Source organism: Theropithecus gelada, chromosome 7b (assembly GCF_003255815.1).
Source record: "Theropithecus gelada isolate Dixy chromosome 7b, Tgel_1.0, whole genome shotgun sequence".
In the NCBI taxonomy this organism is placed as follows: Eukaryota; Metazoa; Chordata; class Mammalia; order Primates; family Cercopithecidae; genus Theropithecus; species Theropithecus gelada.
The window spans coordinates 61,568,079-61,712,257 of NC_037675.1; the positions used below are offsets into that span (position 1 = coordinate 61,568,079).

Below are 144,179 nucleotides of genomic sequence, written 5' to 3' on the forward strand. Positions count from 1 at the left end.
CTCTATGACCCCTTCTTTCATCCAACTTTATTGAGCAGAGAAAGGTCCTCAAAATGGAAATTCATGAGTGCTGGAGAAGTCCAAATCCTAGGTTTTAAAAAAATAAATCTGATTATAATGATCTAATTAAAAATATACCTTAATCAGAAATGAGCTTAAAGTTGCCATTTGTGCTTTAATGGTCCACCTTTTCAGAGTGGGCTCTCCCTTCAATCGGTGCTTACTCTGGAGCAATAATTCTCAACGTAGAATATTCAGGAATGAAGCTCAGGACAATGTATTTTTAGAAAGCAAGTGATTTTCATGATCTGCTAGTTTTCTAGAATAAAAATAACATTATTTAATTACATTTGAAAATATCACCTGATTGCAATAAACAGCAAACCAAGACCCTCGAGAAGTAAAGTGTATGGATTCGTTTCCTATTGCTGCTGTCACAAATGACCACAAATTTAGTGGCTTAACACAACAGAAATTTATTATCTTACAGCTCCAGAGGATGGAAGTAGTAGTATCTGTCTGCAGCACTCTGTTCCTGTGAGGCTTCTGAAAACAAAAATGGACTAAAACAGTCTGCTCTTTTAGGGAGGAATCAACTTCTTTGCTTTTTCCAGCTGCTAGAGGCCCCCTGCACTCCTTGGCTTTTGACTAGCCCACAACCCCGAAATTTCTCCGACCTCTGCTTCCATCATTATGCCTCCTTCTCTGACTCTGATCCTCCTGCCTTCATCTTATAAGGACACTTGTGATTATCTTGGGCCCACCCAGACAATCCATTATAATCTTCCTGTCTCAATATCCTTAACTTCACGACATGTGCAAAATTCCTTTTGCCATATAAGGTAACATATTTACGGGTTCCAGGGATTAGAATGAGAACATTTAGGCGGGATCATTATTCTGTTTACCATGGTACAAGAAAGTTGTTTTTTTAAATTTTTTGTTTTTTTGAGTTAAAGAAGGACTACTGTTGTTTTGAGGTTTACATCCTTTTTGCAATTCTGAACTCTTGGGCCTTTGGTCATTTATAGGCCCATCCTCTCTACTTTTCTAATTTTCAATTAAGAACTAGCATTTTTAAAGTAATGATTTTGGAATAAACTTACTAGTATTTGGATGTCTTTGGAAAAGAAGAGAGCAGAATCTTTTAGTCCATTTTTGTTTTCAGAATTATAGAACCTGAGTTTTGAACGCTACAGGAATTTTCTAACTATTTCAAAGGATGCTGTTAAATTTTCAAAATATATTATGATGAAACTTATTTTTACTTATATATTTTGGGGTAGCAAGAACTGTGTTGCAAAAAAATTTTCAAGCATCAGTATATTATAATATTGCCAAGCAAACATGTCTTACATCACAGTTTCTATGCGTCAGGAATCTGGGTGTGGCTTAGCTTGCTCCTCTGCCTCCAGAGCTCTCATGAAACTGCAATCAAGGTGTTGGCCACTGCTTACAGTCATCTCAAGGCTCGACTGGGGATGGATCCACTTCCAAGCTCATTCAGGTGGTTGTTGGCAGGCTTCCGTTTCTCCCATGTTGTTGCACCAAGGGCCTGGGTTCCTCACGGGCTGTTAGCCAGAGGCAACCCTTAGTTCTTGCCAAATGGACCTCTCCATAGGACAGTTCACACCATGCCGGCTTGCTTCATCAGTGCAAACAAGCTAGAGGGCAGAGAGAGTTTCAGCAACACAGAAACCACAGTCTTTTGTAATCTAATCTTGGAGGCAACGTACGTTCACAATATTCTATCTGTTAGAAAGCAGTCACTAAGTCCAGTACACTCTCAGTGCGGAGGGGAATTACACAAAGATGTGAATACCAGGAGGTGAGGATGGTTGTGGCCATCTTAGAAAACTGTCTACTACAGGTGCTAAATAGAAAAGCAAGGGTCTACTCCAGACGACCTCTTGGGCCCTTCTTATTCTATTACTTCATGACACTTTCCCTTCTTTTTCCTAAATTCTAGCTGTCCCTCAAACTGGGTTTGTCATTATTGCTACAGGAATGGATGCAGCTAGCTTTCTGACCCTGTCATTTCTAATACGTTTTTAGATGCTGATATACTCTGCAATGAATTCCTACTGTGTGCACAATGTTATGCCTCTATGACTGCTGCCTTCTAGTCCAAATCCACATTTCCATCAGTGTAATCTTTCTAAAATGCTTATCTAATCCTATCATTTCCTGGCTTACTCTTGAAATAACCTACTGACTGTCTTCAGTAAAACCTTGACATGGCAAGCAAGAATCTTGTGATGGCCCACCTATCTCCCATAATTTTTTTGTTACTTTACCTCCCATTCCTACATAAAATAACAAGGGATTATTGAGTTATTTGAAGTTGCTCTGGGACTTCATAAGTTCTTTCCCAATCCTTTGTACAATATACTGTTTCTGCTTGAAATCTATGCGTGGACACAAGCACCAACTTTCTCCTCCCTGTTAACTTTGATTCAATTCAAAGTCATATATGCATATTTATATCATAGGACTTTATATAATAATTGTATGCTTTGTGACTGTTTGACTTATTCTGATCTCAGAGGATTCTGTATGTTTACTTCACAATGCTCTCTTAGCACTCGACTCTTTCTCATCTTATCACACTACATTGTAATTGCTCGTGGATTCATCAGTTTCTCCTCTACAGAAGAGTTCTTCAAACTGTGGGTTGTGACTTGTTAGTGAGTTGTAAAATCAAACTGTAAATTATAACCAAAAGATTTAAAAAGAGTGAAATAATATAAAACAGCAGAGTGTATACCATGTAGTAAGGATGTCTATGTAGTTTCATTTTCAACTTTTTGTGTATATAAGCATATATATATACAAATTAATATATAAAATATTATGTATGTGTAAAGTGAAGCAACTCCCCCCCCCAAACATATTTGTTTAGGCTAGGTTACAGTAAAAAAAAAAGTTTGAAAAGCACTATATTAAATTGCAAACTCTGGGCCGGGCGCGGTGGCTCAAGCCTGTAATCCCAGCACTTTGGGAGGCCGAGGCGGGTGGATCACGAGGTCAGGAGATCGAGACCATCCTGGCTAACATGGTGAAACCCCGTCTCTACTAAAAATACAAAAAAAACTAGCCGGGCATGGTGGCGGGCGCCTGTAGTCCCAGCTACTCGGAGGCTGAGGCAGGAGAATGGCGTGAACCTGGGAGGCGGAGCTTGCAGTGAGCCGAGATCGCGCCACTGCACTCCAGCCTGGGTGACACAGCGCGAGACTCCGTCTCAAAAAAAAAAAAAAAAAAATTGCAAACTCTGTTGGGCTAGAACCATGTCTGTCTTGTTCTTGATTATTTTCTGGCCTTGACATATGGTAGGAATTCAATAAATATTTGTGACCAAATGACTGAACAAACAAATGAATAAAATCCATATGATTCTGGTCCTTTAATCTATTCACATGGTGTCATACATTGATGGGTTTTAAGATGTTAGAGCAAACTTGCATTCCTTTGATAAATTCCAAATAATTACAGCTATAATGATTATGACTCTAACCATTTTTTGCATGCTGCTGGATTTGGCTTGTTAGCACGGTCACGTGTCACTCAGCAATAGGGATATGTTCTGAGAAATGCATCATTCGGCGATTTCCTAGTTGTGTGAACATCGTAGAGTATACACACACAAACCTAGACGGCATAGCCTACTGCACCCCTAGGGTATATGAAATAGTTCACTATTCGTAGGCTACAAACTTGTACAACATGTTACTGTACTGAATAGTGTAGGCAACTGTAACACAACTGTAAGTATTTACACATATATAAACATAGAAAAGGTATAGCAAAAATACAGTAAGAGACAAAAAATTGTACACCTGTATAGGGCATTTGTTATGAATGGAGTTTGCAGGACTGGAAGTTGCTCTGGGTGAGTCAATGAGTGAGTGGTGGGTGAATGTAAGGCCTAGGACTTTACTGTACAGTACTGTAGACTATAAACACTGTACACTGAGGCCATACTAAATTTATTTTAAAATATTTGTCTTTCTTTAATAATAAATTAACCTTAGCTTACTGTAACATTTTTACATTATAAATTTTTTTTTTTTTTTACTTTTTGACTATTTTGTAATAATGCTTAGCTTAAAACACAAACACATCGTACAGACAAAAATGTTTTCTCTTTATATCCTTATTCTGTAAGCTTTTTCCTATTTTTAAATTCTTTTATTTTTTACTTTTACACTTTTTTTTGTTGTTGTTAAAAACTAAGACACAAACACACACGTTAGCCTGGGCCTACACAGGATCATCAATATCACTGTCTTCCACCTCCACATCTTGTCCCACTGGAAGGTCTTCAGGGGCAATAACATGCATGGGGCTGCTGTCTCCTATGATAACAATGCCTTCTTTTGGAATACCTCCTGAAGGACCTGCCTGAGGCTGTTTTCGTAGCTAACTTTGTCATTTTTGTTTTTTATGAGTAGAAAGAGAGCACTCTAAAATAATGATAAAACTTATAGTATAGTAAATACATAAACCAGTAACAATTATCATTATCAATTATTATATACTATACATGTGGTATACTTTTATATGACTGGCTGCACGATAGGTTTGTTTGCACCAGCATCACCACAAATATGTGAGTAATGCATTGTACTACATTATGATGGCTACATGGTCACCAGGCAATAACAATTTTTCAGCTAAGACCACGGTTATATATGCAGTCCATTGTTGATAGAAACATTGTTAGGCGGCACATGGCTGTATTTTTTAGGGTTTTTACATCTCCATTCATAAGGAATATATGTTTGTAATTTTCTTTCCTTGTGATATATTTGTCTGGTTTTGGTATCACAGTGATACTGGCTTATGGAATGACTTGGAAAGTGTTCCAAATATTCTACTTTTTGGAAGAGTTTGTGAATGATTGGTGTTAATTCTTACTTAAATATTTGGTAGAATTCAACCTTGAAGCCATTTGTTCCTAGGTTTTTCTTTACAGGATGTTTTTTGATTGCTAAATCAATATTTTTATTCAATCTAGATCTATTCAGATTTCATATTTCTCCTTAGATAAGTTTCAATAGTTTACGCTTTTCTAAAAATTTGCCCATTTCATCTAAACTACTTAATTTGTTGGCATACAAATATTCATAGTGTTCCTTTATAATCCTCTTTATTTCTGTAAAATTGCTAGTAATGTCCTCTATTTTATTTCAGATTTTAGTAATTTGAGTCTTCTCTTTTTTTTTGCCAGTCAAGCTAAAGGTTTTCAATTTTGTTGATCTCTTTGATGAACCATTTTTAGGTTTTTAAAAAAATTTTCTTCTTTGTTCTTCTATTCCTTATTCACTTACTTCCATTCTAGTCTTTGTATTTCCTTACTTCTGCTTGTTTGTGGCTTTGTTTACTCTTCTCATTTTAGAGTCTTAAGAGGAAAAGGAGGTTATTGATTTGAGATTTTTCTTAATTTTTAATATAGGCTTCGAGCTACAAATTTATTTTTATTTATTTATTTATTTTTTGAGACGGAGTCTCGCTCTGTCACCCAGGCTGGAGTACAGTGGCCGGATCTCAGCTCACTGCAAGCTCTGTCTCCCAGGTTTATGCCATTCTCCTGCCTCAGCCTCCCGGGTAGCTGGGACTACAGGCGCCCGCCACCTCGCCCGGCTAGTTTTTTTTGTATTTTTAGTAGAGATGGGGTTTCACCGTGTTAGCCAGGATGGTCTCGATCTGCTGACCTCGTGATCCGCCCGTCTCGGCCTCCCAAAGTGCTGGGATTACAGGCTTGAGCCACCACACCTGGCCCGAGCTACAAATTTCTAAGCACTGCTTGAGCTGTATCCCATAAGCTTTGGCATGTTGTATTTTTGTTTTCAATAATCTCAAAGTATTTTATAATTTCTCTTGTGATTTATTATTTGAACCATTGACTAACAGCATGTTGTTTGAGTTCTACATATTTGAAATTTTTTTATATTTTCTTCTGTTATTGACTCCTAATTTCATTATATTGTGGTCAGAGAACATCCTTTGCATGATTTCAATCCTTTTAAACTTATTGAGACTTGCTTTATGGCCTAACATATGTTCTATCCTGGACAATGTTTCATGTGCACTTGAGAAGAATGTCTATTTTGCCATTGTTGGGTAGTGTGTTCTATAAATATTTGTTGAGTCTACTTGGTTTATCTTCTTGTTCAAGTCTTCTAGGCTTAATTTATAGTGTTATTTACGTTTATTTGAATGATCTTCTGTCTAGTTGTTTTATGCATTCTTGGAAGCAGAGTATTGAAGTCCCCAAATATTACTGTTGAACTGTTAATTTTTCCTTTACATTCTGTCTGTTTTTCCTTCATATATTTTAGGGATTCGTTGTTAAGTGGAAATATGTTTATAACTGTTATATCCTATTGATGAATTTACTCTTTTATTATTATAAAATGTTCCTTTGTCTCAGTAATAATCTTTGTCTTAAAGTCTATTTTCTCTAATATTAATATACCCTCCCCAAGTCTCATTTCCTTACTGATTGAACAGTATACCTTTTTCCATCTCTTTAACTTCAACATTCTTCATGTCTTTGAATCTTAGGTGTCTCTCTTGTTAAGTGAATACGATTTGATTCTGTTGGTTTTTTACCCATGCTACTAATCTCTGCCTTATTTAATGTAATTACTGAAAAGATGGGATTTATGCCAACCATTTGCTATTTGGTTCCTACATGTCTTATGTCTCTTTTATTTCTCTATTCCTTCATCATTGCCTTCTTTAATATTAAAGAGATACTTTCTAGTATACTATTTTGATTTCTTTGTCATTTCATTTACTACATATGTTATTTGAGTTATTTTCTTAGTGATCGTCTCAGAAGTTACAATTGAGATCTTAATTATAACAATCTGATTCAGATGAATAGCATCTCACTTTTAATTGTATAGAAAATCTTTGCTTCATTGCAACGAAAGCTAAAATCAACAAATGGGATCTAATTAAACTAAAGAGCTTCTGCACAACAAAAGAAACTATCATCAGAATGAACAGGCAACCTACAAAATGGGAAAAAAAATTTTGCAATCTACCCATCTGGCAAAGGTCGAATATCCAGAATCTACAAGGAATGTAAACAAATTTACAAGAAAAAGAACAAACAACCCCATCATAAAGTAGGCAAAAGATATGAACAGACACTTCCCAAAAGAAGACATTTATGTGGCCAACAAACATGTGAAAAAAAGGCTCAGCATCACCAATCATTAGAGAAAGGCAAATCAAAATCATAACGAGATGCCATCTCATGCCAGTCAGAATGGTGGTTATTAAAAAGTCAAGAAACAATAGATGCTGGTGAGGCTGTGGAGGAATAGAAACACTTTTACACTAATTTACATTAGTTCAACCATGGTAGAAGACAGTGATTTACCCTTTTTCCTTTGCACTGTTATTATTATACAAATTAAATCCTTATACATTGTATTCTGATCAGCATTGGCTCATAATTATTGCATTATGCGATTGTTCTTTAAATCAGATATGATAAAAAGCATTATATGCAAAAAATACATTTATACTGTCTTTTATATTTACTTATGCAGTTACTTTTACAGGTACTCATGCTCTTTATTCCTTCACATGGACTCAAGTTACTTTCTAGTGTCCTTTTGTTTCAGTCTGAAGAACTCCCTTTAGCATTTCTTGTAGAGATGGTTTTCTAGCAAAAAATTCTCTCAAGTTTTGTTTCTTTTTATCTGAGAACGCCTTCGTTTTTCCTTTATTTTTGAAGTACAGTTTTGCTGGATCTAGAACTCTTGGTTAACAATCTTTTCCTTTCAGCACTTTGAACATGCCATCCCACTGACTTCTGGCTTGTATATTTTTAGAAAAGAAATCAGTGGTAAATCTTATTGAGCATTTCTGTATGTGCTAAGTCATTTCTCTCTTGCTGCTCTCAATAGTCCTTCTTTGCTTTTGGTTTTTGGCAGTTTGATTATGTTGTGTCTGTCTCTGAGTTTTTTTCTACTTGGAGTTTATTAATCTTATTAACTGTAAACATTCAAGTTTTTCATCAAATTTTGGAGGTTTTAGGCTTTTTTTCAAATGTTCTTTCATACTTTTCTCTCATTTTTTAATGGGACTTTTATTAAGAATATACTGGTCCACTTGATGGTGTCCTATAGATCTCTGAGGCGCTATTCATTTATCTTTACTCTTTTTTATTTATGTTCCTTAGACTGGATGATATCAATTGATCTATCTTCAAATTCACTGATTCTCAAATATGCTGCTGGAGCCCTCCAGTCAATTTTTAATTTCAGCTACTATACTTTCAACTCCAGGATTTCAATTTGTTTCTTTTTTTATAATCACTAACTCCATTAATAATATTTTTTTGGTGAATCATTGTTCTCATGCTTTCTTTCAGTTCTTTAGACATGAGTTTCCTTAATTCTTTGAACATATTTTAAAGAGCTGATTTAAAGCCTTTGTCTAGTAAGTCCAATACCTGATTTTCCCTCAGGATAGTTTCTATCTGCTGTTTTTTCTTCTGATGTATGAATTATACCTTCTGGTTTTATTTCATAGGTGATAGTTAATTTTATGCATCTACTTGACTGGATCATGAGATGCTCAGGTATTTAGTAAACATTATTTCTGGGTGTGTCTGTGAGGGTATTTCTGGATAAGGTTAGCATTTGAATCAGTAGACTGAGTAAAGCAGATTGCCTTCTTGATATGGGTGGGCATCATCCAATCTGTCAAGGCCCTGAATAGAACAAAAAGACAGATGAAGAGAGCGTTTTCTCTCTGACTGACTGCTTGAGCTAGAACATTGGTCTTCTGCTGTTTTCAAATTGGGACTTACATCATCAGTACTACTAGGCCTTTGGACTCAGACTGGAGCTACAGCATCAGCTTTCCTGGACCTCCAGCTTGTAGATGGCGGAAATCATGGGATTTCTCAGCCTGCATCATAGCATGAGCCATTTTCTTAGGCTAAACACACACACACACACACACACACACACACACACACACACATCCTATTTGTTGTTTCTCTGGAAAACCCTAATATACCATGTCTTGTAACGTTTTGTTGAAAATAAATGTTTTAAATAATATAACATGGCAACTCTAGGAATCAGATTCTCCTCTCTTCCCAGGGGTTTGTTGTAGTTGCTGTTTGTTGTTGTTGTTTGTTTAGCAACTTCTCTGAACAAATTCTATAAAGTCTGCATTCTTTGTCATGTGTGACTACTGAAGTCTCTGCTTAGTTAGCTTAGTAGCGCTAATGCTGAGACAGAAACTTCCTTGAACGCTCAGAAACAATAAATCTCCCGGTGCTTGTTAAGGGGCTCTGTGTACATATTGGGACACACTCAGTCAGGCAGTATACAACTCTGCCTTAGGTTTTATTGCTTGCTTGTGTAGACCCTTAAAGTCAGTCAGAGGTGACAGTTTAGAGCTTTCTTAGGTCTTTCACGACCATGTACACATCCCTGGGCATACACACAGCTTTAAACATTCACATAGCCTTCTAGATTCTCAGGAATATGCCTGGCACTTTTCAAAGTTTCCCATGGACACATTATTCTCCAACTTTTATTTTTAAGCTTTTTGGTTAGCCTATTGTTTGCTTCAGCTGTTATCCATTGCTTCAGGTTTCCATGACATTAAACAATCATTGATCATTTTTGATAAATATTTGGAGGGTAAAGGCTGTTTGTGCTGAGCAAGCTCTGAGTCATGTCAATAAAGGCAGCCTTGAGAATGGGGTCTTCTAGGGAACCACTAGGCAGGTCAAACAATGACAATTCTCTGGAGATGGGGCTTTGAAGGAGCCCCATCCCTATTCTGCATCTTCCAGTGGTTGTCAGGCTGCTAATTTTTGCTGTAATTGCAGGTTGCTCATTTTTAAGCATACCATGAAACTGGGAGAGGAAGTGTGTGGAGTACCGAAATAAGGCAAGTTAAAACACAACAAAGCTCACTGTTCTTACCATTATTCAATGATTTTTATTGAATAAATGTTTCTGATATTGCCACAAGCCCATAAGCTAATTTTCAGAGTTCTGAAAAAAATACTGATTGTGACCATTTTGCCAGTGTTCTAATTGCTTTTATGAAGAAGATTTTCTAAGGTCCTTAGTCTGCAATTTTCTCTGTCTTCTGTTAGTTAACACCTTCTAACACCTAACCTCAGTTGTCCTGTAGTGCCACTTCTGCCTTATTCTATCATTAAAACAGTACAAATGCATACCTAACTTTAAGGAAAATGGGCATCTATTCCAACTCATCATGGGGAAATGGAATTGCTCTTCTAGAACATGTATGTTCTAGAACACATGTGTTCTAGAAGAGCATATGGGACTAGAAATATTGTTGTGGCTATTTTGGGAAAATAAGTTTGTCACAGTCTTCCCTCTAGCCATAATAATTTACAACTCCCCCATAGGCAAAATTCCCAACTCTAAAGAATCTCTAAAATCTTATCTGCTTTATATATTTATTTAAAAACAGCAAAAATTGGAATCAGACAGGGTTCAAATTATATCTACTCATTTTCTCTACAAATTTGGACAGGTAGCTTAACCTCTGTGAGCTTTTGTTTCTCATCTGTAAAATATAGGCAATAACACCTACCTTGAAGGTATATCGTCAGGATTGATAAAGATTCTAGCAAATGGCAATTGGTCAATAAATTGTGGCTATTATTTACATTTCTTGCCATTTTTAATAGGGTTTGACACACTATGTTTTCTTTGTATATGTGGTGTTTGATTAACTTGGCTCTTTTCAGATGTGGTGGGTTATGATTTACATCATCTAAAGAATTGTATTGAGAAGTCAGTGAAAATTCTTGCCCTTAGAGGTTTCCAACTAATATTAAATAACTAAGAAAGATACATCCAAATGAGATAGAATTACAAAGAGTACTTCATGGGCTTTTAAACACCCTCTTGTAACATTGCCTTTGGGAATTTAAGTGTAGGACAGCAGAAATTTTATATGTTGTCAATTCAGTGTGCTACTGTATTTCAGTTTTTGCTTTTCAATTTAGGCAGAACTGACATGTGATGATGATTTTAGTGATGACAGTCTAAATAGTCTGACTGCCTTTAAGCCAATATTTATGGGTACATAACCCAGATATGATACACATGACTCACCAGGCCATATAAGTCACTGGTATTTTATATCAAGCCAAGATTTTTCCTTTGGCATCGCATGTTTCAAGTACTCACATTGTTCCCTTTAACCTTTCCATGCTTTTATTGTGACTGACAACACAAGAGAGTTTTGTGTATCTTGCCTACTTGAACAAAGGTCAGTACTTTTATGTCCCCCAAGAAACGTACATACAGTTCTTTAAAAGTTCAGATGCACTCCGTCTCAAAAAAAAAAAAAAAAAAAAAAAAAAAAGTTCAGATGCATATATCTTATTATTTCTTTTAAGAACCTAGAATGGTCATAAAGTATCATTTGAACAACAAATTATTTCCAACAGATATTTATAATAGCATTTATATGATATATATTAGAGCCTGGTAAATAGTTTGCAATATAGTAATCCCCCCTTTGGAGTTTCATTTTCCATAGTTTCTGTTACTTGTGGTCAACTGTGGTCCAAAAACATTAAAGAGAAATTTCCAGACATCATCGGCTCCTGATACTCAACCATTGACGTTTCATAGCTTGATGATTTAGAATCACCCAAAACAGACGATCCTCCTTCTAATGTATCATGAGAAGGTCAATAGTAGCCTAATGCTGTGTTATTCACCTCACTTCATCTTCTCATGTAGGCATTTTATCATCTCACATCATCACAAGAGAAGGGTGAGTACAGTACAATATGATAGTTTGAGAGACAGGGAGAGAGAGAGACCAAATTCATTTAGCTTTTATTACAGGATGTTGTTATAAATGTTTGACTTTATTGTGTTACTGTTGTTAATCTCTTACTATGCCTGATTTGTAAATTAAACTTTGTCATAGGTATGTATATATAGGTAAAAACATAGTTCATATATTATCCACAGTATATCATAGTTCAGTACTATCCACAGTTTCAAACATCCACTGAGGGTCTTGGAACAGATCCCTGCAGATAAAGGGGGCACTACTGTCTATTTTTTACATCTACATTTGATGATGTTTGACACATAGTAGATTCTTTTTTATTTTTCTTTTGAGATGGAGTCTTGCTCTGTGACCCAGGCTTGAGTGCACTGGCATGATCTCAGCTCACTGCAACCTCCACTTCCTGGATTCAAGTGATTCTCCTGCCTCAGCCTCCCAGGTATCTGGGATTACAGGTGCCCATCACCATACTCGGCTAATTTTTTTTTTTTTTTAAGTAGAGATGGGGTTTCACCATGTTGGCCAGGTTGGTCTCAAACTCCTTACTTCAAGTGATCCGCCCACCTCAGCCTCCCAAAATGCTGGGATGACAAGCATGAGCCACCACGCCCACTGACACATAGTAGATTCTTAACTAACACTTGGTTTGATGGATTATTCTTTCTGGTGGCTTATGATTTACACCATCTAATGCATAGGCTGAATTTGACAGTGTTATGGAAGTTGCTGTTTTGGTTCATTTATATAGAGTCTACAGATTCTGCAGCTGTAATATAATGGCCATAATAATTTTTATTACGAAACATTTATTGGGTGGTTAAAATGTACTAGTTAAAAAATTAAAAATAAAATTAGTTATAGTTCTTTTCCAAAGGGCTATTCTGGATTTACTTTGAAGACTACCAATATAGACTGTGATGGTTAATACCTTCAACTTGATTGGATTGAAGGATGCAAAGTATTGATCCTGGGTGTGTCTGTGAGAGTGTTGCCAAAGGAGATTAACATTTGAGTCAGTGGGCTGTGAAAGGCAGACCTACCCTTAATCTGGGTGGGCACCATCTAATCAGCTGCTGACGCAGCTAGAATATAAGCAGGGAGAAAAATATGAAAAGAGAGACTGACCTAACCTCCCAGCCTACATCTTTCTCCCGTGCTGGATGCTTTCTGCCCTCAAACATCGGACTCCAAGTTCTTCAGTTTTGAAACTCATATTGGTTCTCCTTGCTCCTCAGCCAGCAGATGGCCTATTGTGGGACCTTGTGATAGTGTGAGTTAATACTTAATAAACTCCTCTTTATGTGTATATCTGTTCCATTAGTTCTGTCCCTCTAGAGAACCCTGACTAAGACCATTAAATGAAATAAAGAAAATCTAGGCTGGGAGCAGTGACTCATGCCTGTAATCCCACTATTTTGGGAGGCCGAGGTGGGTGGATCACCTGAGGTCAGGAGTTTGAGACCAGCATGGCCTACGTGGTGAAACCCCATCTCTACTAAAAATACAAAAAAATGAGCAGGGTGTGGTGGTGGGTGCCTATAATCTCAGCTACTCGGGAGGCTGAGGCAGGAGAATTGCTGGAACCTGGGAGGTAGAGGTTGCAGTGAGCCAAGATTGTGCCATTGCACTCCAGCCGGGGCTGACAACAGCGAGATTCCATCTCAAAAAAAAAAAAAAAAAAAAAAAAAAAAAAAAAAAAAAAAAATCTAATAGCAACAAAGACTCAACATATGAAGTGTATGTATTTGTTCCATATGTCCATGAGCAACAACAAATCTGAACACAGTATGTAAGAAGTTGAAGTCATCTTTGACATTATTGAGGTCTTTACTAAATCCTTTCTTAATTTATTTTACCCCATCTCATCAATACATGTCAAGGCAGCTTGCTTCCCAAGTATTAAAACTTGTCTCTGCAAAGGATCTCAAGACTTTTATATCAAGATGAAAATATCTGCCTTAGGTAAAGGCACCTTGACTATCATCTTCACTGGATAGCACAAGGCATAAATTGATTTATGGAATATTAGATGTGTTTGGGAGAGTACTGAGTGGTTCCTGGAGAATATTTTGGGGGGTAACAAGTATTGACCTGAAATCGAACCACTTAAGTGAGCTTCTATTTTACCTACACTTAACCTGGCCTTCCCACAAGATACTTCTTGCAACATTTTATGAAATTTACCAGCCAAGGTTACTTGAGTTACTGGCAAAAATATCCATATATATTAATAGTTCCCAGAAAATGGAAACATGAACCCCAGTAACAAAAGCTCTGTAAAAGACCACATTCCTACCACCAAAATGTAATCTCTATGTCATTTAAAGCTGAAAGCAAATTTCGCCTTCTCTTTAAGGATATATTAAACTGACATGAAAGGATTTTTCTGCCTCCACTTTTGCTTTCCTAAAATCTCTTCTTTACAGTGCAGCAAGAGCAATGCACAGATCGGATCATGTCATTACTCTGCATAAAAACCTCCAGTGGTTTTCCATCACACTTAGAATAAGATTTTTAAAAATCCTTACTGTGGCCTATAGGCACCCTGCCTATATCATACCCTCCTTCCCTCAGCATGCCCAGACATCTCAGAATTGTCTTTCCTGGACACACCAAGCTCACTTCCACCACAGGGCCTCTGCCCGTTCCTGGGACATTCTTCCCCCAGATATTCTAAGGTGGCTTCTTCCTGCCATTCAGGTCTGCCCAGCTGCCACCTCCTCTCACAGGCTTTCCCTGAGCATCTAAAGTAACCTCTCCTTCAGCCCCTCTCTCACGCTGCCCACCCATGTCATACTTTACTTTGCAATCAGACCCAGCCTGATCTAACATTTATATTACCAGCCTGGCCCCTACCTACCAAAGGAGCTGGAGTTTTCAGATTCTGGTGCTAACCTGAATTCTACCTGCCACTTCTCTACAAAGAGGCCTCTGCCGTGTTTCTACCAGTAGCAGGACGACTTGAAGCTCTCCACGGACATGTGGTAGGTGTGGAGGTGTCGATGGATATTGCCTTAGCTTTTGCCTTAGGTGGGATTTTTAAGAAATGTGCAGGAAAGTGTATTAGGAGAAGGCAGGATAGAAGTTTTTCTTATGTGAAGAGAGCAGGAGAATGGAGGAAGTGACTGCTGGAAGCAAAACTCTAAGAAAAAAACAATTTTACATGGAGCTTAAGAAATATTCTGCTGTGTAATGTGCATTATAACTCTTCTCCCATCTCCCTAAGGCATCTTTGGTAAAGATGTCATTGTTGGGCTTTTTGTTTTCCATGGGACAATGCACTGAAAGGGCCTCAAGGGAAAGCAAGTCGTCTCTGGAAAGCTTAGCCAGAATTTGCAACAGAAAGAGTGGGAATTTTGGAATCAGATGGTCCTAGGCTTGCAAAATAGCTCTTTTTCACAGCTTTAGCTTCCTCCTTTGTAAAATGGGGAAAAAAAATAGTTTCTTTTTTTGCAAAGTTGTGGTGAGAATTAAATAACCTCATGAGGGACATTGTATGGAGCTTGGCACATTCTAGGCCCTCTTTTTATATTGAACTAAAATGATCTTCTCTGAATCAATTCCCATGAATTGATTCTAGTTCTATTCTGCAGAACATTGATTCTTTAACCTTTTTCATGTAATGGTGCTCCAGTTTGTCTAGATCCTTCAAGAAGAGAAAATGCATATCAACATCTTTGTATCTAGTTGCTGTTAGGCTTAAAATGATGTCATTGTTCAATTATTGCTTTTATTATACAGTAAAAACACATTTAGAAGAGAATCAAGATAAATATTAGAAGTTAATCTAGTTACTGAACACGTTTCTTAAATATTTAAGAAAAATAAGATCAACACACATTTGACCGTGGCAGCTTTTCTAAAGGCAAAAGATCTAATTTGGTGATTAACTAACCACATTGAGCACTCATTAGGTGTCAGGGATGTACCAGTTCTTCTATTGTATTTGCGTGTTTTTAATTATGAATAACCAAATACAAAAATCAAAGTAGTTTAAACAATGAGGAGCATTTATTACCATTCTTAAAAATAAATTCCCAAGGTGGGCAATTGCAGGGATGGCTCAATGGCTTTACAATGTGAAAGACCCAGCCACTTGCTATCAGTTCTTTTCTCTACATTACCTTGGTTCTTTGCAAGATAACTTTGAAATTCCAGGCTTACATACAGAAGTAACAACACATGGCTGAGGAAGGCATTTTCTCTCCTGTGATTCTTCTTATTAGGGAAGAAAACCCCTCTATCCCCTCAAGGTTTCTCAAGTCCCTTTATCCAGAATTGGGCTACCTCTCTATGTCCACAGGCAGTGCCTCTCAATTTTTTCACACCATGACACAAATAGAAAGATAAAGTTTTTGTGACACAGAGGGGTACCTGGGTAATGTTGCTTGTGGCCAGTCATACTATCCCAGGGCTTCAGCAGCTCAGCCTCACTTGAATGTCCCAAGGGCTTAAGGGATCAATACCTTATCACATCTATGACCCATCTGAGACATACCAGGGTATGCTGGCACATAGATTGGTATGCTCTGCTCTAAGCTACAAAGGAGGGTGAGAGAGCATGCATCCATATCCAGGCTGTAGTGTGAGAAGGATCTGCAAACGAGGAGGCTCTGCCAAGTAGTAGGAAGTGGTGGGGCAACCAACCGCGTCAGTCATCTTTCCAAGGGTGCCTCATCTATTCTAATTTTCACAATACAGTTTAGGAGGAAGTATTTCGTGGAGGATAAAACCAAGGCTAATAATTTAAATGACTTGCCTGAGGTCACAGAACCAGTGAGTGGTTCAATTGACACAGCAGATGTAGATCCAGGTGTGTGCTGGGAAATGTTTAACAATCACCTTCCAAATGTAGTTCCAACACGGCTATTGGTTAATATTTTCATTTAAGATAAAAATAAAACAACAAATATGTATGTTAGAGCTTATTAGTCAATGATGTGAGTGACTTCATTGCTAAATTGAATGTTTTTGTGCTATTCACAATGTAACAGTTATAGACACAACATATCTTTAACATTTAATCTTCATAAAACATTTTCTCTGTCACTTAAGCCTAGACCAAGCTTGTCCAACTCTTGGACTGTGGGACGCATACAGTCCAGGATGGCTTTGAATGCAACCCAACACAAATCCATAAACTTTCTTAAAACATTATGAGATTTTGTGTGTGCAAATGATTTTGTTTCGTTTTGTTTTGTATCAGCTCACCAGGTATCGTTAGTGTTAGTGTATCCTATGTGTGGCCCAGGACTATTTTTCTTCTGCCAATGTGGCCAAGGGAAGCAAAAGTTGGACACCCCTGGTCTAGCCCACAACCAACAAAGTAATAAGTGAAGCCCTCATGTGTGGTGTCTTTTGATCAAGCTACCAAAGGAAACTCACTAAATGTGGTATTGGGAAGAGATGTACAATTACATATTATAGGGAATTTCCACCATGCAGACACAATGCATGTAAAATGCCTAAAGAACAAAGACAATAGTAAAATGTATTAACATAATTTGGAAGTGATGTTTTTATCACATACTACCTTTGTTTAAAATTTATTTCATTGGAAGTTTATATAATTTAATTTTTATTTCTACTTTTATTTTTATTTATTTATTTATTTTTGAGACGGGGTCTCACTCTGTCGCCCAGGCTGGAGTGTAATGACACAATCTCAGCTCACTGCAACCTCTGCCTCCTGGGTTCAAGCAATTCTCCTGCCTCAGCCTACCAAGTAGCTGGGATTACAGGCTCCTGCCACCACACCTGGCTAATTTTTGTTTTTAGTAGAGATGGGGTTTCACCATGTTGGCCAGGCTGATCTCAAACACCAGACCTCAGGTGATCTGCCCACCTCAGCCTCCCAAAATGCTGGGATTATAGGCATGAGCCACTGCACCCAGCCTATATCATTTAATTTTTAATAAAGAGTATTTAACAAACAGCAGGCAAAATTCCTGAAAATTTAATAATCTGCTGTCATGAGCCAGTACAGACCAGCTCTCCATACCACTGACTGGAACTAAGTTCAGCACTCTTTCCACTCCTGCTGCCTTTACTACCAGCATGTAAAAGTGATGATGCTCAGTATCATACAGGGGACAAACCTGGGTACCTGTCATGAATTTCTGTGACTCGTTTTCTCTTCTGTAAAGAAGGAGATTAAGAGTCCTTGCCTTGTCTACCTGCAAGGGTTTTTGAGAGGATTAAACTGGTTAGTCTGTATGATAGTGCTTTGTAAACTGCAGAGTCAGGTACAGATAAAAGGCTTTATGATGATGACCATTTCATCACTGTTTTCAACCAGGCCACCATTGTTAAGGATGCAGTGTGTTGCTACTTTCAAAGGTATGATTTAGTTTGAGATCTTCTGTAATGCCCAGAATAGACAGAAAACACCCAGAATTGTTCTGAAGAAGCCCACTCAAATTTGTGCTAGCCTTTACTTAATACAAACAGCTACCTACATTGTGAGGAAAACTATTTATTTGAAGCTTATAATTCACTCTTTTCTAGCTGCTGCTGGATTGTCTGACGGGTCTTCCCTGGGGTTATGGAATGCTTCTCAATTTCAATAGTTGAATAAAGGTGCTTTTTTTTCTGTCACCCAGCCTGGGGTCCAGGGGCGTGATCTCAGCCCACTGCAACCTCCACCTCCCAAGTTCCAACGATTCTCCTGCCTGTGATTCTCCTGCCTCAGTCTCCCAAGTAGCTGGGATTACAGGTGTGCACCACCAGGCCTGGCTAATTTTGTATTTTCAGTAGAGACGGGGGTTCCCCATGTTGGCCAGGCTGGTCTTGAACTCCTGGCCTCAAGTGATCCACTTGCTTTGGCCTCCCAAAGTCCTGGGATTACAGCTATGAGCCACTGCACCCAGACTATTTTTAATTTTTATTTTTTTTAAAAGTTGCTTTGCTTTTTGTACCAGATCAACTCACCAAGTTATTTGCTATGGATTATACCTCTCCATAAAATGTGGTTTCCTGATTATAAATTAAATATCCCTAATGTCCACATTGAAACACTCTCGAAACTTAAATGACTATAAACTATTTGCCTTGAGTTTGCTGAACTTGTCTTTGGGCTGTAGAAAACTCTTTTCTGCCAAGCTCTTTTCCACATCAGACCCTTTGCCCATGCTAACCCCTCTACCTGGAAAGTTCTCCCCTGATTAGGAAGCTGACTCCTTCTCCTCCTTTAGATCAAATGCTGCCTTCTTAGAGAGGTTTGCACTGAATAGCTGTCTCAAGTCATCTCCCCGATCTGTTTCCTTATTTATTTTCTTCACAGCGTGGATCACAGTATGTAATTTCCTGTCTATCTGTTGACTTACTTGTCTATGCCTCTTATTATTATGTTGGCTCTTTGTGGGCAGGTCTTGCCCATTGATGTCATTATCTACCTCCAGTGTCCCACATAGTGCTTGGTGCACAATAGCTGTCTGATGAACAGATGAACTTATCTGACAAGATCCACGCTAGTACTGTAAGGCTGTGGCCATATACGGCTATCTTGAAGTAAAAGCCTACCCTAAAGACTATCCAAGGCTTGGCCTGTGGTATTCACAGTTGCCCAGGTTTCTCTCAGGCCCCAGGATGAGCCACAGTGGTAGCCTAAGACTGGTGGCTGCTCCCCTCTGCCCCGCCCTAATGGGGCTGCCCCAGTGATGTCACACAGGACAGGATTCTCTAATCCTTTTCATTCTGTAACAGTCCTCTACGCAGCTAAGTTTCTCATAACACATTATGATGTAGGGGAGGGAGGAAGGAGGGCTGAGGTAGGGGGTACACCCTCTCCCTGAATGAAATTCATTTGGGGCACTGTCTGCTCGCATGTTCTGCTCTGGGACAAAATGGGTGGCAGAAGCTACAATTTGTACTAAGCTAATGAAAAGAGAGAAGACAAGAATGGGGAAGAGAAGGGCGAAGAAGGCAAAAAGAGAAGAGAAGAAAAAGAGAAGAGAGAGAAGGAGAAATGAGAAAAGAAGAAACCAAATGAAGAGGATGTGTGAGAGAAAAAAATACGAAACAGGTAGTGAGGGAGGAAGGAATTGTTGAATCTATGTTCTGGTTGGCTTTCTAACTCTCAAGTAGTGACTGGCTTCAGTGTAAAAGGATGGTGAGGGGTATTCTCAAATACTAGCCTCCTGAGGGAGTCACTCAATTACTGACATATATTTTGAGAGGTCCAGGTAAGTCTGCCTCAAGGGTGACTCTCCTGGAGAGTAATTTGGGAACAGGAATGTAAATTTTTTTTTTTTTAAGTCACAATTACGGAGGAAAGGGAAAGAAAGTATTGCTGACCAGATTGAACTTTAGACTCCACACTACAACCCCTGTCCTCACCCCAAGCCTCCCAATTACTAGGCTATCAACACACGCTAAATTCAGGACTTTAAAGCCAGTCTTGTAGATAATATTTTTCTTTGTTAATTGAAATATAAACAGATTTCCAAAGCAGAGCAAGATAATTTTATAATATACCTATAAAAATTACTAAAATGTTATCATCGTGGCAATATATTCCCACTAAAATCTTACTATGAACATCCCAAGTATGTGTAGGAGGCCTGGCAAAGTCTTACAGTTCAGAAGATAACTTTCAATCCTGTTTCTTCAATGTTCTTTTTCCCTTCTATTAGTCCCCCCACCTTAGCAGAAGGTTTAATAAAAGGGGATATGATAATAAACATAGGTAATCAGACAATATTCATATCTTTGTTTCGAATTTTAAAATGTTAATCTTATTACCCATGAGCTTCCCAGTTCATACCAAAATGTCCCAGCAAGCTGTATTCAGAAATAAAAAGTAGTAGGAAGGTGCCGCTTCATCGGCAGACTGTACACTGTGTAGACTCCTTGCAAACCTCTTTCCGTTCATATTTTCTATTTCTCTCCCTCTTCTGCTACAATTGACCCAGATTCTCCAAGTGCAGAACAGAGAGAAGAAAGGTGTGGAAGCCTAAAGGAAGGAAGCAGAAAGATAGGCAGGCTTTTCAAGTTTTCTACTGTCCACTACTCTCACTAGTGACCCAACTTCTGCTTACGAATAAGAAAATTTGTCTTTTAAGAGCGCTCCAAATGGTTGCCACATGAGCTTTTCTAGTTCAGAATGTTAATGAGTCCACCAGCACGCTACTCATGCTGCTACTTGTCTGGACTACTAAGGATTCCAAGAAGGTAGCGTTTCAAAGATCTTTGATCTAATTTCTTTTTTGGGGGGGGGGGTGGCGAGGTATGTGGAGAATTAGGAAATGTATCCTCAGATGATACTGAGACCAAATGCATAGTGAATTTTATTTTTATTTTGTATATCTGGAAATGATCCATGTTCATCTTCTTCTAAGAAATTCTAACCCCGAAGATATTGAGTAATTTTTGCGTTCCTTGAAGATTTGGTTTGCCAGTGACTGGCGATTATATATTTGATCCTGTTGTTAGGTTCTAGGTCTAAAAGTAAAGGAAACAGAACCTTCCCCAAAGTCATGTTGAGAAAATTGGAGATGGCTTTTTACAACTTTAAAAGCAGTTAAATGCTTGCTGAATGCCAGAAAGAATGAATAGTTTGCTTTTGATCTAAGAGTTGGGGCAACAAAATGGTTTAGGAGATAGAAAGTAGTAGGGTGCAAATTGCTGTAGTAAGCTCCTCAAGTAAAACAGAGAGGCCTTCAACATAAATTTACCTTTTTTACTGGCCAGAACTCAATTTGGCCAGTAGAAGAACCTGCCTTCTACAGTGAAGTCTTTGTTTTGTGTGTGCATCAGAACATCTTTTAAAAATACGGACTTTTCTTATAACTTCTTTTCCTGTGAATGTGTAGGTCAAATTTGTGAACCGGTTAAGCCGCTGACAAGAGAGGGAAGGGCACCCCAGCCAATGGGAACCCATGCTGGTGATGTACTGCTCCTAGGCTGCGATTCATTGGCTGCCTAGGGTTTGTCATTCTATACCCGGCGTCTGCAAGCAGCGTGGGTCGGGTTTTCTAGCTAGCTGAACTGGATTTTGGCAGCCGGCACGTGCAGTTTCTATTAACTTTAGCTCATCTCTACCTCTTAACAGAAGCAGCTGTTATGTTTCTGATTATTCTCCTGATTTTGAAAAATCCTATTTCCTTCACCTACCTCATTGGAGGTCGTTGGAGGTCCCCTGGGACAGAATCACGTGATTATCTAACATGTGCAAATAAATACAATGTGGAATCCCCTGAGCTACAGAGGGAAAACCTGCCAGAAAGAGCATGTGCCCCGTGCGTGAATCAGCTGCACTCGCACGTGGGTGGGCGGTGGTAGTGTGCGTGTCTCTGCCCTTCGGGACGCGAGGTGTGTGGCCGTGGCACCTGCTTGGGCTTCCTGGGGTCACTGGGAGAGGAAGGCTCTGGAGGCGTGGGACTCTGGGGTAGGGGGGTCCGGCAGCTGCCTGGGATCCATCATGGGTTCGAAGGGCAGCGGCAGACCGCGACGGCGCCCAAGAAGGGTGGACAGCTCCGGGTCTGTGATCGGGGCTGCGTGTACACCATCTTCGCAGGGAGTGGGGTTTGTATCTGCAGGCCGGTAGAAGAGCCAGAGCTCGGGGCGCGGACGCCGTAGGGGTAGCTTCCAAGTCCCTACTTGGCCAAGGGCCAGGCATGGAGGGGCTGTCCATCTACTGGGCACCGAATAGTCGCACATTCTGTCCAGTCCCTGGCGCCAGAACGTGAAGGCCCGAGTCCTCGCTGCTATCCGGGACCCGGACGCTCCCTTCGGCTTCAGCCTGGTGCTCCAGGCCGCAAGGCGACGGCGGCGGCAGCAGCGGAGAAAGAGGCTGGGTAGGGCAGTGACGTCATCTGTGGCGGCCCCTCCCCCGCCCGCCAGCCTTCGCCGCAGTTCCTGCCCAACGACATCCGGGTCTCTGTAGCTGCTCGCCGCGCCGCAGCTGTAGCGGCGGCGGAGCCAGCGGGGCGGGGCGAGCGGAGGGTGGGGGAGGGGCGACGCGGTCGTGAGCGCGCCTGCGCGGGGCCGCGCTAGAGGCGGCGGCGGCGGCGGCGGCGGCGGCGCTAGGGACGGGAGCGCGCGCGGGAGCTAGAGAGCAGTGGTCTCGGCGCCGGTCCGGCCCGCAGCTTCGGGTCCTCAGGCGGCTGCTGCTCCGGAACGGGTGGTTGGGGAGGGGGGGTGGGGGGACGCTAGACAGGTGAGGCGCGAAAGCGATGAATCCTCGGCTCTTCCTCCTCCTCCTCCGGGACCCGCTCTCTGCCTCCCTCTCCAACGCCCGGATGATCTGAGCCGCGAGGGCGCCGAGAGCCGGGGGCCCGGACGCAACCCGGCTCCTCCCCTCCTCCGCCCCCTCCCCGGCCTGACCTGGCCCGCCGCTGCCGCGGTGACCCCCTCCCCGGCTGCCGCCGCCGCCGCCGCGGTGACCCCCCTCCCCGGCTGCCGCCGCCGCCGCCTCGGCCGACCAGGGACCTGCCCGCCTGCGGCTGCTCCGGGTAAGTGCGGCGCTTGGGCCGACGGCGGGCGGGCGGGCGGTGCGGGCCTGCGCGGCGGCGGCGGCGGCGGGCAGGCCTGGGGCCTGTAAACAAGCCGGGCGTCTGCCCGGGCGCTCCCGGGAGGAGACGCGACAACTCCACCCCCTGGCCGGCCTCCTCCCCCGAGCCGGGCGGCGGGCGGCGAGGGGTTAACGCTCGGCGAGGGCGGTGGCGGTGAGGCGGGGGCGAGGTGTTTGTGGCGGCGGCGCGGGGAGGGGGCGCGACCCCCTGGCCGTCCGCGGCCGGGAGGGGTGTTTGTGGCGGCGAAGCGGGCGAGGGCCGCGGGCCAGCCTGGCCGGAGAGCGGCCTGCGGAACTTTTCCCGAGCGGGGAGGGGGCGTCCTCCCGCCCCTACCCTCCCGGGCGCGCCGCCCCTGCTGTCCTGGGCTTTGGCCCCTGGGAGGGAGGCGGGGAGATTTCTTTTGAATCGGGCTTAGCCTCGAAAAACCTAATTCTGTAGAAATTGCTTAAGGGTTTACAGGGGGCAGGGCTGAGAAGCTCCTTCAGAACTCAAGTCAGTGAGTGATGCCTCCAGTTCATTCATTATTAAAGCATCGAACACATCCATTGAAGTAAATTCCGATTTCTCATCCTTTTAACTACGTAAATTGGGTAAAACTTCTTGATGTTAGAGCTTGGTTGAGGTATGGTTCTGTTCTGCTTGTAGATTTTAATTAAACTTGGATCCTTTTCTTGAAAGACAGCTGGCTGTGGAGAGCCTTCTACCAACTGCAGTTTTAGATACGTTTTGAAAATTTCATCACCTGAGGTATTTTTCTTCTCTCTCCTCAAACACCACATGGTACTTATAAATCCACAAAGGTCATGCTTCAGTTGTCCAAGCCATGGGATCTGTGTGCTACCCCCGCCTCACCCCGAGTTTCCTGCTAATTGGAATAATGAGCTGAATGTGTTTCAAGAAGTGGTTGGAAGAGTGTGAGAGATAGGTGTCATTTTCTCAAAGGAAATGATTTTGACATTATTGAGAGAAATTAGAAATTTTTAAACATTGTTGTGTAAAACAGTCTTTTCAAACTTGCACGTTGGGGTTTTAAACACAACCACTTTACTGAGTGTGTTTCGCTCCGAAAAGTGGAGGGATTTGTTGAAACACCACTCTGCTGAGACTTAGGGTTCCAGAGCACTCAGGAATTTAGCAGAGTTTGGTCCCCAACTCTCTTTGAAATACTTCACTTTTATACTTTTATCTTGCTACATATTGGGCCTTTTCCAAAGATTGTTTTTCTGTAACTCCTTATTTTACAAATGAGAAAATTGAAAATAAGGAGATTTTCTGTTCTTAGATGTTACTTTTGTTGACTTAATGCTTTCTTTACTAATAAATAATTTGAAGCACAAAGTAACATTTCCAAGTGTTACAGTTTTGTTCTTGTTATGTGTAACTTACATGTATCTGATTAAACTTCCAGTCATTTAAGGATGATTACTTTTAACCTGGAAGTTTACAGCAGTACCACATTATTGAAACTATAATGAACTTCCTGCACCACATGGCAGTTGCTTAAGACATTTTAATTTGATATCATAAAACATTTTTAGATCAGTGAAGTAATTACATTATGGGAAAGGTATATTAAGACTGATAATGTTTGAAGTTAACTACCTCCATTAAATTTGAGAAATAATAGTCATCAAATTCCTTTTTGTTTGTATCTTTTTATGTATTTTGTATACATATTGTATATTTTTACATGATGGACTGAGGTATATGACCTGTTGAAGGGAACAGTGCAGTAGGAGACAAGGATTGTTTAGTCATGGCTATGCTCCAAAATATCTGTGCCCATGGACAAGTCCTTTAACCTTTTGAGTTTCAGCTTCCAAATCAGTAAAGCCAGTTGGGCAGATTAGATTATCACATGTACTGTCCAGTTATTACATTTTTAAATTTTCTTATCAATATTGTGTGACTAGTCAACATACCTTTGCCAAATAAATACCTGTTATGTGTGAGGCACTTAAATGTTTCGGTGTTCTAAGGCTGGATTTCTTTCTCGGTTCTGTTTTATTTAACAAATTCTAAGTTGGTGATGGTTCTTTAGAAAAGCTATTCTTGTAAGCTATTCTTGATTTTTCTTTTGGGATTGGGATGTGTAGAGAAACTCTTGAGAGGGAGAAGGATGGAGATTTCATGGGAGACAGAGGGTGGTTGAGACTACAGGTTTGAACAAGCACAGGACCCTTGGTAGTCTGATGTGAAGGACATTATAAAAATACATTATGAAGGTTTTTTCTGTCACTTCAAGCTGGGTCTTGTTAAACCTTTGAAAATTCTGTAATACCTCATTTGTTTTTGAAAGAAATCTATGGCAACATCATTTTGTCATGTGGTAAATATTGCTAAGCAGTTACTAAATACCTATAGTCTTTGAGTTTGTTCAGATTATACCTAGGCCATTTGTTTACTCTAATAGCTAGTAGAATGTACAGCTGATTTTGCTTTAACTGTGTGTGTGCTTATTTGTAATTTTTAATCAAAGAGTGGCATATATCCACAAGGAACTTGTTACCTCTGAAATGCCCGTGAGAACTGGATTAATTTTTTAAGATGTAAATCTATGGTCATGTAGAAGTAATGTAGCAAGGTGATATTTTGATGATCCCCTCAAATGATTATCTAACTCTTGCCTGGGCACCTGACTCTGAGTCAGTATACTCTTGAATACTTTCCATCCTTAATCAAATCAGGAGAAAGAGACGGCCATGTAAGAAGATTGACCCTGGCAGGGTTTTGTAAGAGTTAAGCAAGAAGATAAAACAAGGCATGGCCCTGTGAAATATATAAACCTTGGAGAAGGGGAGAAGGTATGGTGAGGCAACTGGGTAAAAGTTGTGTCGTCTTCTATGTTGGGTAGTAATTTTATGTCACAGTGTGTCCTGTCTTCCATCTCAAATAACAAATTTTAAAATTAAGTTGTGTTTATTATTTTGCTATTAGCCAAGATACATAAATTAACTGACCTGGGATTATTAGCCATTCATATATGAAATAAACTTGGGTTAACCTATATCAAAATCAAAAGATTATATTCTTTACTCTTCACTCTTTCTAATGTCTTATGTTCTCCATATTACATAACAATTTTATACTTCATTCTGAGTCTCCAGAATATATTCTTTGATGATTTTGACCTTTGAATGTCCTAGGTATCCATGTACTACCTAGATAATCTCGTAACCTGGCTTTTCTTTTGCTGTGGCAGGTCAGAGCTACAGAAAGTAAACAATTGAGAAAGGCAAGTTTCGATATACCTTTATCTGAAATGTAATAGACTTTATAATTTTTGTAAGAAACTGAGGAAAGGTACAGGCTTTTAATGTGTATCAATAAACTAGACTCTGATACTGTTTTTATATTATTAGAGATGTTTTAAGCTTTCCTTGAGTAAATGTGTGATAAAGGAGGGATCTTTGGTTTTTATAATTCTTAATATGTTCATTTAGAATCCATTGACCAAGTGTATGTAGTATCCGTATTTAAGATCTGGATTAAACACGATTAGTTTTTGTGGCTGGTAAGATTTAGAATTAAAATCTTTTGAGACTAAACTACTTCTAGATACAGAAGAAAGTAATGAAAGTCATACTTTCTTGGTCATTTATTTGTGTTAGGCTTTAATTTTTTTTCCATAACCCTCTAAAATATATGATGTTATCTTCATTTTATAAATAAGGAAATACAGGGTCAGAGAACCTAAATAACATGCCAGGATCAGATCTGGGTAAATATAAAAGTATTTTTCAAGATATTACTGAGTGGATTTTTCACAATTAGATGAACCTCCTTGTTACCAGGAACCAAAATTTCAAAAGCTAAACATTAACACGATTCATAGATTCCTAGAGTTAAGCAAGTCCATGTAAGTTTATGTAAAGTCTTCCAGTGCAAGACTTTAATGTTTTCTTCTGAAACATTCAGAAGAGATTTAAGAAATTAAGTTCATTTTCTCATTCCCAAAGTTTTTCAGAAGTTAACGAAGCTAAACATTTTATGTCTTCAACTACCATTGTTTAGATTAAGGAATGGAATCCATGTTAATTCTCCAGTGGTTGATATCCTTAATGAAGGATCTAGGGAAATGTTTCTGAACAGATGTAATCAGTAGAGCCACATTGAAGGGCCCCATGGTGGACATGGTGATAAAACTAACCTTTGAAAGTTAGGACAGAGTTTGAGTCCCTGTTCTCCTACTTCCTAGCCAGGTGTTCCTGGGTAAGCTACTTGATTTCTTTAAACCTGTTTTTTTTTTTGTTTGTTTGTTTTTTATGTCAAATGGAAATACTTTTGTTGTAAGGTTATCTTGAAGATTTAAAAAATAATTATATAAATCACTTGAGATATTTTCTACCATGAAGAAAGTGCCAAATAAATGGTAGCTGTTATTATTGAGTATATGAAATCTTGAGATACTTAGGAGTATAGAGACTTGCTTAGTATGAGAGGGTTGTCTTTCAGTATAGCTTTTGCAGTGAGCCTGGAAGCCAAACTAGAGATTGAGTAGAAAATTTAGAAGACATTGTAAACTCTGGGAATTTAGAGCATTTGCATTTGAATAGACTAAAAGTTAAGAGGTAATAGAAGAAAGAGAAAGTTGAGTATGAGTAGCTTTATTTGGCTCTGCAAAGCTGGCAAGACATCAAGGGTTTGGAGTTAATGATTAGGTGGGAATAGATGGTTAAATTGCGGATAAAGAGTAACAGTAATAAAGCAAAGGTGAATGTTCAGGCTAGAATGATCAGTAAGGAAGGACAAGGGTTGGTATCTTGAAGGGGAGTTACAGTTTATGGTGAGAAATGAGCAGGAAGATATCATTGCTACAGGAAAGGATGCAAGAGAGTAAGGAAACTAAATCATTCTGATTAACTCAGTTATTACCATTTTTTAAAAATGGAGTCTTTATAAAAGGCATTAAGGCTTTATATGTGAGTCCTAGGTTAAGTTTGAAAAATTGTCTTGGAATAATGCAGGTCTTACTACTGCAGACCCAAACCAAGATATTAGCATTCCAACTGGTCTCTTTCCTGCTACCATCTTGTGCTGCATCTCCTCCCCCATTCTATTAACCATCAACATTCTTTCTAAAATATGGTTTTTCATTATATTGTTTCTCTCAGTATACTTCAGTGACTCCCTTTTACCTCTGGAATAAAGTTCAGAATTTTTGGTTTGGCTTTTGACACTTTCCATGATTGGACCTCAAGACTAATCTGTTTTAACCAAACTAATACACTTGCTATCTCTGGAACACACTCTTTTCTCTCCATGGATCTTTGTTCTTGCTAATGTGCAGTCTAGAATTCTTTTCTTTCTTTCTCCAGCTTTGGTTTTCTCTTTAAGCAAAGCTCATTTCTAATATTTCTTCTTCCACAAAGTCGTCTCTGACCCCCAGAGTGTTTAATCTCTCCTTTCTCTGTACTTAAAGCAATGTCTGTGTATTATTTCTGTCATATGTTTTAACTTTAGGTATTTTGTGTTTAAATTATAACTGCATTTAGTTAATTCTAAAGGGAAAAATAAATTTTTACTTTACCCAAAGGCTAGCGGCTATCACAGTGCTTTATGGATAGTAGACATTCAGATATTTGGTAAATATTAAGCAAAATCTACCTGGAGTGGAAGTGATTGTTGTAGGAGGAGGTAGTAGGAGTAGTTACAAGCTTTATTGTAGCAGACGTTTCTGACTCGCTTCCTGTGTGTTATTTTTTCCGAACCTGGATATTTAAGTGTGAAGATAATACAAATCTGAAGTGTGGCAGTGTTCTTATATTGATGTAGAAGACTAGGGTGACTGATTCTGGACCTGCAGGCATCATTTTAACTTCCTCCATTTTGGCTTTGAGGATTAACAGGACATTTATAATCACATATCTCTTTTCAGAGTATTTTATATTTGCAAATATTATCGTGAACTTTGTGTCCTTTTAACCAGAGAGGAATTTTGGAATCACAGGAATTAGATGATGTGTTAAAGAGAGATAACTATCAGCTGACCTAATTTGAATCCAACAAGTATCTAATAATATGCATACTCTGTGTTCAAATAAACCTCTAAACTAGACTTTCAAGCTTATCAAAATGCTAGACTATTTTCAGTGTTTGGAAAATACAAGCCGGGTGTGGTGGCTCACGCCTGTAATCCCAGCACTTTGCGAGGCCAAGGCAGGTGAATCACAAGGTCAGGAAATCGAGACCATCCTAGCATGGTGGCGTGGGCATGGTGGCCATGCGCCTGTAGTCCTAGCCTACCCAGGAGGCTGAGGCAGGGGAATTGCTTGAACCCGGGAGGCACAGGTTGCAGTGAGCCGAGATCGCATCACTGCATTCTAGCCTGGCAACAGAGCAAGACACCATCTCAAAAAAAGAAAAAAAAAAAAAAGAAAATACATAGTAAAATTTATTGGCTTTTTAAATGGATAATTTCATATAATCAGTCAGTGCCTGCTTAGATCCATTTGTTGGAGAACAATGCTAATGAGACCTCTTGATTCTTTGTGTGTCTCTTATGTTTTCCTAACCTTGACATTAGCAACTAACAATGATAACTATCATTATTGAGCACTTATGTGCCAGGGACTATTATAATAAATTTTCAATTATTATCTCATTAAATCTTCACAGCAGCCCTATGAGCTAGATGCTGTTACTACCTATATCTTAGCAGATGAGGAAATTGAAACAGAGCAGTTATTTGCCAAGAGTTTCAGAGCTAGTAACAGAAGCCTTAATACATGTCCTTGGAGTTTTCAAAAGTAATTGGTTGATCCATGCAGTTTCATTGCTACTGCTGAAAGTAAGTCTCTTGGCCATTGGGATGGGTCAGAAAATCTTTGTACATGAAGGATATGACTATTGTTCCATTGTACCCAGAGAGTGAATCTTGTGATTGAGTTGGGATTTGAGGTGGCAATGTACACTAAGTTTGAAAAGTATGTTATCATATGTTAGCTCCCTTTAAAAATTTTCCCCAAGAAGAGCTATTACATTTTTTAATATTAAAAAAGTATATGATATGGCCGTAATACAATTAGTTCTACAAGCCATACACACTTTTTTCTTACGACATAAAATTTATTCATGTTTACTACTTTGCAACTCACTGATATAAATTATTTCACTGATCCTTTATTCAAATGAAATAGTGAGTGTAAGAAGATAGTCTTAAACACAAGCTACCTAAGTTTACAATAGAGATTATACTATAAATGGAAACTTCAGTGTTTATTGAAAATAAATTCCTTAAAAACAGGTCTTGTTTCATTCATTTTAAAGAGATAATCAATACATGACTGTTAAATTTTTGTAGTCTCCCTGTTCATTTTCTGATGAACACATGACAGAAAATTGAATGTGAGCTGGAAATATAACAGACTATGAGAAAGCATGGGTCATGTATAATTCACTTTAAATTTAGGCTGGTGTTTTGTATTCATCTATGATATGACCACCTCAGGCAGGGATGTAAGTAAACATTCTTTTTTAAATTATACTTTAGGTGGCTTAATTATTTTAAAGAATATGTTATTTAATAATTGTATATTGTACCGTTTCAAAGAATAAGAATATAATTCATTGCCAACTTTGAATGTCTTGGATTCTTAGTACTACCTTTTTCTTTAGCGTGACTGGTAGGATCACATCAAATTTGGTACTGTGTGTATAAAGATGAAGTGTGCTTACCTTTATTACCAAAATTCAGAAATGAAAATGTGAATGATAAAAGATAAGGTATGGTTATATATTTTTTTGTTTTTGTTTTCCAAACACAATCTCGTAACTTACCAGGCTTTAGAAAAACATCTTTGCAGTATACCATCATGCCTCAGAATGTTAAGTAGATAGTAAATAAAATTTTCATTTTTTGTAAAGCAGTAGGGTATTATCCTTTCTGAGAGCCTGTACGGCCCTTTTGGATGCCAAAGGGCCAATCTTAGAAGTGGCAGCTTTTGTTTTGTGGTCAACCCACAGCTTACCCTATTAGTCTGTATCTGCCATCTTCATTTTCTCTTTCTGCATAAATGCTTCTTGATACAGTAAGCAGGTGTTTCAGCTAGTCAGCCCTCTAGTGTGATCTTTTTTGGTTTGCTACAGTCAGTAAAATAAGTAGCTCTGTAAGTGTAAATAGTATTACTTGTTTTATGTGGTAAAACTCCAAGATTAAGTTAGAGATATTTTTGGCTAGAATACATTGAAAATGGATTTCCCAGCTCCCAGAAATTTGTTTGTGTCTGAATTACTTTATACTTGGCTTCTTGCATAGAGAAAAGTTTAGAAAACATCCATCCATGAATGTTGAATGAATGAGCAGATGAATAAATAAATAGCTCAGGGAAAGAAAATATGTCATAACTACGTTTTTTCTCTTTTGTTCCCTTCGTTATGTGGCATTTTTCAATAATGGGAGTGTGTCTCTAATGATGTCGATAAACTTTTTAAAGTCATTGATGAACAGTAGTGTGAAAATCAAGTTTTGATTAAGCCGTAGATTTCTTTTAGGGTCCAATATTTTCTTTTTAGAAATCCATTATGATATTTTTGTAGGGATAAAAGACAACCATGTATTCTATAGATGGAAAATGGTAGGATACAGTTTGTTAGGCCAGCTTCTCTGAAAATACCTTTTCCTACATAGATGATAATCAGTGTTGACAAGGGAGAAGCCAGGGTATAATGGCTGTTATTCATTTGTCTCATGTATTTGTCAAGTGTCATGTGCTAAATGTGAACAAAAAAGACATGATCTCTTTCTTCCTCCTGGATCTTAAAATCTAAAGTGAGAGATAATTCACCAGGTAAGTGCTGTGATAAGGGAAATAGAGGATTCTTTGAGCTTATGACTAAGGATAGATCTGTTTCCTGAGACGTGAAACTAAGAAGTGGCGAGAGTTGAGAAGTTCATTTTGGGCCATGTGATTTGGGGTGTGGCTATTCAAGTATAGGAGGTAGGTGGTTACACATTTTTTAAGCTATTAAATAGACTTTCATTTGAAAAGGTTTTTTTCTTTCTTACTTTCCTTAGCATCTATCTTCCTACACAAAAAACATCTCATGTCACAATTCATGAACTCACTCTATTTTGAGTGACTCTATTTTGAAAAATGTTAGATTATATCAACAGAAGTCTGTTAGAGGCAAATGCTTTTGGTCATTTTTTTCAGCAGGGACATTTCATATATGTAAAATATTTAGAATCCCCATGTATTTGTATATAAATGAATGTTTTACCATCTTAAATGTTTAATAAGTTATATTTTTCCTTTCTTTCAACTTAAGTATATAAGGTTACCAGCAAACATTTGTAAATGCTCTATGTGAGGGGTTTTGTTTATTAGTTTTAAGCGAGAGAAAAAAGGTTAGATTGGGTCAGGAAGTCAGTTATTGTTTTCTCCGTTAGTCTGAGTCCAAATCCTCAACTATGCAGGGATTTAAAAGTAGCAAACTAGGAATTGAATCCTCTTCAGTTTTGGATAACTTGAATAAGACAAGTTATCCAAAACTAGTAAGACAGGTTATCCGTAACTAGTAAGACAAGTTGTTCAAAACTGATAAATCTGAATTAGTTAACAGATGAGGCAAATTGAGATTGTAAATGCTAAAGCGTTCTTAAAAACTTTAAAAACTAAATAGTTCTATGCCGTGTAAGTCTTTTTAGTATTTTGCTTGTACTATAATTGTAGTGAAAATAGGTCAGTATCTAATTTTTATAGTCACTAGAGCCCTCCAACTAAATTTAGCTTAGATATTTTTCTAGCAACTATATACTTATAAAGTTTACTTTTAAAAACTTATGTAATACATGCCTTTATAGAAATTTAAGAAGACGGTTTACGGATTATGTACTTCAGATCACAGCACAACTAGAAGATGTTGATACATTAAATAAAAAATCAGGAAACCTATGAAGAACATCAGAAGTGACAAGGTGTGTTCACTTGCACTTTGTGAGATTGAAACTGCTGCCAGTATCTGTGCAGAGTATGGTTTGAGTATTTTTATATTTTAACTGATTTAGCAAAGACTAATTATTTTTTGAATAATTTTGGGGTTAAAAAAATTGGTCTTTAGCATAGAAGAGCTTTACCCAGTTTACTTTAGTTGGTTCAGTTGGTTGATTTTGGTTTGCTTTTTGAAATTTTGTATTGTCTTAATTTGGGGCACATTGAACTCAGTTACAGTTCATTTGCATTAGAATTCATTTGGGTGAAGTTTATTGTTGAAGGAGGGTAAGTAAATATTTAACCGAAAAAGTGAAGTAAATATTCAAGGCTATAAGGTGAAATATTTGTCGGCTGAGAAATTTTCAGATAACTTTTTTAACCTTTGGAAAAAAATTTACTACAGCATGAGTATTTTTTATGCTGCTATATATAATCCATAGTTACGTTTTTTAACCTTTTTATGTAAAATATTGATTAAAAAACCATACAATCATAGTAATCTTTTAAAATTGCTGTATAATTCACATAGCATAACATTCATCCATTTAAAGTTTACAGTTCAGTAGTCTTTAGTATATTCAGACTTATGCAACCATTAACACAATTTAATTTTAGAACGTTTTCATCACCTCCAAAAGATACCCTGTACTCATTAGCAGTCACCCCCCATTCACCAATCTCTCAGCCCTTATCAACCATTAATCTACTTTGTGTCTGTAGATTTGTCTAGTTTAGATATTTTATATAAATGGAATACAGGTAACTTTATTAGTGATTTTTCACTTACATGTGTATTGTATGCCTCTTGAGATAGCTATAATTAAGTTAGCTTTCTTTTACAACTTAAATAACAATTCTTGTCTGACTGGGAAAAAGTACTAAGTAATTGAGAGACTGCATCCCAATTTAAACCAAGAACCAGACTCCTTACTAGTATAACTCAAAAGAATGTGTACCATTAGCCCTTACTCCTAGTGGTGCGTTTCACTGTGAATTGTTCAGCAGCCTCTCAGCTTCCCGTAAATACCAGTTAAGTCTTAAACTCAGACTTGCATGAGTTTACTGAGATATGTTTACCTTTGCATCTGGCTTGCCTAGAGTCTACCTTCTTAATCCCCTACTAAGTCCAAGAATGAGGAAGAATTAAAAGCAAGAAAGGAGATATAGAAGAAGAGATTGCTCAGGCTGAGGAGGGGCAAAGTGATAAGAGCAGGATTAGAAAGGGACATTAAAAATTCAAGGATGCTGAGTTTGTGGGCATCAGAATAAAACTTGGAGGCTGTTTTAAGAGAGAATAAAACCTAGAGGGAAGGAATAAAAGACAAAGATGTTGTAAAACATAGGTAAAATATTTAAAACTTTTAGTACTGAATTTTGAATTTTAGGCATATGTCAGTGAAGCACAAAGGATAGCCTCGTTTTCTGATGAGCTTTAATACCCTTAAGATACTTTCTTTCTGGAACAGTGTGTAGGAATTTTGAAGCTGAACGATAATCATGTGTTCTCTTTGGTTTGTTCTAACATCTTCAGATTGGAACCAGTACAGAGTAGGAAACCCATATCACCTTGGGATTATTTTTCAGATAAATCTTCCAGAGGATTAAATGGCACTATCCCCCTCGGCTCCAAGTAGGAGGGGAAGAATCCTATTTTAGGTGCTGTCAGATTCAGTGGGCTGCGTCTTTCACTTCTTAGCCAGAAAATGGAGCTCAATGAGAAATCGCAGCTTCCAAAGAAAATCATACCTTGATTTTATAGGTCAAAGGCTTTCTGATTAGATCAGGATTGTAACTGAGATTTTAGGGTCATTCAGTTAAAGTGCCCCAAGAAGAGTGATAAATCACATATAGGTGTAAAGTCAGTAAAGTCCTTTAATAAGCAGACTGGAAATTTAGGGGGAGGGGAATACACATTGTTAGACTGTTGGTACCTCTATTTGACTGCTAGGATGATGATATATTTTAAATTCTATATTCAGTTTCTTATCAGAAATACTGCCTACAATACTTAATTTTTTAAGGAACAGGTGATAAAGATAGGTTATATTTTCTTCAGAGTAATTGATATTCATTATTTAATAGATAAAACGTGTTATCTGAATGTTTATAGTAGCAGAAACCAAGTTTACAAAATGTGTATATGTAATTTGTTTTTGTTTCTTATAAAAGATTTCCTCTATGTAAATCTTCCTGTTTTATAGATGATCTGTATTATAGGAGAAACAAGAGTATTTGTTGATTTAACTGGCTAATCTACAGGACTGAGTATTATTAGAGGAGTATTTAAACATAGAAGTCTGTGAAAATATTTTTAGTGCTGAGGGAAATTGTAGGGACTTTCTAGAACCGCAAACTAATAGAAAACTTTTGGCCAGGCATGGTGGCTCAAGCCTGTAATCCCAGCATTTTGGGAAGCCGAGGCGGGAGGATTGCTCAAGCCCAGGAGTTTGAGACCAGCCAGGGCAACATAGTGATACCTTGTCTCTACAAAAAAATATTTTAAAATCAGCTGGACGTAGTGGCAGACCTATTCTCCCAGCTACTTGGGAGGCTAAGGTGAGAGGATCACCTGAGCCCAGGAGCTCCAGGCTATAATTTTGAGTTGTGATCGTGCCACTGCACTATAACCTGGGTGACAGAGCAACACTGTGCCTCAAACAAATAAAACAAAACCCTTCTACCTTTAAAGATGTGAGGATGTAAAGATTTCTGTGATTTAAATATAAATCATAAATATATAAAATATGAGATAACAGAAGAGTATTTGTTAAACAAAAGTAAGCTCTGCTACTTAGGCACTATCATTTTGCTGATGTTTTCTGATTCTCGTAGTGCAATAAATGTTAAACTTTACTACTAGCTTAGCCATGTTGCAGGGAATTGACATGAATAGAGAGATAAGTTAATAGTTCCTGGGTTTTGGCTGGGTGTGGTGACTCATGCCTGTAATCCCAGGGAGGCTTAGGTGGGCAGATCAGGAGTTCAAGACCAGCCTGGCCAACATGGCGAAACCCGATCTCTAATAAAAATCTTAAAAATTGCCGAATGTGGTGGTGCACACCTGTAGTCCCAGCTACTCAGGAGGCCGAGGCAGGAGAATTGCTTGAACCTGGGAGGTGGAGGTTGCAGTAAGCCAAGATGGTGCCATTCCACCCCAGCCTGGGTGACAGAGGGAGACTCCATCTCAGAAAAAAAAAAAAGTTCCTGGGCTTCAAGGGCACCCTAATGTGCAGGTCTTAAATTCTTAGAGCCTACTTTTATGGACCATTTATATTACTGTTGTTGGAGAATTTGATTTTCTTTTTTGTCTTCCCCTTTCCCTTGGCCTTTGTAGGTTTTTTGAAGTGAACATACTTTTATGTATTTACTTTTTTATTGAGCACTTCCCAAATGGCAACTGTATTATTTTATTTCTTCAACTCAGTTGCCTAGTTTACTTCATTTGTATCTAATCTATGTAACTCACCCTTTGAGTTTTTAATATCAACATTTTAAAATTTATTTTTTTAGATTCAGAGGTGTGCATATGCTTGTTACATGGATATTGCATGTATAATGGTGGAGGTTGGGCTTCTAGTGTACCCATCACCCAGATAGTGAAGGTTGTACCCAATAGGTACTTTTTCAACACTCACCCTCTCCCAGCCAATTGTTTTTATTTCTGAAAGTAATATTTCTTTCTCGGTCTGCATGATAATTTTTTTATAGCTTCTTATTTTTCATTAGTTTTCAAAAAATACCTTGTCGGGCATTTTGTCCATAGATATAATATCTTAAATATTTGCTAATTCCAATATCAGAAGTCCTTAGGAAGTTGTACTTATGGTAGTTTGTTTCTGTATTTGGTGATTTTTTTTTTTATGAGCTAACATTTGATTAAACTGAACATTTCTCCATCCTCTGTATAATTGCTTACAATTTAATTTCCACTTTTTTTAGCATAAAAGAGTTTCATTTTCCTTTTTATACTCAATAAATTGTTTAATTAGCCAGTATTTTTACCAGTTTCTGTACTTATTGTTCCTTGCATCTTCTCTGAGTCCACTTTTCTTCTTGCTGAAGTACATCCTTTAGTAATCCTTTTAGTAAGGTTGGCTTGTAAATGTCCTTAGTTTTTGTGTGAAAGTATGTTTTATGCATTACTTTGTTTTTCAGCTGGATAGAGAATTCTTGGTTGATAGGGTTCCTCCCATCAGCACCCTCAGTATGTTATTTCATTGTCTTGTGAAACTTGGCAAACTTGAATCTCTGAGAAGTCTGGTCTGTGCCTAATTGTTATGATTCTGTATGTAATATTTTTTTTTTTCTGGTAGTTTTTTAAAAGATTGCATTTCTTTATTTCACCACTACTTACTGTGTGACCTTGGGCAAGTTCAAAATGGAGATAAAATTGTATCTGTGTCATAGGGTTGTAATGAGGATTAAGTTTTAAAGCACTTAGAACAGAGCCTTGCATATTATAAGTGTGACATGTTAATGTTTGTTTTGCCATACTTGGTATTCTAAACACATTTCTAAATTATGCTTAACTATGTTGTTATATCTATAGCTCCTCTTTGAAATACATTGTTGATGGGAAGACTCATACCTTTCTTTGTTTCTAGAAAATTCCTTAGCCTTCATATCTTTGAATATTTGTTTTCCAATATTCCTTCTTAGTCTCTGTATTATGTTCTAGCTGGATCCTCAGTATCATTTTCTAATTTACTAATTCACACTTTGACTTTGTCCAGCTAGAGTTTATGTGGCTTCAGTTTTTATTTCTCAGTGAATTTTAAAAAAATATTCAGGCTGTCTCTCTAGCAGCCACCTATTCTGGTTTGATTTCTGCCTGTTTTTAATTTTTCTCCCCTTAGTGGCTATTGTGGCTTCCTTTTAACATTTGAAATTATTTTCAGACTGTCATTTTTTCTTCTAGAATGAATTACAGTTGTTGATTTTATTGGCTGTTCATCTTAGTTTTCTTCGTGTGTTCTGAGTTTGCTTTTGCAGTCTCCTGTTGACTGGAAAGTTCTTTGTTTTGTTTTCTTTTTCACTCTTCTTATCCAGTGGTTTTACATGCACCTACATCTCCATCTAAAACCACATCTTTATATTGGAGGTCTGATTCCCTTGATTCTTGGTAACATCAGGATGAGGCTTCTCTTTCCAAGAATAAGACACAAACTAAGATCTATATTTCTTCTCACTGGACACATAGTTTCATCTAAACCATAGCCCCATGCAGTGGTTAGTAGTAGCTTTTTCTGGCTCCTTTCATAGGTTGGAAGAGCCTCTCCACCTTAGGTATTGGTTTGAAGCAGTGAGCCTGAGGTTCTATCCCAGCCGTGCATGGGTACCTTTTTAGTGCCTGTTACTATCCCTACAGGATGTAGACTTTTGGCCATCTCTGTTGCTTGAGCCCAGAAGGCTCACAGTTGTAGCTTAACAAACTGCTTTGTATTTAAAGAGTTCAGTGGCTTGGTCTTTTTTAGTATTTTTTTTGTATAGTTAATATATATTTAACATATATTAAAGTGTTTGGAACAGAAGTACATTTCAAAAGTGTATATACAGATCCATTTGGTTGGAAGTTAGTTGTCTTAGTCCATTTTTGTGTTGCTATCACAGAAGATCACAGACTGGGTAATTTATTAATAATAGAAGTTTATATAGCTCTCGGTTCTGGAGGCTGGTGTAAGTCTAAGATTGAGGGGCTGCGTCTGGTGAGGGCCTTCTTGCTCTATCATCCTGTGGTGGAATGCAAGAGAGCACAAGAGCAAACAAGGGCAAGATAGGGCCAGACTTCATTTTACCAGGAACTCACTCCTAAGATAAGGGCTCATGATTTCATCACCCAGTTACTTTTTATGGACTCACTGGTTATTACTGTCACAATGGCAATTCAATTTCAACATGAGTTTTGGAGGTGACATTCAAATCTTAGCAGAAGTCAGCATTTAAAATCAGTGTATATCCTACATACCCTTCAGAAAGATACTAGTTTACTTTCCTACTTATAAGAGGTATTTTTTTTTATTCCTTTGACAATATTGGGTGTTACAATTTTTAAATCTTTGATAAGGTAATGTATAAAAAATTTGTGTTTAGTAGCTAGCAGGATTGATCATTGCTCCATATATTTATTAGCCATTTATATTCTTTTGTTTATTTAATTGCCTGTTCACATTCATTGCCCATTTCTTTTCCTTTAAAGTGTTCATTTTTATTGTCTTCTAAAATAGGTGTTTGTGTATTGTAGTAATATTAACTTTTATGTATATATTGCGGATACTTAAAAGACGTTTGCTTTTCAGGTTAATGAGCTTTATTTTATAGTGTAGAAGTTTTTTTCTCTGGAGTCACTTTTCCTTATTCCTTTGAAGTCAGTCTTGTCATCCTTAGAAAGTCCTTTCCTACTGTAAGATTACAGAAATATTTGCCTACATCTACTGGTATCATTTTATTATTAATACTTCACACTTCAATCTTTTAATCTCTTGGTATTTATTTTAAGGTGTGATGTTGTAGGGATTCAGCTACCCACCACTGGAGGGCAGAAGTGGAAAAGATCAGCTTTCAGACACCCATTATTGAATCTCTGTTCCCAGAGAGCTCTTTCTGGATTCTCAGTTCTGTTTCACTCATCAGTTTATTCCTGCATTAGTATTGCCTCTTAAATACTGTAATTTTGAAATTACAGTTTAAGTATCAGGTATTGCAGATGCTCATGATTTTAGGATTGTTTTGGCTATTCACATTTATTCATATGTATTTTGAAATTATTTAATCAAGGTCTGGGAACAAAAAGGTCCAGTTGTGATTATATTGAATTTATAGATTAATAAAGGGAGGATAACCATCTTCACAATTTTGAATCTTCCTATCCAAGAAAAAAAAGTGTGTTGTATTCTGAAGCCCTCTTAAAAAGGTTCTATTTCTTGTCATTTATTTAAATATACTTTTATTTGTTTTCTCTTAACTTTTTAAGTGATTACTGTTAATCATTTTCATATATAATTTTCTATAGTCAGATAATCTTATTGAGTATTTTTTCCCTATCATTTCAGGTTTTGAGTTTGCCATCATGTAGTCATTAACTGCAAATAATAATTTGATCTTATAATTTTATGCCTCTTTTTGTTAGCCTTGGCTTATCTCAATAACCATTATTTCTAGACATTGCTAAGTTACAGGGATAAGAGTTGGTTTCCTTGTTCTTTTTTCTTTCCTGGGAATTGTTCTAGTACTGAGGTTTTTCCTCTTTGGCTTGAAGTAAGTATTAAGGAATACATTTTATCAAATCTCTTTTAGAATATGATGAGATGATCATATGAATTTTTTTAAACTTTTACAAAGATGACTTATATTAGTCAGCTGCCTAATGTTGGCTCATTGTTATGTTCCTAAAATGAACCCTATTTGGTGATTTGTAATATATATTTTACTTGTGTTTTTGCGTCTGTATTAATGAGTATGTTTGGACTGTGGTTTTATTTTTTTAGTGCTGTCATTGTCAAATTTTATAGAAGGATTATGATAGGTTTGTAAAAAGAATTGGAATTTTTTTCCTGTAATCTCTAGATAATTTAATTTGAGAGTTACATGCTTCCTTAAGGCTTGAAAGGTCCTGTTTTGAAATAATCTTGCCTGATGCACTTTTATTTTTAATAGCTTATTTTGAGAACAATCCAAATTTAAAATTTGCAAAAATAATATAATGAACTTCCGTAGTTATTTAAATGGCCAGTTATTAACATTTTTCCACATTTGTTTTACAAACTTTTTCCCCTGTGTATGTGCATATATGTATTCATATTCTCTTGGCATGCACACACACAGTTTGTTATTTTTTAGTTTTGCTGAACCATTTAAGACTCAGTACAGACATCATGAACCTTTACTCTTAAATATTTAAATGTGTGCCCCCTAAGAACAAGAACTATAACTTTCTCTTACATAACCGTAGTTCAATTATCAAATTTAGGAAATTTAACATTCATACAATACTATTATCTAATATACGACCCATAGTCAGATTTTATCAGTTGTCCCAGTAATGTGCTTTATAACAATCTTCCCCATCGCACTCCTTCACCCTCTGCCTTCATCCAAGCTGGTCCATAATCACATATTACAGTTTGTTTTGATCTCCTTGGTCTCTATTAACCTGGACTGGTTCTTTAGTCTTTCTGCATTTTGTTTTTCAGGAACTCTGGAGTTTTTTGAGGAGTAGTTCTTTAATAACTTTCTCTTATTGTTCCAAGTTTCTGGTCTTCACTCTAGCACTAATTGAAAACAAAAAATTGTTTTCCAAGAACTGTTACTTTCCTCCATATTTTCGAATTTATTAACAGAGAATTGTACAGAGTGATTTATTTTACAACAATAAAATTCTGTTTGTGAGGTGAGTATAGCCTGTTTGGCTTCTAATTTTAAATAATTTTTTTAGTTAGACTATTTAGTTGCTTACCTATTTTATTTTTTTCATATATAACATGTTCTGTAATTTTACATAATCCTTCAGCTTTTATTTTGTATGTGTATGTGGTTCATTTTTCTTTTTAGGTTGAATATTTTGTATACTGATATTCTTTAGTATACTGATTTTTTTAAACTAAGTGTGAATTTTTTTTTTCCTATTTTTCAGCACACTATTGCTGGCTTAAATGTGAGTTTTCTTAATAAGGTTTGGTCACATCTCAGAATTTGATAGGGGATTTTTCTCATTATTGTTTCTAAATATTCTATAATTGTAGAAATATATAAACTCAATGCAAACTGGAGAAATGTATAAACCCAATGCAAAGCTTACTTTTAAAGCAATTTCCAGATGTTTGAGGTTTTCTTCTTTCTGTACACATTATCAATATCTACTGTTAATGTATTAAGTCAGATGTGTCATTTCATTTTCTTTTTTTTTTTTTTTTTTTGGTCTGTGGGGTAGGATGGGGGAGTGTGTTAGAAATCTATAAGCTTTTCTTTCCAACATATAATCCAATAAATGTTTGATTTTTCAATTAATGTTTTAAGTGTGTTTGAACAGAATATATAGTCTTGAAATTTTGGACCACATCTTTTACCAATTTAAAACATGGCTCTGATTCTGTTTATTGCTTTATTCCTTGTGATTTACTTCGTCTGAAATTGAAATTGCAATTCTTAGTATCTTTTTTGCCTAGTGTATTTTGACCACAGCAAAGTAGTTTTATACTGACATCTTTATTTTTTAGTTTCTTGGTTTTGATTAGTCTCTTGATTGCATGAATCTATCTTTAAATAGTTTTTCTTTTTTTTCAGATATGAAATTTGGATAACATTACTTTAGGGCTGGCATATTTGATAATGTCTTCCTATGGCCTTTACATATAAATGACAACCTTGCTAGTCATAGTATTCTTGGAATAAAACCTCTTTATCCTCAACGTTTATAGGCATTACTTCGTTGCCTATCATCTGATGTTGCAAAGAAGTCTGGGGCCAGCCTGATTTCTTTTTTTTCTTTTTTTTTTCTTTTTTTTGGCATGTTTATTTTATTTTTTTAATTTGAGATGGAGTCTTGCTCTGTCAGCCAGACTGGAGTGCAATGGTGTGACTAGGCTCACTGCAACCTCCACCTCCTGGGTTCAAGCGATTCTCCTACCTCTACCTCCCGAGTAGCTGGGATTACAGGCATTCATTATCACGCCCGGCTAATTTTTATATTTTTAGTAGAGATGGGGTTTTGTCACGTTGGCCAGGCTGATCTCGAACTCCTGACCTCAGGTGACCCCCTGCCTCGGCCTCCCAAAGTGCTGGGATTACAGACGTGAGCCATCGTGCCCAGCCGATGGCATGTTTATTTTGTCTGAATTGTATTCTTAAAATTCATAATCTTCAGATTATGCTTTGGTATTGGTCAGTTTCTACTAAATGTATCTAGTATTCGATAAATGCCATTCAATCAACAAGTTCAGTCCTTAGTTTATGATTTATTTCTTCTGTCTTTGAAATTTAATTTTTCCTCCATTATTTGGTTTTCTTATTTACAGTGTGCTAATTAAGCTGTTGGATCTGCATTGTGTATATCTTTTCTCCAGTCTACTTGCTTTTGTTTCTTTATGCTTACTTGCATACTGGATGGTTTTTGTCCTGTTCATTTTTGCCCCTTGCAGATTGTTTGCTCTAGAGTCTTCATTCCTCATTACTTTTCATGACATTTAAAATATTGCAATGATATTTTTTCTCTCAAATATCTTTTTTAAGCCTCTGTTGATACTTTTTATATTCTAGATTCTTTTCATTCCTATTTCACAAATTAGGTTTTTAAAAATTTTCTTATATGTAAGTTGTCACCTAGTTTTCTAAGGCAAATCTTCTAGACTGTGACATCATGTTCTTGAGTACTTTTTTATTTCAGAATTTTTGTATGAGTTCCATAAATTTTGTTTCTGTTTTTTTACTTAAAGGGTGGCAGTTTCCTCTGTTGTTTGCCCAAAAATAGTGTAACTAGATACTCCTTGCCTTTCTGTCAGTATACTAGGATACCATTACCTCTTTCTGCCTTGGAATTTAACAGGCTGAATTACATTAAATTATTTTAGTTATCATATTTCAGTATTTTTTAGAGAAATGATAGGGATTTGGTTCTATTAACCTGTTACAGGTAAGAAACTTTTGTCTCTCTTGATTTTTCTCGTGATGCTTGTTGAAATTACTGCACATTTTCATCTTTACAAGTTTGGCGGGTTTTCCTTCTCAACAGAGGAACTTGACTGTTGGGCATTGTGCTAATTTCCATGGCTGCTATAACAAATTATCACCAACTGGGTGGCTTAAAACAATACAGATTTATTCTCTTACAGTTCTGGAGGCCACAAGTTCAAAATCATTTTCACGGGGCCAAAATCAAGGTGTCACCAAGAATGTGCTCACTCCTGAGGCTTTAAGGAGGAATCTGTTTCTTGCTTTTTTTCACTTTCCAGTGGCTGTCAGCCTCATCACTTGCTTGGTAGCCACATCCCTCCAATCTTTAAGACCAGCGTCTTCAAATCTCTGTCTGCTGTGTCTTCACATCACCTTCTCTGTGTGTTTCAGATCTTCCCCTGACTGTCTCTTCTAAGGACATGTGAGTTCATTTAGAGGTCTCTGGATAATCCAGGATTCTCTCTCCATCTCAAGATTCTTAATCACATCTGCAAAGACCTTTTTTTCCAAATAAGGTAACATTTATAGGATTAGGACTGGTATCTTTGGGAGTCATTATTCAGCCTACTAGGTATCATTTTGTTTTGCTACTTTAGAGTGAGGCAGACATATTAGTCAAAAATTGGATTAGAGTAAAGCCTCATAGATTCTGCTGTTTGTTAGAATCACAGATATTGTCCTCTTTATCGAATGATGCAAACTCTGATGCCATGGTGGAAAAGTACATGAATTGAATTGGATGTGGTCAATAAAGATTGCTAGGGACTCTGGAGAATGCATGTTGTTCTGGGGAGAGGAAATATGTGAAGGTCAAATTCAGGTTATCAGCTTGTAGTCCTAGTTTGTAGCTGCTTTTTTCTTTGCATTTCTTACAAGCTGGTCTTGCTGTAGTGAAATAATTTTGTGTGTCTCTTATAATCTTGATATTGAGAATAAGAGTTTTTAAAATGGGAATTCCATCCACATGATTTTAAAGTATTACTTTACTAATGATGTTTACTTAGGTGTCCCCAGAACTTTAGTCTTCTCATTTAACGTTTTATACATTTCTCAGAACAAGGTAATTGACAGATAATCAAGGTTGCTTATTTGTTGATGAGGAAAGTTAGACATTAAGCCAGAGGACTTGTCCAGCATCACATATTGGATAGACCTATAACTTTTAACTTTAATCTTGTGATGACAGGTATTTCCATTTTTTTTATGTTTCATATGTGTTTTGATGTTGATGTGTCACGTGACATGAAGTGTCTCCCAATTATTGGATAATTGGGCAAGTCTAAGTTCTTTTTACTTTATGTTCATGATTTTGTTTTTCTAGATATGTTATTTTTATGAATTCAAGTTTCTTCTTTTTTATCATGTTGTTAGAGTTAAACTAATGAAAAGTCATATAGAGATGAAATTGGTTTTGAAATATAATGAGTAGATATTTGCTTGGCTGGAATTTTTTCTCACAGATTTTTTATAAAGATGTTATGAGTGTATACTTTATATCCAGGAATGTGTGTACACTAGTGGGAGTGTTGGGGGGATGAGGGTGGAAGACATTTTAAGACATACAGGAGGCTGGCGGTGGTAGCTCATGCCTGTAATTTCAGCACTTTGAGAGGCCAAGGCAAGGGGATCACTTGAGGTCAGGAGTTTGAGACCAACGTGGCCAACATGATGAAACCCTATCTCTACTAAAAATACAAAAAATTAACTGGGCGTGATGGCGCATGCCTGTAATCCCAGGTACTTGGGAGGCTGAGGCACAGAATCACTTGAATCCAGGAGCCAAGATCGCGCCGCAACACCCCAGCCTGGGCGACAGAGTGAGACTCTGTCTCAAAAACAAAAACAAAAAAAGACACAGAGGACACAAAGCATACATTCATACGCTCTTTATATCCATACCCATTATCAGTTTGGTGATATGTTATTCTAGTTTCATGAACCTTTACTCTTAGAACTTGGTTTATTCTCTAATACCTTTTGGATTCAGTTTTGCTGTTAAGATGGCTAATACCAATTTGATATTCTTTCCTTTTATGATTGCTCATGTTTTTGTCTAGAACCTTGCATTATAGTATTTCTTTTTCTTTTCCTTGCATTTGTATAGTTGTGAACAACTAGGAGTGGGTTTTGAACAGTTAATTCAGTGAGCTTGTTAATTTTGAAAAGGCTTCAACTGAGGAACACTTTCTTCTCATTTCTTTGATGATAGCTTCTCTGTTTCTCCTTCAGAAAGTCTTGTTTTTTATATGCATATTTACTTTTTGGGTGCACTCTCCTTGTTACTGAATTTTTATTTGCATCTGATTTTTCTTTGAGTTTATTCAGCAAATATTTATTAATAATCTACTATATACTTTGTGCTAGGGGAGTTGACCTAGGGAACTCAAAGGAAGCTCCTTTGAAGAACTGATGCTTGAGTTGAGATCTCAAGAATGAGTAGGAATTAACTAAGACATGAGAGAATAGCTGTTAAGGTAGGGAAAGTAGCATTTGTTTATATATTTGGAGGAAGGAGGTATGATAAGTACGAGGTACTGTAAGAAAGCCCTTGTGGTTGGAGTAGAGAATCTAGTGGGAAGGGACAGTATGAAGTGAGATGAGGCTGGAGAAGGTAGGTGGGGACTTGACTATCCAGGGCCTTCATGTGAGCCATATTAAGCAGTTCTTTATCCACCTCCTACCCCCAGCAGTGGAAAGCGTTGGAGAAACTTTTAGTACAGAAGTGATATGGTGAAATTTGCATTTTGAAAGATTTCCTTAGGCTGCAGTTTGGAGAATGAATTAGAGGGATGCCAGGATCCATGTGAAGAGACTAAAGAAGCTAGTATTCTGCAGTGAGAATGATGGTAGCTTGAGACCAGGGCATTGGTAGAAAAAAAGTAGACAGATTTGAGAATGTTTAGGAAGCATATAACCCATGGGATTTGATGATGGACAGATGGGAGATGAGGTAGAGAGAGGTATCAAATATATCCTTAGTTTCTATTTCTTTTTCTGAGTTGGGGTCTTGCTGTATTGCGTAGGCTGGTCTTGAACTCCTGGATTCAATCAGTCTTCCCGCCCCAGCCTCCAAGTAGTTGGGACTACAAGTATGCAACACCATACCCAGTGAATGTTCTTGGTTTGTATTCACCTTGGTGGATGATGGTGCCATTCACTCGTAAAAGCTGCAGATATGTGAGAGTGCTCAGGGAGGCAGCACAGAATGGGAAAACGGTCTACATGTAAGCCTTGAGGAATGCCAATGTTTAATGGCTTGGGAGTTGAAAATGAGCCTGCATAGGAGACTACGAAAAAGCTTAGGGGTAGGAAGAAAGCTGGGAGTGTGTGTAGCATCTTGAAAGGCCAATGGGAAGAGTGTTTCTGGAGGGAGTGTTAAAGTTGAATGCTTCTGTGAGCAACCAGTTAGAGGAGGGCTAAAAGTGTCCCGTAGATTAAGTGACTTGGAGGAACTTGATTTGGTAGAATGGCCAGACAGCCTTTTGGAGCATCAACATTTTTTTAAAGAAGTTTAACTGTAAAGAGAAGAAAGGCAGGTGGGTAGCTCGAGGGGAATAGGTCACATGAAAACTTATTTTAAATGGGTAACATAGGTGACACTTGTGGCTTTAAAAGTCACACTCCAACTGAGAAAGGTTGATACAAAGGAGAAAAAGGAAAATAGTGTAAGATCCCTGAAAAAACTGTAAGTCATTTAAGACTCCTTTGAAACATGGGCACCAAAGCTAGTCTAGTAGAGGATTTATCATCATTGAGAGGACAGTCCTATTACAGCAGAAAAGTAGGAGGAGAGGATTCTGAAAGAATTCATTGAAATGATTCACTCATTTATTGATCCTTTTTTTTCCTGTAGCATCCAATCTGCCATTCATTGTCTCTATTGCAATTTTCAATTCAGTAAATTGCTTTTCATTTCCATGAAACTATTTTCAGAGTGCCTCTTTTTTAATTGACAGTCAGTCTGCAATTGTTTTATTCATTCAATGTCATCTCATATCTTGGTGGGTAGTTTCTAATTTTGCGCTAATGAATACTGAGTCTCCCTCTTTTTAACTGCTGCATTAAGAAAAAGTCATCTTATTTTTCTATGTTCATTTTTACACTTTATTTAGCCTAAGTATCTGAAATTGGCTTTGCTAGAAATTGTAATTAGTTCACTGTTGTTATCTTTCAGTTCCAGACAGAAAATTTTAGATTTCTTTCTTTTCTCTTCTTCCTTTTTTTTTTTTTTTAAAGGTCATTTATCTTTGGCAGTTTTAGAGATTTAGAAAAGAAAATACATAGACTTGTAGGCAGAAGAAGATACGGCGCTGAGGGAAGTTTTAGTTTTGTTCTGTGACAGTCTTCCTTATCTTGTACGTTGTCTTTAAAAAGCCTACACATTTAGATTTTCATTATCTCATTTGCAAGTATACAGGATAGCACATGTAGGAGAATTGGAGTGTAAGTCTAGAAACCTAAGTCTTATTCTTAACCTTACTGCTGAACCAGCTTTGTAACCTTGGGCAAATTATTCTATTTCTCTGCACCTTCTCATTTGTAAAATAGGTTTGGACAAGTCATTTCTACATTTTGGCTCTGATTAATTACACACATTATCAAAATCAAATTTGTAACTATAAATATGAGTAATTTTTTATTATTTTGATTTTTTAGAGACAGTGTCTTACTCTGTTGCCTAGGCTGGAGTGTAGTGGCACCATTATAGGTCACTGTAGCCTCAAATTCGTGGGCCCAGGCAGTCCTCCTTCCTTAGCCTCCTGAGTAGCTAGGACTACAGGCATTCACCACTATGCCCTGCTTATCTTTTTTAAAATTATTTTTTTCAGAGACAGGGTCACGCTGTGTTGCCCAGGCTGGTCTTGAACTGCCCTCAAGTGGTCCTCCCACCTCAGTCTCCCAAAGCACTGGAACTGCAGGCATGTGCCACCATGGTTCTAATCATTTTTAAAGCAACAATCAGTGGGAAATTTCAGCTCCAAATGGGAGAAAAATTTCCAAAGATTAGCCTTTTTTTTTTTTTCCAGATTTGCTACAGTTTTGTTAATGTGCTTATTTCTCATTACCATGGATAACTTTGAGATGGCTGCCTTGGATTACAAACTAGAATTTATTACTATTTCACATAGCTTGGGAAATTAAGTGTAGTTTATGTAGCGTAAATTATCCTTTATAGAGATGTAGCTGCAAGGGTTATGCATTTCTTCTTTGAACCCCAGGTATGCAGTATATTGCTTAATACTCTATTGTTAATAAATGTGCGTTCCAGAAGTCAGCTGACCATTTGTCCTTATCTTTGAGGACAAAGTCCATACATATGTAAGCATTAGTGAGCAATGTAGAATATAAAGATTTGGTAGTAGTAGAGAGTTTATGCTCTACATCTCCTGCAGATAATTTGAATATTGCCGTATTATACACTGTGGCCTGTGCTGTTTGTTAATGTTCCTTTTCCCCACCTTCCCCAGGGAGCTTGTAGTCTCTTACTATATATTTTTTTCTCTTTGGATTTCCCTTCAGCCTTTAGATTTCTTATCTCTAATGCAAGTCTACTCTAAATTTTTCTCCCAAATGTTTAAAACCAAACCTATTATCTCAGTGGTCATCTAAGGTCGTCTAGTTACCAGCATCCACCCTTCTTGGAATGCCTGTTTAGCAGTGTTCTTTTGTTATATTAGTAAGAATCACTCTGGTATTATTTGCTAAGAGAATATAATTTTCTCCACATTGTATGTATCTATGTCCTTTGTTTATAGAGCCTGGAGGGGTTCTCTATTAGGCTATGTGTCCCTAGGTAAATAGAAAAATATAATGTAGGGTTTTATTACTCAACTTTTTAAGGATTCTGCTCAAATTGTCATTGAATAACTCTTGTTACTTTGGGGTAACATGTTGCTTAGGGATTTTAACAACAAAATATATAGAGCATTTAAAAAATTATTATTCACTATAATCCTGAGTGGATTAAACCAAATGACCAGGTTCAAGACTCTACTATGAGTTCAGCTTTGCTTAGTAAAAGGCAGCGGCTGAACATTAATTAATGACTTCTTGGCCCAGCCTTAGAATTTTTCAATTTAGAGATTAGTTTGGTTTTAAAAGGTACAAAATATTCACAAAATTTTCTGATTATGTCAAATATTAATTCAGTCTTATTTTTTGTCGTAGTACTTTGTTTTGAAAAGTTTAGATCAACCGATAATAGTAGTGCTGTGATGAGACTCAGCTTGTAGTCAAGAATAGATTTATGACTAGGTGAGAACTAAAATTTCTCTCAGAAACTAAAAACTTTCATGGACAAATTCAATCCCCTTGGGATTTACTGTTTATGGATATATGCCAATTTAATTATTGGACTAAATAAAATACTCTTTAGTAGTCCACTTATGAAGATGACTGTGTAAACATAGCATTTGCAAGTAAGTACTTTTTGGTATTATATTTATATAATCAGCTCTTGTATCCATGTAGCTTATAGTTGGCTGCTTCCCCAGGACTCTACAAATTATTCAGAACCCAAGGAGGTAAGATTTTTATATTGCCTATTTTCAGTATGTAAAAGTCCAGCCACAGAACTATTAATTTACCCTTGACTGTGTATTTACAGTTGCTATGGAACTAAACGTAAAATTTTATCAGATGGTTACTTGGTTTGTTACATTTTTATATTCTAATATACTGTATATATTTTTTGAAGTCTGGGGTTTGCTTTTAGAAAGTATATTCTATCTTTAAAGAATTAATCATTTGGTAGTTTCATGTGTATATCTGGAAAATAACTACTGTACTTCTTTATAAAAGTGAGAGTAAGTTCCCTGCTAGTTGAGGTTGGAATCTAGATGTGGCTGTGTGTGTAGGAATTAGTAATTAAACAGTGTCTGCTTGCTGAGTGCCTCATTTTTGCCAGGCTCCGTATGGGTGCCTTGCAAGGCATTGCCTCATTTAAACCTTGCAACAGCATTCAGAGGAAAGTATTAATATGCCCACTGTACAGATGAGGAAGTTGAGGAATGCTTTACTAGTAGATGTCAAGTGTCTTAAGCATAGTACCTCCCTCCTCAGCCTCCCTCCCTCATCCTAGTTAAGGGAATTGAGACACAGAGATAAGGCAATTTGCTGTTGACCTTCAACAGATGACTTAACCTCACTGTGGCTCAGTTTCTTCATGAGTAAAACAGGGTACCTATCTTTTAGGATTGGTGTGAAGATTAAAGAAGTTAATAGATATACAAAACTTTAGAACAGTGCTTGACTAGTAGTAATCTCTCCATCAGTGTTAGATGTTGTTATTAAGCCTGTGACCACCGGTTATCTCATGAATTGTTCAGAGATAAAAATGTAGGCTATAGAAAAGAATAAGGAGGAAAGCCAGGCTCCTAATCTAATATAGATGTGAATCTTAGTTAAGACAATCCTATGTGCTTTTAAAAGATTTCATGGTCTGCTTTTCTTTGGCTCTCAGTTTCTTTTTTTCTTCTCTTTTTTTTTTTTTTTTTTTTTTGACTTCTTAGTACAGGTAACTTTTGAAGGAATTCAGCTTACCTTAGATGAACCAAAGAAAAGCTAAAAGCAGAGATAATTTAGAAAAACTAAAGCAGATACTGTGTTCCTAAATTCCCTGTTACCGCTTCAAAGTCCGGGAAACACCAGTTGCAGATACAGCTGTATCCCATTGTGTTAGACCCTTTCCTGAAGCCATTCTCTTTGTCTTCCCAGAGAGAAACTAGTCATTCAACAAAGATTGAACTACTTCTGTGTGTTAGGCTGTGCTCCAAGTGCTAGGAAGACACCAGTGAATAAAACAAAAAGTCCCTGCTCTCATGGAGCTTACAGCCACTATTCTGAAGTTTGTCTGTATTCATCCTATCCTTGTTTTTATACTTTCACCAAATATGTGTATAGAATTGTTTTGCTGTCTTGTTCAGCATATTGTCTTCTTTTGTTTTTTAGGAATAGCTGTGTTTATGTAATTAGATCTGTTTTTGATAAATTGTATTCTGTTATTTATTCATTCTACCTTCTAATGAGCAGTTAGGTTATTTCCAACACTGACTATTATGATTCTCCAAAAAGATCATTGAACAGGTCACCTTGGATGGATGGCTGGGAGAGTTTCTTCAAGACAGCATGTTTCATACTTTTTATTGTGACCACAGTAAGAATTATATACACCTCAGTTTAGTAAATACAAATATACACTTGAAAAAAGACTTCAAGAAACAGTATTTACTTACTTTTATCACCTGGGATGCACTCTATTTTGTTTTGTTTTGTTTTCTTGAGACATTGTTTCACTCTTGCTGCTCAGGCTGGAGTGCAATGGCATGATCTTGGCTCACTGCAACCTCCACCTGCCAGGTTCAAACAGTTCTCCTGCCTCAGCCTCCTGAGTAATTGGGATTACAGGCGCCTGCCACCACACCCAGCTCATTTTTTGTATTAGTGGAGACAGGGTTTCACCGTGTTGGCCAGGCTGGTCTCGAACTCCTGACCTCAATTAATCCACCCACCTCAGCCTCCCAAAGTGCTGAGATTACAGGCGTGAGCCACAGTGCCTGGCCTATTTTATCTTTTTAAAATGCAGTTTACACACAACCCAGCTGATTGAGTTGTGTGTAACCCATACTGATTAAACTGATTTTATCACCCATGTTCATTATTTTTAAAACATTGTTTTGAGATCTACAATTAGAAGTGGAATTGCTGAGTATTTGCTTAAGTGTATCTTCAGCTTCTTCAACTAGCTCTTGCCAGTTGCATTTCAGAGTGGTTGAACCAATTTAAACTCCTGTCAGCACTCTAGGGGAGTTCCTGTTTCTCCACATTCTGATCAACTCTTGATTTTGCCAGATGGATGAGAAATGGCATTTGTTTTAAATGTGCCTTCCCCTATTTACTAATGAAGTGTTTAAAGTGTCTTTTAAAGTATATCATGTAGAAGTTTAATGTAATGGTAATCAGAGCTGGCAGCAAGGAGGAAATATTGTGATTGACTGCCTCCTCTGGCAGAAAAAATGGTGTAATAATCGTATAATGTCTATATTACTTATAATGTGCTAGACACTATACTTTGTGTACTGTATACATTATTTCATTTAATCCTCATAAGAATCTTGTAAGGTTAGTGCCTTCTTATATACTTTTTTTCTTTTTGGAGATGGACTCTCGCTCTGTCGCCCAGGCTGTAGTGCAGTGATGCGATTTCAGCTTGGCTCACTGCAACTTCTGCCTCACAGGTTCAAGCCATTCTTCTGCCTCAGCCTCCCAAGTAGCTGGTATTATGGGCCTGTGCCACCATGCCTGGCTAATTTTTATTTTTAGTAGAGACGGGGCTTCACCATATTGGCCAGGCTGGCCTAGAATTCCTGACTTCGTGATCTGCTCACCTCGGCCTCCCAAAGTGGTGGGATTACAGGCGTAAGGCACCACACCCAGCCACCTTCTTATATACATTTTATAGAGGAACAGATGGAGAAAGAGACTCATAAAGGTTCAGTAGTCACACTATTACTAAGTAGTAGAGCCAGAATTTAAACTCACGTTGGTCTGATTTTGTAACTTATTTTCTTTAGTACTTCATGCTATTGGTGAATTCTTAGAGGAAGAAAGTTTGTCATTACTATTCTCTTCTGTTGGTTTGTCTCTTAAATGTGTTTAAGTTTTTGGGTTTCACTCACATCTCTTTTTTTCTTACCTTTTCTCAAGATAGTGGGGTCTTTCCTATGTAAAGCTTCACCTTGTTTCTAGTCTAGGATAGTGGTTTTGTAACCTAGGATAGTGGTCTTGATTACTGCAATTTTGGTTGATTATTTCTTGTTGGCCCTTAACGTGCCTCCATCTTCTGCCTTAGGCATTGCATCTAATCTTTTCCAGCAGTTTGCAGTCTTACTGTGTCTCAGAATCACATACGAAAATTTAAAAATCATAGATACCTAGGTTCCAACCCTGGCAATTCTGATTTGGAAATACTTATTTTTCTGTTGCACAGCCATGGTAGAGACCCATTTTCTTAGGGGTTAACAATGCTTTAGAGTCACACAGACTTGAAGCAGAGCCCTGATGCCATTAAACTTATTAGTTGAGTGATCTTGGCCAAGTTATTTAATCTTGGCTAAGGTTCTTCATCTGTAATTTGGAGATAATATTATTACCTGCCTTAGAGAGTTGTTGAAGAGATTAAATGAAGTAATGCTTGTAAAACACTTACCAGAGGGACTTAGACTACTTCTTAAACATTGCCTGCTAATAAGGTGTCATTATTACGTTATTCTTTATCCAATCAAAATACTCACCTTTGCAATGTGTATCAACTTGATGTCAGAAAAATAATCTGATAAATATCACCGTAAAGGATGAATGATAGCTAGTTTTCATTACTTACATTCCATTAGTTGAACTGTACTAGGAGGCAGAGGCAGATGGTTTTATCATGCCAATCAACCAGTCTTTTCTGCTTATGTATCAGTTTGGACCTACGTGGAAAATGAAGGGGAAAACAAATGTTTTTCTTTCCTTCCTAGGAGGATTTTCTTCTTGCCCTTTTTCTCAAAGTTCCCTCTCTGAGCTGAGTATCATTAGCATCATCAATACCCTAGGCTCAAAGCTGCATAGTGATTTACCTAGATACTTTTCTCCGCCATTATTCCCTACTACCTAACTCCTCTTCACCTCCATTAAATTTCTGTTTGTCATGCTATCCTTCTTTCGGATTGCCTTTAGTTCAATTGTGACTTACTTGATTATTTGAACCCAGGTCTCTACATTTCTAAGCTATTGTTCAGGGTAAGGGCCAAGGTAAATTCTGACCAGCTGTCTTTTTGCCTTGTGTGGGCCCATTCTAGACCAGGGAGTGTTAAATTTTGAGTATTGGGAAAGGAGTCGATTAGCTGAGCCTTCAGGCTTGTCAGCAGGGCTGTCACTATACCCTTTGATTTTCTTTATATACCTAATGGTCATAGAGTATAATAATAATCGTACATGTTATTACTATTTGATTAATAGATTACTAGTAGTAATTGTGTTATATATGTATATAGTACACTTTGTTATCTGTATATATAATTGCTTGCAACTTGAAATTTGAGGCTAGAGCTTTTATAGTAATTTAATAACTTACTTTATCAAAGACTGAAAAACCTCATGGAAAAGGTAGAATGTAAGCTAGACTTAAAAGCATAGGTGCACTTTTTTCTATAAATAGAAAGGATGAGGCAAGAGTTTCCAGTTAAGGAAACTGACATGAGCAAAGGCTTGAAGGAGCATGCAAATTTGGAGCATTGTGAGTAGATTATTTTTTAGGTTTTCAGAGTTCATGCAGTGACGATAAAACTAGGGAGTTTGGAATCAAGCTTGAAAATCCCTGAATGTTCAACCAAGATATTTGAATTAGTAGGTTTTTTGGGTATGTCATGAATTCGCTTGGCTTTTCTTGATTGATACATGTACAACTTAATCCTGAGCTTACACATGTTCATTGTATCTTTAAACACTTGGCCTGGTTTGTTTAAGTTGATGGCCACTGCCAGGTCTCCTTTCTGCCTTCTCCCCTTTATCCCAGTGCTTTAGTTTTTTTCTGCCTTTTTGTCTGTTGTGCGCTGTGCTTCGTCAGGCTTTCCCCCAGTTCCTCCTTGTTAATCTCCAGATTCAAAGTTGGCAACACAATGAATGTCTGCTTAATACAAGAGTTTTGAATTCCTGCATATCTCTTTCACTTACTAAAAAGATTGTTTGGTACATATTTTGTTGATAAGACAGTTATTGACTTTTCTGTTTCTCTTCCTTTGCAGACCTAGAGGATCAAGACATAATGGGAGCATTTTTAGACAAGCCAAAGATGGAAAAGCATAATGCCCAGGGGCAGGGTAATGGGTTGCGATATGGGCTAAGCAGCATGCAAGGTTGGCGTGTTGAAATGGAGGATGCACATACGGCTGTGATCGGTTTGCCAAGTGGACTTGAATCGTGGTCATTCTTTGCTGTGTATGATGGGCATGCTGGTTCTCAGGTTGCCAAATACTGCTGTGAGCATTTGTTAGATCACATCACCAATAACCAGGATTTTAAAGGGTCTGCAGGAGCACCATCTGTGGAAAATGTAAAGAATGGAATCAGAACAGGTTTTCTGGAGATTGATGAACACATGAGAGTTATGTCAGAGAAGAAACATGGTGCAGATAGAAGTGGGTCAACAGCTGTAGGTGTCTTAATTTCTCCCCAACATACTTATTTCATTAACTGTGGAGACTCAAGAGGTTTACTTTGTAGGAACAGGAAAGTTCATTTCTTCACACAAGATCACAAACCAAGTAATCCGCTGGAAAAAGAACGAATTCAGAATGCAGGTGGCTCTGTAATGATTCAGCGTGTGAATGGCTCTCTGGCTGTATCAAGGGCCCTTGGGGATTTTGATTACAAATGTGTCCATGGAAAAGGTCCTACTGAGCAGCTTGTCTCACCAGAGCCTGAAGTCCATGATATTGAAAGATCTGAAGAAGATGATCAGTTCATTATCCTTGCATGTGATGGTATCTGGGATGTTATGGGAAATGAAGAGCTCTGTGATTTTGTAAGATCCAGACTTGAAGTCACTGATGACCTTGAGAAAGTTTGCAATGAAGTAGTCGACACCTGTTTGTATAAGGTAGCTAGACTTTTTTAAGAAACATAAAGTGATTTTATGTCGTATTAATCACTACCCTAGTATTTAATCATCTTAGAATCTGTAATTCTGAAAACTAAGTTTTTGGCACAATTGTAGGATACTGTAGGATACTGTTCACCAGTTATGAAAATATATCTTAGGAACACTATGCAGAAATAAATTACCCAGTTACCATATCTGCAAGAGTTATAAGCTGAATGTTTAGTCTTACTACTTGAGCTTTGTAATAATGTGGAAGATTATCAAAGGTAAAAAAGATTTTATCAGAATGCATGTTTTGAAAGAAAGAGGGTGGGGAGGGTTAGGCCTTAGTGTCTATAAATGAAAAGCATTTTAGAGATTTAATATTTTGACCATGTGATATCTCAGTACATTTATGATATCCTAATACTTTGAAACTAAGGTTTAATGGGTCTGTAGCACTTAAAAGAGGAATGTAGTGATCATTAGATGTGATATAATAGAAATAGCCTTGTACATGGAGTCAGAAGGACTTAATATGAGACTATATGGTTTTAGGTAAGCTATTTAAACTCTGAATAATCAGTTTTTTTCATCATAAAAAGGGTAAGACATTATTATGTTGTCTGATGGGGTTGTCAGGAAGATCAAATAGGATAATATACATAGGTGAGCTAGCTCAGCCCCTTTATTTTACAAATGAGGAAGCTGAAGCCAGAGAAGATTCTACAAACTTTAACGAGTCAGACAGACTTGAGACCAAAGCCTACCTCTATTACTTTTGTACTCTACATTCCTGAACAAATTGTTCAATCTCTCTCAGCTTTAAAATGGAGATAATAGCATCTTATAGGACTGTTGAGGAATTAATAAGCATATGTGTGTGTGTGTGTGTGTGTGTATATATATATAATGCCTAGTTTAGCATATAATACATGCTACACCCTTTCCTAGAGATATTATAAATGACTTGTACAAGGTTTTATACATTGGTAGCAGCATTAAGACTAGAAAATCAAGCCCTTGACTTGGGTTCAGTGTTTTTTCTGCCACACACTGTTCTGTTTTGTCAATAATGCTTATTAACTTATTCTTTGATTTTTTTTAAAACAAATGTTGACTTTTAAAAATTCTTAGATATATTTGATACTCAAATATTTTAATTACAGCATTTGAATACTTAGATGTCTTTAAAAATGAATGTAGTTCCTAAAAGTTGTCAGTTTTTAAAATTATACAAGTTAAAAGCTAGTTTATAAACCTTATGTGTAGTTTTACCTCTTATTTCATATTTCTACTTATGAAGCAAATGTATTAGCCCCACAATTTATAATTTATTTTAAATGTAATTTTATCAGGTACGTGTAACTGCAGGTCAAATCCTATTGTAAACAATGCCGCTAAAATTTTTTGTCATGTTGTATGGAATGAATGTGTGTGTACATGTATATTTGTGTTAGGTATCACTTCAAATTAAGTCACCAGTAAATGTTTACAAATAGTATTGTTTTATAGAATTATAAAAAATTATTATTACAGTGCGATTAACCTGTAATGTTTCTCTCCTGTCTTTTGGAGTATTGGTTATACTGTATTCTCTCTATACTGTTTGGGGGAGTGGGAGTCATTGCACACACACACGCGTGCGCGTGCACGCGCATATATATAATTTTTCTCCCTAAAAGTAACATTTTCACTAGAACAAGTGTAGCTAATTGGCACAGCTGTAAAGGTTCTCAAGGCTTTGAAGAGCAAAAAGAAAACTCAGATTTCTCAAATTTTTTTCTTCCCAGGGAAGTCGAGACAACATGAGTGTGATTTTGATCTGTTTTCCAAATGCACCCAAAGTATCGCCAGAAGCAGTGAAGAAGGAGGCAGAGTTGGACAAGTACCTGGAATGCAGAGTAGAAGGTGGATCATTTAACAAAAAATAAGTAGCTTTATTAAAGAAAAATCTTCAACACAGTCAAACTTTAACATTTTAGCTTTTAGATTTTTATGTGTCTTTGACATCTAGTGTCTAGTGTATGAAAGTGGAAAAGGACATTTCTGTAGTAACTGTTAAGATGTATGCAGTTGTCCTATCACAGTTATATTAGAAATAACAACTAGCGTGGAAAGTAACTTACATTCCGTTCAGGATACTTTTGTTTTAAAAGGCTAAAATGTTTGTGCGCTCTAAAATTCTTAATTCACTGGCATGAGTAATTTTATGCCGGGAAAATCTGATTTGTGGTTTATTTAATTACAAAGAGATTGTGATGGTGATAATTTGAATACCATCTTTCTATGAAAAGCTGTGTATATTAATTTTTAATCTCCAGGGCCTTTTTTCTATAACTTGAAAATCACAGACTCGTCATTAGCAACTTTATATACACAACTTTAAAAAATTTGCTTTAAACTGTTTCAGAGCTTCTTACCTAAGCCATAAACTGTCTCACCTAAACAAGATAGACCTCAATAAAAGACATAATATTTCTCCACTTGGCAGAAAAGTAACTGCCAAGTAAGATTAAGAAATAAGTTGGGCATTTCTGAAGTATATTTCTCATAATTCTGCAGAGACTTCCAGTTTATTGCATATATGCAGTAAGTGTATATATTATGCAGTTTCTCTAAGCAGAAAAACTTGACTTTGATAGTGTTAAAACATGAAAATGCTGGTGAGCTGGGGTAGAAAAAAAGTAAGAAAAAAATTAAATTAAAAAATAGCGTTAAAATGCATTTTAGGTTCCTAATGTCGTTAATTTGCACATTAAAGACCTCTAATCGCATGCAAACATTGACCTGCCACACCTACATCCCACTGTGCCTGCATTATTAAAATTACTATTCACTTTAATTTTGTTTTTTCCCTTTTTACTGTTTGATACCAATCATAATCAGTCTGATACTAGAATCATGATTGGTTTTGTTCTTTAGTACTGTCTAGAGGTTACTATTTTGTTTTTATTGCCGTCCGCCACTTGATAGTCATACATCTAGTATGTGTTTGTACTATTTAGTATTGCATTCATTGGACGTACTGTTCAACGAATTTGTCTCCTTACTGTTACCAAGGGTCTTGGAATTTTTATATTTTAAATTAATCATTCAGTATAAATTATAGGTATTATAGTAACATTTTAAAATATTTAGAATGCTACAATCATTGGTTCAAACTGTTGATTAGTGGAAAAATATAAATTCGTAAGAATAATATGTATAGGGATAAGTTGATATTTAATGTATTGGCACTTTAACTTGGGCACACATGTTTTCTTATTGGTTGAAAGAAATAATAAGTATTTTAATATTTTTACTATGAAATGGGATCCAATTTTAGAAATGAATTGCTGCTTTTTTCTTTAGTGTGTACTCTTTAAGTTTTAGATGGAATTATGAAATATTCACTTTACGTAATTTTGTTACAATAATAAGTTTTATATTTCTTATCAAGCAAGAGTTGCCACCTGGACAGAATTTACATTGATACTCAATATTTTTGATATGTTAAAATGTTATTATACTTGTACCATTCAATTGGAGATTGTCATAAATTAAATATGGTATTTTTTACTCAGATTTGATGAGACTGCAACTAGAAATTAAATACTACATTAAAATTGCTGCTATTTTAAAACATAGAATGTAACTGTTTGTATTGTAAAAGTTGTTGTATGTCCTCAGTGAAAAATACTGCCTTCAGCTTCCAAAGCAGGCACCCGAATGCCTTTTTCTTTTCTCTCTCTCTCTTTCTTTAAATACATGCCTTCACTAGATTGCTGTGACCTACTCAACCTCATTTTATTTGCTTGGAACATTTTTGGCTTCTCTGTCCACAACATAGAAAAGGAAAGGCCTTCCAGCTCTCCTTTTCTGTTATTTGTTCCCTTCTAAATACTTGACTCTCTGGGGGTGTGAAAAGATTCAGCTCATAATTTATACTACTATTAATTTTGTGGTCCTTCTAAACCAATTTAAAATTATACTTTTATGTATATATTTTCAAAATCTTTGCTACTGACTACCTTAGCTTTAAAGTTGCTAATTTGGAGATAACTGATAGAATCCCTTAAACTTGGTGGAGGGGAGTGGAAAGGAGCAGAATGTGTTCGTCTATATGTATGTGAAACATGGATCTTCTATACATAAATATTCTTTAGAAGAAGCGTTCAGTCTTTACAATTCTAAGTAAAACGTATAGATAACAGAAATTAAAGGAATATTTCTTAAAAATTCATTTCTTTTTCTTTTTTGAAAGCAGACAGAAGCAAGGCTAGTATAGTATGAATGGTCAGGTAGTTTAAATGTGTTTTCCCACGTGGAATAGGAGATATTAATTGTTTTTAAAGCTTTACATTATTTTTTCACGAGAATTTGTTTTCCTGTAATTTTCTTCACAGTTAAAATATCCTAATTTATATTTTAACAAAAGAGATGTAAGATACATCAAGTATAGATGATTCAAGGTAATGTTTTTTAGACCTGAAACCATTATTGATTCAACTTATCATCAGTGTTTATTTCTATTGTATCTAGTTATCTATCCAAATAATTGTATTGGCTTAGTGGAGACTGTATGTTAAGTGTATTAGTTTTAGATTGTGAAATTGTGCAGTTTAGGTAAACATCAAATCCCTTTATTTTTGTACAGCAGATTTCCAGCATTAGAACCATGTAGAACAAATATACTAGATGTTAAAGATTACACAATAAAGGAACTTGGCAAACCAAATCTGAGATCCTTGCTTTTTGTTCAGATTTAAGACTGTTTTTTTTTTTTTTTAAGGCAAAAAAGTAATAGATGGTAAAAATTTGGCCTTTATTCTAAAAGGACAGTTTGAACCATTTAAAGAAATATTATGGGTAGCCATGTCTTCTTTAAAAATTTTGAGGCCTGATTGAAGGATGAATCTTTGTATGCATTGTTATTTTCAAAGGTATTTACAAATTGAGAAGCAGAATGATGATTTCTTGCCCCACTAATGATGAAGAAAATACCATTTCTTACTGTAAACATTGAAAAACAAAAACTCAACAAAACTTGAACATATAACTTACAAATAGTTTTGACTGGAATTTGCATGTGGAGTATGTGTGCTAAAACTGCAAGTGAAGACTTTTTATACTTAGAGGAATAGTTTTAGAGTTCTTTGTAAGGTTCTTTGTTCATAATTTTTTATATTCTGTGATGTGAATAACAGTATGCATCTGCACAACAGCACTACAGATCATATTGCTGTGCCCTTTTAATAACTGGATATTTTAAAATTCTTTTAAATGCAGTTGTATGGTTTATCAGATGGTTCTCTTTTTAAGCATTGTGTAAGGAAATTTAGGCCTTTTCTATTCAAGGCTTTGTTCAAGTAATCAATGAAGGAAATGGTATTATATATCTATACAGTATATTGTTTAAAGATACTTTAGAAAAGAATTAAACTGAGACAGTGATGTTCAAGTACATAATCTGTGCATGCTATTTAAGTATCATTTTACAAATATAAATATATACATAAAGTAATTGAGTATATAAATATATACATAAAGTAATTGAGTTATGTATATAAATATATACATAAAGTAATTGAGTAATTGTTTTTTAAAATTCCACCCAGTGTATTATATAGGGCAAAGTTCAGGAAACATGTTTCCAGTCTAAAGAGAGAAGTGATGTAAGAAGTAACTAGTTGACATCTTAAGAAAGGATATTCTCACTTGTGCACACATATCCTTGATTATATAATATGCTGATTTAACATGAAATATTTTTTCATATTTTAGTTTTGATTTGAAGTTAATCTTATGTGTCATTTTGTGCATTTTTTGTCATAAATCTTCAAAGGTCAACTTTTTTTTTTTTTTTTTTTTTAATGATACCAGATTAGAAATATCTCAGATGTGGTAAATGCCATCTTTAAAAAGCTAGGTTATCTTTGTTTCGGTTTTCTTTTTAATTAAATTTGGATAACACTTACAAAAAAAGTACTTCTGATTCCCAGAAATCATAAAGAAGCAGGGGGAAGGCGTCCCCGACTTAGTCCATGTGATGCGCACATTAGCGAGTGAGAACATCCCCAGCCTCCCACCAGGGGGTGAATTGGCAAGCAAGTAAGTTACATTCTGTACACTCTTACGCTTTATGTCAGTGTATGAAAATGTTAGGTATTCATTGATAAAATGTGTGTTTACCTAATTTCTGAACTGATGCATTTGTCTGTGTTTTAACCTGTGATTTCAATTTTTTTTTAGTGTTAGACTATCTAGAGCTTGTTTAGACTTAGATGTCAGTATCATTGTAGCTAATTGCAGTGAGGGTTGTCTTTATTGGAAGTTTGGTTGGCATTGATTTCCTCATAGAGCATAAACGAGGTAATACACTGAAAGAATTTTTAAACTAAATTACATAGCACTACATTAAAAATTTACAAAATTCTAAGTGTCATCATTAGTAGTGGTATAATTTGATTTGGTCAATCCCTGAGTAATTTAACACCCTGAAAATTCCCTTTCCTCTTATGGACGATGTTTCTATGTCTGATTTTCCCAGTGTTTTTGGTTGTTGATTGCTGGTTAGTTGGTTTTAGGTGTCAGGGAAGAAGAATATATTTCTTGTCTTTTCCCTTTCCACTTCAGTTCATAGAATTGGACTACTTTGTGTTAAATATTAGGGTTACATCTTTACATAATAAAGTGGAAAATTCAAGCAGTTCCAAGGCTTAAAACATTTTTACCTCAAATATCCATATAATTGACTTACAAACCTTTGTCTTGAATTTGGATATAGAGTAAATGTGCTAAAACTACAAGTGAAGACTTCTTGTACTTACAGTGAAGATACATTATTGACTAATTTTCTCGATTCTCTACCATGTTTTGCAAGTGTGACCATGTTCTTTGTAATCACTAAATAGTGATTGTAGAACTTCCTGTTTGAAGCTTTTATTTCTTGGAAACTTTTTTTCCATACGGCTTTCTATGGAAACGATCTATAAAATTGCGTCAAATCAACTTTAGAAGTAGGGAGACTATAACTTGTAAATACACTACAGATTTTTAATAAAGTGTTACTCAAAACTAATTCCTAGACTTGTCATGGAAATGTCTTATTTCACATTTCAGTTTTAATAGAACTATTAAAAAGGGCATTAAGAAAAGTAGAAGCTTTATAAAGTATACTCTGATTCTTCAAAACTACAATGCAACTCTTACCTAGCTTATGTTAGTATTGTATCTTAAGAATGGCATTGCCATTGATGACTCATAACCATTTAAACCACTTCAAATGGAGATAGACTATGTGGACTTTTTTTTTTTTTTAATCTGTAATTTTTAGCCTTCTATTAACTGGGTTGGTAGAGTGTTATAAGACGTTTTAGAGTGAACTCACCTCTACTTAACATAGGGGCCCAAATATCTTAAAGTGAGGCTCACTGTTGACAGCAAGAAATAGAACTAAAATAATTTCTGAGTATAAGATTATCTTAGAAATTTTAATAAACACCTGGCTATGAGTTATTAAGCAGTGTTTTGCTTTCTGAAGAATTAATTTTCTGCATTTTTTTACACTTAGGAGGAATGTTATTGAAGCCGTTTACAATAGACTGAATCCTTACAAAAATGATGACACTGTAAGTAGCATTTTAGCTCCCTCTGCTTTCCTTTCCCCTCCACTCTAAATGCATATCCTTCCTACCTGTTTTTGCAGAGCTGTTCACTGTACCCATTCTCTTACACACACCCCTGATTGATTGCTTTGAACTCTGCTTGCTCTGATCTCTCCTGCACCACAGTTCTAGTGATTGAGGACATAATCATGGTGAGTGGCCACCTCTCTCAAAAAAAGAAGAAAGTCCTTTTGAATTATTCTGGATTTTTTAAGTCTTTACAAGCAGTCAACTTCAGAAGGTTTGCCTCCACTAAATGGTTTTTTTTTTTTTTTCGAAGTTGGGACTGTCTCTACTCAGAATCTTGTCTTATTCTGAGTTTTGTAAGCAGCTGCAGCAGAACTTCAGAATGTTTGTCTCCACTAAATAGTTTATATGGTTGGAATTACCTTTGTCAGGAATCCCGAAGTATACACTTCACTTAAATATTACAGAATTGTTTGCATAAATAGATATTAGAATGCCATACTCTCCAGTTAAGTGTTCTATTGCAATTCTGTTGTATGATGTTTATAGAAAAGTGATGACTTAAAAATCATGTGGGCACAGCTCTGAAATATTTTATGTATTGCATTATGAAGCTTCTTCACATCTCATCTTACTTGAGTTCTTAATCTTTTCTGATGCGATAAAGGTTTGTAAAAGTGGTATTCTAAAACTGTATTGGATTTCATTAAAGAAAAAATTCTTTTAAATATATTTATTGATTTAGTAATAATAAATTTGGTCAGCCTCACCATAAAACCATATTTCAAATATTTTCCAAAAACAAAACAAAGGATTAACAATTATTTGAACAGATTAAACTGATATTTCATATATACACATATATACTTATATACTTTTAAAAACATTTATTTTCTAAAAGTCATCTTTACAGAACATTATCTTTCTCCATTATCTAGAAAGTATGGTGTATTTTGGCACTGCTAAATTTTAACATTGTTCTTGTTTTGCTTCCTTTTATAAAGGACTCTACATCAACAGATGATATGTGGTAAAACTGCTCATCTAGTCATGGAGTTTACCTTCACCTCCAAAGGAGAGTACAGCTCAACTTTGTTGAACCTTTTAACATCCATCCTCAACTTTAAGGAAGGGGATATGACATGGGTGAGAATGATTACATCAGAGAACTTCAGCAGTACAACAGCTAGCCCAGAACTGATTTTTTTTTTTGTAAATTTGAGACTTATGTAAACGTGATTTCAAACCATAATTCATGTTGTAAATCAGACTCCAGCAATTTTTGTTGTATGATTTTGTTTTTTTGTAAAGTGTAATTGTCCTTGTACAAAATGCTCATATTTAATTATGAACTGCTTTAAATCACTATCAAAGTTACAAGAAATGTTTGGCTTATTGTGTGATGCAACAGATATATAGCCGTTTCAAGTCATGTTGTGTTTGGACTTGGGGTTGGAACAGGGAGAGCAGCAGCCATGTCAGCTAGACGTTCAAATGTGCAGATGATTATGGAAAATAATCTCAAAATCTTACAAAGCTGAACATCCAAGGAGTTATTGAAAACTATCTTAAATGTTCTTGGTAGGGGAGTTGGCATTGTTGATAAAGCCAGTCCCTTCATTTAACTGTCTTTCAGGATGTTCCTTCGTTGTTTCCATGAGTATTGCAGGTAATAATACAGTGTATTCATAAGAATCGCAATCTTGGGGCTAAATGCCTTGTTTCTTTGCACCTCTTTTACAAGTCCTTACATTTAATTACTAATTGATAAGCAGCAGCTTCCTACATATAGTAGGAAACTGCCACATTTTTACTATCATGATTGGCTGGGCCTGCTGCTGTTCCTAGTAAGATATTCTGAATTCCATTTTATCAATAAAGCTTGATTTAACAAACAAGAAATTTAATCATGTATGTGTAATTCCTCTTTTACCCCGGCCTTTTAAAACACTGTGCATTGTAATGAGACGTTTCTCATAGGGAAAGATGTTAGTCTCTTTTAATTGGACAACACTGTTACTCAAGGCATAGATGAAAGTGTTTCCTTCCATTAGAAAGACTAAAAGATTTAATTCTTGGTTGTACCTTAACCTATTTTTTATATAGTTTCTTTCAGGCTGCTTATTTTTCATTAAGATGTGTATCAGCTTGGATTTGCCTCAGTTTAATTAAAATAATTGTCAAAGTTTGACAATCTAACACTCTATGGTAGGGGGGTGTGTGTGTGTGTTTGTGTGTGTTTGCCCGTGATTTTTAATTGGCCCATGTCTTTAGAATCCAAGTGGTTAAGATGTATTTGTGATTTGAAATATAGCATGTTGATAATATTTAGCCGTTGGCCTTTACAAATAACTTTCAAAGCTTAAGGAATTGTAGATGTAAAAATAACCTAATTTAATTTAGGCTTAAATTCCTCTGATTAAGCATGTGAAAGTAAGTTTTAAAATCTGTCACATTGAAAAGATTACTGTTCCGTGCCCTTCTGTATTTTTGTCTCTTTAGGTTGAATATTGTATTTATCACCATGTAATCATTCAGTAGGCAGATTCCCACTAGAAAACTATTAAAATGTAAGACTAAAATACAACATTGAATACAAAATCAAAACTTTGTGTATAAAAACCAGTATAGTCCATTTTGTTATATTTGTTTTTTCCCTAACTTGGAAATATACATATTTGTATATATAGCCTTAAAATTAATGTAAAGTTAGGGGAGTAGTGGGGAAAGTAATGTGAAATGTCTCAGATTTAAGTAGTTAAATACCAGCAAAATTTTTTCATTATCCCTCTTATTTTGTGAGGTGATTAAATGTAACTTAATTGTATTTAATTTATATCTTATTCCAGCATGAATGAAGAAAAACTGAAGTACTATTTATATTTAGGAATTCGTATCAGTTGAAATTACAGAACCAATTCCATACTTACAATAAATACTTAATGTCTAAATCTGTGGTAGAGTGCGAAGTATGATAATGTTCTAAGTTATGGCTTTGCAAGTATCTAAATGTGCATTTAATGAATACCAGTGCTTGTATTATAGACTTAATTACCAGACATACTGGTACTGAAAGCTAAATCCCTATTATAACAAGCCAGTTCCTTAATATTTTAAGTAGACAGTTTTAGTTCCAGAAATTGCAAAACTTTGAACTGGACTGTATAATCTTTTGAGATGCACAACTTAAATCACAAGTAAGAGTATGTGATGGAAAGCTATATTTCAAACCATAACAGCATATTTACGGCCTTTTTTTGTTTTGAGTCTTTAAACAAGAGAAAATTAAAATATTCCTGTCAAAATTATTAGTATTGAAATTAGGCTTGGAAACAAGAGAGAACTGTATTTGAGTGATCTCAGAAGACTAAATCTTTTCCACATGAATCAGCACTGCCATACTAATAATTTTTTTACTATAAAAATACAGGAAGGAAGTATACATTATAACAGCAGACTGTTCCTGATTCCTGGAGGTAATAGTGGGGGAAACCAACAGTACGTTTTAAAGGCACTTTTGCACCTCTACTGTGCACTTCATTCTTGTACCACTTAAATTCTTCACCCTCATCCCCTTTTTTTGTGCTAATTAGCATCTCAGGGCAATGCCTCAAAAATGTTTGATGTGTTCTGTTCTTTGGAGGGAAAAAGTTCTTGTGTGATGATAATGTAGTACTCAAAATATACTTTTATCACTTAAATGTCTTATTTGCTGCTATGAATAGGAAATAACATTTTGTATAGCAGGCTTTGTTTTACCCTAATATTAAAAAATTTCACTGACCTTTCTTTCATTGTTTTAACAGGGTAGAATCTCCTAATTTCCACTTTCTTGGGAATATACTTTTATAGACAATAGAAGCAGTTATCAATATGAGCGCTTACTTTAAAAAAATCAAAGTGATACTTAATTCAGCTTTGGAAGTATCTCAAACACTTACTTTATAGTGCATTAACTTGCTTCTAGAGTACTTAATGCAACTGCTCTAGCCACTTAGTTTTTTATACTAATCTCAACATTAAGAAATTTGGATTAATAAATTAGTTATGTAATTCAAGTAATCTGAATTACAGCAGTACTTTTTGTGATCATTCATATGACCATATATTAACCCAGCTAATAACTCAGTTTTTTTTACAAAATGTTTCGAGTATTATCGGTAAAACACTGTTCTAGGCTAAGCACCTTGGGACTGTAAAGAAATGAGTAGATCCTTGGCTTCAAGTTTACATTTGGACAATTTATAATCTAGTGTATGTTAGTATTATAACTGGATCACTCATCAAAAAAAAAAACTATTGCCCACCCGTTATCTACCAGGTACTTAGCTAATCAAGGCAGGCCCCTGCCCTAAAGAGCTTGTTTATAAACTTCCTTTACTCACCTAAAAACTCTTCTCCAGTTTATTTTCTTCTCTCCAAAGTTAAAAATCATTCAGAAGAAAATTTTGCTTAGCATAAGAATAAAATTGGATTGAAGAGGCTTAAGCCCATTCAGTATGCTTGATTGCATTTATCGAATGGCCTTTATTCTTCTGCTGACAGCAGTAACTCAGAGGAATAGGTAATAGATTTCTGAAAATTCTCCAGCCATGGAAATGTAGGTGGGGTTTGAGTTTAAGGCATTTAAAAATGTAAATATCTCTAGCTAAATTTATCTTAGGTAGAACTCTGTGTTTTTGTAACACACTGCCAGTGTTAATGTCAAATTTTAGCCAAATTATTACTATGTTTTAATATTTTAAAATAATTTCACTGCCCATCTTTACTGGACAAACTCATTTGGAGTTCAACTTGTGATTTCTGAAAGAACTGATGAAATTGGGTACTGCTTTTTTTCTCCATTTTTTGTTTTATTTTAATTTTGAATTTCATGGTATATACTTTTAGTTCAAACTTGGCTGTTTGTACAGTATTAGGATTTCGTATTAGAAAATATGTGTAAATATCTTAGTATATAATTGTTTCTCATTTGAGGTTTTTCTTCTAAGGGACCTTAAAGAGTTTTATATACTTTTGCTCACAGATACTGCTAGTGAGATTACCATTTTTTCAGTATCTAGTCTTCTAGTTTTTCTTTTAGGCATTAGGAAGCCTTCTTAAGAGTTCAAAATTTTAGAAGCCTAATTTGGTGTTACTTCCTTCAATTATGTGCCATGTGTTTTGGTTTATATATGTTTTAAATTGTATATTACCTTGGAATATGCTTGAAATATTTAAGAATACATTTTCAAAATGTATAATACTGTATTGTTTTGTTGATCAAAATAATAAGTCTCAGTTAAATGTTAGTTATTACTGATAGTCAAAACGCTCAATAGAAATGATGAGAGGCATTGGTTCCAGTTCATTGTCAAATGAACATTTTGTAATTTTGTTCACAGGTTCTTTCCCTTTCAGTTGTTCTGTATATTAAGATAGTGGCTTCTGCTCTCACTGTTTTCCTATTTATATTACTAGCAGATAGGAGTGCTAATTAGAAAAACTTATAATGGTATTGAAATTGCAGTTGACAACTTATATTTTTATGAGATGGAGAAAAAGGATTGTTTAAGTTGATAATGTTGACTTTTTTTCTTCCTTATCCTGCACGAAATATTGCCCTCGTTTCCTCTACTTTCCTCTTGGTGTTTTCTCTTTTTTTCAAACAGAAACAGGACAATTCCATTTTCTTGAGCAAGAAAGCTTAGTGTGTTACTTCATCAAGGCCAGCTAATACTGTGTTAAACCGGGCTGAAAATGAGAAAACTTGGGAGATGGAGGAATGGGGAAATGGCAGTGGGATAGCTAGGGAAGGATTACTCTTAATTGTTTTAAAAGCCATAGGAAAGTCTTCCTTGTACCTGGCTGTAAATTTATAAGAACGATTGTGTCACATAAACCAACAAGAATCAACCTTTGCTGCTTCAGAAAATTTGATTTTTCCAGCAAGGAAATTAATAAGAGTTACTGATTCTTCGTCATAGAAACAACTGAGAAGAATTAATACAATGTTTCTTCACTAGAAAACCCAACCCTTCATTTCTTTTCATTGCTCCAAAACCCAGTTTTCAACTAATGGTTTTCTCATTAAACTAAATGTTTAGAAAAATTGTTTAGAGTTTTTCTTTTATATAGTCCTCCTGATCCAGTGTAAGACTATTTAGTAACGTGCATTTGTATGGTACTATCTAAAGTAAGTTAGATTGATGTAAGAGATTGGGTAGCTGCGGAACAAAATTAGTTATATCCTAATTAGGTACAGTGAATGACACAAAATCATTTTAGCAATGCTTCTTTTGGGGTCACCAGGCCTTGTGAGACTGATGAATCCTAGGGACTCCTTTACCCAGGAAAATGCATATATAACATACATATCTCACTAAAGTTTACAATATTGTAGTGGTTCATGGACCCCATGGTTAAGAGCCCATTCTAAAGTACAGTAGGGCATCATCCCTTTTCCTGCAAAGCCCAAAAATATATTTCAAGGGCATGAAAATAACTTGAGTGTATTTTAAGGAATTGTTTCACTCTAGAGGTAGATGGAGGGCCTGGCTAGAATCTGACATTAAAATACACTTTTTTAAAAATACTATATTTGGGGGGAGAGTGATTAAAAGGTGAAAAAAACATAGTATTCAGAAGTTTTGGAGATTAATGTCTTTCTCTAAGATTTGCCACTTTAGAAATTCAATAGGAAAGAGAGAAAACAGAAGTTGAATGTATCTGGAACATTTTTGGCCTTCATAGTGCAGATATACTATGTTAACAAGTAATACATTTACCTGTCAGATCTCCAGGTTTTAAGGTTTTGAGCTTTCTAGTATTAGAATTCATTAAATGTTTAATCATTTCATATTCTAAGGAATTAGGTTATTTACGTACTAATTCAGGATGTTAAAATAACATCCAACACAGACAACCGCCACCAATGCACAGAGTTAATGAGATTCCTAAAATATAGTTAAGTACAATGTAACAAACAGAATTTTGCATTTGTTGCCAAAATCAGATGTTTAATTACAGCTTATTGCCATTTGTGGGACTTCTGGAACACAGAAACCATTGTCTTACCTGGTTATCCCTTGACTAAATAGCATATCTGCAGGAAAGTACCTTGTTTGTAGTGATATGCCCCAATACTGATTGATTTCACTCTTGAAATGAGTTATATCACTTAATTTGTATAAACGTTATGAGTGGAGAGACATGTACATGTTAAAAGCATGTTGCATTATATAGAGATTCATTTTTTAAACTCTATAAATGTTAAGACTAATATAATTGCAGAAATATTTTTCTTAACTACAGTGTGTAACAAGATTCTTCATAGCAACTCACCCACTTTGCAGTTTATGTGATCCACACTTTTAAAGAAATTCCATAAATGTATATTTTGTATTATGTATTATTTCCTGGTCCAAAGAAAATATGTGAATTCAGTTCTAACTTTAAGAATGTACTGTTTATTTTCAAGTTCATTGAAAAATTGCATTCAGCCTGCTAATGGTTGCAGATTGTATGTTAGATGAAAAGTAGAAATAATTTCTAGTTTGCAAAACTGGTGCCACTAAATAAACAGGCAATTGCATAATGTGTGTGTATTTATGGTTGTTTAATATTGCAAGCAGCATTTTTATTCTAAGAAACTTGGAAAATTTGAAATTAGCTATTGGAAGACCTTAAAAGATTTTTTTTCAACTGAGAGATAAATCTGATAGAATTTGAACTAGATTTGTTCCTTCCTGATTTTAGGAAGTTTACTGAAAGCCAGAAAGTTTCAGTTGATGGTTAGTTGTCATGAAACATTCTAGAAATAAAGAAGCCAGAGTAATTTATTTTTGGTAAGAACATTCCCATTTGTCTGTCTTCTAATAGATGATTACTCCCTTGAAGAGTTGAAATTGGGAATTGGGAGTGGTCTGGGAAAGGACTTCCTCACCTAGTATCTGTGGTATAGTGCCTGCTTCAAAATGGCACTTTAATGTGTGTGTTTTTAGGATGCAGAAAAGAGGTGTTTATTTCCCCTGCCAGTTCTGATCATTGGCTATATTATATCCTGTGTTCGTGTCTGAAAGTGACTTACCGGTTTAATTGATTCTAGTCATGGCTTCTATAATTAGAGAATTTTTAGAGTTGAACTGTTAATTAAAGTGAAATTCTGTGAGCCACAAGAGCTCATTTTGTTTATTGTAAAATGTGTAATAGAACAGTAATGAAGCTTCATAACCAAAGGTAAAACGTCTTAGAACTAAGGTTAAGTAAGGCAAATAAGGTTTTATTTGATTTATATGTAAGTGGAACCTCTTCACTCGTCAAATTGTATCATTCAGTTTTGTTCATGGGTTTTTTAGGTTTGGGTTCCCCCTTCACCCTGCTTTGGAGCTTTTCTTTTGAATGTCGAAGCTACTTTAAGTTGTTTTATTTCTTTTTTCTTAATTTATTACTGAGAAACTTTTAGTGGAGTGCCCTTCTCTTTTTCCTTTTTATCAATTAATAGTTCAAATTAAATTTCCCATCACTTAATAGCTCAGATTAAACTTCCCATCAAGTCCAATTTTATTATAGTTGAAAAGTACTATATTTTTTAATGAATTACGCTGGGAAATTGGTTTGCATGCCCTCTATAGAACTTTGCTTACTTGCCACAAAACCAACAACTTACCAGATGTTGGTAGAAGATTTTGCTCTTCTGGCTGCCGTTGTTTACATGAGCATTGTATGTATTTCTTCTGGTACCCTATCTAAGGTGATTCAGAGTGCCTGAATAGTGAATTAGCTAAACATTCACCGTGTTTCTGTGATAGTTTAGATACAGGCTTATGTCTTCCATACCAAAGCACTTCTCTGTAGCTACACGAAAGTTTTTCCAGAAATCAATATGAACTAGCAGTATTTACAATATTTTGATTTTTGATCTATAAAAATGGCAGTTTTATCTAATTTAATTTGTTTCTGAAATTGTTATTCTTGAATGATCAGATTGCAAGTCAGTATTTGGTACTTCTCTCATTATTTTAAGTCTTTTAAGAACTGGATGAGACATTTAAAGAAAAGCTGTGTATAATTGGACAAATTTCCAAATGTGAGGCTTGAAAATACACAAATCAAATGTGTACAGATGCTCTAGCATTAGGTCAACATCAGTATGAGAAATGTTATTCCAGCAGTGACTGGGAAAGGAAAGGTTGCTGAATTTAAGTGTTCAGGGAGGAATATAATAAAGACTAAAGATGGGGGAAATGATTTTAAGGATTTATTTTGAATTACGTAATTGAGGTGAGTAGAGAGTTCCTTCTAATATTTTATTGGGGTGTTGACATGTGGATCCAATTTAGTCTGTGACTTGGAGACATCAGTGAGTAACTCTCTGAAAATAATTGTTCTTTAAAGTGCAGTCTTTGTTAAAGGTGACTGAGGGCTCTAACTTTGTTCTCGGTGTCAACTCAAACTCTGACTTAGGCTATGGCCATGCTGCACCTTTTCTAAATATATTTTTTGTATTTTATTTTACTATTTGTGTTTGTCTTGGTAACAGCTAAAAATTATCTAGTATTAAAATCAAAGCATTTGCTAGAAGAGTGTAACTGTTCTGGGTCAAAGGGATTAGATGTGTACCTTACATTAGCATACTGAAACCATTCAGGGATTGTTCTTCTAATTCTATGTGACAGTCTTGAATGTATATTTGATTCTATTAATATTTAACGAAAATATTTTTGTGAAGATTCACTGTAAATCATAAGAGCAGAGCTATTCTCAATTATTTTAGCCATTGAACTTTTAACTGCCTACTAACAATGCTGAAAGGGTTTTTTAACTAAAAGTTTCCAGAACAGTCCTAACAAAAAAATTTTCTAGTAATTGGATACAGTGGAGGCACATAAGTGGCTTTTTAAACTTATTAGGCATAGCAAATAAGTCTTCATGCACTTGGTATAAGTTTGACTTTTATAACTGTTCACCTTTCCTGATGTATTTTAACAGACATCCTGCTGCAATGATCCTAAATAAAATGAAAGCAGTCTTAGCATTTGGTAAGGCCAGTGAAACTGTTTTTGTTCCTAGATCACAGAAAAGAAACTCCCCGGGTATCCTTCCTTAGAATTTACTTTCACGTCTGAAATCAGGATGCTTGCTTTTTGTTGTTGCCTTCTTTCTTTTTGTTTTAAATGTATAGGTCCCCAGGCCACATTCTGTTTTAGGGCTTCTGTAAGTACTCTTAGGAAAGTAAGTCATGAAATTCTGCCTCCTCGAATTTCATAAAGGATTTGTTTGCCATGTGCTCTGTCCTGATTTTTGCAACATATCAAATAAGCCAGACTGTTGAATGACAGTCTGGTTTTAAGTGTATTACATATGCATGTATAAATATCCTTGTTCAAGGTCAACTCTACAGTGACTGTCAGTAGTGTTACTGGTTCAACTTGACCTTCAGAGGTTTCCCTGCTTCACGACCAGATGGATTTGGCATCTGACAGGACCGCAGTGTCAGTAAAAGCTTCATCCCAAGAGGAGCAGGGTTCCAAGAAGGAAACTTCCTGGAGGGCAAGTCTCCATAATTTGAGATAAGGAAGAATACAGTAGCAATTTTTGAAGATCATGTGATCGGTTCTCTGACTCTCTTGGAACCATCTTTGATATTTTAGTTTCTTGGACTGAATGTCACTTTTGTTCAAAAATCCTTTGGGTATAAAAATTTGAATATGTGAAAATGTACTTTTTAATCTTAGAATATGTGATTTTCTTCGACTTTAACTCAAAGTCATTTAATGAAGTTGGCATTTTTCTGCTTGGCAAGGGAGGAAGAGGGAAAGGGAAGGTGGAAGAGGGGAAGGGAAGGTGGAAGAGGGGAAGAAAAGGAGATAAATACTAAGGGCAAGAAAGAAGTGTTGTTAAAAGTGAAAAAGAAGGTATGTTTTCTAAAAGTTAGGAAAATCATATTTTTATGAAATTAGCCACCTTATAAATCATCCTTATGTTTTATAGCAGTCTCTAATGCTTGGAAAATTAGTCATGTCTCTTCCCCACCCCCCATTCCCCCATTATGTTTTTAACTCTCCCCTCCAGAGGGGGTGAGTTAGGGGGAGGAGGAAATAATGCAGCTTTGATTGTCAACTGTCATAGGTTTGATTAGCAAAGCGATTAAAACTAGGTTTAAAATAAAGGATTGCAGATTTCCCTTCTGTTACCGGTTCCCTGACTTCTCTGAAGTAGTGGTTCTCAACCTGCCAGCAAGGTAGAGTGACCTGGGAAGCTTTAAACATCCTTTGGCAGTGAAGGTTAAGTTGGAAGGTTCAGCTGAAAATTACCCCTCCCCTCATCCTCAGTGAATCCCTGCATCCTCCCTGTGCCTGCTCAGATCATGTCATTCCTCTGTTCAAATCCCTGCCACTCAGAGAAAGCCAGCGTCCTTATAGTGGCCTGCAAAGCCCCGTATCTTATCTGGTCCCTGTGACCTCTTGAACTCACCTTCCTCAGTCTGCTTTTGATGTACTGGTCTTATGGCTGACCTCAGAACAGGCCTGTCCCACTCAAGCCCTAGGGTCTTACAGGCACTTGGCTCTAGCTGTTCCCCCTACCTGAATTGTTTCATTGGCCAAAGCAAGTCACATTGGCAGTTCAGGAGGGCCTGAAAGAACAAATCAAAATATTTGTGAACAAGCCTAGTCTCTACTGTGGTGTTCAATGTGTATTTGATGACTGAAGAAGATTGTGCATCTGTGTGTGTCTATAGAGGATGAGATTGGCATTCTGTTTTTGCCAGGAGACATAGTCTTATTTGAACTGGGCTATTTGAGATGAGTGCTGGTAGCAGAGAGGCTGGGACCACATGAAATGGTCTCATTATAAGGACTCATAATTAGGAGGAGGTTCATGTTCCTGCATTTGTGGGGGAGTGGGAACACCCGGCTTTAAAGGTAAGGTTAAATTTGCATAGGCAGAGCTAAGTAGAAAGAATTTTCCAGCATAGGAAACAGGTATGCATTACATAGAGAAGGCAGCAGAGGCCAGTGATGATAGTGTTCTTGCCAGGAACTTTCTGCACTTAGATTCCCTAAGGGGGTCAAGAGAGAGGTTTAGATAAAGTGTATCCCTAAGAAAAAGCCTGCTTTTTATGTCCTTTGCTTTTTGAAAAGAGCTGTCACTGTTTGTAGGCATCCCAGTTATGAAAAACGCTGCTTATCTCAAATCAGCTTTACTCTCCAGTGGCATTTTAATAATACATGGAGAAGTTGTTCTCTCACCCCGTACAGTGATGCCCCCAACCTAGCAGCCTTTAAATGATTTTGGCTGATTGTCCAGTCAGGAAAATTCACCTGAGTGGAGTGTTCTGGGCTGTAGAGAGACTTGGCAGTGGTCCTGACAGACCTGTAAGTCCACAGTAGGAAACATTCTTCATTACCATAGCTGAGTACCATGTAGCTGGCCTGGCTAGCATCTGGCCAGCATGTGCCAGGAGAAGTGGTTTAATTTTAACGGTGCACTTTGAGAGCGTGCGTGGGAGCAGAGAGACTGGGGCCACATAAGGCTGTTTGAGGCTTCCTGTTTGCTCTTGCTTCAGTGCTGCTGCTGCACACTACCACCATTCTCCCATCCTCCAAAACAACATTAATGTTCAGAAGGTGGAATTAGAGCAAAAAACATTCAAGAACTTGGTAGTTTGTCATATTCCCTGTTTTTCAAGTTTTTCACAATGGACATTTTATAATTTTTAAAACATTGTAAAGCAATTCCTCCGCTTTATCAGTAATTTATTTCTGATGAAACTATTGTAAGATGTCTGTGTGCCTATTTTTGAGCCACTTCTGAAGCTGTTACACAAAGTCCATTCATTCAGAATATGGTAATTTGGACAAAAACATTGCCAAACCCTTAGTTTTATCAGAAAGCTTCCCTCCACCCCATGTGCTCTCCTTTCTTCCATTCTAAAACAGTAACCTACACCAGTTGTGGCTAGGACGTGAGGTAAAACAGTGATGTCTTCTTGCTGACTCTAAGTCTGGAGTAGAAATTCTCTGAATATAAGCGGTAAGCACCAAAAACCAAACCCATTCCAGCGGGCTCTGCTCCCTACTAGATGCTTCATCTTGCTACCGCTCCAGCTCCGACCCAAAGCTGCTGGGGAGAATTATTAACCAATCTTAAATAAACCCCTGCTGTCACTAACCCTGAAACATGCTACAGCCTAAGCTGCTCCTGTCAAGGCCTCATTGCCACCCACACCTGCAGTTCGGAATTTCTGCCTTTAGACTTGGCAGGCAGTTCATCTGGGGAACTTGGCTGTATCTACTGCATTCTGCTGTGCATCAGCCGAGGCACGAGCCTTGGGTTCATCTCTAGATAATGACTCCTTATCTCTGAAGTGCTTCTGGTACCACCACAGTAGATTGTGGATTTTATGTTTGCCACAGAGCCTATATTTTAAGTTTGACTACCTTAAACTTCCAAATTTGGTGACAGTATTTCCAATCATTTTCTTGTGATGCATGGGAAAGACAAAAAGTAAGTGGGCCAGGCGTAGTGGCTCACGCCTCTAATCCCAGCACTTTGGAAGGCTGCCGCAGGCAGATGGCTTGAGCCCAGGCATTTGAGACCAGCCTGGGAAACATGGCAAAATTCTGTCTCTACAAAAAATACAAAAATGAGCCAGGCTGGTGGCACACACCTGTAGTCCCAGTTACTTGGGAAGCTGAGGTGGGTAGATTACTTGCACCCAGGATGTTGAGGCTGCAGTGAACTATGTTCACGCCACTGCACTCCCGTTTGGGTGATAAAGTGAGCCTCTGTCTCAAAACAAAAAAATCAGTGATACGGATTATTGTATAAAATGAAGATTAATTTAAATTTGCTAGATTGATCTCCCATCATAATTGAAAATAACCTGTACAAAATGTATATATATAAAAGCTGGCAGTAGGGGGACCTTTTTTCCAAACATCTTTGATCAGCATTAGCCACCCGAATTAGCTTCTCAAGGAAGATCGCATCAGCTTTATCTTTTTTTTTTACATAGTTTTTTATTGTAGTAAAGAATGCATAACAAAATTTACCATTTTAACCATGTTTAAATATACAGTTAAGTGCCATTAAGTACATTCACAATGTGTGTAACCATCACCACTATCTATAAAGAGAGCTTTTTCATCCCAAACAGAAACTGTACCCGTGAAGCAACTCCATATTCTCCCCTACCCTCAGAACTTGGTAACCTCTATTCTACTTTCTGTCCCAAGGAATTTCCCTAGTCTACATATCCCCTGCAAATGGAATAATACAGCAAGTCTTCTTAACGTCATCGACGGGTTCTTGGAAACTGTGACTTTCAGCAAAACAACATATAAAGAAACCTGTTATACTATAGGCTAATTGATATAAATAACAGTTAAGATCCTATGGCATATTTCTGGTCACAAAAACATCATCAAACTTGTAAATAAAGGCCCCGAACAGTAATACTATTACAAATTGAAATAACTGTGAGCTATTGTATTAGTGTGTTCTCACGCTGCTCATAAAGATACCTGAGACTGGGTAATTTTTAAAGGAAATAGGTTTAATTGACTCGCAGTTCCACACGGCTGGGGAGGCCTCACAATCATGGCAGAAGGCAAATGAGTAGCAAAGTCATGTCCTCCATGGTGGCAGGCAAGAGAACATGTGCAGGGGAACTCCCCTTTATAAAACCATCAGCTCTCATGAGACTTATTCACTATCATGAGAACAACATGGAAAAGACCTGCCCCTGTGATTCAATTACTTCCCACCTGGTCCTTCCCATAACAAGTGAGAATTATGGAAGCTACAATTCAAGATGAGATTTGGGTGGGGACACAGCCAAACTATATCAGCTATACATACATTTAAGATTAATAAAAACAAGTAGGGTAATGATATCCTCAGTGACTCCAGTTCAGGGCTGTAGTGGCCACAGCCTCTCCCAGCAGCTCAGGGCTCAAAGTGGGAACTGACCCTGGACAGGATGCCATCCCATCTCAGGGCACACACACCTGCACTAACCCAGACTGAGACCATGTAGACACACCCATTCACCTAATGTGTGCTTCTTTGGGAAGTAGGAGTAAACTGGAGGGCCTGGAGACAATCCATGCAGGCAGTGGCACCAGCCAAGGAATCCATTTTTTTCTTACCAATGTTATAACAAAATGACATTGAAAAAGACAGTGTTATTTAAGGACCTGCTGTATACTATTTGGTCTTTTGTGTCTGGCTTATTTCACTTAGCATAAAGTTTTCAAAGTTTATCCATGTTGTAGCATGTATAAGAATTTCATTAACTTTTATGGCAGAATAATATTCCATCCTATGTGCATCTGTTCCATCCTTTGTACATCTGTTTATTTGTACATTGATGAACTCTTGAGTTTCTTCTACCTTTTGACTATTGTGAATAATGGTGCCATGAACATTGGTGTATAAGTTTGAGCATGTTTTCAGTTTTTTGAGGTATCTATCTAGGAGTGGAATTGCCAAGTCATATGGTAATTCTACGTCCAACTTACTGAGAAACTGCCTAACTCTTTTCCACAGTGGCTGCACTGGTTTACATTTCCACCAGCAATACATGAGGATTTCAGTTTCTCCACATTCTTGTCAACACTTATTTTTTGCTTGTTTAGTAATAGCCATTCTAATGGGTGTGCAGTGGTATTTCATTGTGGTTTTGATTTGCATTTCCCAGATGACTAATGATATCGAGCATCTTTTCATTATTGGCCATTTGTATATCTTCTTTGGGGGAAATGTCTATTTAAGTTCTTTGCCCATTTTTGAATTGAATTGGGGTTTTGTTTGTGTATTGTTATGAGTTCTTCATATATATCCTGAATATTAATCCCTTATCAGTTACGTGATGTGCAAATATTTTCTTTCATTCTGTGGATTGCCTTTGTACTCTTTTTCTTTTTTTTTTCTTCAGACAAGGTTTGCTCTGTTGTCCAAGCTGGAGTACACTGGTGTAATCACAGCTCACTGTAGCCTCGACCTCCCGGCCTCAAGCCATCCTTCTGCCTCAGCCTCTCAAAGAACAGGGACTACTGGCACATGCTACCGTGCCTGGCTAATTTTACTTTTTGTAGAGATGGGGTTTCACCATGTTGCCCAGGCTGGTCTCAAACTCCTGAGCTCAAGCGGTCTGCCTGCCTCAGCCTCCCAAAGTGCTAGGATTATAGGAATGAACCACCATGTCTGGCCTCCATTGTACTCTTGATAGTATCAGTTTATGCACAAAGTTTTTAATTTTGGTAAAGTCCAATTTATCTGTTTTTTTTCTTGCCTGTGCTTTTAGTGTCATAGTTAGGAAATCATTGCCTAATCTAAGGCCATGAAGATTTTCACCTATACTTTATTCTAAGAGTGATACAATTTTAGCTCTTAAATTTAGGGCTTTGATCCTTATTTTCGGATTCATTTGTTAGTTGTTTTTTGTATGTGGTGAAATGTAAGGTATCAACTTTAGACTTTCACATGTGGATGCTCAGTTTTCCCAGACCATTTGTCGAAAAGATCACCAGCTTTACTTATGATGATAGATTGAGTTGTTGGTTTTCTCTTTCTGCCTCAAAACACTGGGCAAAGGTTGGAGACAGCTTACCAACTGCTTCTTTCCCCTCCCTGTTACCTGGCTGGTGAGGATCAACCCTGATTCCTACAGTAATAATGGTTCTTGCACTCCCCATTTAAAATAACTGGCCAAGAGGAAGAAGTTCTGTGGTTCTTGTTTTCTAGCAATTGGCCTCTTGCATGCCTGTCTTTCCCATAAGGCTGGTAGATAGTGAGAAATGTTGAGACAAAGTATACAAGACACCTAGCACAGTGCCTACCACACAGTGGATAGATCAGTAAGGGCACTGTTTTCAGGAATAGATATAGACTCTTAACTACCTTAAGCAAAAGGTGAAATTTATAGCAAGTCCATTAGGAGCTCACAGATGTATAAAAAGTCTTGAAAACCAGGTTGAAAATGGGAAGGAGCCAAGGTAATTAGAGGAAGAAGCTATCTTCTTAGCTTCTGTGGTGTGGCAGACACCAAAATTTAGTGAAGCACCAAACACCAAGACAATGCTTAATGCTGTATAAGAGACTTCCCAAAGAAAATAGAGTGCAATTAGGAAGAGGGGATGAATGCTGGGTAATGATTGCTGGCAAGTTGTCTGCTGTAATTCAACTCGTTGGTTTCCCAGTATCCATATCCACATCCTTTTCACTCATGAACTTTCCCAAATGCCCCTGCCTCACATAACATAGTTTTCAAAAATGCATTAGCCCATCCCCAGGGGAAGACAACACAAAATGTTGTCAGTTACTGTTCCCAGTCCATTATGATGTCTGTGATGTCTACTCTATTCCTGTCACAGTTCCATCTTGTCATTCAGCAACTTACATACTAAATGGTGAATTTAATCGACAACCTGCTGTAGCTTGTGGACAAGTGGGGGTTGGGGAGGGGGATAAGATAAATTATCTGAAAATTTAGATGTGTGCACCCCCCTATTTGTATCAGCAATATGATTTCCCCTTAATGGTCTAGGTCAATCATCCTAGCTGTGGTATTTTGTTCAAAATAGTCCTTGGCTGTCCCCAAAGGACACTTCTATGGGACAGTTCCTTGGGAAGATTATATATCTCCATCCCACTGCTATCAGGCTGGCCATGTGGTTTGCTCTAGCCAGTTGAATGTGAGTGACTTTTATGAGGAAACTTTAATCATATGGTTCTGCCATGAGCTTGGTACTGCTCCATACAGGGTCTATATTCCATTGTCCTGGGTCCCACAATGAAGAGTACATGGGCAGAGCTGCAGCTGTTGATTCATGATTGACAAATAGTGTGAATGAAAAATAAACCTTTGTTAACCACTGAAAGCTGGGAGGCACTTGTCAAAGCACAAGTAAGTCTTTACTGACTAATACATCAGCCAAGAATCACACATACCCCCATCCCAGCCTTCTATTTTGCACACTGGAAGAAGATGCTCCAAACAGGTGGCAGTGTCAACTTCCAGCCTAGTGGGACTATGATATGTTTACCTTGGTGTAAGCATTCCTCCTTTGATTACTAAAGCTTCTAAACCAGCAGTCATGAGAATGGAAAGCAAAATTTTTGCAAGTGACCTACCACTTTGATTCTAGACCAATACTGTCCAATAGAAATTTCTGTAATACTATCCAATATGGTAACCATTAGCCACATGTGGCTACTGAGCACTGAAAAGTGTGGCTAATGTGAGGACCTGAATTTTTAACTTTATTTTAGTTTTCAAATAGGTAGATGTGGCTAGTGGCTACCATATTGGACAGCACAGTTCTAGACTCTCATATCCTGCTTTGGAAAAAAGAGCAGCATGTTCAGTCACTGGTTCAGAACAAAAATAGAATCCTGTAAGATAGTATCCTATATTCTTAAGGTACTCCTGATGCAGGGCAGGTAAACCATAAAACTGGGGCTTCACCAAGGAGATAATTCAAGGGCGAGCTGGTGTTAGATAGCAATGCAGTGTACAGCAGCAGAGGCACTGCTCCTTATGGAGCAGGGCTATCCCATAGGCAGTGTGCCCAGAGTAGCAGTTCAAAGGCAGTTCTATTTATACCCACTTTTAATTATATGCAAATTAAGGGGCGGTTATGCAGACATTTCTAGAAAAAGTGTGGTAACTTCTGGGTCATCAGGTTGTTGCCATGAAAAGGGGCGGTAATGTTGATGTTGCCATGGCAGTGGTAACTGATATGACATGCTGGTGGGTGTATCTTATGGAAAGCTGCGTTTGCCCTGTCCCTGTTTTAGCTTGTTCTCAATTTGGCCTTGTGTCCAAGTCCCACCTCCTGAGTCAATTACTACCTCCTACCTCACTACCTCACAGCTGCTCCTGGGACTGGTCTTCAATAAGCCAATCAATTTTTCTGTAAGGCTAGATGCTTCTGGGTGATGGATGTGTGATAAAGCCAGTGAATCCAAGAGCATTAGCTCATCTTTATGCTGTAACATGAGAGCAGATGCTTGTCAAAGAGGGCTTGGTTTTGCTGCAAAACCCTGACCATCTCAGACACTCCAAACCCATTAGTTCTGCCGAGTTTTGAGACCAGGTAGCAAAGTTAGCTTTCTCTTAACCTAGGCCCCACTCAGAGCTAGGTGTTTTGGGGAGGGGGTTCTTGGTAAATGACTTGTATAAAAGTCAGGTAGATAAGGCTATGTCTCTGATCTTAATTCTTCAGCTCTATTGAATCTTGGGGCCCTGCAAGGCCTTCTGTTGTTGCTCTACCAAAGTTCATTCACCCCCTCTTGCCTCTGTTTCTAAGCGTCACTGGCATTAACAGAACACACAAATCATTAACTCAGTATAGCGCATGTAGTTTTCCTCAAGGAAACTGAAAACAGCTTGGTCAAGAGATAGGGCTCTGGAGATTCCTAAAGGGCACATGAGCTTTAGTGTTGCCATCTTAACACCAAACTCTCTTATTTTTACAATTAAAAAAAATTCAACTTTTTACTTGGGTAATGTTTTCCTATACCTCCCTCCAAAAAAGGTGAAAGAATAGTACAGTGAATTTCTAATACCATTTACCTAAATTTACCAATTGTTTTTATTTTGCCTCATTTTTAAAATTTTTCTCCCATACTCTCTCTCTCTCACACACACACACACATACACACATGTACAATTTTCTGAACCGCTGGAGAAGTTGGAAACATTATGCTTCTTTATCCCAAAATACTTCATTTATATTTCCTGAGAACAAGGGTGTTTTCTTACATAAAAATCAAAGTATAATTATCACAATCAGTAAATATTACATTGATAAAATACTGTTACCTTATCCATAATCCATTCAAATTTTATTGGTTACCTCAAAATGTTTATTTTAGCTATTTTTTTCCACTCCATGGTTCAAACTGGGATTATGCAAATGTATTCTGTTGTAATATCTCTATAGTTTCTTTACTCTGGAACAGTTCCTCAGCCTGCCTTTGTCTTTATTAAATTTAACATTTTTGAGGTATAGAAGCCAGTTAGTCTGAGCATATCCCACAGTTGGGGTTTGTCTAGTGCTTTCTCTGATTAGTTTCAGATTATTCAGCATTGTTAGGAACCCGGTGGAACTGACATCACATCCTTAATACATTACATCGGGAGGCACATGTTATCTATTTGTCCCATTACTGGTGATGTTATCTTTGCTCCCTCAGTTAAGGTGTTGCCTACTGGTTCTCTCCACTGTGAAGTCAATGTTTTTCTCTTTACAATTAATATGTAATTAATGGAGAGATTATTCAAGACTGTATAAATAGCCTTCTTCATTAAACTCTCACCCACCAGTTTTTAGCATCAGTTTATTTTCTGACTCCATTCTTTCCATATTCTACCATAAAGAAAGGCTTTCCCTTTTCTCTCCAAAGTTTAGATTTTGGGATTTTTTGTTTTGTTTTGTTTTGTTTTTTGAGACAAGGTCATGCTGTGTCAACCAGGCTGGAGTGCAGTGGCGTGGTCTCAGCCCACTGCAGCCTCGACCTCCTGGGCTCAAATGATCCTCCCACCTCAGTCTCCCAAGTAGCTAGCACTACAGGCATGTGCCACCACCGCTGGCTAATTTTTGTTATTTTTTGTAGAGATGGGTCTATGTTGCCCAGTCTGATGTCGAACTCCTGAGCCCAAGTGATCCCCCTGCCTCAGCCTCAGCCTCAGCCTCCCAAAGTGCTGGAATTACAGGTGTGAACCACCACGCCCTGCCCACTTTTAGCTTTTTGAAAATTAACATATGTGCCTAACATATTTTCACTCATCCCAGGCTTCCTCTATCCTGAGCCTCAACCTGATGTTGGTCCCCATTCCAGATAATTTTGTTTATCACTAATAATGTTTATCACTGCCTTCCCATTCTGACTCCTACTCCATCTCTGAGCTTCAACCATCCGAATTTCCTGTCTCCGTTTACCCCACTCTGTCTTTGGCTTTGAGTCTGGACAATGAGCCCTGGAGAATAGCGTGGATGTTGGTAATGTACTACTGAAAGCATTTTATCTCTGAGAGAACATTACATTAATCTTCCTCTCCTGGTAGGTATTTTATCCTCTCTTTTACATCTTGTAGATTTTTACTATTTCTCATCAATTCTGAGAGGTTTAGACAAATTTCCATTCCTAATCTTCATCTCATTGGCTTTTCCAAAGATCAAAACTGGGATTTTTCTTCCTAAAACATGACTCCTGATTTTACTCTTTGTTTACACCTTATTCTAAAAGTACTTTTCAAATATATACAATCTAGTAATTTTGTTAAGAAACAGGACTAGAATTAAGGGAAACAAGGATAGCAAAAGTAAGATTAAGCCTGAAATAAGGGTGGGATAGAAAATGCATGTCACGTGAGCTTTGTTTGGCTTCAGTCTTTCTAGCAGCCAGTGCAAAAGAGAGTTTTATCATTAACTGGTCTTCTTTATTCATCAAGTAGAGAGTGATACTGTTTAAATTCCCCAGTTAAACCGAAGTCACTTGCAGCATGTTTCCATCAGCACCCAGTGTTGGGTGGTCCTATCCCAGGTTTAAGTAGTTTCCTCTGATACTGATTGGAACTCAGCTGAGGACTTGCAGGAACCTCTGCAGATTTCCACAGCTCTTTCCCTCTTCAGCTTTCTCAAGGACTCTGTTTTGAGAACTTGAGTGGCCCTGCCTTCCCTGGACCCACAAGTCTCTCTCTTCAACAAACCACTAGGCTTTATCTGTTTCCCTCCCGCTGTGCCGTGGTGGCCTGGAACGTCTGCCGGCAGGAAAGCAAAGCACTCATCAGGCTTACACTTCCTTTCTCAAAGGCATCCCTGTGCCTCGCTGCCTGATTGTGCAATGTCTTGAAAACCTGTGTTTCATAGATTTTGTGTGTTTCCTTAGTTGCTTCATGTGGAAGTGTTAATCTGGTCCCTGACACTCCATCCTGAATGGCATCAGAAGTCCCTTGTTTCTGGACAACACCACACCTTTGAGTCCTAGCCCACCTGGAACCACCAGGGATTTCTGAAGGCTGCCCTCCAGAAGGCACCAATCTGTGATCAGAAACTTTTAGGAACCATTGTGTCTTCCAGGCAACATTTATATAAACATGTAATTTTAGAAGCTCAATGACATTTTATTTCTTCTAACTGCACCCAGGATGGATGTCCTCAAATCTGCAATGATTTGGAAAAGGAAAATTTTGTACAGGCTAGTCATGTTATAAGCTGAACCCAAGACTTATTTTTTAGAATATAGTCATTATTGTTCATTGTCATGTCACATTTGTTGACAATGCCTATCAGGTAAACACATTTCCATCTAGTATAGCTATATATGAATATATGTGGATTCACTGAGTGTACTCAACCTCCCATTAACTGGGGATAAGTGAAAATAGAAAAAGATAATGTATTTTGGAAAAAAAATTAGTAGGAGTAAAAAAAAAAATACCTACATATTGGAATGGATCTATTTTTTGGCACTGCATAGTAGTAGACAGACCACATGCTCCTCCCTGAGCAACTAGAGATACAACTTCTCCAAAAAGACCTTGATTTCTCAACCAGCAGCCCATCTGGAAAACAAAACAGGGGCTTATAGTCTAGACATTGTGGGCCAGGCACAGTGGCTATTGCCTGTAATCCCAGCACTCTTGGAGACAAAGGTGGGAGGATCACTTCAGGCCACGAGTTTGAGGCCAGCCTGGGCAACATAGTGATCTCCATCTCAACAAAAATGATAATTAGAAAAATTAGCCAGGCGTGGTGGTGCACACCTATAGCCACAGCTATTTGGGAGGCTAAGACAGGAGGATCACTTGAGCCCAGGAAGTCAAGGTTATAGTGAGCTATGATTGTGCCACTCCACTCCAGCCTGGGTGACAAAGCATGACCCTGTCTCAAAAAAAAAAAAAAAAAAAGAAGAAGAAAAATAAAAAGATAGTGGTCAGAGATCCCATTCCACACTCAGCAATAGGGACCATGGAGGACGGAGGTAGATAAGGAAGAAGGGTTGGGGAGAAGGAGGATTCGGGCCATGAGAGTGTTTGATCTCATCCTGAATTTCAAAACAATGGGCTCAACTAAGAACTAGCAGTTTGGCTGGTTTACATTTTGGTTTGTTCTCAAACTATTTTACAGTATTTATACATTTGGATGATGGTTAGAAGAGTAAATGTGTTTCTGAATATTGTATATAATTTTAGCTAGACAAATACAGCCTTGGGGTTATATCATTCAAGGATATAACAGCTCCAGTCTCTTACACATGGGTATCTATTGCTGCTCACTTCCAAGATTCCACCGTGTTTGTGACTTAATGCTATTTTGCTGCCACCAACTGATGGATTCCCTCCATGGATCTTTAACCAAATTCCCCAAGAGATGAGATCTGATCAGCTGGCTAGTCAACATCCATTAGCAAGTGCACTTGTTGGGCCAGCCAGTGAGACAGCTACCTTACACTCACGTGCCAACCTGTGACAGCAAGGTCATGTGGGATAAAAGCAAGATCATCCATCCAGGCCACCAAAAGAGACTGTGAGTGTGGCAGGCGCTCAGTATCCCACATCCAGTACAAAAGTGGAAGATTTTACTTAACATTTTCAACAAGTCCCTGAGCTAATCCTTTTAGGAGATAAAGATATGGGAAAGACTTGGTTCCTGTCATGTCATTGAGGAACGGTGATAGATGCTGTACAGCTAGGAGACAAGCCAGGGAATGAACGGCAGGGTGGAAGAATGGCAGAGCCAGCCGATGTGGAATATTAGTTCCCCCCTGAGTTAAACATGCAGGTCAATTGCTTAACTCAGGGCCCGTCCACAGTGAGTGTGCAGTAAGTGATAGTTGTTAGTATGGAGACAGAAGATAAAACCCCATCCCAGAGCCTCCCAGGCATATTCTTGAGTCCCACCCAGTTATGCTGAATCAAGAAGGGTTGGCAAATGGCACAGCCAATCTGTGGTGGTTCAACTGCTTTTGTAAAGTTAGGAAGAGCAGGGCAGGGGAAAGGTCCACAGGGGCTGCTGTCATTCCAAACAGTTCTTAATTATTCCCCTAAGGCTGCCCTGAGCAGTCTGGGGAGGCTCAACCTGGGACCCCTCCTCTCTTCCTGGGAGCAAGAACTCAGGGAAGCTTTGAGTGGTTTCACGTCTCAAGTGCCCCCAGTCCTTTGGTGTGTCAGCAAAACCAACCGGCACCATCCTTTAACAGGGCCTGATTCACATGGCAGTCTTGGGATTTGTGGATTCGGATGAACTCTTGCTAACTTCTTTGTGGCACCTTCAACTTCTTCAAAGCCATAAACCACAGAGCTTTCTCCTGAACAGCAAGTGGCTTTGTTTGCTTTGTCCCTAGCCCCTATAGAGCTGGCCTTGTGATTATTATGAGCAGCAGGAGGGCTCATGTTGGGGTCCCCGCCCACTGCTTTGCAGGCAGGGTGACCCTCTGTTCTTAGACATTGTGAATCCCCCCGATACATGTGAGTCAAGTTGAATGAATAGCAAGGAATATTTCATGCAGCACAGCAGACACTGCTCCTAAAGTTTATTTGGGTCTCAACATCCGATTGGCCAATTAATCTTTTCACTGCAAAAAAGATCACCATGACTTCTGAAAAATCACCTTGGAAATATATCCAGGCAGGTTCTCAGCCTTTGGGGAGCACAGAAGCCAGCACTGAGATCTCCAGGCCCACCAGCGATGCTGCTTACAGGCCTGATGGAGCCAGGAGCTAGATAGAGGTGGCTGTCCTCAGGAATTGCTTCCTACTGGCCAGGAGAGTTCATTTCAAGGGATGTGAAGATGAACTGTATCCCTGTGACTAAATTTGGCCTAATTTCTAACTTGCAAACCACGGCTGATTGTTTATTTTGTTAATCGAGGAGGGGTGCTGTTTTCATCCATTGCAGAGGCTGGTTAAGGAAGGGGCTTGTGGCTGAGCATCATACTCCTTCTCTGAGGGAAGGCGTCTGATCCTCTTTCGTGACCCCTCTCCTTCCCAGGGGCCCCACATTACCACTCCACTTTATTCCTAAATCCTTGGCTTGAGCCCCTTCTCTGAGAGAGAAAGGAACATAGCCAGGGAACTAGCATTCCCACCAGCTCTTCAAAGCCAGTGGAGGCCACAGAAGAACTGGTGGGGAGGGGTGGCAGGGAAACTTGATTTCTAAAACAGGGTTGCTAAATCCTCCAGAATAGGCTTCTTAGAAAATGCATTGACCTGAAAGGGACAGGACACCCTCCCCTGCCAGGGAAACAGGATTTTTTTCTGCTCTGGCTGACTTCTGTGCCCACCTGAACACACAGAGCTTAGGGCTCCCTGTGTTGGAGTCACCATAGGTAATTTGTTCATCTCTCTGTCATCCAAGATGAAAGTTATTTACTAATGATTCCCTTTTTTTTCTCTTTTAATTCACTGTAGGGGCCCTTCCAACCTCTCAACTGAGGCCAGTAGGTTTCCTGAGCGTGGTAAGGATGAGAAAGGAGGAAGCAGTCTTTTTCAGCGCATGTTCCTAAGCCTAGACTTGCATGGAGGCCCGTAGACACAAGAGACATGTAAAACCAGCCTCAGATGCAGCATTCTCTTCAAGACTTAGAACATAACAGGCTTAGAGGATATGCCCAGAAGAACATGGCTACTCTCTCCCACAGTCACTTTGCACAGGGCTAAGCAAAGGAAATAAAACTAATACTACCACATGGTTGACACTCTGTGTTTACCCCATGCTAGGTGCTACACTAAGTGCTTCCCATGTAGCATCTCATTTAAATCTTCAAAATAACGCCATAATGTAGGCATCATCATTGTCATCAGCATTACTTAGATGAAAAACTGAGGCTCAGAGAAGGTGACCTGCCCAAGGATGTGCCATCACTAACTGGTTAAGGCAGGGTTTGAACCCAGAAAGTCTGCCTTAACCACTCTATGGTCTCCAGTTACAATCTGTTGAATGGATGAATTGCAGCCTTTTGCTTCCTTACCCTAATCTCTATTTGGCATATAATATATAAGCCCCACTTACAGCTACTCAGTATCTACCCCATGGGCTGCTTCTGCAGGAAGCCCCTTCCCCGTTCTGGGCACGGCCTCTGTTCCCCCAGAGCCCTGCAGCGAATTCTACACTGTAATCTAGGGCTACAGAGAAGTGAGCTGCAGACATTTTTGTTCCTTGGGTAAATTCCATTTCCTTTTCTATTGTTTCAGGCTTCTTAGTGATGTAACATTACACCAAGCATATCCTGCTTTTAAAAAGAAACTTCGATGGAGGTTGGCAAATTACCATTCACAGCTTGGTGAATGATAAAGTCACAAGAGAAGAGTGGAAGCAATGCACCTGGTGTCCGTAATTACAGGCTTGAATGAAGGAGGAAAGAAGGGATGAAGGCAGGCCAAATACAGCTGGGTGTAGGAGACTGGCTCAGAGGGGATTTGAGAGGACTAGGAAGCGGAAGGATGTTATAGAGCAAGTACTTTTAATCTCCTTCCATCCCACCCCAGTCTTGCATTCCCACCTTCTGCTCCTTACCTTGGTTTTCTTTTTTTGATCTGTGTTTTTCCTGATCTCAAAGATCTCTTTGTCCATCTTCCCATAACAGCACCAGATGAACTGTGAGGATCAAACTAAAAGCTCTTGAGACATCCTCAAATCAATCTGCGTTTTGCTTCTTCAGTTGGGTCCTCTGCTCTGTATTATGTCTGAAAACCTGCCAGAACACTCCAAGAATTTACTCCAGAGACAATAACTGAGGGCCCTAGAAAACAGAAGTCATGATGTCCACTATCCCTTAAACTAGACTTCTTCAGTTACTCCTTTTAATTTTGAAGTGAAATTAGTATATTTTTTATTCGGAAAATAATCTGATCTCTCAGGACTGCACTGTGGCTATTTAAATTATAATTAAAATGAATGAACATCAGATAAAATTAAAAGTTTAGGCCGGGTACAGTGGCTCATGCCTGTAATCCCAGCACTTTGGGAGGCCAAGGCAGGCAGATCACAAGGTCAGGAGATCGAGACCATCCTGGCTAACATGGTGAAACCCCGACTCTACTAAAAATACAAAAATTAGCCAGGCGTGGTCCTGGGCACCTGTAGTCCCAGCTACTCAGGAGGCTGAGGCAGGAGAATGGTGTGAACCCAGGAGGCAGAGCTTGCAGTGAGCAGAGATCACGCCACTGCACTCCAGCCTGGGCAACAGAGCAAGACTCCGTCTCAAAAAAAAGTTTCATTCCTCATTTGCACTAGTCATACTTCAGGTGCTCAATAACCACATGTGGCTTGCAGCTATCGTACTGAACAGTGCAGATATAGACATGATATGATTTGGATCTGTGTCCTAGCCCAAATCTCATGTTGATCTCTTATAATCCCCAGTGTTGGAGGTGGGACCTCGTGGGAGGTGATTGGATCATGGGGCAGATTTCCCTCTTGGTGCTAATTTCCCTCTTTGTTCTCCTAATAATGAGTAAGTTCTCATGAGATCTGGTTGTTTAAAACTGTGTAGCACCTCCCTAGCCCCTCTACATCTCTGGCCACGTTAAGACGTGCCTGCTTCCCCCCACCTTCTGCCATGATTGTAAGTTTCCTGAGGCTTCCCAGAAGCAGAAGCTGCTATGCTTCCTATACAGCCTGCAGAAGCATGAGCCAATTAAACCTCTTTCCTTTATAAATTACCCAGTCTCAGGTATTTCTTTATAGTGATGCAAGAACAGACTAATACAGAAAATTGGTACTGAGAGTCGGGTACTGCTATAAAGATACCTGAAAATGCAGAAGTGATTTTGGAACTTGGGAGTGGGCAGAGGTTGGAAGAGTGTGTAGGGCTCACTCTCTACAGAGAGGAAGATGATGAAAAGTTTGGAAATTCCTAGAGTCTTGTTGAGTAGTTATGACTGAAATACTGGTAGTGATATGGACAGTGAAGCCCAGGCTGGGGACACTTCAGATGGAGATGAAGAACTTATTGGGAACTACAGTAAAGATCACTTTTGTTATGCATTAGCAAAGAACTTGGAGGCATTTTGCCCCCTGGCCTGAGGATCTGTGGAACTTTGAGTCATGATTTAGAGTATCTGGCCAAAGAAATTTCTAACCAGCAAAGCATTCAAGATGTAGCCTTGCTGCTTTTAACAGCCTATGCTGTCATATGTGTGAGCAAAGAAATGACCTGAAACTGGAACTTATATTTAAAGATGAAATAGAGCTTAAAAGTTTAAAAAATTTGCAGCCCAGCCATGTGGTAGAAAAGAAAAGCCCATTTTCAGCAGAAGAATTCAAGCAGGCTGCAGAAATTTGCATATGTAATAAGGATCCAAGTGATAATAGCCCAAGACTATGGGGGAAAGGCCTTGAAGGCATTTCAGAGACCTTCTCAGCAGCCCCTCCCATCACAAGCCCTGGCCACAACCAGGACTCTGCTGCTTTGTGCAGCCTCAGTTCACTGCTCCCTGCATCTCAGCCACTTCAGCTGTAGCCATGACTAAAATGGGCCCAGGTACAGCTCAGGCCACTCCTTCAGGGGGTGCAAGCCATAAGCCTTGGTGGCTTCCACATGGTGTTAAGCCTGCAGGTGCACAGAATGCAAGAGTTGAGGTTTGAGAGCCTCCACCTAGATTTCAGAGGATGTATGGGAAAGCCTAGATGTCCAGACAGAAGCTTGCTGCAGGGGTGGAGTCCTCTTGGAGAACCTCAACTAGGGCAATGTGGAGGGGAAATGTGGGGTTTGTGCCCCCACACAGAGTCTCCACTGAGGGCACTGCCTAGTGGAACTTTGAGAAGAGGGCCACCCTCCTCCAGAGCCCAGAATGATGGAGCCACTGACAGTTTGCACCCTCAGCCTGAAAAGTCTCTGGCACTCAACACCAGCCTGTGAGAGCAGTGATGGGGGCTGAACCCTGCAAAGCCACAAGGGCAGAGCTGCCCAAAGCTTTGGGAGACCACCCTTTGTACCAGTGTGTCCTTGATGTGGGACATGGAGTCAAAGGAGATTATTTTGTTGCTTTAAGGTTTAATGACTGCCCTGCTGGGTTTTATACTTGCATGAGGCCTGTAGTCCCTTTGTTTTGGCCAATTTCTCCCTTTTTGAATGGGAGTATTTACCCAATACCTATACCCCATTGTATTCTGGAAGTAACTAACTTGTTTTTTATTTTATAGGTTCATAGGCAGAAGGGCTAGCCTTGTCTTAGGTGAGACTTTGGACTTTGGAAATTTTAGTTAATGCTAGAATGAGTTAAGACTTTGGGGACTGTTGGGAAGGGATGATTGTATTTTGCAATGCGAGAATGACATGAGATTTGGGAGGGGCCAGGGTGGAATGAGATGGTTTGGATCGGTGTGTCTGCCCAAATCTCATGTTGAATTGTAATCCTCAGTGTTGAAGGTGGGGCCTGGTGGGAGGTGATTGGATCATGGGGGCAGATTTCCCCCCTGGTGCTGTTCTTCTGATAGTGAGTGAATTCTCATTAGATCTGATCATTTAAAAGTGTATAGCAGCTCCCCTTCTACTTCTCCAGCCATGTAAGATGTACCTGCTTCCCCTTTGCTTTCTGCCATGATTGTAAATTTCCCAAGGCTTCCCAGAAGCAGAAGCCACTATGCTTACTGTACAGCCTGCAGAAGCATGAGCCAATTTAACCTCTTTTCTTTATAAATCACCCAGTCTCAGGTATTTCTTTAGAACATTTCCATTAGAGCTGAAAGTTCTACTGGACAGTGCTGTCTCAGACACCAGTATTGTTATCTTAATGCTGATGACACTTCGTTGAGGCAGAACTTCTAAGGGATATTGAAAAGACATAGTTAACAGTAAGATAAATAAAAACCCTCCAAGCAGCTCACTCAACACTTTTGGAAACCACTTAGTGAATGATCCTGTCTTCTATTTCCTTCTCTCTAAGGTAATCTAAGTTCTGAGGGTGAAATAGGGGCTCCAATAATTGCCCTGGCATTGAGGGTTTAGCTTCTGGGACATGTGACATCCTCTGTTCTTGTAGGCATTTGATGTTGGTTCCATCTCTGCTGATGTCCTTGGACCAGCTGGGGTCTCTGACATGTATAGTCTAGCTTATTTGTTGATGGCATTGACATGTCATATAACTAAGAGACTTCATTCAGTCTGCTGGCCCTTTTAGTCACCTCTGGCACTTTTCAGGGAACAGAAAAAGCTTCTGGATACTCCTGCAGACTACTCTGCATTGAGGTTTCAGACTATGCTGCATTGAGGTCTCAGATCCTTCTGTCTGGTTGCCTCCAAGTTAAAGTTCCCCCATTCTCTAATTCCCTTCAAATTAATCTGTGGTTTCTATTTCCCACTCCCTCTCTTTGACTCAGCTCAGTATGGTGGTCTCTGCACCCATTCTCTAGGGCCCAGAAAGCTTTAAGCTCTAGTCACCCATTCTTACATTTCTCCCTATCTGCTGCAGGTCAAATGCTTATTTCATTTAGGGAGACAAAACATCTCTCTTCTCTTCTTGTGTTCCCTATGCAGCGGTCACAAATTCTGAAAAGTGCCAAACAGCAAGTATTTTAGGTTTTGCAGGCTATACGGTCTCTGTTACAACTACTCAGCCCACTGTTCTAAGTGCAAAAGTAACTATAGATAATAGGTAACCAAATGGATATGGCTGTGCTTCAGTAAAACTTAATTACAAAAAACTTTACCTCCAAAGATTGTAGTTTGCTGACTGCTGGTTTATATTAATAGTATAAAGTTGGAATCCAGGTTCTCTTTGCCCTTAGTATTTAGAAACAAGCTTTCAGAATTAAAAAAAAAAGCTCCTGCCTGTGAAAACTAGCTTAATCTGCTATAGATTTTTAAAGTCTACTGTTGAACTCAAATACCAAGAATTTTCTTCTTTCTTCTAGGCATATTAGTGGTGTCCTAAAGAGAGGGCATGTAGAAAGTCTCCATGGATGTTTGAATGGTAGCAGAAAGGACACAAATAAAAGAATTAGAAAATAGTTAAAATCATAGGATTTCTCAACTATAGACTAGCAATTCTTATGAAACTGTGATTGTGAGAATTAATGAAAATCAGTATTTTGGAAACTGTGCCTCACACATTGTCAGGCACATAACGAATGTTCAGTAAATGCCCACTCTTTGCATTCCTATACCTCTAGGATCAACACTGATGTCATTCAAGCAACAGCTAGAAGACCAACTCTGTCTCAAACTTATTGAAATGAAATGCATTTCTTTTTGCACTGTTATGAAAAAATGCAGATTTTCCCCAAGGAAGAATTTTTTAAATTCTTTGCTTTTTCTTAAAGCCATGTGACAGAAAGCCAGGGCCCAGATCCTGGGGAGGGAGCCATCATGGGTCAGTTTTTAAAATGGGAGAAAAGTATCCCCTATAAGAAAGTACTACTTGTCCACTTTAGAGGACACTAAATATGAAGTGGGAGGGGCTAAAATAAAATTACACCCACTTCCTCTGTATGACTTTCTTGGTTACAAGTAACAGAAATTTAACTCAAATTAGGTTAGGTAAAGGGGGAATTTATTAGTTTGGAGTATCTAAGGCTGAACAACTAAATTGTGGCTGGTCAGGAATGTGGCTGGGCCTCAGAAACGACTGGAGCCCGGCATCTGAGTGCTCTCCGTCCTCTCCCTGTCCTTCCTTTCTGCCACACTGTACAGATCAGCTTCTTCCACATGGGAGGGAAAATGTCTGCTGACAGCTCCAAAGCCTCAATCCCTTCACTCTTGCCACTGGTAAAACAGATTCCTTTTTTCACTTCCAGTTTTAAAAATTCTAGGGAAGGGCTCTGATTGGCTCTGCTGTAGTCATGTATATACCCAGCCAATGGGAGCCAGGCTGAGGGGTGGGGTCGTGGCTGTAACTGCCCTACCCCCTTGGACCAGAGGCCGTAGGCACCGCCATCAGTCACCGAGTGCCCTCCACGTCAGCATTTCCCCTGGGGTTGGTTCTGCACACCCTCATCTTTATCTCAGCACAGGCCCAGGACGGCAATGCCTTTTTATGGTTGTTATATATAAAGTTAATTGTTACAGTGTTGAGTCAAAGCTGGTACATTTCTGTTCTTAGGCAAACTGCGGTTTAGGTTGCTGCCTTGGCAGTCCTTGCTGTCCTCACGGAAGAGCATGTGAGCCATAGGCCTGGCTGTCTTTTTCATTGGGTTGGCTCTGCGATGGAGGCCGGCAGATGAGCATGTGATGAGCCCGCCCTTGCTGGCCGTACAATTCGGTTCCTGTCATGCTCTTGGCCATTGAATCGGCCTAATGCAGCCCCTCAGCGGCCAGCCTGGTGTTCCCTGGGTCTGAGGATCTAATGTCAACAAGGCATGATTCGATTCACATTAAAGATGGATATTAAGTCCTTTTACTCGGGGTCTTGTCAAGAAAAACAAATCTGCCTGCTATCAAAGGCATAGAAAATGCCCCTTACCATGACAGCAGTTAACTGTGTTCACTGGTATCAAAGAGACTGTCTGTCCCCAAGTCTTGGAGACAGTTTTGTCAAGGTCAATTCGGCTGATCTTTTTCAACGATAACCCAAAGAGGATTAAGTTAACATCTGACCTTTAAAGAGCTTTATCGTTGGGGAACCAAGCTAATTAAAAAATTAAAAGACTGCTTTTGAAAAATATTTAGACCAAAGACTAAGGAAAACATGAACACATTGCTTATAGCAGCAGGAATATCGAGAGAAAATCCCCAATGGCAAACTAGCTTTGTTATCACACTGTTGAACTTAATGTGGGGATTCTGGAATCAAATGAATGGGTTCCAATCCTGGCTCTGCCACTTTCTAGATTCTAGAAACACTAGTTTCCGGTTTAATCTAGTTTCAAACTAGACATGGGCAAGTGTCTTGCCCTCTCTGAGCTCTGTTGTCTTATTTGTAAAATAGAGATAATAATAGTAATTATCTATAAGGTTAGTGCAAGGATTAAATGAGATAGTACATATAAAGCCTTTTCATTTAGGCTAACTATAAATATTACTGTGGATATTTTCAAGTTTAAACATTTTTAAATTTTGCTTTACCGACTTGTCCCATCATGTTGATAGCTGAATGGAATCTCTTGACAAAGTGGCTGGTTCTTACTATATCCAGAATTCAGAGAAACCTCCAGGTTCTGAGATGGCTCTGCTTTGGACCAAATGCTACTAGCATAGATGTAGCAGCCCTAACACCCCAGCTGCCACTGCTAACACCCCAGCTGCCACTGCACTGGATCATCGGCCCCACTACACATATGACAACTCTGTTTAATACTAAAGCTATCTTGAAGAAATGGAATTGTGAGAATAGGGATGGTAATGTTGTCCAGAAAAAGTTCTGTCTTTTAAGTTCTCCTATAAATACTTTCCAATTCAAGGACATACTGTTTATTGTTAAATATTTTCATCCAAAGCAGTGTTCCTCACCCTGGCTTACTTTTTCTTTTTCTCTTCTTCTGTCTTCTTTTCTTTTCTTCTTTCTTTTCTTTTTTCCTTTCCTTCCCTTTTCTCTCTCTCTCTCCCTTCCTTCCCTTCTCTCTTTCTTTTCTTTTCTTTTTTGACAGCATCTAACTCTGTTACCCAGGCTGGAGTGCAGTGGTGTGTAGGCCACTGCAGCTGCAGTCTCAAACTGCTGGGCTCAAGTGATCCTCCTGTCTCAGCCTCTTAAGTAACTGGGACTACAGGTACACACCACTACACCTGGCTAATTTAAACTTTTTTTATTTTATTTTATTTTTTAAGACATGAGGTCTTGCTGTGATTCCTAGGCTGGTCTCGAATGCCTGTCCTCAAGGATCCTCCCACTTTGGCCTCCCAAAGTGCTGAGATTACAGGCCCCTGCACCTGGCCTGGTTTTCTTTTCATTGGCTTATGTGGTGGTTGGAGTTATCTCTTTTGCATGTTGACAAGTATCATAAAGCCATAGGAGACTTTGAGATGGCCTGAAAATAAGATCATGGATTCTTCCTGGAAGAGAGTTTAGTTTACTTTCAAACCCCTCTAGCCTTTGCTACTCAAAGCCTGGTTCATAAAACCAGAGCTTTGACTTCACTTAGATGCTTCTTAGAATTTCAGAAACTCTGGCCCCACAGTCTTGCTCTGTCTCTCAGGCTTGAGTGCAGTAGCACAATCTCAGCTCACTGCAACCTCCGCTTCCTGCGTTCAAGTGATTCTGGTGTCTCAGCCTCCCAAGTAGCTGGGATTACAGGCATGCACCACCATACCCAGCTACTTTTTGTATTTTTAGTAGAGACAGGTTTTTGCCATGTTGGCCGCGCTGGTCTGAGACTCCTGGCCTCAAGTGATTTGCCCATCTTGGCCTCCCAGAATGCTTGGATTACAGGTGTGAGCCACCACACCGGCCACAATCTGCAGTTTAACAAACTTCCCAGGTGATGCCAATGACATTAAAGTTGCAGCAGCACTGCTCAGGAGCTGTGCATTGGAATCACCTGGGGAACTTGAAGAACTATTGATGCCCAGGTCCCACCCACAAAGACCCCCCAACTTACCTGGCACTGGGGTTTTAAAAAATTTCTCCAGGTCATTGTAACTAATGCACAAGGTGAGAACTTGTGCTCAAGAGACATTCTTTCCTCTTCCTCCACTTATTATTACAATTGTTTTTCTCTTAAAGTAAAAATCTCAAGCTACAGTCAAGGTTCATTTCATGTCCATTTTACAGATAATGCTACACAATGTGAAGATTCACTCTGAATTTTAAAAATAACCTTTACAAATATCTTCTGAACCTTTGCCAAGGTCTCCACATCCCTCTTTTATTGTGAAGTGCAGAACTAGACACAGTCCTCCAGTACAGCCCTCAACAGCACTGAACATCAGCACAAGGGACGTTTGTATTCTTCTGAATGAAAGGTACTGTTATAAAGAAAGTCAGAACATTCGAAGGGGGTGGGGGTGGCTTTGATGGCCAAGCAAAAGATTTCCTCATGCCTACACTTAGTCTGGGAGTGAATGAGCCAGTTACACAAGGAGAAAATCCACGTTCCTAGTGTTGAGCTTTCCTAATTGGAGGACTAAATGTGTCATTATTTAACTAAATGATTAATAAGCTTTCTTGCACTTGTAATTCATGGATGACTAAACAGATAAACTCACCTCTACCAAACTTTCAGAGACAGTTCAACTGATTTAATAAATTTGGCTCCTGTCATGAGCATAAAAGTCATCTGAACCTTGAGCCTCAAAGACCAGTGACCTCCAAACTTGACTACTCACCTTATAAGAATCAACTGGGCTGCTTACTAAACATATATAGATGTCTGAGCAAAGGTATTTGTGGTTTTTAAAAAACTAGATCAATTATTCTCAAACTTTAACAGGGTGGGGGGAGCTGATGAGGTGAGGGCAGGTCCTGTAAAAAATTTAGATTCCCATCGATAGGTCTGAGTAGGGCCTGAGAGTCTGCATTCCTAACGATCTCAAAAGTGATACCGTGCAGCTACTTCATGGACCACACTTTTAGTGGCAAGGCCCTAGATAATTCTGATAGTCAGCCAGTTTGGGAACCAGAACTTGAGGCATCATAAATGTTGCCTGAAATATGAAAAAGCTCATTTCCACCTCAATGTTTATCAGCAGCTCAGGGTGCATCAGTGAGAGTGTTACACAGACGGATACAAAATGTGGGTGGGCAAATTTCAAACGGTAGAAGAAACCTTATTGAGAATGTTTAATTATGTTCTTGCTCTGCTAATACGAGAATAGAGTGGACTCTTAAGTTCCTTTATTTCTCTAGTGATTTATTCTTCAGAGTTCACCAGCAAACACAAAGGAGGGAGGAACCGTTACTTTAAATTCATATTATTTTAGCTGATGTATCTGGAGCACAGTGATAAATTAATCATGACGTGTGGTCTGATTCACAATCATACTCTAGCCCAATTTACACTTCGCATTTGCAGAACTGAAATGCGATGCATCAAAATGGTCATACACCACGGATTTTTCTCCTCACTGCACCCATGGAGGGAGGCGCTCTCTCCGCCTTTTATTGTAAGCACCTGCCAGGGCCCAAGTCCACAGTGGATGGGTCGTCCAGCTCAGACAGCGCCCAGGACGCAGTAAGGAAGCAGAATTTGGCGCTCAAGACTCAGACGCGGCCTGATGAGCAAAGCCTGCTTGCAGGAGGGAGTGGGAGTCGTTAAAAAATATCCTTGTGGCTTAATGACCAAGGCAGGTTTATTCTCAAGGAAGGGGGAGCGGCGTGGTGGTGTTACTAAACATAACAGATGGCAGCTGTCTGCGGCTATATAGGGCGCGCTGACAAATCCCTCTGGATGGCCACGAGGCGCTGGGCTGCGGGGTGTGGGTGCACTTCGCGCCCGGCTCGGAGGGCGCCGCCTGCGGGAGGACCTCCGGGAGCAGAGCTGCCTCCGCCCGCAAACCCGGCCCCGGCCCACGCGGGCTCAGGGCGCCAGGCGGGGTGCGCCGAGGTGCAGCTCCCCGGCCCCAGGCTTCGCTGGGGTGGGGGTCGAGGCCTCTCCGCGGGTCGCTCCCTCCACCCTGCCGCCCCGCCTGGCAGCTGGGAGTTGCCCCGGGAGCTGTGAATTCACTAGACCAGCATTCACCCAGGGCCTGCCGGGGCTGTGAAAGGATGGGAGGACCCGGCTCCCCAACCCACCTTTACAAAGCCAAAGTGTGGCTGGTGAGGTACCCGACAGGCACACACTGCACCGTGATACTGAACCATGCCCGAGTGCGCATTTTTGTGGGAAATGGGTCTTAGCCATGATTTCCATGTGGTGAACATCTTTTCCAAACCCCGGATTGAAACGCGGTTATCGGTTCAATGACTTTTTTCTATGATTTGGAGATTGATTCAGATGGGCGAAATCTTACAAAGTTAATAATCTTATAAAAATCTTACATAATAATCTTAAGTCGCTTTGAGAGAGACATTAAAAAATATGTCCATTGAAAATAATAAAATTCGGTGAAATCGGACAGGACTGTGGCGGTGGGGAAGCTTCCTGGAAGACAGGGCAGAGAGTCAGCTTGCCAGTTTGGGCTTGGGATGGGCAAGAAAAAAGAGGGGATTGAGAGTTCTGGGGACTGAATAACATACACTACTGTGATTTTCAAGCGGCAAAGTTCTTTAGAAAGGTAAGGCCAGACAGACTAATGGGAACCGTCCAAGGAGAGGGAACAGAGGAACCGTCTGCACTTTTGGGGCTATGGTCTGTGAAATGGGCTGCAAGGACCACCACCCTAGGAGTCGTGTGGTGCATGTCATGTGCTTGGCTCTCTGCAGCAGAGTTGGAGAGTTCCATGGAAAAGCCTCCTCTCCCCACCACTCATCATCTCCTCCACCCCTTTCTCAACAAATGTCAGGGACTGAGGCTTCCTTATTTTCTCCTCAATCACCTTGCAGTGCTTTTCACTGGAGGTGAGAAAGGTTGAGGTTCATTCATTCATTCAACAAATGTTTAAGAGCCTTCTATGTGCTAAGGCTAGGTGCTTGGACCCTGAACAAAACAGGTAAGAATCCCGACGTGGACCTTGCAAGAAGCAAGCTACATGGATAAAATCTGTGGACAGTGTCGGCCTGACAATGGGCTGGCCTTCGTTTCCTGTAAATAGAATTATTACTTTTGACTTAAGAATTCTGACACATTGAGGGTCCTCCATACATGTGAAGCTATCATTGTGATTATTCAGTAATTTCAAAGAAAAAGGCATAGCTGATGGAGGAACGCTTATGTTTGAAATAATAGAATAAAGTTTTAATTCCTTTTTAATGAATTTATCTGGTGGAGGGTTCTTTGGCCACATGCGAACCTTTCCCCAGTAATGTGGGTCTGTGTAAAGTAGGAGTTTGACTGTGAGACATTAAGAAACATGGACTTCCTGTCTCCATTTCTGGGAACCCTTAGGTCACATGGAAAATGCAGAGCCTCTGGTACTCAACTTCCCTGGGACCACGTTCTGTTAACCCTACCACCTTTTAAATTCTCCCTCACCCTCATCATGTCCTCACTTCCCTCCTTACCCAGGTTCAGTTCTGTGGCCAGGTTTTGGAATTATTCCCTTGTCTCTGCCACAGGATCCAAGAGCTATGTTTCAATGTTTCCAAAGCCTGAAAGTCATTGTATATCCACCTTAGATAAAAGGGAAGAAACTAACCTACCTTTCAGATTTATTTGCTTTTGGCTACAGCAATGGTAATTCATTATGGTAGGGTGGGTAAGTATGTTACCAATTGCTTATTAAGGAGTATTTTTTTTTTTTTTTTTTAAGATGGAGTCTCACTCTGTTGCCCAGGCTGGAGTGCAATGGTGCAATCACTGCAACCTCCACCTCCTGGGCTCAAACAATTCTCCTGCCTTAGCCTCCTGAGTAGCTGGGATTACAGGCATCTGCCACCATGCCTGGCTAATTTTTGTATTTTTAGTAGAGACGGTGTTTCACCATGTTGGCCAGGCTGGTCTGGAATTCCTGACCTCAAGTGATCCACCCCCTCTCAGCCTCCCAAAGTGCTGGGATTACAGGCGTGAGCCACCACACCCGACTATATTAAGAAGTACTTGGAAGTTGATACAGAGAATGCCACATAAGGTCACAATGAATAGTAGGTGTAGTTGACTGTTCTGTCTCTCACACAGACATACAAACTCACACATTGACACTCATGCTTAAGTCAGTTAACTCTATTATAAACTCATGTGCACTCATTTCACAAACATGGATTTTTGCATTCTCTTTTAAGCCATCTGTTGCCTATGTAGGATCCTGATTTTTTAAAATCTCTCATATCATTGTTACAGTGTACAGTTATGCTTGTGTTTACACTTAAGATGATTTAGGGTAGTAAGTATATGGGCGAACTTTAAAACTTTTAAATTGTTATGCATATATTTTAAAGTATATTTGAAAAGATATGTAGCTTATCAGACTAACATTTCACAGAAATTAGGATCCAAGCAAGTTTTCCAAAATGGGTTAATAAAAACATGAAGTCACATTGTACTCAGATACAACAAAAAATAACACAAGGAATAACAATAATAAATAAAATTAATAATAAAAATTAAAAATATCCTAAGTGGTAAGGAATGACCACAGTTTAAGTTGCAGATTCATCTGTGATTCAGGGGCACCAAAAAAGCCCACTGCAGTTGGCCCTAGAGAAAGGCTCCTTCACAACGTATGCTCCAGTCTGCCTTTGACCAACGTTCCATTAGTGCTCAATGGCAGACACATCAAAACAGGTACCAGTGGCTTAAAAAATTATTTTTCTACAACTCAGGAGAATTCTACCAAACCATTTTATCCACGGGACACCCTCTGTCCACTCTCTGGACATCTGTGTCTAATATGATCATGGCTTTAGATCTTCAAAGCTCACAAGCATTAGAAACATGCCAGAAATCTACTCACAGCAAAACTGTTTTTTTTAGTAAACCACACAGAATTGAAAACCCTGTTTAAAAAAGCTCCATACAAACCATAAGCTATTAATCACTTTCCTATAATATTCTACAATTCTACTCCAAGAGGCCCATTTAATAGAACTTCAAAATTGAAAGTGAATTTATTTACATTTTTTATGAAGAAACACCCGTATATACTCTTAAACACCCAGTGTTTCTCCACAGGGTTACTAATGGCATTGGCAGAATGTATAGCATCGCTGGTTCTTGGGTGATAAATGCCAGTGGCACCCTCCTCCAAGTCTTTGTGACAACCAACTTTGCTCCCTGACATGCACGTGCGCGTGCGCGAACTCTCTGTCTCTCTCTCTCTTTCTCTCTCTCTCTCTCTCTCTCTCTGTCTCTCTCTCTACCTGCCCTCAGTGGGGCAGTACTGCCCTCGCTTGAGAACCCAAACTGCCTTATGCTGAAAAGAAGCCTGAGACCCAGGGAAGAGAAGGGCGGTAGGGATTTGCCCAGGACCTACACCAAACTGGTATTGTGTTCGGCTTTCAGGCTGCAAAGAAGAAAGAGCGCTCAGACCATCTCAGATGGGGAGGGATTACAGAAAGTTTATACGGTGCGGGGTGGCGGGTGTGTGGTGAGGAGACCCAGAAAACTATTTCAGGGATCTCCCAGCCAGGCCTAATGGATAAGAACACTCTTTCTCACTGTTGCAGATTCAACAGCAGATGTGACGTCTCATGGGCAGCTTTGGGGACTTGGCCGCTTTGTCAACCTGTACCGGAAGCTCACAACCCCGGGAGATTCCGCCTTCTGACGGTATCGCCCTGTGCCTTATTTTTCCTGCTTTGCTTCCCTTCAAACTGTTTCCTTATTGCCTCTGTCCCTACTCCTTTCTGATTGTTTTACGTTCACAGTTTCCTCAAGAAAATACAAACAGAATCATTAAATATCACCAATACACAGAATCCCTTTGGAACGGAGTTTTTTTGCCAGGCTACCTACCCCAGAAGCCACTGTTACCATCCAAGGCTGCTTTGGGCTAGAGCCAGCAGCTTATTTTCTCCAGCAGGGGGCAGCATCGCTCGTTGGCATCTTGAGGTTTACTACTCAAGGTGGGCTTTGAAGTCAGATTTCCTGGGTTTGAAAGCTAGCTCTATAGCTCCTGTGTAACTTCAGCTGCCTGTGCCTCAGTTTCTCATTTGTAAATTGACACGTTAATAATAAAGTAGACTTCAAAAGATGTGTGTTTATGTGTGTTGGCAGAGGAAGGACGTTTAAATGAGAAGGCATTAAAAATAATTCAAAATACAATGGCATTCTTCATACAAGTAGAAAAAAACAAAAAAATTATTTTGTGGTTCTTAAAATTTATGTAGAACCACTGTAGCGGCATAACAACAGACACATAGATCAATGGAACAAAATAGAGAACTCAGATACAAGTCCACGCATTTATAGAGAGCTCATTTCAGAATTACCATATGATTGAGCAATTCCACTAGTGGGTATGTGTCCAAAAGAAGAAAAATCAAGGCCCAGCGCAGTCGCTCACACCTGTAATCCCAGTACTTTGGGAGGCCGAGGTGGGCAGATCACTTGAGCCCAGGAGTTCATGACCAGTCTGGGCAACATAGCAAAACCCCATCTCTACAAAAAATACAAAAATTAGGTGTAGTGAAATCCACCTGTAGTCCCAGCTACTAGGGAGGCTGAGGTGAGAGACTCGCTTGAGCCCAGGAGGTAAGGGTGCAGTGAGCTGAGATCATGCCACTGCACTCTAGCCTGGGTGACAGGGCGAGACTCTGTCTCAAAAAAATAAAAAAAAAACAGAAAGAAAAAGAAAGAAAGGAAGAAAGAAAAGAAAAAAGAAAGAAAGAAAGAGGCAGAAAGAAAAAAAGAAATAAAAGAGAAAGAAAGAGAAAGAAAGAAAGAGAAAGAATGAAGGAAGGAAGGAAGGAGCGAAGGAAGGAAGGAAGGAAGGAAATCAGTATATCAAAGAGATATCTGCACTCCCAACTTTAGACAAAGGTGCCGAGAACATACAATGGGGAAAGGACGTATCTCTTCAATAAATGGTGCTGGGAAAACTGGATAACCACATGCAGAAGAATGAAAGCAGATCCCTATCTCTCACCATATACAAAAATAAAAGCAGAATGGATCAAAGTCCTAAATCTAAATCCTGAAACTATGAAATGACTAGTAAAAAACGCTGGGGAAATGCTCCAGGACATCGGTCTGGGTGAAGACTTTTTTGTGTAAGACTTCAAAGGCAGCAAAAAAATATATATACAAATGGGATTACATCAGGCTAAAAAACTTCTGCACAGCAAAAGAAACAATCAACACAGAGACAACCCACAGAATGGGAGAAAATATTTGCAAACTATCTATCTGATAAGGGATTAGTAACCAGAATATATAAGGAGCTCAAACAACTCAATAGGAGAAAAACCAGTAATTTGATTTAAAAATGAGCAAAAGATTTGAATAGACATTTCTCAAAAGAACATATATAAATGGCCAAAAGGTATATGAAAAAGTGTTCCATATCGCTAATCAGGAAAATGCAAATCAACACCACAGTGAGATGTCTCACACAGAATGTCTATCATGAAAAAAAAAATCAGGGAATAATAGATACTGGCAAGGATGTAGAGAAAAGTGAATCCTCATACACTGTTGGTTCAAATGAAAATTAGTACAGCCACTATGGAAAATAGCATGGAGGTTCCTGAAAAAACTAAACATAGAACTACCATATGATTTAGCAATTCCAATAGTGGGTCTACATCCAAAATAAAGGAAATAAATATATCAATGAGATATCTACACTCCCATGTTTACTGCAGCACTACTCACAATAGCCAAAATATGAAATCAACCTAAGTGTCTATCAGTGGATGGATGAATAAAGAAAATGTGGTTTACGCACACAGTGGAATATTATTCAGCCATAAAGAAGAATGAAATCCTGTCATTTGCAGCAACATGGATGGAACTGGAGACCATTTTGTTAAGCAAAATAAGCCAAGCACAGAAACATAAATATTGCATGCCCTTATTCATATGTGAAGCTAAAAAAGTGGGTCTCATGAAGATAAACAGTAGATTGGGGCCAGGCATGCGGTGGCTCATGCCTGTAATGCCTGCACTTGGGAGGCCAAGGCAGGCAGATCACCTGAGGTCAGGAGTTCGAGACCAGTCTGGCCAACATGGTGAAACCCCGTCTCTACTAAAAATACAAAAATTAGCCAGGCGTGGTGGCGGGCACCTGTAGTCCCAGGTACTTGGGAGGCTGAGGCAGGAGAATTGCTTGAACCCGAGGAGACAGAGGTTACATTGAGCCGAAATCATGCCACTGTATTCCAGCATGGGCAACAGAGTGACACTCCATCTCAAAAAAAAAAAAAAAAAAAAAAAAAAAAAAAAAGAGTGGATTGGTGGTTACCAGATGCCAGGACAGTGAGAGTGGAAGAGGGGTTGAAGACAGGTTGATTAATGGGTAGAAATATACACTTGGATAGGAGAAATAAGACCCAGTGTTTGATAGATCACAGTTAACATTAATTGATTGTACATTTCAAAGTAGCTAGAAGAGAATAATTCAAATACTTAGAGCATAAAGAAAGGATCAATATTTAAAGTGATGGATATCCCAATTACCCTGACTTGATTATATGAATCAAATTATCACATGTACTCTCAAAATATATACATCTAATATGTATCAATAAAAAATCATTAATTTTTAAAAGTACTTAGCATTTAGCATTTGATTAACGTTAGCTGTTGTTTTTATTGCTGCTATTGTTATTATTAAAGAGAAAGTGGTTGTTGTCATTATCGTTATTAAGTAGAACGTTTAGAGCTTCTATTTCCTGACTACCCTCACTCCCACCCTGAGTGCTTTTCAGACTTTTCCATTCAAGTTCCTCTGTTGGCTGAAGGCAGTAAAGATGCAGACTCCAGGAGGATCAAGGAGAGGGGAGGTTCCAGGTGTCCTTGTGCAACCCTGAAATTTCTTTAAACCACTTGCTTTCTCTCTGTTTTATATTATGTCACAAATCATGTATGCACTATAGATGTGCTTTTTAATATGCTATTCCTTAATATAGTCATGTCTCCTCTAATGTAAAATGCTTTAAATTATATAGCAGGTCAAATGTTTAAATTGTGTCCAAAAAAATCTTTAAGGAAAATTGGTACCCAGGGAGAGTCACTATGTTTCTCTCCCAACACATACCTGGAGGTCATAACCCATTCCAGGTTACCACAATTCTCATGCCTTCATGGTTGGAGGTTTTCCTTCCAGAAAGATCAAATAGAAAGACATACAGTCAGTCATTAAACTGTCAAATACTTATTAAACTTTATTTTTGGGAAGACACATAGTAAATACTACAGAGGATTCCACCACACACCACCTTTGTGCTCCAGGAGTTTATCATATTTAAGCATGCTAGTGATGTCTTCTGTAAGTAACCCATATTTCTCAGCCTTCCCCAGTTGGTGAGGAGGTGGTCAATTTTCTTGGGCACTCCCACCACATTTCCTGCAATTTGGTTTTGATTATAGCTGTATATTTCCAAACCCAAGTTGGACAAGGATAAAATCTTTTTCTCAGGAGGATCCTCAGCCCTTATGTAAATCAGTGAATATGAACGACTTGGCTACCTCTTCCAGTTCTATGCATGTACCATACTGTCTCATCTCTGAGCCTTGCCATGTTGTCTCCTCTGCCTGTCTTATCTCTTCCCTCTCCCTTCCTCAGGCCATTTACTGAGTAATTCCTATTCTTCCTTCAGGTCTCCCTGCTGTCCCCCAGTTCTGAACTGGGTGCTCCTCATCTGTTCTCACAGAAACCTCTCAACTTTCCCTTCTCATTGTTATACTTTGTTGCACTTACTTGTTTGATGGTCTCTCTCCCCTGGAAGATTTCATCCCATAAGCGTGGAAACTGTAACTGTGAAAAGCCAGCACTTGCCTAATGTCCAACAGAAATTCACTGCCATTTGTTGAATGGATGGTGGATGTGGCTTAGCTCCACTTTCCAGAAATCTTCTGTGTCACAGAGGAAAGAAATATCTGTGTGGGCAGGACATCTTCTTCTGATCTAAGTCATGTTCATGTGAGCAAAATGGCCAAATTGTGGTACAGCCAATCTGGGAAGCTTTGGACCATCTTATCTAACAATTCAATTCCTATTGCATCCAACATCAGTGAAAGAGAGACTGGTTGATAATGCAGTCTTACTCTCCAAAACAGAAGGTCTGTGATCTACTTAGTCAAGGTGTGATAATGCTGCCTTTGATAACTAGGAGGATTTGAACTTAGGAAGCCCTTAGTTCGCAACATGTAAATATATATATATACTTTAAGTTCTGGGATACATGCGCAGAACGTGCAGGTTTGTTACGTAGGTATACACGTGCCATGGTGGTTTGCTGCACTCATCAACCCGTCATCAACATTAGGTATTTCTCCTAATGCTATCCCTCCCCTAGCCCCCCACCCCCTGACAGGCCCCAGTGTGTGATGTTCCCCTCCCTATGTCCATGTGTTCTCATTGTTCAACTCCCACCTATGAGTGAGAACATGCAGTGTTTGGTTTTTTGTTCTTGTGATAGTTTGCTGAGAATGATGGTTTCCATCTTCATCCATGTCCCTGCAAAGGACATTAACTCATCCTTTTTTATGGCTGCATAGTATTCCATGGTGTATATGTGCCACGTTTTCTTTATCCAGTCTATTATTGATGGACATCTGGGTTGGTTCCAAGTCTTTGCTATTGTGAATAGTCCCGCAATAAACATATGTGTGCATGTGTCTTTACAGTAGAATGATTTATAATGCTTTGAGTATATACCCAGTAATGGGATCACTGGGTCAAATAGTATTTCTAGTTCTAGATCTTGAGGAATTGCCACACTGTCTTCCACAATGGTTGAACTAATTTACACTCCTACCAACAGTGTAAAACCATCCCTATTTCTCCATATCCTCTCCAGCATCTGTTGTTTCCTGACTTTTTAATGATTGCCATTCTAACTGGTGTGAGATGGTATCTCACTGTGGTTTTGATTTGCATTTGTCTAATGACCAGCGATGAGGAGCATTTTTTTTTTTTTGAGACGGAGTCTTGCTCTGTTGCCCAGGCTGGAGTGCAGTGGTGTGATCTCAGTTCACTGCAAGCTCCGCCTCCTGGGTTCACGCCATTCTCCTGCCTCAGCCTCCAGAGTAGCTAGGACCAGAGGCACCCATCACCGCGCCCAGCTAATTTTTTGTATTTTTTAGTAGAGACGGGGTTTCCCCGTGTTAGCCAGGATGGTCTCGATCTCCTGACCTCGTGATCCACCCGCCTCGGGCTCCCAAAGTGCTGGGATTACAGGCATGTGCCACCGCGCCTGGCCAATGATGAGCATTTTTTTCACGTGTCTGTTGGCTACACACATGTCTTCTTTTGAGAAGTGGCTGTTCATATCCTTTGCCCACTTTTTGATAGGGTTGTTTTTTTCTTGTAAATTTGTTTGAGTTCTTTGTAGATTCTGGATATTAGCCCTTTGTCAGATGGGTAGATTGCAAAATTATTCTCCCATTCTGTAGGTTGCCTGTTCACTCTGATGATAGTTTCTTTTGCTGTGCAGAAGAAGCTCTTTAGTTTAATTAGATCCCATTTGTCAGTTTTGGCATTTGTTGCTATTGCTTTTGGTGTTTTAGACATGACGTCTTTGCCCATGCCTATGTCCTGAAAGGTATTGCCCAGGTTTTCTTCTAGGGTTTTTATGGTCCTGAGTCTTACATTTAAGTCTTTGATTCATCTTGAGTTGATTTTTGTATAAGGTGTAAGGAAGGGGTCCAGTTTCAGTTTTCTGCATATGGCTAGCCAGTTTTCCCAACACCATTGATTAAATAGGGAATCTTTTCCCCATTGCTTGTTTGTGTCAGGTTTGTCAAAGATCAGAAGGTTGTAGATGTGTGGTGTTATTTCTGAGGCCTCTATTATGTTCCATTGGTCTATATATCTGTTTTGGTACCAGCACCATGCCGTGTTGGTTACTGTGTAGCCTTGTGGTATAGTTTGAAGTCAGGTAGCATGATGCCTCCTGCTTTGTTCTTCTTGCCCAGGATTGTCTTGGCTATGTGGGCTCTTTTTTGGTTCCATATGAAGTTTAAAGTAGTTTTTTCCAATTCTGTGAAGAAAGTCAGTGGTAGCTTGATGGGGATAGCACTGAATCTATTAATTACTTTGGGTAATATGCCCATTTTCACGATATTGATTCTTCCTATTCTTGAGCATGGAATGTTTTTCTATTTGTTTGTGCCTTCTCTTATTTCCTTGAGCAGTGGTTTGTAGTTCTCTTGGAAGAGGTCCTTCACATCCCTTGTAAGTTGTATTCCTAGGTATTTTATTTTCTTTGTAGCAATTGTGAATGGGAGTTCACTCATGATTTGGCTCTCTGTCTGTTACTGGTGTATAGAAATGCTTGTGGGGGGGGTGGAGCAAGATGGCTGAATAGGAACAGTTCCAGTCTCCAACTCCCAGCGCGAGCGACACAGAAGACTGGTGATTTCTGCATTTTCGTTTTTTTTTTTTTTTTTTTGAGACGGAGTCTGGCTCTGTCGCCCAGGCTGGAGTGCAGTGGCTGGATCTCAGCTCACTGCAAGCTCCGCCTCCCGGGTTCACGCCATTCTCCTGCCTCAGCCTCCCGAGTAGCTGGGACTACAGGCGCCCGCCACCGCGCCCGGCTAGTTTTTTGTATTTTTTAGTAGAGACGGGGTTTCACCGTGTTAGCCAGGATGGTCTCGATCTCCTGACCTCGTGATCCGCCCGTCTTGGCCTCCCAAAGTGCTGGGATTACAGGCTTGAGCCACCACGCCCGGCCGATTTCTGCATTTTCAACTGAGGTACTGGGTTCATCTCATTGGGGAGTGCTGGACGATCAGTGCTGGTCAGCTGCTGCAGCCCGACCAGCGAGAGCTGAAGCAGCGCGAGGCACTGCCTCACCTGGGAAGCGCAAGGGGGAAGGGAATCCCTTTTCCTAGCCAGGGGAACTGAGACACACAACACCTGGAAAATTGGGTAACTCCCACCCCAATACTGCGCTTTAAGCAAACAGGCACACAAGGAGATCATATCCCACACCTGGCCGGGAGGGTCCCACGCCCACGGAGCCTCCCTCATTGCTAGCACAGCAGTCTGTGATCTACCAGCAAGGCAGCAGCGAGGCTGGGGGAGGGGCGCCCGCCATTGCTGAGTCTTAAGTAGGTAAACAAAGCTGCTGGGAAGCTCGAACTGGGTGGAGCTCACAGCAGCTCAAGGAAACCTGCCTGTCTCTGTAGACTCCACCTCTGGGGACAGGGCACAGTAAACAATAACAAACGCAGCAGAAACCTCTGCAGACGCAAACGACTCTGTCTGACAGCTTTGAAGAGAGCAGTGGATCTCCCAACACGGAGGTTGAGATCTGAGAAGGGACAGACTCCCTGCTCAAGTGGGTCCCTGACCCCTGAGTAGCCTAACTGGGAGACATCCCCCACTAGGGGCAGTCTGACACCCCACACCTCACAGGGTGGAGTACACCCCTGAGAGGAAGCTTCCAAAGCAAGAATCAGACAGGTACACTTGCTGTTCAGAAATATTCTATCTTCTGCAGCCTCTGCTGCTGTTACCCAGGCAAACAGGGTCTGGAGTGGACCTCAAGCAATCTCCAACAGACCTACAGCTGAGGGTCCTGACTGTTAGAAGGAAAACTATCAAACAGGAAGGACACCTACACCAAAACCCCATCAGTACATCACCATCATCAAAGACCAGAGGCAGATAAAACCACAAAGATGGGGAAAAAGCAGGGCAGAAAAGCTGGAAATTCAAAAAACAAGAGCGCATCTCCCCCGGCAAAGGAGCGCAGCTCATCGCCAGCAACGGATCAAAGCTGGACGGAGAATGACTTTGACGAGATGAGAGAAGAAGGCTTCAGTCCATCAAATTTCTCAGAGCTAAAGGAGGAATTACGTACCCAGCGCAAAGAAACTAAAAATCTTGAAAAAAAAGTGGAAGAATTGATGGCTAGAGTAATTAATGCAGAGAAGGTCATAAACGAAATGAAAGAGATGAAAACCATGACACGAGAAATACGTGACAAATGCACAAGCTTCAGTAACCGACTCGATCAACTGGAAGAAAGAGTATCAGCAATTGAGGATCAAATGAATGAAATGAAGCGAGAAGAGAAACCAAAAGAAAAAAGAAGAAAAAGAAATGAACAAAGCCTGCAAGAAGTATGGGATTATGTAAAAAGACCAAATCTACGTCTGATTGGGGTGCCTGAAAGTGAGGGGGAAAATGGAACCAAGTTGGAAAACACTCTTCAGGATATCATCCAGGAGAACTTCCCCAACCTAGTAGGGCAGGCCAACATTCAAATCCAGGAAATACAGAGAACGCCACAAAGATACTCCTCGAGAAGAGCAACTCCAAGACACATAATTGCCAGATTCACCAAAGTTGAAATGAAGGAAAAAATCTTAAGGGCAGCCAGAGAGAAAGGTCGGGTTACCCACAAAGGGAAGCCCATCAGACTAACAGCAGATCTCTCGGCAGAAACTCTACGAGCCAGAAGAGAGTGGGGGCCAATATTCAACATTCTTAAAGAAAAGAATTTTCAACCCAGAATTTCATATCTAGCCAAACTAAGTTTCATAAGTGAAGGAGAAATAAAATCCTTTACAGATAAGCAAATGCCTAGAGATTTTGTCACCACTAGGCCTGCCTTACAAGAGACCCTGAAGGAAGCACTCAACATGGAAAGGAACAACCGGTACCAGCCATTGCAAAAACATGCCAAAATGTAAAGACCATCAAGGCTAGGAAGAAACTGCATCAACTAACGAGCAAAATAACCAGTTAATATCATAATGGCAGGATCAAGTTCACACATAACAATCTTAACCTTAAATGTAAATGGACTAAATGCTCCAATGAAAAGACACAGACTGGCAAACTGGATAAAGAGTCAAGACCCATCAGTCTGCTGTATTCAGGAGACCCATCTCACATGCAGAGACATACATAGGCTCAAAATAAAGGGATGGAGGAAGATTTACCAAGCAAATGGAGAACGAAAAAAAGCAGGGGTTGCAATACTAGTCTCTGATAAAACAGACTTTAAACCATCAAAGATCAAAAGAGACAAAGAAGGCCATTACATAATGGTAAAGGGATCAATTCAACAGGAAGAGCTAACTATCCTAAATATATATGCACCCAACACAGGAGCACCCAGATTCATAAAGCAAGTCCTTAGAGACTTACAAAGAGACTTAGACTCCCATACAATAATAATGGGAGACTTCAACACTCCACTGTCAACATTAGACAGATCAACGAGACAGAAAGTTAACAAGGATATCCAGGAATTGAACTCATCTCTGCAACAACCAGACCTAATAGACATCTATAGAACTCTCCACCCCAAATCAACAGAATAGACATTCTTCTCAGCACCACATCGCACTTACTCCAAAATTGACCACGTAATTGGAAGTAAAGCACTCCTCAGCAAATGTACAAGAACAAAAATTATAACAAACTGTCTCTCAGACCACAGTGCGATCAAACTAGAACTCAGGTCTAAGAAACTCAATCAAAACCGCTCCACTACATGGAAACTGAACAACCTGCTCCTGAATGACTACTGGGTACATAACGAAATGAAGGCAGAAATAAAGATGTTCTTTGAAACCAATGAGAACAAAGATACAACATACCAGAATCTCTGGGACACATTTAAAGCAGTGTGTAGAGGGAAATTTATAGCACTAAATGCCCACAAGAGAAAGCAGGAAAGATCTAAAATTGACACTCTAACATCGCAATTAAAAGAACTAGAGAAGCAAGAGCAAACACATTCGAAAGCTAGCAGAAGGCAAGAAATAACTAAGATCAGAGCAGAACTGAAGGAGATAGAGACACAAAAAACCCTCCAAAAAATCAATGAATCCAGGAGTTGGTTTTTTGAAAAGATCAACAAAATTGACAGACCACTAGCAAGACTAATAAAGAAGAAAAGAGAGAAGAATCAAATCGACGCAATTAAAAATGATAAAGGGGATATCACCACCGACCCCACAGAAATACAAACTACCATCAGAGAATACTATAAACACCTCTATGCAAATAAACTGGAAAATCTAGAAGAAATGGATAATTTCCTGGACACTTACACTCTTCCAAGACTAAACCAGGAAGAAGTTGAATCCCTGAATAGACCAATAGCAGGCTCTGAAATTGAGGCAATAATTAATAGCCTACCAACCAAAAAAAGTCCAGGACCAGATGGATTCACAGCTGAATTCTACCAGAGGTACAAGGAGGAGTTGGTACCATTCCTTCTGAAACTATTCCAATCAATAGAAAAAGAGGGAATCCTCCCTAACTCATTTTATGAGGCCAACATCATCCTGATACCAAAGCCTGGCAGAGACACAACAAAAAAAGAGAATTTTAGACCAATATCCCTGATGAACATCAATGCAAAAATCCTCAATAAAATACTGGCAAACCAGATTCAGCAACACATCAAAAAGCTTATCCACCATGATCAAGTGGGCTTCATCCCTGGGATGCAAGGCTGGTTCAACATTCGCAAATCAATAAACATAATCCAGCATATAAACAGAACCAAAGACAAGAACCACATGATTATCTCAATAGATGCAGAAAAGGCTTTTGACAAAATTCAACAGCCCTTCATGCTAAAAACGTTCAATAAATTCGGTATTGATGGAACGTACCTCAAAATAATAAGAGCTATTTATGACAAACCCACAGCCAATATCATGCTGAATGGGCAAAAACTGGAAAAATTCCCTTTGAAAACTGGCACAAGACAGGGATGCCCTCTCTCACCACTCCTATTCAACATAGTGTTGGAAGTTCTGGCTAGGGCAATCAGGCAAGAGAAAGAAATCAAGGGTATTCAGTTAGGAAAAGAAGAAGTCAAATTGTCCCTGTTTGCAGATGACATGATTGTATATTTAGAAAACCCCATTGTCTCAGCCCAAAATCTCCTTAAGCTGATAAGCAACTTCAGCAAAGTCTCAGGACACAAAATTAATGTGCAAAAATCACAAGCATTCTTATACACCAGTAACAGACAAACAGAGAGCCAAATCATGAATGAACTTCCATTCACAATTGCTTCAAAGAGAATAAAATACCTAGGAATCAAGGGTATTACAAGGGATGTAAAGGACTTACAAGGGATGTAAAGGACCTCTTCAAGGAGAACTACAAACCACTGCTCAGTGAAATAAAAGAGGACACAAACAAATGGAAGAACATACCATGCTCATGGATAGGAAGAATTAATATTGTGAAAATGGCCATACTGTCCAAGGTAATTTATAGATTCAATGCCATCCCCATCAAGCTACCAATGAGTTTCTTCACAGAATTGGAAAAAACTGCTTTAAAGTTCATATGGAACCAAAAAAGAGCCCGCATCTCCAAGACAATCCTAAGTCAAAAAAACAAAGCTGGAGGCATCACGCTACCTGACTTCAAACTATACTACAAGGCTACCATAACCAAAACAGCATGGTACTGGTACCAAAACAGAGATATAGACCAATGGAACAGAACAGGGTCCTCAGAAATAATACCACACATCTACAGCCATCTGATCTTTGACAAACCTGAGAGAAACAAGAAATGGGGAAAGGATTCCCTATTTAATAAATGGTGCTGGGAAAATTGGCTAGCCATAAGTAGAAAGCTGAAACTGGATCCTTTCCTTACTCCTTATACGAAAATTAATTCAAGATGGATTAGAGACTTAAATGTTAGACCTAATACCATAAAAATCCTAGAGGAAAACCTAGGTAGTACCATTCAGGACATAGGCATGGGCAAAGACTTCATGTCTAAAACACCAAAAGCAACAGCAGCAAAAGCCAAAATTGACAAATGGGATCTAATTAAACTAAAGAGCTTCTGCACAGCAAAAGAAACTACCATCAGAGTGAACAGGCAACCTACAGAATGGGAGAAAATTTTTGCAATCTACTCATCTGACAAAGGGCTAATATCCAGAACCTACAAAGAACTCAAACAAATTTACAAGAAAAAAACAAACAACCCCATCAAAAAGTGGGCAAAGGATATGAACAGACATTTCTCAAAAGAAGACATTCACACAGCCAACAGACACATGAAAAAATGCTCATCATCACTGGCCATCAGAAAAATGCAAATCAAAACCACAATGAGATACCATCTCACACCAGTTAGAATGGCGATCATTCAAAAGTCAGGAAACAACAGGTGCTGGAGAGGATGTGGAGAAATAGGAACACTTTTACACTGTTGGTGGGATTGTAAACTAGTTCAACCATTATGGAAAACAGTATGGCGATTCCTCAAGGATCTAGAACTAGATGTACCATACGACCCAGCCATCCCATTACTGGGTATATACCCAAAGGATTATAAATTATGCTGCTATAAAGACACATGCACACGTATGTTTATTGCGGCACTATTCACAATAGCAAAGACTTGGAATCAACCCAAATGTCCATCAGTGACAGATTGGATTAAGAAAATGTGGCACATATACACCATGGAATACTATGCAGCCATAAAAAAGGATGAGTTTGTGTCCTTTGTAGGGACATGGATGCAGCTGGAAACCATCATTCTTAGCAAACTATCACAAGAACAGAAAACCAAACACCGCATGTTCTCACTCATAGGTGGGAACTGAACAATGAGATCACTTGGACTCAGGAAGGGGAACATCACACACCGGGGCCTATCATGGGGAGGGGGAAGGGGGGAGGGATTGCATTGGGAGTTATACCTGATGTAAATGACGAGTTGATGGGTGCAGCACACCAATATGGCACAAGTATACATATGTAACAAACCTGCACGTTATGCACATGTACCCTACAACTTAAAGTATAATAATAAAAAAAAAAAAAAAAAAAAGAAATGCTTGTGAATTTTGCATATTGATTGTATCCTGAGACTTTGCTGAAGTTGCTTATCAGCTTAAGGAGATTTTGGGCTGAGACCCCTAGTAGTAAAGCTCCCCTTCTGATAGATTTGCCAGTTGTAAAGCTGTTAGAGCAGCTGTCAATAAACTCAGCAAGTTTGTAAAAGGCAGAGAGAAGCATAGTATTGGGCAAAGAGCAGCAGAGAGAAAAGGAGGAAATGTAGTTCCAGCTCCATCACCTCACCTTTTTGCACCCCACTTCTCTGGAAAGAGGAGCAGGATGGAATGAGCTCTGCTTATGCTGAAATCATATTACCATGCCAAGTAAATGTGCACTCCAGGCCAGCATTTAGCAGTAACAAAGATCACTGCACCTGAGCTTTCAGGGATGTGGGACCTCACAATAGTTTGGAGTCTAGGTATCAGAGAAGCAAACTTGGGTTTGATGCCCTGAGTGAGCCTCTTACTCACCTGTCACCCATGGACAATTCTTTTGCATAAGCCTTAGTTTCCTCATTTGTAAAATGCAGATGATAATATTAACCTACCTCATTGGATTGTTATGCTTAAATGAGAGAAATTCTTATAGATAAAGCACTCAGAACAGTGGCAGGTCACGGTGCAGTCTCAATAAATGTTTGTTGTTTTAGTCAAGTGAATGTACACAGATTGTAATACTTCTATATTCTCATAATATGTATGTGCTAATCACCATTACTAATCACCATTAGTAATAAAGCCTTTCTCACAGGGCAGCATGTTTCTGTGCCCAGATTGTCTATGGTTTTGACCGGTAACCACTTCTCAAACACACATGAAAGTTGCTGTCAGTGGTATTGAGAATCCTGCCTCGATAGGAAATATTAACTCCCATTATTTCCATTTTAAGGAAGCATTTTTGGAAGTCGAGTAATTGCACAGCATTTTGAACTATCTCATAAGCTGTGGCATTTGATGGCAAAAATTGGAATAACTAGAAATTATTTCTTTTAAAGAAAGGAAACCAAGGCGATTATATATTTATTTGTTTTTATAGCATCACAGTGTATTGTAAAAGTAAGAACTCTTTTTGAAACTCACTTTTAGGAGGGGATTTTTTCTTTGTCAGTGAAGCTATATACCTTATATTATTGCCGAATTCCTGGCAATATATTCTAGCTAGAATTATTACTTTTTGGCAGGGTCACAAAGGGACTCAGAGGCCAAAAGTAAAGTACATGTGATGGAAGGAAATCCATTTCCACGTCTTTGACTGAGAAAACCCCGAAGATCTTTAAGGGATTTTCTCGTCTAGTTTAGGTACACAAGTGGATTGGGTCCATGTTTGGGTTTTCAGATACTGCAAAGACTAAAAGGCACTAAGCTTACCCTTTAAATCAATTTGCCTATGTTTTTGTTAGATGATAACTATAATTTGTTACATGATAACTATTTGCTATGATAATTTAAAAATAAAAGCAAGAAACCATTTTCAATTCCAAGTGGCATTTCTAGTCCTTGTTTTAAACATCCCCCTTCTCCCTGCCGACCTCCTAGAATAGAGATGAGAGTCAGTGAAACGCTACCCAGGTGTGTCACTGATAGCAGTGAGTCACTCACACAGCTTCCTTGGTGATGAAACTCCTTATATTTGGATTGAATGGTTTTAGCAGTAAAAATGGTTGTTGCCAACTTTATTGGAAATTGTGACTACTAATGGAATTGATGTTTAAGCTACAGATTCCCAATAGGCCTGTGTCCATTTTTATTCTTTTTTATGCTTTCACAGAAGCAAAATGTAAATTTAGTATTTTTACAAGTTTTGACCATTAATGGCATTATTATTTTTGTGCCACAGCCCAAACAGTAAAATTTTACAATGATTTCAATCAGTTTCCCCAGGCTCTTTTCACTTCTCACGGCCTTCCCAGTGGCAAGCATGGTTCTATTTGTCAACTTGTCCAATACACTTACCCACAGGATTAAGCACACATTTCTCAGACCCAGTCTTTTTCTCTGCAACATATCTCGAACCACCCCCCTTATCTGGACTCCTTTTGTCTCAACTCTGTACTGCAGCAAAGTGGACTGTGAACAGGAGACAACTTTCCCTACTACAAGCTCTGCCTGTTCTCTGTATCTTGAATACCTTGCCCTCATCTCCACCTGCGAAGATTCGAGACACCTTCCTTGTTAAGAGCCACGATTTTTCTCTGCTTACTCTGTGTCAGGCGTTGTCCTTAGCACATCATAGTGCATCATCTTGTGTAATCCCACCACAACCGAGGAAGTGGGAAATACCACGATGTATTTTACAGATGGGAATCTAAAGCAGAGAAAAGTAAAGTTGCACCAGGTCACACTGCTAGTGTGTGGGTTGGAGTCAGGACTAAAACCCAGATCTGTGGATTCTATGCCCAAACCACTGTGCTGCTTTAGACCTTTCTCAAGAGCTATCTTAGCCATAGAGCTTTGCTTCATTCCCCAGCTGGTTTTAACAGATCACGCTTTAGAACCGGAGAGTGAGGACTATTTTCTGTTTAATTTCAATGCCCTCTTGCAGCACCTCACACAAGCCCTTTCACATAATGGGAATCCAGTACATACTTGTTAAATTAAATTTACCTAGAAAACAATTAGTCACAAAACTTAATGGTCTTGACAGTAAACTCAGAAGTCCAGAGACCGTGGGCAGTTACAGAAGGCTTGATGTGGAGGTGGAGCTCGGTTGGGCTTTGATGACCTGGGTGGATTTGGTGAGTGAGAAGGAAAAGAGGGTCTACTCCACATGTGATGATCATCTAAAGGAAGTCAAGGGAGGAGGAAAGATCATGGCATACCAGAGGAACCGTGAAAAAAGCAGTGCCTAGCAGACACGATGAGTTAATGTGCTTTGGGGAAGGATATGAGATTGGGCAGATTAAATAGGCTTTATGGATTATGGAACGGGTTTGAGCGCCAGGCAAAGAAATGTGGGCCTAATGCATGCTGATGATTTAGATATTCTTCTGTGACATTGTGTTCCTGACATTCATCTATGTGGTGTGTAATTTTAGTTCATTCATTTATAATACTATATAATATTCCATTGTGTGACTATATCACAATTTATCTACACTAATATAGTTGAACATTTGGGCTTTTTTCCTAGGTTTTTTTTTTGTTTGTTTGTTTGTTTGTTTGTTTTTACTATTATGAATGTTGCTGCTGTGAATATTCTTATATGGGTTTCCTAGAGCATATGTACCATTTCCCCTTGTGTATATATGTCTAATGGCTAGGCCATGTGACATGCATGTCTTCAACTTTTTCCATAAGGGCAAATTGTTTTCCCAAGTGGTTGTGACAATTTACACCCCACCAGCAATGTATGAGTTTCTGTTTTTCCATATTCTTGCCAACACTTGGACTTGGTTTGGTCATACTTTAAAATTTTTGCCTACTTGTAGGATGTGAAATGTTATTTCACATTTTCATTTCTTTATGCTATTTTGAGATAAGAAGTTCTTTTTATTGTCGGTCTTTTTCCTCCATAGTTCATGCTTTTAGTCTCGTTTTAAGAAATAGTTTCCCATCACCAGGTTATGAAGATATTCATCTTCTTAAAGCTGTATAGTTTTGCCTTTCACATTTAAGTCTCTAATCCACCTGAAATTTCATTTAGATGTATGTATGAGAATGTTCTCTTTTTTTTCTATACTCCTTCATGTTTGGTAAACTGTTAAAAGTGAGGAAGTCTGGTGTTTAATCTCTGTGGAATTTTTAAACTACTAATTCAATTTCCTTAATGGGTATCGAACCATTCATGTTTTTAATTTATCTTGAGTCAGTTTTACGGCTTATATTTTTCCTTAGAACAGATCCATTTCTCCTAAGTTTTCCAATGTATTTGCAAACAGTTGTTCATAATGTCCTCATAATTTTTAAAAAATCTCTGCAGCATCTACAGCTATGTTTCCTTCTCATTCCTGATATTGCTTACATGTATTCTCCATTTTTTCACTTTATCAATCTTTGTGGAAGTTTGCAACTTATCAGTATTTTCAAATAGTTCCAGCTTTGTTGATTCTCTATATTTTCCATTTGTTTTTGATAGCACTAATTTATGCTTTTTAATATTTTCCCTTCTTTCTCAATTTATTCTGTTGCTTTTTCTGATTTCTAATGTTCAGTCTTTCTTCTTTTCTAAATAAGTATTAGAAACTATAAATTTTCCCATAATTATCAATTTAGCTTTATATCACAAGTTTTGAAATGTAGTATTTTGTTGTCATTCCATTTTCAATATTTTCTCATTTTAATTATAATTTCTTACTTGGCCTATAAGTTATTTAAGTGTGTTTCTTTCTTTTATTCTTCAATATTCAGTTAACTCACATTTAAAAGATCAAATTCCCCTAAATTTTTATACCATTTGCATAGTCACAGTCCCTTAGACCTTTCAAACCAAAACTATAAGTTCAGTATATCTAATTATCTCAAATGCTTCAAACACCCAAAATACAGACTTATACATCAAAATCAACAAAACTTCGTAAGTATGTAAATCTAGTAAGTTAGACATCAATTCTGCAGTTCAAATTCTCTTAACTAGTTTATCTGAAAACCACAGGTCAAGCATAACAAAGAGCACGCAATGATAGTAGAACTCATTAGTATATAAAAGTGTAATTATAATTTTTAAAAATACCTTTCTTAAGACTAAATTTATTCATACAAGAAATGGGACAGAATTGCCTTCCTAAACTCACTGAGGTTACTCTATAACCTTGCTACTCAACGTAGGGTCTACAGACCAGCAGCACCAAAATCAGATAAGAATTCATTAGAAATGCAGATTCTCAGGCCTGCCTGAAACCTCCGAAGTCAGAATCTTTATTTTAATAAGATCTCCAGGTGGCTTGCAGGCACATTTAATGTTTGAGGAACACTGATATCCAATACTCAGTACTATAATGCAAGTGTGGGAAAAGGCAATTAGGTGACAAGTCTGTACTGTGATAGGTCAAAGAAATTTAAAACTCCTGGGTGGACCTCCCAAGACTAAACTAGGTGCTCTTAGAGTGAGTTCTTTCCATTCTCAAATTTTGTCTGGCACACTAACCAGGCTTTCAGATGAGCTACAACCAATCACATAAGTTTTCTTTCTTTGCAACATAGGGCTTTCTCTGAAATTTCCCATTTAATCTGTATTGTAACCTCCTACATTAAGACCTGGTGTGTCTCGGTGGAAGTTTGGCCACATGACTCATGCTGCAATTGTGCACTTCTTCCCTTTCATAATTCTAATATGTGTCATTGATATTCATTCCAATGTGCTAATGTGGTTCTAAAGGAGTCTCGGAATAGGCTGCAAGAAGGGAAATGGTTGTTGAGCCAGGCCTAATGGAAGGCCGTGTCTGGCATCCGTCAGGAAGCAGAGGGAAGTTCCAGGGATTCCCAGTGGGAAATCCCACTTCCCTCTTTCCACACCTCCACGCCCTGAAAATGCATAGGTGAAAATGGATAGGCAGAAAGGAAAACGGAAGCAAGAACTAAAGCTCCCTTGTCTGAGGCTAGAATATTTACTTGACAGAGTCAGCCAGTGTTGATCCTAATTTCCTGTGCCAAGTGAGCATGTGTTAGCTGCTGCCCAATGAGAAACATTAATGTCAGCAACAGATTATATTTCCATTTCAGTTGCCCTTTTCACCATTATACAAGAAGTAAGTCATATGGCAAGGTCAATTAATTGTTGGTCTAATTGATTGGTCTAATTATCCTCCCCTAAGGAAGAAAAATTGGTCACTGGGAATGAAAAGGCAGTGCCCTTGAAGCAGTGTTTCTGGGTTATAATATTGCACCTGACTCTGACCCTATTATGAAAGCTTGACCAAATCTCCATTAATTTCTCTGAACCACAGATTATTTATTCATTGAGCAGGGGGACTAGTTACAGAATAATCAGTTTTTCTAGTAAGCACTGCAATCAAGATTTCCTGACCTGATGCCCATGCTTCTAGAATCTTCCCACACCATTTATTAAATAACACAGTACGTGACTCAGGGCTATTTTCACAACTCTCGGCTTGACAACAGAACTCTTAGAGATTTTTTGCTCAGTACCCAAGTTCTAATCACTCTCTTATCTCAGCCACCCTCAGGAATCAAGAAAAAAACCTCCTAGAGAAGAGTTCAGTATTAGGAGACTTATGAGTTACTGACTTCTGTTGACTGAATGACACAAACAGAGGTCATAGATTCTGCTGCCTGAGTCTGAATCCTGACTCAACCACTTATTCTCTGCCTTGAGTAAGTTAATTAACCTCTTTTTGCCTCAGCTTCCACACCTGTAAAATGAGGCTAATGAGAATTATCCCACAGTGTTAATGTGAGGATTAAATGAGACAGTACATATAAAAAAGTGGCATGTGGTAAGCACTCAGTTATTATAAGCTACGTTTATGAAAACATTTAAATATAAAATACAACATTAAATACTCATTTTGGTATATAAATTATCTCAACATTTCTTAAAAGCAGATTTTTCCATGCATTCTACTAAAAAAATAGTTTCGGGTACTTAATTGTGGTAGACATCTCCCACAGTATGAGGAATTCCAGAATCATTGATCTGGGTGTTCTTACCTGAACTCACCGGCACGAGAAGAAAACATCTAGAATATGACTGACTCCTGACTTAGCCTTTTTCTTTTAACAATAGGAGGACTTTTAATCATTGCATTCAGAGTAACACCTGTCAATCACCTTTTTTCTCTAATTAAATTTACCTGGAGTTCATTTTAAAGAAAATAATTTGTTCAGCCAAAAGTAGTTGCATATTTATGCCACAATTAGTTAAGGACTCCACAAATGAACCCCTCCCTCTCAGCCTCTGTAAAGAAAGGAGAATGCAGTTGAGAGCCCAGAAGATTTCAGAGCAATTAAGCCTAGAAATGCAGGTGTTTGAAACACCTGTTTCCCCTCCCGCCCACGCCTACTGCCCTGGCCACCCTTCTTCGGGCGGTTAAAATAATTAACTGACGCCGTTGGGAGAAAAGCCCAAGCACTGCTAAGGGCAACAAGTCTCCTTTTCTCCCCTTTCTCAGATTAAATGAGAAAAGTAAAAAGATTCATGGGTGGTCTACAAACAGGAGAGGGGAAAAAAACCTTTCCTCTTCTTAAAAAAAAAAAAAAAGACAAAACCAAGTGACAAGGAAGACATTGTTTCCTACAGCAAACTCAGTGGCTTAAGTTCAGAATTCTATGTTTGTTTTGTGAAAGTGATTGCAGTGCTGTTCATGAGCATGAAAAAAGCTATTTAAGGGATATTTATGTGAGGAAATAAAGCAATTGGGGAGAATGTAATTTTGCCTAACCTGCCTTTTGTGAATACCTGCAAATTTATACTAAATCTCAACAACAGAGTCCCTCCCAAGGGTAAATTGTGGAAATTTTATTGCGACTTTTAAAAATGAAATAGTCCATCGCTAGGAAATCAAGAAATTGTTTTTAAAAATAAAGAAAGTTCAATGTGGCAATTTGATTCAATTTTGGCCATGATGTTTTGTGTATCTCAGTTTTGTTTTCCTGAGTTTCATTAAAGCAACCATTGAATACTATTCGTCATAACTGGGAAAGATAATGATGATAGTTTTGTTTTTATGATTACTGGCACGTTCCCTCTCTATTCAAAATTTTTTTCTTTTTTTTTTTTTTTGAGACAGGGTCTCACTCTGTCACCCTGGTTGGAGTACAGTGGCTCGATGTTGGCTCACTGCAACCTCCGCCTCCTGGGCTCAAGCAATCCTCCCACCTCAGTCCCCCAAGTAGCTGGGTTTACAGGCACGCGCCACCATATCCGGCTTTTTTTTTTGTTTTCTGTAGAGCTGGGGTTTCATTATATTGCCCAGGCTGGTCTCGGACTCCTGAGGTCAAGCTGTTCACCTGCCATGGCTTCCCAAGGTGCTGGGATTACAGGTGTGAGCCACTGTGTCTGGCCTCAAACACGAATTTAAGAAGCTTTATGCATTTTAATTGGAACATGTAATTTTGGAAGACAAGGATGATACAGGCCAGGGGACCTGCCAGAGTTAGGAAACTAGTTCAGTATTTAAGCAAATATGCACGCACCTACACTTTTCCATTTTTCCAAAGATAATCTAAGATGACTGATCCAGCTAGACTCTGGACTTGAGTAAAAGCTTTGTGACAATGCCCACATGAAATATACATTGCAAGAAGCGAACGGATTACCGCATACTGTTAATTTCGTCCATAATTCTGACCAATGTATATTTTTTATAATGCCTGATGGTTTTAAAAGTATTCTCATTTGAGGTAACACAGATCTCATAACACCTGTCCTGGAGACGAGGTAGCTAAGGTGTTGGATAGAGGCAGTCACGGAGAGGGAAGGAAAGCGTCTCCGGTTATGGAGGAAACCTTTGAGGACTTAAGCAACTGGTCGCCCACACAGGAAGTGGTAAAACTGGGCTCCTGCTTGACCACCTCCATCCCTCGCCCCAGGTTTCTTGACACCAGATCCAGTGCTATTGACACCACCACCCAGGCCAGGTGAATTCTTCTCCAGTATAGCACTGCCTTTTCACAAACCAGTGTTGAAGCTCATTGTTCAAAATGGCCAGCTCCTGAGAGCAGCATTAATTTTAAATGGCCAGCAGGTGGCAGAGTAAATCCTACTCCCAAATCTATTCCAGTAGTTTTAAATTATTTGAAACTAACAGCTGAAAAATTTCATTATCAGTTCAATTAAGCTTAGCATTTAAGGTTTCATTAAAATATCGGCAATTATAATATGTAATATAAAGACCTAAGTCCACTGTCAAACTAAAAGCTGATTCTAACACCTGCTTGCTTTTTCCCCTCCGAGCAATCTAACACAATTGTAAAGTAGTTTTTTATTTTTAATTCTGTTTTCCTCTTACTGTGCTACTTAGTGAGAGAGAAATGCTGGCTTGCTACTCATTTTAGTTCCTTTTCTCATTAAGGAAATATTTTTAATAGCTGTGTGTGGCATGAATCCACGAACAGCACAGCTCTGTGTAGGTCCAGGAATGTCTTTATTAAGTGTTCGTTATTAAGCACCAGTTTTCCAACTCCTCCTAGCCTGGTGCTCAGGGGAGATAACCTACAGGAACTGCTCAAATTACATTACACTCCTTGGCTGTATCCTGAGCGGCTCTAAAGGCAGGTGAATTAGAGAAGACTCTCCTCATCAGAACCTTCCTCTCCTTCATAGCATCTTACTTCACGGTGTCATAATTTAAAGGATCTGTAAACCTTGAGGTTCCCAAATGCCATTGTTTAATGCCTTCTTCAGCTGCTTTCATGCATTCTTAGCAAGCACCAATAATGATTAAAAGGGGTTTCCATCCACACATTTGCAGAGATTTTTACTTAAAATACAATCTTCATATAGTGTATCCATACATATACATTCATTTCCATACATACATGCATTTGCCTTTACATATACATATATTTACATACGTTTGTATAAGGATCAAATGTCATTACAATGAATTTCACTGGATTATCTAATTTCCCATATTATCTTGGAATTTTGCTGCTTCAAATATGTTTTAAATTAAAGGAATTAGGTTCTAAGTTATAGAAACTATACCACCTACTTTCTATCACATAAGAACTTGAAGATGTTTAATCTGAATTTAATTTTTTGATATGAGATTTGCCATATGTTCATAGGCATCCATAAATCAATTGATCTTAAAAAAGCACGTTCAGATTATACATATAAATATCTATTTACATATGCTTTGTCTTTTTTTCAGAAAAAAAGATTTCAAAAGGACTTGGAGAATTACAAGTTACAAATAATTTTACACCATTAGCTGCTAAGATTTTTTTTTTTTTTTTTTTTTTTTTTTTTTTTTTTTTTTTTTTTTTTTGAGACGGAGTCTCACTGTGTCTCCCAGGCTGGAGTGCAGTGGCGTGATCTCGGCTCACTGCAAGCTCCGCCTCCCGGGTTCACGCCATTCTCCCGCCTCAGCCTCCCAAGTAGCTGGGACTACAGGCGCCCGCCACCGTGCCCGGCTAATTTTTTGTATTTTTAGTAGAGACGGGGTTTCACCATGTTAGCCAGGATAGTCTCGATCTCCTGACCTCGTGATCCACCCGCCTCGGCCTCCCAAAGTGCTGGGATTACAGGCTTGAGCCACCGCGCCCGGCCAGCTGCTAAGATTTAATTAAAAATGTATTAACTGATATTTCTAGAATTACATAATATCTTTTCAAGCTGATATATATTTTAGCTGACCAAATAAAGTTAAATGTTAATAGTGCAAGTTAGCTGTCTACTTATTCTCTAATTCATCACAGTCAGCAGTTAAGAATGGGGCTTCTTTAGAATATCTCAAATCATGTAATAACACTATTCCATTTTAAATGAATTCAAGGGAACCAAACGGTATAAGAATCCACCAGGAATAGAACAAGTGTGTTGATGGTAATTGTGGAAGTCATTTTGCCTTTCCCTGAAATTGCAAATTCCATTTCACAACCAGGTTAAACTCCCTTCTGTGCCAATTTCCCCATCAACAAGTACACACACATATTTTTAATAGACCCTGAACCATCCCCTCCAGGATTATTTATTTCCTTATTTTTTTAAGAACAATGTCATACCTACATAAAATTTGCTTTAAAAATGTGCACGTTTGTTTGCTTTTCCCAACATTACGTGTTTATTTTATAGATTGGGTTGAGAGCTGGAAGACTTTCTTTTTTTTTCCGTATTTCATCCTAAAAGCCTAAGGATCAATGCCAATTGTATGCTTAGATATCAAGGCAACTTTTCCAGCTGTGCCCTAACTGTTTTCCATTGTGCTCCATACCATGCCCTTGGTGTCATTTTTCTGATTTGAGTGAAACCTATGCAAGACATTAATTGTGTCTTATTACCGGTCCTTGCTCTTCTTTTCATTCCTGGTATGTATGAATGCCCCAAGAGAAATACAACCAATAAAACAAAACAGCAGTATATTCCTCTATACATTGTTTGTGAAACAATGAATATGTGAAAAATTCATATTTGCCAGGGTATTTCAGGGCATTTTGGGGGGGTTTTTAAAAAAGTCCATTGGTCTGTTTCTACCACAGCACCACTTCAAACCTGACTATTGCGCCGATTTAGCCAGAAGGGCAATACTTATGAATCCTTACCTTTACATATTATAGGATTTTGTGCATCAGTGCTCAATACTAACAAAATTAAAAGTGCTGGTATAGCAAAACTAGGGAAAATTTAAAATAGAAAAGTATAGATGTTGCTATAGTTTCATAATAATTATTAATAAAGCAACATTTTGGCTTGTGTTATCTACAGCCTGAATTAAAAGCAGTGAAGAAAGGAGTGAGCTAGTGGAACCTGCATCCAAGTTGCATTTTAACTACTTTCTAAATCTATGGGCATAGGCCTGATGTGGTGGTGGCTCATGCCTTCAATTCCAGCACTTTGGGAGGATAAGGCAGGAGAATCTCTTGAGGCCAGGAGTTGAGACCAGCCTCGGCAGCATATTGAGGCCCCCCCCCTCCACCAACAAAGAATATGAATATATGGTATACAAAATGTTAATTTTGATTTTAAATTTGATAAATGCTGCTTTAATATAGAAGTCATAAGAGTGAAATTACAAAATGGTGTAAAAATCACTTATTCAGATAATCCTTATAATCTCCAGAGGCAAACCATGACTATGAGGACCAAACTCTTCAACCATTATACAGCATTACCTTAAAAATTACTTACTCTTTTGTTCAGTCAGAGGTACTAGAGATTATAAGAAATGTGAAGTCCATCAGCTATTAACTTCAGGCCCGACTAAATAACAGCTAATAGCATTGGAGCACTTTCATCAGAGAGCAATATCTGGAAAAAAATATGCATCATATAGCAGGAACACAGTTTTAAGAATTACAGAGAACATTAACTTAAAGTGATAAAATTTTTTCATTTCAACATAATCTTTTAAAATTTACATATCTTTACTTATGTCCGCTTGATTAATAACCCCATTCTTGGGGATGCAGTGGGAAAGAACAGTGGTGTCATTTTTGTGCACCAACATTAATTTATTATAACTAAAATTTATGTAAGTTTAAGTATGTTCCCTGCAGTTTTATTAACTGTGAAAATACAGAGAATATATCTTGAGTGGAAATAAAAATGTATCCTTAATGATAACATTATCAACGGTAAACATCTTTTGACAATTACAAATTGATTTTGGTAACACATTTCATTGTATAAGAAAAGGCGGATATTTTTTAGGACCAATGGCCTGAAATTATACTTTCTTGTATTGAAAAAGGTTAATTAGGAATTGAGCTCAAAGTTAATTTTTTGAAGGTCAGCTGCTATGCTATTGGGTCCTGTGACCCTGTCTCAAGTAATCACAGCATTAACATACAAGTTATAGCTTTCCTTTCACTTGATGACATAATCTCTTTAATTGGTGTCGGGAAGCCTGCATGTGAAAGAACCGTGGAAAACACCTAGAGACTATAATTTTACTCTCTCCATTCACAGGGCAAAAGAAACAAGCCTTAAGAATGTACTAGAAACTCATTACAATCCATAGGCTGTCAACACAAAGCACTCACGTTTCAACCAAGGGTTTTAGGAATGGTCAAGTCTGTTTAGTTCTAACTTCGGCTGGTGAACTATTAACCTTTTCAGAAAAACTGGTGAATGCTACATGTCACATAATCTTCTACGAGAAAGCTAAGAGGGTGGATAATGTTGTTTAACTGATTAGACATAAATGTGAGAAGATAATATTTGCAAAATTATTAAGTGTGCTCTCTGAAAGAAACTACTGGAGTGAGACTCCCTACCTCTTACGTTTCCATAGCCCTTTACATAATTCTCTTTCATAAATTCCGTGTGGCTCATCATGCACACTTAAAATGGCTCATTTTTATTTGGAAGTTTAAATTTACCTTTTACAGGGAACTGATCTTCCCCTAGGTCAGCATGGTCGTGACCCTGTTTTCCCAGTGGATTCTGCCTAATAAAGAAGAAAACTACTATGGAGTAGCCCTTGAAATACCCACTATGAAACTTTTACAAAGATATGCTTTGGGAAAGGGGAGCAAGGGGAATGCTGAAGTTTGTTGAGCCTATCAGCATCAGTTTAGCAACCACTTACTGCAGCAAAAGGTAAAAATGGACCCTCTTCCTGTTCAAGAAACTTGTTCTGATTTTAATAAGTGGGTAGATATTCAAAACCACTTAATTTTACTAAAACAACAAAATCATGCACCACTAGGCCCTAGAAGGGAACAGGAGCAAAACCTAAAGTGTGAATTCTATTTTGATAAATTTTTTTTTGATCCCAGGGGTGTCTCTGCTAAAATATAATGGTGGAAGGGCCTACTGAAAAATTCTAGGCCAATTATACCACAGAATATATTTTCAAACCTTCCTCTGGCAAAGGAAGGAGGGTGAGCTCCTTTGCTTATGGAAAGGCTCCTAGTCGGCTATTAAAGCAGCTCCTGTCCTTATAGCACTGAATATTTCAATTTGGTTACCTTTTCACGATCTTTTTACCTCTTGAGTTCTGACATGTCTTTTAAAACATTAGACCATCCAAGCAAGAAGTCCTGTGCCTGGAATGCCTTGTGCTGAGCCTTATATTGGGTGCCATCAGCAATGTGGCAAATATAGGGATATGTCATCTAGCAGCAATATAAAATCATCACTTAGAACTGGCTCATCTTTGGTTCTGATATACCAGGCTCTCCCTCTTGCTCCTTGTCTAGACAAAACTGCCCAGTGGGTGTGGGAAGAGATGGAGGTAAAAAGGGCAGGTAGGTGCTTATACTTGCAGACAGTACATATGCCTGCCTTCCTATGATACCTACTAGATAATTACTATATTATGTGTTGACATGTCTTTAATCATGTCTCTGTGTAAGTAATAAATGAGTCTTTTGGGATCTGTTTTGTGTCCTATACACTGTTAGAATTTTTGCAGATGCACAGTACATACAACCAATCAAATAACAGTGTTGGTTGTTTTAATCATAGGGGCATAGCAACTTTCATTTTTAAGTCTTTTCAAGCCACAGATTAACTCATTTTGCCCTGTTATTCAGATTTAGTCACTGGCACAATTTTATTAATAAACATAATAATAACGTACAAATACCTTAACTATTTTTCTGCTTTGTTTCATCCTCTGTGCCTATCTGATAAAGCCTCAGTGATATCAAGGATTGACTGTACCCTGGAAATTGAAGTATTTTTCTCCTCCCACTCCTCAGTAAAACCGACAATGCCCTTTTCCCATCAGGTTTGTTAGCAAAATCTGAACTCTACCATCTAACTAAAATTGTAATTGATAGTATGGGATTTGTATTCCTTCATTACCTGGGAGCTTTCCTCAGGAAGAGGAAATAAAAATCACAAACACTTACCTGTTAATGCCACTGCAATTCTAATCATCCCTGAGTAGTATCTATCATATCTTCCCCATGCTCTTCGAGAAAAGTCCTTATCCTGGCACATGAGGCTATGTATAATCTGGTGCTCAAATACCTCTGCAACCTCCAAACCCCACCATATTGCACTGCTCTCAGTCACTAAAGTACCATGTTCTTTTTCTTTTTAGAATCTTGTATGATGTTCTCTCTGCCAAGAATTTCTCTTTCATCTAGACAGTCATTAACTACACATCCTTTAGGGATTAGCTTTGGTGTCATCTCCTCCAGAAAGTTTTACCTACAAGCTTAATAACCCTTCCCCTACATTCTGGGCCATATATCATGCTAAGTGTTCCCTTAGGACCCTGTGCCAAACTCTATCCCAGTACTCTTTATATGTGCCATAATTGTATGATAATACTCTGTTCTCTTGAAGGCCAGGACTATCTATTTTTTTATCTCTGGATCTCCAATTTCTAGAACAGTGTCTGGCACATATGGGTATCCTGTGAATATTTGTTGAATGCATGTTTCAGTGAGAGTATGTTGTTAATATGTGGGAAACCATTTATTTTTTGTGAAAATCATTTTGTATGATAAAATCCTTGAAGTGTAGGAACCCAGACACATATAGTAATGCTTACTAATCTATTTAAAAATATTTTAAGTATTATTAAAAAATTAATAAATCCAATGATCTGGCTTTAAAACAAGTGTGACCATGTTGGATCATTCTTAACAAAGACGCCAGCATAATCTTTTTATAGGGAATCAACTTAAGCCCCATGCAGGTCACTTTAATTGTGTCCTCTAGATTAAGAAGATGAGCTATTCTGCCCTCTCTTGCCATTACCCCTTCCTCTCTGCCAGGTTAAAATTTTAATGGATATTTAAATGCATATCTTTGAAATAGTGACTGAATTTTGACCAGCAATTTATGGCCTCGTCACAGAGGGCATAATCAAGAAATCAAAATCCTGTCATTTTTGTCCAGTCGTTGTGCAAATCAATGAGCATGCATTGCCTGTGTGCCTTCAGCAAAGTAGGCATTTGTGACTGCAACTCTGAATAGAAGTTTTCCTGTTTACCTTTTATCATTTATTTAAGTTCTAAGGAGACAGACCTGGCCATTTTGTTACAGAATGGATGTTTTCAATGCAAAGAAAAAAAAAATCACAGTTTTGAGTTTTTACAATGTTTGCCCCTTTTCCCAGCAGGGATGTGTTTTGAGTGCCAGGAGACAAAAAGTGTGGCCTCAACAAGCAGAATTTTAAAAAGAACATCATTTTCATTATGTAGTCAATCTCAATTACAAGCAAATGTTTTCTCTGTGGAGACTCTTCTCCTTTCAGGGCATTATGTGAGCCTCTTTTGTGGATTGAGAGAAAGGATCAGTGGTCAATAGGGAGCAGAGTGCTGTGTACGGTGGATTTTTGTATCCCTCCGTCTCCTACATAATGCGTTTTGTCAGGAGAACAGCCCGCCATCCTGAGCAGATTTGCTGAATTAAAGAGCACAGCGGGGATAGGAAACTTGTTGCTAGGTGACTGACCGCCGCTGCTTGGCGGGTCTGGGCCGAAGGTGACTCTCTGCTTTTCTTCCACTACTTAATCTTGCCTTTTAATCTGCATCTATAATTAACTCTGTTAATGCCACACATCCATTTGTTTCTTCTTTACTGCACTTCAGGCAGCCAATTTATCATTATTTAGTCTTTTCACTCAAACAACAAACTATTTTTTCTCCATTAGCGTCATATGAGGCGAAACGTTCTGCAGTGCAAAGAAAGATGTAGACTCAGTAGATATTGCCTCACTTCCTGTGAGAATTTTCAAGGTACTTTTTGCTCATCTGAATGGAAAATACCTCCTTGAGGAAACACTTCTGTTGGCCATTATCTCAACAGCTTGACTGGGCCTAATTAATTGAAATGTTCTTGGTGACTTTAAATTCCTCTCAGTGGTGACACATAATAAAAATTAAAAATTACTTTATTTTTTGGAGGTTATATAATTGTTCAGCACATGGCGTTGCCTCCAATATCTTTGTAGGATGTATTCTTTGTGGTTATTATCAGCCACGGAACCTGGACGTGGATGCAAAACTTAGGGATGCAAAAAAAGAAAGGAGGGACTTTGCAGAATTCATTCTAGCAGCAGCATCTGGAATTCAGCTTGGCTCATGTCAGTGGTTCAAATGTGGTGCTGAACCCAGAGGGAGAACTAAGGTGGCTTTAAAGGACCAGGTCTGTGGCATGATTTTCAACACTGCTCCTGCCTCGATGGCTCCACCGCTGGCTCACTGACCTTCCTAGACATTCTATGTGCTCAGACATAATCTAAGAACTAAGAAATGCAGGTCAATAGGCCTTGACCTCCATTTCTGTGTTCACGCAGGCAGTCTGGTGTAAAGATGTGACCTGGAGACAGGTTGACTGCCTGAGTTCAAATCCCAGGTGTACTACTTACATGTTGTTTGACCTGAGGTAACTTATTTAACCTCTCTATGCCTCAGTTACCTTGACTCTAAAATAGTACTAATAATAGTGGCTGTCTCATTAGGGTTTTATGTCTCATAGGATTAAATGAGTTAACATATGCAAAGCAATTAGTGCTTATCAGCTATTATTATTATATTGACAATATGATGAAACAGTCATCTGACTCATTTTTTCCATGTCTTAAAATAAAACTGCACGTCCATGGTAAATAAAAATAATAAGACATGGAGACTAAATAATACCTTTCACTTAGGGTTTTTACAGCAGTTTAATCACATGATCTCATTAATCCTCCAACTCCTCTAGTTTTGCAAATTCTTCATCTGTGCATCTGTGTACAGAGACAGGTTACCACACCAGATAATCTAAATGCACATTTTTCTTAAGAATGTATATTTTGTGTGTACTATAATGCTAAACTACAGTTTGGATTTTTAAAAATGTTCAATCTGATCCATTTAAGTTAAGGAAAGGCAGGTTATGCAGGCTTTTATCCCAGACATATTTGGAGAGCATTAGGCTGTAATTAGACTAACTGGGGCTAGTTGGAGGTTGTGATGGCTCTACTTCAGTGGTGCATAAAAGCATCTTGCTCACAGAGAATTAGGAAGCCAGAATAAGGACCATTAGGATGTCATTTACTACATTTTCATTTGATCAATTTATACTCTTTAATGTGAAGGCCTATTTTGCATCTTTTATGAGGGTGTTAATTCTTTGCCTTTGACTCTCTTTAATACATGTCTATGAAATGTGGCTGCCTGCAAATCTATACTTGTGTGATGATGGAGGTAAGATTACATTGTTGGAGAAAGTGGGCCTAGTCCATTGCTCCCTATCACACCAAACACAACAGGGCAGCTAGAAAACTTTTATTTCTGGTATTCTGAGAATGTGCTAAAATCCCCAGTTTCTTATGAAGAGCACCTGAACCTGTACAACAAATTGAGCTAGACTTGATTTCAGGATATTGCTTTCTTATCTTTCCTATTGACAAGCAATAATAAGTTAACATAAAATAACATTCAAAGCATATGGCTCAACTGAGCACTTGTGTATGATCTCATTTTTCTTAAAAGTCTTCACAGATTATAGAGAATTCCCATTTTATAAGTGAAGAAAGTAAGTCCCATTTTATAAGTGAAGAAGGTAAGCCCCAGTGTTGTCTTAGCTGCCCAAGATGATTCAGTGATTCTATAGCAGGAATGCAATGGAGCACAGACACATTTTCCTCTAGGCCACGTTCACACAGCCTCTATGCTAGGTCTTCTTGCCGATTAAAGCATGCCACAGTCAATAATAAGCTGTTTCTCTCTTGTTTTTGAGAAAGGCTAAGTGATTATCTTAACTGAATTTATAGAATTATTTCACACTTTATTTGAACACTTTTACAATATTTTGTCTCCAAATATAAATAATCAGACACTCTTTAAAATTGCAGTCAGTTTATGAGGCTCCATAGCATGAGTTTGCCAGATAAAGCACCTCATGAAGGGGAAGCTCCATGAGGGCAGGGTCGTGGGAGGAATCGTGTCTTCTGGGCTCACCACTATAATCCCAGCATTTAGTACAGTGCTTGGTACGTAGTAGGGGTTCATATCATATCTACTGAACAATAAATTAGTGAATAAATAAATTAATATATAAAGGAAAAGCTAGTATCCCTAGGATTCATTTTTTTCCAGTAGTTTTCTTACAGTGATTAAAATATGACTCTTTAAAACAAATTTAAAGAATTACTATAAACTTGACTTTTAATTTTCTCATTTTCTCTCTGTTTTAATAAATTATCAACTTTTCAGTGGACAGTGTAGAGATTTGACTAGTCTTTGGTTTAAAATTATGGAGTAAAGTGAGCTCAGTAATGATAACGTATCAGTTTAATTTCTCTATATCCATTATGGGATGAAACAAAAATAAAACAGGTAATTTTAGAGCCTTTCTACTTTTTGCCTTTCCCTAAGGAAATACAACTAAAATTATAACATGTTTTGAAATAAAAAATGTTAGTGTTACTCTCTAATATTTAGGTGATTATGATCATTAAAAATGAATAAAAAGCTCGAAATTTATATTTAAGCTTGAAAGTCTAGAAATTATATATCTTTTCCTTGGTAGCCTAATGAACTATTTAAATAAATGTAACAAATAGTTATAATTATGTACCAGGAGCCATTACTAAGTTAGTTTTGTCATTCTAATATGATTAGGGAAAATTAGCATCAAATAAAGCTCATTAATAAACTTTGATATTTGGTGGCTGATTATCTTTGATTTTGCATCAAAAAGAGAGTCTGTTTTTCATTTATTGCTAAACATATGCCCTTTAGTTAATAAGTTTTGCTAATTGACATAGGTATGCATAATGAGAGCTATGCACTAATAGGATTATGAATATCCCCTTCTCATTTGTTAAAAACCTGACAACACTAATTATTAATCATTTTTCTGCAATAATTATTTGCAGTTGTTTTCAGAAATTTATGAATATTTGTTAGGATAAAGGTTTCTATTTTGCATTTTTTCCCATATTTTATGTTTCATGTTAACTTTATTACTTTTAGTATAATTCTGTATCTAATAAGCAAAGATTATTTAGATACAGAAAAATGCAACCAACAGGGAAGATGTTTTATAACGGTCTTCCTTTTAAAATAGAATATGTCTGATAATTAGATTTATCTCATCATATAAACTTCAGTCACTAAGATCTTGGTGAAAATTCATATAATAATAAACACATTTGAAAACTGTGACTATCATTGAGCAAACTGGACTAAGCAAGTGGTCCAACTCAAAAGAATATATGCAGCATTAAGGGACCTCACACAGCTTTATAGCAAATAGAATATGCCTATTTGTTTTACTGCCTTCAGTACATAATGCTGGTATCTAATCAAATCAAAAGTTCAATAGCCCTTGCCAAATATGTTTCTTTTAGAAAGTTATTTTTAAAAGATATAATTATGCTTATTTTTCTTATGTTTGTGTGATTTTATAGCTAAGATACATTAACTTTTCAAAAAGTATTCTACTTCTAACTCTCAGAAAACCTTGCATGGTGATCATTAGATCCAAATAAAATTATACATTTTACCTTTAATTTTTTTGTTTACTCCTCAGAGTGCTGTGTTAAGTGTTTTGGATAAAGTGTAGTAATAATGAGGCATCTATTGCAATGTAAGACTGTGATCCTAGGTAGACACTGTACAGTTCTTTCATTCTTTCCTTCCTTTCCTCAGAAATATTTATTGAGAATCTTCTATGTGCCAGGCATGTTAAATGCTGAGATCTGAGGTCTCTTTCTATATAGAAAGCAGCTTCTCCAGTCGCATTTTTTTCCTCGGCCTCTGATATGGTTTGGCTGTGTCCCCACCCAAATGTCATCTTGAATTGTAGCTCCCATAATTCCCACATGTTGTGGGAGGGACCCGGTGGGAGATAACTGAATCATGGGGGCAGTTTCCCACATACTCTTCTTGTAGTAGCGAATAAGTCTCACCAGATCTAATGATTTTATAAGGGGTTTCTACTTTCTCTCGGCTCTCATTCTCTCTTGCCTGCTGCCATGTAAGACGTATCTTGCTTCCCCTTTGCTTTCTGCCATGATTGTGATGCCTCCCCAGCCATGTGGAACTGTGAGTCAATTAAACCTTTTTCCTTTATAAATTACCCAGTCTCAGGTATGTCTTTATCAGCAGTGTGAAAACAGACTAATCAGCCTCTTTACAAAATAAATGTATTGTTTTAATAATATTTCTTCCCCAAACATTGAAAACAACTTAAAAAGTGATAATTCCCTTTTGAACATACTATACTGAATAATAAAATTCCTTAGTAGAGTGCCAAGATTTTAGACTTCTTTTAGGTAAAAAAATGAATATTTATTTAGGCTAGAAAATAAATAACAAGAAATTACAAACTTCAGAAAGTTCACATATACCATAAACATCACATAATATTTATAGCATAAACATCACAATTTTGCTTAATTTTCTTACATGCCTCTATAATATCTTTCCCCCTGTATTTTTGGAGGAAAATTCTGGAAACTCCCATCAAGTTTCTTTCATATATTAGCTGTAAAAGATGCACTTGCTGTTTGTTGATTTCCTATAGGTTTGTGACTACAAACAAGGGAATCTGATAAATTCCATTTCATGTAATTACTATAGAAATCATTTCTTTCTACATGGGCCTCTCCATGGAGCATCTCACAACATGGCAGCTGGCTTCATTAGAGTGCACAAGCAAGAGGGAACATGCTAGCAAAACAAAGCCACAATCTCTTCTATAATCTACTTACAGAAGTGATATTCTATCACTATTCAGTTGGAAGGAGTCCCCAGGCCCCACCCACACAGGGCAGATTGCACAGAGGCAGCATCCTTGGGAACTGTGTGGGTGCTGCCTGTCACAGCACCATAGGACACCTTCATAGGGTGGTCTGGACTCTGGCCTCATACCTTCTTGTCATATGCTAGCTGAGCGGGCACAGTGGGCCACAGGAGTATGCTGAAAGCCATTCTGACATTCTGGGGTTGCTTAGACAGACATTCAAGCAACTGCAAGCCACCTAAACATACCCCATGAAACTCAAATAAAATGTGCCCTCAACTTACCAGTCCCTCATCTGGATCTCAAAAGTGCCATTGGCCATTCGAATATCATCTCACACAACTGGTTTTAACTGATTACAGTTAAAATATGTTATACCTGCAAATTTTACAAAAGCATAACTCTGTGAATACATCAGAAAAGGGTCAAAGAACACTTCAGTAGTTTTACTGTCAATCTGCCTCTGAGTGAAAGCCATTATTACTGACTAGGTTGATCCGGAAAAATGCCACAAAACGGGTAAAATTTGGAAATTGCCTTGAAGAACAGTTTTCATCACTGCATTTAAGGCTCTAAAAAAATTGTGACTTTAACATAAGCAAGCCAATTAATCTTTTTCAAAAAGCGAAAGAAGAGTTTGGAGAAATATTTCTTAGATGCTTCTGCTCTTTTAATGACATAACATATTATATATGGTTTTATGTCATAGTAATTATATCAGCTTCCTTACTGACCAGTAAAACCATCAAAAAAAGGTACCCAATAGTAATCAAGGACTGCTATTATCTTTAGGAAAAAAGGTCTTAATCCTGAGGTACAGCCTCAAAGACTAAGAGCCAAGAAAGTGTTTTTATTCTGGCTCAATGCTTGCCTTGAATGAAAAGTTTGAGCAACTCAGTTATCCTCTTTCAGCTTCCACACCTGAAAAACTCAAGCTTTAAACTAGCTGAGCTCTGAGTCCTTTCTAATTTGTCCTTTTCTTTCATAGTACGGTGGTTGTAAAACATGTCTGCAATTTTTTTGACAATGCTCCATCAAAGGTAAAATCTAATTCCTCTTTCTTTTAATATGTTAGTATAATGACTCATTTTTAAGGCATAGGATGCAGCAAAAGAGACACTGTGAAACTTCTGAGGTTAGGTTATAAAAATTAATACAGCATCGCTGTCTCTCCTTGAGCTGACAGGTTACTAGTCTGGCTGCCTTGAAGCCGCCATGCTAGAGAACATACAGAGAGATACCTGAAGAACGTTAGTGGTTCTAGCCCCAACACCAGACCTGGTGATCTAATGATAATAGCCTGAAACTTCAAGATGCTGCAAATGGAGAAGAGACAGGCTGTCCCTGAGAGAGCCCTGCCCAACTTGCAGATTCATGAACAAAACAAATTCTGTTGTTATTTTGATTAGCAACTATATGTGGGGTGGTTCGTTATATAGCAACAGATAACCAAAACTCATGATAAAGCCTCTGAAAGCCTGGAGTAAATATTCTAGGAGCTGAAGCAAATTATATTTGAAATAAGACCAAATACATCTCAGTGGGGTGGAATATGCAATTGAAATTTCAAAAAGCTATTTTGCATGTTGCATCATTTAACCATTACTTCAGGGATCCAGATCCTAGAGTAGTGAAGACCTAGGGTCTGTTTTGGGTGGAAGCTCAGGAGACAGCAAGCCTGGGGAAGAAGTCACGTGCATTACCCAGTGTGCTAGAGCAGAAGTTGGGGTGGGGCCCAACAACGAACATCGATGCCACACATCTCAGGAGGCAAGAAAGAGCATCCCAAAGTTCTCATGGGCCTGGAGCACCATTTCTGCTTCTGAAAAGTGTTTCCTTGGCTTCTGAGAATCAACATTCTCCTGTTTCCTCCAACCCTCCTACCTGTTCATTCTCTACTCCCTTTGCAGGCTCATTCTCCTCCTGGCCTTTGAATGTCAGAGTTGCTCAAGTCTCAGTCCTAGGGCCTCTCCTCTTCTTCTCCTTTGAGCTCTAGACCTGTACATGTGACTACTCAACCTAACCAAAATGGAATTTGTGATTGTTCCCCACCCCCAACTTTTCCTCCTTCAGTGCTCCCCAGTGCCTGCTACTCTCTCTACCCAACTATGCATGTTCAAGTCCTGAGTCAGCCACAGTATCTCCCTCCTGCTTACCTAAAACTATATGGGTCCATAAGCCTGTCGTGTTGGTTTTGGCTCCTAAATAGTTCTTAAACCTGTTCATCCCACCATCACCACCATTCTCAACCTAGTTATGGTCACCCTTCACTTGAATGACTGTAATAGCCTCTTTCATTTTTTTTTTTTTTTTGAAATTAATTTTAGTGTTTCATGTGGTCAAAAATGAGATATGTGACTTCTAAGATTTGGGAATTGGGAAATAAGATTAGCCTCTGAGAGTTAAAATATGAAGCAACTTTAATTTATTCTTTTATAAAAACACAAAACACCTCACTTTATAGGTAGTATAAGAAGATAAGACTCTGGATTTATACTGCCTAGTTCAAATCCTAGCTCTGCCATTTAGTAGCTGCATAATCTTTATTTATTTATTTTTTGAGACAGAGTCTTGCTCTGTCACCCAGGCTGGGGCGCAATGGCACCATCTTGGCTCACTGCTACCTCTGCCTCCCGGGTTCAAGTGATTCTCATGCCTCAGCCTCCTGAGTAGCTGGAATTACAGGCATGCGCCATCATGCCCGGCTAATTTTTTTTTTTTTTTTTTTGTATTTTTAGTAGAGATGAGGTTTCGCCATGTTGGCCATGCTGGTCTTGAACTCTTGGCCTCATGTGATCCATTCACTTGGCCTCCCAAAATGCTAGAATTACAGGCATGAGCCACCGTGTCTGGCTGTCGCTGCATAATCTTAAACAAATAATTTTTTTTTTGCCTGTTTTCTCTTCTATGGCGATAATGATAGTGCCTGCCTGGTAGGATTTTGATAATTAAATAATTAACACACAGATGTTAGAATAGCCCCTGAGTGTGCTTAAGTATTTAAAAAGTGTTATTATTGTTAAAGTTTTACTTCCAGCCAGAAAGGTGAACAAAAGTGTGAAAATGCTTAAAAAGAAGTGAGGAAGTTATGTTAGCATGGAAAAAAATTTAAATGGAGTCATTTGTTCATTCACTTAAACATTTTTTGAGCACCAATTAGTACCAGGTACTGTCATAAATGCTGAGGATGAAAAGGGAACAAAATAAGCATTCCTGCCACAATGGAATTTATCTTCTATTAGGAAGAGGTGTACCATAAAAGAAGGTAACTATAAATGGGCCAGACCTGAGAGAGACCAGCCACCTGTGAGCTGAGTTGGCTCGAACTCTGACTAACAGGATGTTTGTATTGAATAGTAGCAAATAAAGCATATAAAATCCTCTCTTTGGGAAAATACAAATGCCAAAATAAAGCTGTGATAGTTATATTAAATTGAAAAAAATAACTTTTAAAAGGTCACTAAATGATAAATAAAATATTGTTTGCCTAGAAAGTACAATGTAACTTCAAAATATGTAAAGCAAAAATTCTAAACCTGTACAAATAGTAATATAATTCAAACATCAAAGAAACTTCGGAGACTCTATATGAAAATTATATTATTTGACCATAAGGTAATTAAGTTTGAAATTTATAACAGAAAGATAAATTTTAAACCACATACATTACAATTTTTAAGCATACTTTTAAATAATAAATAGATTTAAATGATATTATAATAGAACATTTAAAAATATCTAACACTGAACAATAACTATGCCACAAAATTTACAGAATACAATAACAGTATACTGTAAGAGAAATTTGTAATCTTACTAGACAGAAGAATGGCTTATATTTAAAGAGCTAAGCATCTAACTTAAGAAATTAGGGAAAAGGCAAATAACCCTAAAGAAAATAGAATTAAAGAAATAAAAAATGTTGAGTAGAAATTAATAAAATAAAAAAGAAGAATGAAATAGAGACAATCAACAAAGCCAAAACTTGGTTCTTTGAAAAGACTACTCAAATAGACAACTGCTGAAGAGATCAAATAAGGGAAAAAGGTATAAATATATACTCCTAAGAATTTAAAAAGGAACTAAGGACCACAGCTATATGAACATCAGACTTTAAGAAGAAAATACAATAAATCTACCAATAATTTTACACTAATAAATTTGAAATAACAATAAAATAATAAGTTGAAAATAGACAAAATAACAAATTATTAGGAAAAGGTAACATCAAAACTGGTGCAAGAAGACAGAAAGCCTGAATAGTGGGTCTTATAACATATATTTGACAAATTGAACAAGAAATGTATGAGAAAGGAAAATTACAGACCAAACGAATTCACCAACATAAACGGTAAAGTCTTAAACAAAATACTAGAAAACTAAGTCAATTAGTGTATTGCAAATACTAACATCATGACCAAGTTGGGTTCATTTGGAGAATGCAAGGTTGTTTTAACATTAGAAAATCTATAAATGTAATGTACCATATAAGCAGATTAAAAGAGAAAACCCATGCAATCACTGCAATTGATGAGAAAAGTATTTGATAAAATTCAACACCTATTCACAAAAAAAAGAACAAAACCTCTCATAGTAAACTTAGGATAAAAGGAAACTTCTTAATCTAATTTTTTTTAAAAGGTATCTCCAAAAATTTACAGCAAATATCATTTTAAGTGACAAAACATTAGAAGAAGTCATTTTAAAATCAGAAAAAAGAAAGAATGTCAACTATCACCTTGGGGTTTTTAGAGAATCCCTAAGGGCTAACCTCAATATAAGAGGTATCAAATACTCCTACAGTCTAAAGTCAGGTGGTGTGATGCCTATTTAGGAAACACTAAGAGACTGTGTACTTCTAAAACATCAGCTAATGCTCATCTTCTGGCTATATAAAAAAGTGCTGAGGGGTTGAAGAGGCTGTTAGGGAGTGTTCTTTTGGAGAAAGTAGTTGGTATCCTAAGCATTCCCAAGCTATATGCCTATCTCCTACTGGTACTGCTACACTGCCCTATCCACCATGAGGGAGAGAAGAGATGGTGCTTCCTCTTAACCTTAAAACAAGTTGAATCAGGATGGTTTTAGGAGAAGCTCTTGGATATTTTAATATCTGTTTCCTCAGAAAACACTAAACTCTAAAAGTGAATGATCATATTTACAGAGACTTGTATTTACAGAGTTGCACTGGTAGAAAATGGCACTTCCACCAATATATTAATATTTCTGATTAGTTGGCACTCCTCAGAAGGCTGAGCATTCTTGAAAGGAACATCTTCTCAAAATTTTCACACCAAGAGTGCAACAAATTTTTGTTTATTTTGTTCTATTTTTTTTCTTTTGGAGAGTCTCACTCTCGCCCAGGCTGGAGT

General features: G+C 38.3%; 1 protein-coding gene and 1 long non-coding RNA gene across 5 annotated transcripts; both read left to right on the plus strand.

The window, feature by feature from the left end:
* Window positions 1-19,547: 19,547 nt before the first annotated feature.
* On the plus strand, window positions 19,548-71,762 carry PPM1A (protein phosphatase, Mg2+/Mn2+ dependent 1A). Of its 4 annotated transcripts, XM_025391948.1 has the most exons (7): window positions 19,570-19,858; window positions 50,117-50,203; window positions 55,735-56,588; window positions 58,364-58,481; window positions 62,555-62,663; window positions 64,126-64,183; window positions 65,191-71,762. In XM_025391948.1, the coding sequence occupies exons 3-7, from the start codon at window positions 55,755-55,757 to the stop codon at window positions 65,218-65,220; spliced, it is 1,149 nt and encodes a 382-aa protein (XP_025247733.1). In that variant the 5' UTR covers window positions 19,570-19,858; window positions 50,117-50,203; window positions 55,735-55,754; the 3' UTR covers window positions 65,221-71,762. The 4 variants fall into 4 exon arrangements, with proteins under 4 accessions (XP_025247730.1, XP_025247733.1, XP_025247734.1 ...); XM_025391945.1 differs by lacking the exon at window positions 50,117-50,203 and having other exon boundaries at window positions 19,548-19,858; XM_025391949.1 differs by lacking the exons at window positions 19,570-19,858; window positions 50,117-50,203 and adding an exon at window positions 22,823-23,292.
* A 24,047-nt stretch (window positions 71,763-95,809) lies between these two features.
* Window positions 95,810-96,521, plus strand: LOC112628290. Its single transcript, XR_003120415.1, has 2 exons — window positions 95,810-95,890; window positions 96,225-96,521. It is a non-coding gene; the product is annotated as an uncharacterized LOC112628290 (long non-coding RNA).
* The last annotated feature ends 47,658 nt before the right edge of the window (window positions 96,522-144,179 follow it).

Bases quoted from the DNA above. Each gene is read 5' to 3' on its own strand.
- PPM1A (XM_025391945.1), top strand. From the start codon at position 19,660: ATGTTCTGCTCTGGGACAAAATGGGTGGCAGAAGCTACAATTTGTACT. The intron at 58,482-62,554 runs GTGGATCATTTA...TCTGATTCCCAG, and splicing joins CCTGGAATGCAGAGTAGAAG to AAATCATAAAGAAGCAGGGG. The intron at 62,664-64,125 runs GTAAGTTACATT...TTTTACACTTAG, and splicing joins GGGGGTGAATTGGCAAGCAA to GAGGAATGTTATTGAAGCCG.